At 43.2% G+C, this 133,023-nt stretch overlaps 3 protein-coding genes across 5 annotated transcripts; all 3 read left to right on the top strand.

Moving 5' to 3' along the window:
- Positions 1 to 4,012: 4,012 nt before the first annotated feature.
- timm21 (translocase of inner mitochondrial membrane 21) lies at positions 4,013 to 6,261 on the top strand. 2 transcript variants are annotated; one of them, XM_079291806.1, is made up of 7 exons: positions 4,013 to 4,055; positions 4,222 to 4,560; positions 4,816 to 4,878; positions 4,977 to 5,074; positions 5,284 to 5,357; positions 5,549 to 5,654; positions 5,849 to 6,261. In XM_079291806.1, the coding sequence occupies exons 2-7, from the start codon at positions 4,233 to 4,235 to the stop codon at positions 5,939 to 5,941; spliced, it is 762 nt and encodes a 253-aa protein (XP_079147932.1). In that variant the 5' UTR covers positions 4,013 to 4,055; positions 4,222 to 4,232; the 3' UTR covers positions 5,942 to 6,261. The 2 variants fall into 2 exon arrangements, with proteins under 2 accessions (XP_079147932.1, XP_079147933.1); XM_079291807.1 differs by having other exon boundaries at positions 4,036 to 4,051.
- A 1,371-nt stretch (positions 6,262 to 7,632) lies between these two features.
- Positions 7,633 to 15,856, top strand: LOC306793839 (uncharacterized protein). Its single transcript, XM_079291627.1, has 5 exons — positions 7,633 to 7,998; positions 8,264 to 8,352; positions 8,473 to 8,632; positions 11,849 to 11,981; positions 13,645 to 15,856. The coding sequence occupies exons 2-5, from the start codon at positions 8,333 to 8,335 to the stop codon at positions 13,860 to 13,862; spliced, it is 531 nt and encodes a 176-aa protein (XP_079147753.1). The 5' UTR covers positions 7,633 to 7,998; positions 8,264 to 8,332; the 3' UTR covers positions 13,863 to 15,856.
- A 14,014-nt stretch (positions 15,857 to 29,870) lies between these two features.
- On the top strand, positions 29,871 to 132,475 carry sema5a (sema domain, seven thrombospondin repeats (type 1 and type 1-like), transmembrane domain (TM) and short cytoplasmic domain, (semaphorin) 5A). Of its 2 annotated transcripts, none has more exons than XM_079292088.1 (22): positions 29,871 to 30,264; positions 57,323 to 57,535; positions 65,267 to 65,366; positions 67,112 to 67,157; positions 75,639 to 75,701; positions 78,393 to 78,491; positions 82,505 to 82,718; positions 83,918 to 84,203; positions 85,522 to 85,657; positions 90,171 to 90,375; positions 93,701 to 93,908; positions 95,481 to 95,598; positions 98,423 to 98,604; positions 99,082 to 99,225; positions 102,451 to 102,598; positions 110,892 to 111,117; positions 120,773 to 120,982; positions 123,025 to 123,195; positions 123,407 to 123,562; positions 125,514 to 125,558; positions 126,182 to 126,393; positions 130,177 to 132,475. In XM_079292088.1, the coding sequence occupies exons 2-22, from the start codon at positions 57,388 to 57,390 to the stop codon at positions 130,294 to 130,296; spliced, it is 3,237 nt and encodes a 1,078-aa protein (XP_079148214.1). In that variant the 5' UTR covers positions 29,871 to 30,264; positions 57,323 to 57,387; the 3' UTR covers positions 130,297 to 132,475. The 2 variants fall into 2 exon arrangements, with proteins under 2 accessions (XP_079148214.1, XP_079148215.1); XM_079292089.1 differs by having other exon boundaries at positions 29,871 to 30,271.
- Positions 132,476 to 133,023: the final 548 nt, after the last annotated feature.

The following is a 133,023-nucleotide window of genomic DNA, read 5'->3' as shown; positions in this document are numbered from 1 at the left end:
AAGCACATAATCTCTTTGTCATTTACAAATCTTTACTGATCACACATGTATCCTAAGGTTGTGCATGGTTTATGTCACTTGCAGTATTTGATTCTATGTTTGGTTAATTGTGAAGCATAGTATTTATGCCTGTGTGTAACAGTTCATGTGTATGCTCCACGGCTGTGCTTTCATGAGGTTGCAATAAACATAATACGATAAGCTAATATAAACATTTGAGATGTAAATAACCGATGAGAGGACTTTGTTCATTAAAAAGTTACATTTCAATGCAGAGTCATAGTAGGTCGTGCTTGCAGCTTTATGCTTGCATAACATGGAGCAGTCACATAAAGTGCTACCTATTGTTTTGTCTTTTAATGTGTAAAGTGTGCTGTCATGTCGTGTGTGTGTGTGTGTGTGTCTGCTTATGTTCTACATTATGTTACATTGTCTCCATCATGTAGACTTCTTGAGAATAGTGCAATCCTGGATCAGTACGAACGGGCGTCACTCACATATGAAAAAGCGGAGCGGAGATTTACACCAGCATGATGATGATGATGATGATGATGAAGGGACACTTTGACGAAAGGATGTTGAAAATGTATTCATGTGCAAAGATGAACACAAAGGACTAGATGAAATGCTGTGAAGCGCATCAGCTCTGTACGTACTGTAGTCGGCCCACATTTTATGTCTCACTGGAAAGAGACGGACCTTTTAGAATGATCATGATTACTGATCATTCATTATTAACCTTTCAATTTGGGATGTTAGTCAGAAACATATCTGTCATAGTCATTGATTCCTCGTTGATAACTAAATTAATGTGATCAAACATCATGTTTATTTCTAAGCATGTCTTTTTCAAATGAATAGCACACATGTTATGATTTTTATCGCAAACTACAGATGCTTGCAGTTTTTCAAATCTAGGAAGACTTATTTTATTGGTGAAAAGTTGAGTTAATTACTAACCTTAATACATTTAAAGCTGTTGGAATACCCAGAAGCAGTTTAATTTGGATAACAGTTCAAAGCCGAGATGTGTGGCTTGTGCATGCGTCTTTTGTATCCATTAAACATTAACCTACTAACATTAAAAGATGAAAAGCCCCCCCCCCCCATCCACTAATACATAAGTCATAGGACATAGAGAGTAGTGAAGAAAAGCATCTTCAAAATGAATTAATTGCACTGCATGCTGTTGCTAATCCAAATCACTGGGTGAAGATAATTGCGCAAATTAATTTCACCATTTTCATTTTTCACACTTTAAAACTCCTTTCTAAATACGTTGGCTAACTTTCTGACAGACATTTTTATTTTGACAAAGACATTTTTTTCCGGCAAACATATTTACTTCAAGTCTGTTTGTCTTCTGACTCTCTTCTACTGTAGGAGAATATCTTTGTATTAAAACAGACTTTTATACTCGTACAAATTGAAAGGATGATTTTTACAGTTACTCAAATTATCTTTCAGGGCTGGTTTTACTGATGCTTTGTAAAATAAATGACAATAAAGCTTCTCCTTTTTTCTTTTCTTTTTTATTGGCTTTTGGTCAACAGTTCCTCTGTCCCTTTTAGTGTGTCCTCAAACTGTCAACACACGATATTCATGTCTCACCTTCATAAATAGATGTTCGTTTATTTGTTGTGGCTGATTTGCTTTAGAAGAAGAACCCAAACCAAAACGATTTGTTTCACCAAGCAGGACAATAAAATCAGTCCGAGAAGGTTCAAATAGTCACAGACAGACAAGTTAAGGGACTTTTTACGTTTGTCCTCATGAGGTGAACCCTATATCTTCTGCAGAAGGGACGGATCAGCCTCGCACAATGAGAAACTAGTCGCACTCACTCACATATGACATCGCTTTTCTCACACTTTGTCATCGTCTGAGTTCCAATTTTCTCCTTACTGTCTCTGTTTTCATGGTGTTTACCATCTATGCGTACATTATTTTCTGTATTCAATGTCATGTATGTATTATTTACATCCATGCTCTCCTTTTCCTCCATACACACACACACACACACAATCACACACAGATCCGTATGTCTGCACATACTGAATAAAACGTTTCTTTTCTGTACTCGCATCGCTCTCATGTCTGTGTGTTGTCTCTGTGTTTTGTTTTGCCCACACTTCTGTCATAGATATTTAAAAAGCGGTCAAAACAGCTCACAAAAATACTCATCTCTTCCTCTCTTCTTTACACTCTCCTGAACACACACACACACACACACACAAAGTCACAAACTCATCTTCCCGTATAGATGGAGGCAGACAGCTGAGTAATTAAGTAAGTCTGAACCAATTTGATCACAAGCAGCCCAAGCAGCAGATGAGAAGAGTGTAGGGCCCCAGAACAGACTTAAAGTAATAGTGTTTTTATTTCTCTGCAGATACATCAGAGAGATGCAGCATCATTCCTCTGCACCTTGCCAAGTTTGACAGCATTCGAAGCTAAGGTTTAACTCCCTTGCGTCTTGAGTGAACGTTGCCCTGAGCAACTTTACCAATGTAGAGATATGTGATGAGTTTGTTGTGTACGCAAGTTTTTCTTCTTTGCTTTGGGACCGCAGAAGTGCATTTTCCCCCACACCTGTGCTCCACAAGAGGCCGGGGTTGACGAGCGGTGGAACACTGATGATATCTGATACGGGACTGAAACTTTGTGTTTTTTGTAAAAATAGAGTACCTTTAATGTAAAGTTGTTCTTGGAGAGAAAAAAAAACAATCAGGTTTTTTTAAATCAGTTTCATGTTACCATCAAAATATGAAACTGCATATTTCAGCTGCTGATTTCACATTATATTTCTTATTTTGATGTCATTTCTTTACATCAGGTTGTTTTTATATCCAAACAAGTAGAAAAAGCCTTGTTGAGAAGACAAAAAACTGAATGTTTAAAATAAAGTGATGTTAAACTTTATTAATTGGTGCAGAGGCCAATACGTGATTCTACTGACCCATCAACTAACGTTTATTTATTCCCATTTCACAGATGTCTGAACATTAATTACTGACTTTATCTTTGACAAACTTCATTTCATTGTGGTGTTTTTTTTTTTTTTACCTGTTGGCATATTCATTTGATAACAGAAAATGCCGGACAAAATGTTTTCAATAAACTGATGTTTACTGATGTTATTGTGATGATTTATTTTGTCAGTAACATATGCTGTTCTATTCTGTTCTGTTCAGGGGCATTGATGATACTTAGGTCATAAACTCAGTAGCTATTCTTTTTTAACAACGAAGTTTATATTAAACAGTTAAAAAAATTCAGAGCACAGGGTGTATATTTTATGCTGATCCCTGTATTTAGATTAGACCAGATTAAATATACTTTATACTTAAACGTGACTACTTTTAGACCAATAAACTAAGGGTTTAGTATGACACACTTATTTTAACCGAAATCACGATATTTTCATAAACCTTAGTTGTGTTGTTAAAATGCAATAAAGTTGTTTGAACATACTTATTTCAACCCAAATCAAAATCTTTACCTAAACCTAACCAAGTAGTTTTGTTGCCTCAACAGGTTGTGCACTGCAGGGGATCGTGCAGATGCACTGATCACTCTTGTTGCTGTATATTCATATGAGAACTGATGAAAAATAACTTTTTGTAAGATATCATACGAAACGTTGCATGTTGACAGACTTTCATATCAAGTTCAAATTGAATCATATGTCAGTATTATGTTCTGATTGAAGAAAAATTGTATCAAATGGAACCAAATTGTATTTATTGTTTTGTGTGTTTTCTGAACAATGTTTCTTTTAAAGAAGCCAGTCTGTACACCTTTAATTATGTGTATGCTACCAACAACTATTTATAATACCATGACTGTATACTTACCTGCCTGTGAACGTGTGTATATTGTTTTCTGTAAATATAAGGGCGAGCTACATTTGGTGCTACATTAAAAAAAACTCCGTCTCCCATGAATCCGAAGGCGCGTGACGTCAACATTATGCGCATAATTCATGCGAAGTCGCACGACTGATATTTGACACAGACCAGCACAGGAGGGTTGTGTCCGAGTCCCCTGAGTAGGTTAGTCGGTGTTGTTAAGTTGTGCATTCATGACGCATAATAAGTCACTTTATTATTATTTTAGCCTGCAGTAGCTGCATGCTAGTTTTTACAGCTATTGCTAGCTGTCGACCGCGCTAAAGTAACACACACTCCGCTTGCTAGCTGGCTGTGCTTCTCTTCACAGAGGACGTAATCATGGCTTACACGCAGATACTGAAAGCCCTGCTGCACCGGAGTCTACAACAGACAGCGACACAGCACTGCGGGCTGAAATGTAAACTCACGCAAGTCAGCTTGCTCATCCACGCGCACAGGACAGTGTCGACGATCTCGAGACTGACCTCCCACAGAAGAGTCGAGGCTCCTTCGTCTGTCTTGCCAGTGCTGGGCGGCTTATTAACTCAAGCACAGTCACGGAGGCGTATCTCGCTCGATTCTACAGCCAGAAACCAAAGCAGCCCCGAAGAGAGAGACAGGTCGGTCTCCAGGTACCAGAGTGGGACCCGTTCAGCGGCACAGAAAGGTAAACAAGACACGGACACTGCCAAACAGGCATTGCATTCAAGTTTTCCTCCATTTTATTGACTGCAGATTATAATATTTGTATACAAGTGACCAATGCAATGTGTAAAAATTGGTGTAGGGCGCAATTTATTTATGGCATAAAGCAAGCACCTGTTTGCATTTGTGAAACTATAACCATCAAATGTATTTTACTTTATAAAGTACCAAATTGTTGACTGATTGTCTAATAACTCCTACTCTCAATATCCTCCAGTGAAAGACGCTGGCAGAGACTTCACCTACTTGATAGTTGTAGTCATTGGGCTCGGGGTGACAGGTGACTACAACCTCAAGATGTCAATCAGAATAATCATCTCATTTCAAGTCAAATAATGCAAATGGGGCAGTAATGTGTGTTCTGTGCACGTGGTTCAGGTGGGCTGTTGTATGTGGTGTTCCAAGAGCTGTTTTCCTCCTCAAGTCCAAATAAAGTCTATGGGAAAGCCTTCAACAAAGTCAAGTTAGACCCAGAGGTAAGAAAGGGATCACATGTTGCTGAGGCCAAACACTGTCTCTTCCAAACAGTTCAACAATCGAACGACAACATCTCCTCCAAAAGTACACGACTATTGTTTGTTGTAGTTTGTTACCTATTCTACATTCAATTCAGCGCACATTTTGAAGTCATCTCCAGTTGAAAAGTGGAGTGCAAAAAAAACATCTTTGTTTGTTGTAAATGTAGGTGATTGGTGCATTTGGGGAGCCAATCAAGTGCTATGGGGAGACTACCCGTCGAGGAAGGAGGCAGCAAGTCAGGTGGGTGTTTTGCTACTATGTGTAAACTGTTTATTGTTGTTATAAGAGGGAATGAATAAGTTGCATATTTCAGTGCAGAGTTTAAAATAGATTGTGTTATTCATAAGTTAGCATCTGTGTGGTAGTAGTGATGAGGGATCCTGTTTGTTTATCTTGTGTGTTTGTTTGTTTGTTTCTGTTTCCACATTAAGTCATCTGGAGTACCAGAAGGATGGACTGAAGCTTATGAGACTTAAGTTTTACATTGAGGGCTCCGAGCCAGGCCGCAAAGGAACTGTGCACTCCGAGTCAAAAGAGGTTGGTATTTGCCTTTGTAGAAATGCAGTTTATGAAATAGATGGGACATACCAAAGCAGTAACATACCGTAATATTTAAGAATTGTATTTCCACTTGTGACAGCAGAGACTAAATGTACAGTGGCGATAATTATAATCCTTATATCCATCAAATTGAGATTCAGTTTTAACTCAGTTTTTTTTTTATTTCACAGAATCCTGAAACTGGAAAATATGAGTTCCGTTACATATTTGTGGAAGTAGATACCTACCCAAGACGAACCATCATTGTGGAAGATAACCGATAAGGAAGCTAATGGACTCATAAGTGTCTCTTCACTGAAGGAGCGTTGTGAAAATGTGACGTTTGTCTTATTGGACAAATAGCTGAAGATTTACTGTAAATGTAACTTTAATTTGCTATTAAAAACTTGTGTTAAACATCAACAATTTTTTTCTTTAACTTTGCCACAACAATGGAGCATTTGATGAAGAGCTTTTCACCGGAAATGACAATCATCTTGTTTGTGTTGTTGTTTAATAAATAATACACATGAGCTACAAATTGATTTTTTGACCTGAATTTTGTAATAACCTGCAATCAAAGATGCTTTTAAATTGTAATAAAATGTTGTCTGTTATATGCTTGAAGATATACAATTTTCTTTTGTCAGTGTTTCATAAAACGTGATTTCACTATGATCGATCTTTCAGCTTTATTCAATTAAAGTACTGTGAGATCTGTCATTTAGACACCTTAAACATATTGCAGATGTATTGTGTTCTGCTTCGAAATAACCTCAGTCTATTACACACCCTGTATAGTCTGATAGACCTGCTTTTCTCTTCAATTTACATTTTTCGTCTTGTTTAGATAAATATGTAATGTATGTCCTTTTTAAAATGGTAAATTGCGTTACAAACCAATAACCACTAGATGGAGGCAGAGAGTCGCGAGATAGGCACAACCTCATATGACCTTTTACTTTATATTTTATAATTAATTTACATTTTACATCCATTTGAATGAGTGTTTCTAAACAGTTTTTCACGACATCTTTGAAGGTGTCACGGGGAGACACTGAACCTCTGATTTGACCTATTGTATGGGTGTCGGATTAATTTCGCCTCTGACTGAATGCATTTTTGATAAATACATATTTATGTATAATATAAAGACATATTTGGTCAGATATCCTTTTGTCAGACAAAGTTATGCTACCTTAAATTAACCTTGGAAATATTATTTATGATGGACGTAAATGAAACTCCTCAGATATCTATATATAGATAACATCCCTTTGTTTTATCTCTTTTTGCGACAGCGCTCCTGCTGAGACCACATACTGTATATAAGAAGATTGAGATGTAATCTTTGGGAAGGTATAACTTGTTATTACTATTTTTAGTCCTTTATAAAGACTGTGTGTTTAAGTATCGAATCATTTTGACTTTCTATCTCAGAATTATGACTTTCTATCATAGTTATGACTTTCTATCTCATAATTTCGACTATGGGGATATTTCTATTGTCAAGTAACTTTTCGTAAGATATCAATAAAACGGGGATGAATTTATATCATTGTATAAGTGACATGAGAAGATCAATCTCATGTCTGTAAGTTAAATCAGCTATAATCACTCTTTTAAAGTGATTAGTGACTCGTCTAAAACATTTAAAAAAGGAATAACTTCAATAGAATCATTCTATACACTGTAGCTTCTTTACATTGTAATAGAATGTAAAGAAGTTATATTCTAATACAATGTAACTTCTTTACATTCTAGAATTGTCTTTTGAAGATGAACAGGACATTTTTCAGTTTCAAGTAATGACTGGGTTACTTTCGGTGCTGCTTTAGTATTGATCATGTTTTAATATTTGAGTCATTTTGTGGATGATCAGATGGAGTTATGATGGTAGCAGTCGCCCAATTGCAGATTCAGCTTCAGCAAAACCTTTGAACACCGCCCACTGTGAACCCAGCGGACAGGGGTGTGCTAACGTAAGTCAGTAAACGTTACTGCGAGCTAAAACTACGAGTAGTTTAACGTTCGTTGTTTATTTGAGATTAAGTTAAAGAGTAGCTTGTCGAGCAACTACTTAGTAACCCTTTATATGATACTAGGAGGTATGTTCATAAAACAGGTCTGTTTTCGTTGTTTTGTTGTAACGTTAACGTAAGATAGAGTTTCATTTTAGCCGCTGTTGTTGTGGCCTGCTATCCTGCACGATAGCCTAGCTAAAGCTAAACTAGTTAGCTTCCGCTCGATCCTGGAGCTCTACTCGCGTCACATCTCCGAGACAACAAGGGGAATGGCACACCGTTTCAGCTAATTCACGAGGACGAGTTGTCGCTATACAGTAAGTTCAACACCCTGTTCCTCTGTTTGCATTCAGCTGAGTTAAGTGACGTTAGCAAAGTTAGCCGTCGTGCTAAACGTACCATCTGTTTTAAGTTACAGAAAGTGCTTTAACGTTTAAATTCAACCGAGCTCAAACGGCGAGATGCTCTGAGCTTCTGCTTTTGTAAAAGTGAGCTGGTGTTGATTACAACTGTGTATCAGTTGTTCAAATGAAGCAAGGTAATGGACAGGGAAGAAGAACTAAGACTTCTTATTGGTTTCAGGGCTAAGCTGTGGTATTAGCCTGGGATCAGCAATGAGAGCCTCTAGTCACTGATCGACATCTCACCAAAATGGAGCTGTACTGGTACATGTGAGTATAACATGTAGTTATTATTGCATTGCTTTTTTAAAGTTAAAGATGGGAGTATGAAACTGATGTGTACAGTTGCCTATCCCTAACGCATTCCCCCTTCTCGCCCTGTCTTTTCAGAGTTGTTATTGTATTTATCATTATCAAGATATTCTTCTACGTGTGCTGGTACCGATCAAGACAAAGGCAGCTGGCAGCGTACTTGAGCAACCCACGCAATGCTCAGATAGTCATTGTTGGAGGAAGGGCCTACCTTCATCAGATGTGCGAGAGACAGAGTGTAAGTGCAGACCCCCCCCCCCCCCCCCCATACACACACACACACGCACGCATGTCCTACATTTGAAACATATAATCAAGCTGAAGTGGTTCTTGCGTCACCGGGATTTGCCTTTATTCTGGCTTAGCCTAATCTAAAATTGAGGTATTAACCATAGTCTCTACGTTGGCTGAGGGACTTGAGTATGGTAGGCTGCACTCAGCAAAAAGAGTGAGTAACATAGCAGCAAATGTATTTCCTTTTTGAATGACAAATATGGCTATGACAAAATAGTTTTTCAGGACAATCTACTGTCAGAGTCTGTGTCTCTCTGCTGAAAAGACTTGAAGTCTGGTGGAGCTTTTGACATCCACTGGAAGCACATGTATGGTCCTTTTTGAGAGAGTTACTGTTTAGGTACCTGTTGTATCTGGTCTTGCAGCTCCACTACGAGAGGCTTTCTGGTGTGCGACAAGTCTCAGTACACCGTGCTGTCGATCACAGTTAACATTACTGTTGGTATACAGTAAATATGTTCGATGCCTTAAAATACGCAATACACCTTGGAGCACTGCCTATTTGGTCTCGGTTAGGGAGAGCATACAAGCTATTTTTGTACTGAAAAATATCAAGAATCTGTTTTGACTATCTGTAGCGAAGTCCGGCCCCGTTCTCAAAACTGTGGCTGATTTCATCCAACTGGAGTTTGCTGTAGTGAGAGAAAGTCAAGTAAGATCACAGTTGTGTTACATTTTTTGCAGAAGAGCTGTCTCTCTCATGTGGTTTTTCAGTCTGCTGCTTTCACAGGACTGGCCACGTTTCACTTTGTGACATACTGAGCGACTGTGTATTAATGGGTGCAAGGCTTCTGGTTTACACGTACTGTGTATGCTTACATTTTTCTGGTATGTTTGTTTGACTTTGTTGACAACAGAGATCTGGCTCAGCGGGTCACAGCCTCGACAACAGTCATTCAGTTAGAAAGTGCAACTGGAACTTTTTTTTTTGTGAAAATTTCAACCGTGCATGTGAGATTTTTTCGTGTGCAAATATCGGTAAAGACAGAGACGGCAAGTAATGCCTACATCTGAAAATGTATAATCTGAGGATTGTTTCAGATTCTGATTAGTGAATGTGATACGTTTGAGCTGCTCTTTAAGAATCCTTGAAAACTATCTTTCCGTTTGCTTTGTAACTTCTTACAATTTGCTGACACGCATGCCTTTCATACATATTTTGTAAATGCAGCTTATCATTTATTGTTCCCTAATGTTTTCAGAGATGCGTCTCCAATAGTAATACCCCCTCCACCCCTACCCAGCCGTTCTGCTTTACTGCCTCTCTAAAACAGCTGGAAGCAATCTCCAGGATTCAGAACCTTCCCAAACTCTGCTCCGTGAATCATACAAAACAGATTTCTCTCACTTCTTCCAACTTTTCCACACTACTTAGCGGTTATTGCAAAATATGTTGCATAAATGAAAGTTATCAGCACACATCTTTAAGAAATGATTCACTTAAACGTCTCCATAAAAAGTAGTTTGTCATTTCTTGTTGAGCTTGTTATTGCAGTACTTCCATCGAAGAGGCACTAACTGTGATATTTTTAGAGTTGCTTGGAATATTTGTGTAACAGGAAATGCCCCACTTGTTAAAAAACAAGTAAATTAAGCGGTTGAAACTCTGAGATAACTGGACTTTTGGCCGGGTTTTCCCCAGATCAGTGAACGTATCCTGTGTTCTATCTGAAACATTTGTCAGATTTTCCAGTTTAAGGATCATTTCTTTCTTGCCTTTTTATTTTTAAATGATCTCTTATGGACAGGTTATTTTTGATCCAACACAAAAAAAGCTGCTAATTACATTTCAAGTCACGACCCCTGAAGTCCTCCTACCTCCTCCTTGCACACACCTTTTGCTTCTTTTACCCCCTACTACTCTTGTTTCCTAATCTGTCCTTGTTCCACAGCTCTTCTGCTTGCTTCTATGTCCTCTCCTGCATCCTTTCCTTCCTCTCTCCCCGTTGGTCCCTCTCTCGTCTGGTGTGTAATGTTCCCTGTTTAGATTTTAATGGAATGTGCAGCAGGGAGGCCCCTCTGTCATCCATAACCCGGCACCCTGAATGCTTTCTGGAGAGACGCCACGACGACTCGTGGAGGTCCTGGGCTTAAATGAATCAAACATAGTGTCTGTGGGGGGTGGGGGGGTCTTTATGTAGTACCACTCACTAAGCATCTTGGACAGTCTAATTCACGACTACCTAAAAAGACAAAGTGAATCCAGAAGAGCCATGGGGGGAACTTTTGATACATGGCGGTCCCAGAGAGGAGTGGGAGATTCATAGGTTATTTAACTTCATCTTATTCATCAGCTCTGGAGGTCTACAGCAATAGGAGCGACTGTTGTAATTATCTTGAACCTGGTGTGGTCTGTTTGTGCTGCATCGTTCCTCATCACACTCTATCACTCCCACAACAACAGGATGGCAATTTTGAACTAATTAAAACCTTAGTCAAAGGCATCAATCAGCAATAAAAAAAATAAAAGAGCTGAGAGCTTCCTCACAGCTGACAGAGGAGATAAAATGGCTAACACGTTTATTATAATGCTCAAACCTTAGAGGTACTTACTAACCTCTCTAACTCATCAGTTAATACAACTGGCCATGCTGCGGCTGTTTGCTGCACTGTCCTTTCTTTCTTTAAAAGGACTGAAATCAACAATATATGTTTGAAAATGATATAAACACACCAAGTGCCTATTTATGTGATTCACCGTTGGACGTCTCGCCCCTGCGTTTTGTGTAAACGACTTCCTGGGGTGTTGACATGGTTCATCAGGTTTGGGCTGAAAACGTTCTGTGCTGGAAAACGCTTGTTGAAATACAGAAAATAACTGTTAACACAGGCAGCCGTGTCACGTACTCTTCTTCTCGAATACTGTCTGGCTGTGTGTTTTTAGCTGCGATCGTGCCTCAGTGTGTATAAACCTGCTTGTCAATCTAGGCCTGGAGCAAAGAGATGAAAGGAAGACTGTCATCATGGCCAGCAGCAATTCCCTCTCTGGAGATGTGTACAGTAAAACCAGCCTAGTTAGTATCCTGATAGTGTTAGCAGCAGTGTGGACGTTTGTGTTGTTTGCTTTAGCTTTTATGTTCACTGGTGTATGTATCTATGCTTCTGCTTTTTTTTGTGTGTGTGTGTGTGTCATTAACTCTCTGTTTCCTTCCCTCTGCAGCAAACGTCTGTCTGGCCCAGTTGGTATGGTGTCCAGGATGACCTGTCCATAGAAGAGCCCTCCACAACTCTGCCACCAGCTGCATCCTTCTCCCACTCGGACATGCCACCACCATATGAGGCAGTCTCTGGAGGTAGCACACACACACACACACACACACACACTCTATAACACAGTACCATGTGTCTGCTGCTTGAGTTGGAGGCAGGAAGACGGCTTGTATTTCGATTTCTACCACAGTAATGGGGAAAGGCCACCTCGTTTCTTGACTGAGTATTCCCTGACCTCGCTGTCTCTACATCGTTTCACTTTCTGTGATAGCGAATCAAGGTCACTGTGGTTTCAGTGGAGATGGCTTTGCTAGATGTGTTCTACTGAACAGGAAACGATAACTGAGCCTTCGTTACGTGCTTCATTTCTACTCTCATTAGAAGAGCGCTGCTACTCGAGCAACATTTCCCTTCAAACACGTGGTTCAGTGGAATTTCTAAGGTAGCAAAATATTGATGTTCACCCCAACCCACAGTGTATTAATCCAGGTACCTGCACAGGCTGGACCCACACATGACAAAGACTGTCCTCTACCTTCCTTTAAAACCACCAGCATTCGGACTCCATCAGAATCGGTGCATCGATTGCCTGATGGGAGATTCGTGTACGTTACTGATCATAGGGATCACAACCAGCAAATTACCACCAGGTGCAATCTGAACAGTACTTGCATCAGTTAACTTGTCTCTTCTGATTCTAAATGAACTCCCACATGTATGCACACACGGAGTACTTTGTTTGCTTTTGAAAGGGCAAAGTACACTGTACAATTTGGCGAGTTCCTTTATTCTGTGTTCCTCTTTATGTTTCTCAACATTGCGAGCTCAGGAATGAGCACACAAGTCGGCCAGATGAGTTGTTGAATCTTTGTATTAAGATTCGGTCTCCTCTTGTGCAAATGCATCTCTAATTTGATCCGAAGTGCTTGTTCCGTCTGGCAGCAGGATGTGGTTCTAGCGGGTGGAAGTGGTGACATTTCAGCACTAATTCTATTTCAAGATCTCATATTCGCCCCCACATCTGATATTTGTTCCCGTCAAAGACGGGCATGCTTTTAATATAGATATTTGAATGTATGATAAGTACTAGGTAGGTCTTGCAGCTGTTGTTAAAAATTGGTTCTTACACTTCCCAAATTAAAATATCTTTCTGCACAGATGAAAATTTAGCGTGGAATCTAATTCTGCAACCATTTGAGATATCAAAAAGATGTGGTATGCCATCGTCTTCACACGACTGCTCATGCGTAACCTTTTAATAGTGTTGTGTACTCGCACTAAAAGCAGCGAATTTCACAATGAGAGCAAACAAGAGAGACGGTTGAGCGGACAGTAAGAAGACTGAGGTAACAACTTGGCGACGAGAAGAAATTCAAAAGAAGTGCTGCAAACGTATTTTTTTGATGAGAGCGACGAGGAGGACTCAGGACCTCACTGCTCTGGGGTCAGTGTTATCCGACGACGTTTGTCTGTCCTTCCTCTCCATCACTGGGTTTCGGAGATTCTGACACGTTCCTAAAAACTAAAATATTCTATCACCACATTTTGCTCTCTCTTACTCTTCAGATTAGCCCCTCTCTTCCTGTGCACACTTTTGGGAAATTGGGAACGCTGTTTGACGCAGTGACACTAGTGTAAACGTGGCAGAATCTTTGTTGTGATTGGTCGTTTAGCCCTACTATTGAAGGTTATTTTAATGCATGTATGATTTTCAACTGGTTGACCCGTTTTCTCCTTTCCTTTCAGAGGACGATCTGAAGCCCCCTCCTTACAGCGAGTGTGCTCATGTCGACGAGGCTGACGCCGCCAGTCCCTCCCATCAAGCTCCTTTAATTTCTGAGGCAGACAACATTAGCATCAACGAAGCCCCGCCCCCCTACACACTGTCTCCCCCCGCACAAGTCGGTCAACAAGACGTCCCCGTAAGCCCCAGTGAGTCCCAGTCCGAGAGCAGGTCCACCTAATCGATACCGCTTTGCCTTTTCCATGCACTGCCTTCCTACATTCAACCTCAGTGATCGTAGCCAGCCCAACTCTCGTCACCTGAGAGCAGACGTTTATTTGGATGTGTGAATGAATGCGCTTGTGTGCGTTTGGTGGTTTATAGAGCAGAGTTCTTTTTCTACTTTGTATTGTGTTTAAAAAAAAGAAAGAAAAAAGGTCGTCCGAGTTTGGCAATAATGGATGCCATCAGCAAGCCTGTGTGCCTCAGTCAGGGATGCAGAACCTGCCTCCCAGCTAAGGAGGAAGATGGTACCCTTCACCTCCAAGCTCACAGGGAGTCTGTGAGACTCAGATCAGCAGAGAAACAGATACCGTCAAGTGTGTTCTGTTTGACGTTGTTCCCGCCTGTCCAAGGCCACTTCCTCTCACATATCTAACCAGTTGACTCTTTCTGCGAGCAGGTTTGGGGAACTGAGCTGCGTTTAGTTCCTGCTAGCGGGATGCATAATATTTGAGACATGACTTGACCTTTTGCGTGCTCGGTAACTTAAAAACTGCATTATTTGCATTATAGACAATCTAAAGTGTAGACGGTCTAATTAGATTTCGGTGCACCTTGCTGCGTAGTCGTGCATATTAAATAATAAGTATTTCAATTTAAGCAAACTGTTATGACTTTCAATGCTTCATTAATACTGCACGCGTGTTAGTTGAAGACAAAGCATGTTGACGGAGAACTATTTGATAATGAATGCACTAATTGTCTTAAATAATTACCTCATTAGCATAACCGGTTATGTTTAATATATCATGGTGATTAAACTGGGACATTAGGCAATTCAAGTGCCTATTACATCTGTGAATGGAAGTGAGCGAGGACAAGCGGAAGCAGTCGGTGAAATAAATGAACACTTTATGGAGGTAGACAAGAGACTGTTCTCCGTTGGTCGTCACCTCTACTGCTGGGTTCTGTCTGTTGCGTTTATATTCGCACCTATATGCCAGAAATCAAGAATCTGCGCAAACAAAATAAATAAAAATAATTATTTTTATTTCTGTGTCTTTTTAAAAAGTTGTGGCTTTTTGGACAAAAGGTCTTCAGAAATCTGAAATTGTTGCTCTCTCCCTTAACTACATTCTGTAGTGGTAGATCCAGCAGTAAGATAATCAGATCAGTTATGAATTGTATTGTAAAAAATTAAAACAATCCTCCCAGGGCTGTGAACTCAGGCTCAAGACAGCTTTGGAGCCGAAGGCCGAAAAGCCATCGACAAAACTCAGTTATCGCTTCTTTTTTTTTTTCCATAATTGTTGCAAAATGAAGACGAACCAAAAAAATGCTTTTTATAAATTGCGCCGTCTATTCCTTGTAATCTTCATCTACCACAGGCTGGTAGAGGTCCGTGTGTTTATATTCTCTGGTATAGCATTGCTTTGGGAGACGTTGTTACTGTGCTTTTTGTATCGCTGCAATTCAGAAAATCCGGAAATAACACTGTAAGACGGTGCACCCAAATGATCCACTTCCTGTTTGTTTCAGCAACAATGTAATCCGTGTACACTCTCTGAACATTACAACAATACACGAGAAAGAAAAACAATATGAATGCTGTATTAATGCATGTGGGGCCTTTGGGGAAGTATAAGGGGGTCTTCATGGAGAATCAGGAGTTGATATGAAATGTGTTTTATTGATAATCCTTCATATTGTGATGACAAATCGTGGCGAATCCATCACTGATGCCTTTCCTGTGGTTTTAAAATCTGTCTCCAACAGAGCAGCTGTAAAGTACAAATCGCAATGTAGCGCTCCGTTGATTTCACTTAGAGATCGCAGCAGCAGCATGATGCCGATCGACGAGCTAACCCATGGTGTTAGGCTCCCACTGTGATGTATGTGCTGTTTGATTACTTCATGTTCATTCCCATGGTGGTTGACTTATCGCATCTCTCCACTTAGTAGCTTTGTGTTTTGCTTTGGGTGGGTAATCCGTGTTCTGTATTAAACTGTTGTTCATAATTGTGCTCGTGGTTTCCTGCTTTATCTTGTGTGTGTGAAGTCACTTCCAAACAATTTACCTGTGCTGTAGAGGAACAGTTGCTACACTCCGGTTACACACAATTCCTTAATTTCACACTCGTAATAGGTCATTTTCTTTCTGTTGATGTGAAATTACTTTTCATTTTTAGCAGATTTGATGAAGTTACATTTCTGTTGGAAGGCTCAAGTCCAAACCGAGACAACTTATTTGCGCAAACTTCCCTCTTTGTTTTTCATAACAAGCATTTTATTCAGGCTTCATTTTGAACGGGACTTCCTTGATTTGTCTAATTTTAGAAAACCGTTTTAACAACCAGTGATGACAAGGAATAAAATGCTGAGTATTGTCTTTATTGTTTCTATGATGTGCCACTAGAGAGCAGTCTTGCACCAGTGATGACCCCCCCCCCCCTCCATGTTTGCCGCCTTCACCTGTTGCTGAGCCCGTGTGCTGAGTGCGACACAGGCAGTGCTCCTTGTCGCCATCACTTCAGTGTTGGTTGATGCATTTTATTACATGTATTTGTGACAAATGGCGTCGACATTTGCTCCAAAGTTATTTTTCTTTAGATGGAAAACCGGAAAAAAAAAATTGGTCTTGATCAAGATCAATAGCACAGCCCTCTTGTGGAATAGGTAGCAGAGTGGATACTCAAGGACATTAATTTTTCATATCTTGGCCTCTGAGCTGCCGCATCACTAAGCTGCATACAAATCAGCCCAACTTGAACAATTCACAATGTGTGTTTGCGTGATTATGAACCTTTCTGGAAAGCGAAAGATTGTGTATGAGATAAAATATATATTATTAGGAATTAAAATGTACCTTCATGCTTTATCGATTCTATTATGCGTTGTTTTGGAGCAGTTCTCCAGATATCACTTCAAACATTGTAATCCATCAAGAATGCAGCGTTCGTTCATTCACGTGTTCGTGTGTGACAGTATGTATTGCGTCAGTGTTGAGTGTAGTTAGATAAGCGCTCTGTGTTTGTCACTCCTGAATGCTGTGCACCGGTTTGGCTTTGAGTAATTGATGCTTTCGGGGGGAAAGATTTGCATTTTGGGAAACGGGCAACAATCCATCATTTAAACCGCTTTACTAATCATTACGTCTCAGTACAAGCAGCTGTATAATGAATGCAACACGGAGCACTCTCCTCAAGGATATTTGCCCAAGCCCTTCCAAGATTATTGAGGTCTTTGAGGCCATTTGAGAAACGGAATAGATGGCTCAATTACTCTCCTTTGTCCGTCAAAGATGTATTGCACTTCCAAGCCTTGCCATAGGTGAATTGCCTATGAAATGACTAGTATGCATGCGCAGCGGGCGTGGAAAAAACACATCACACCTTTTAAATTCTGCAAGACAGACACATTCCAGGCATGGGTGAGGCTGGATAAGATGTCAAAAAATGTGCCTGTTATTGATTTCCCACCTCAAAGTCATTTCAAGAGGGGATACCCGTCAGTAACCTCACCACCGGTGTTATTTTACGCCGTTTAAATTTTTATCTCCCCACAAATTCATATTGCGTCCTTGTGCAAGGACTGTAAAACATCACAACAGAGTTAATGTTAATATGATCTGCAGGTCATTTACCCGCGAACAGATTTCTTCCTTTCTTTGTCTGAACACCATCACTTGTTTCTTCTAGCTTCCGACCTTATTTTGGTTGGGTGTGATATAGCCAAATATCCATTAAACTGTGGCTTATATGTATTTAAAGTATGTTTCTGATCTTTGATATTATCAAAGTAGTTTTATAGTGACTGGGTGAATCATGTCAGCGTTAAAATACTTAACATGTCAGTTTAAGTGTAGACTGCCCACTAAACTGTGGAGCTAAACAGTTGCTCGGGCATTTCAGGGGCAAATAAAATCCATTTCTACCAATGATGTTTGCTTTGCATCGGAGGAGTTTGAGTAAGGAAGAGCAGCAGTGGAAAGTCACAATGTAGTTACTCAAGTCCTGCGCTTAGCTACCGTTTTAAATTGCTCACACTTTACCTGCAGTCTGCGTTTTATACTTGTGGTTATGCTTTTTACTCCACTACATTCATTTGATCTGTGGTGATATTTTACAGATTTCAATTTTACATAAACACATGATGATTAAAGATTAAACCAGTGGTTCCCAACGTGCTCCTCTAAACGTAATTCATAGAACGATACAGTATATGTTTCATTTATGGAACAGTTTGTGGCCCAAAAAATTACAACAAAAAATATTTCACAAAAGTAAAAGATAAGAGAATATACCCCAAAAATAAATGAATGCAAATCTGTGTAACAGAACTTTGTTTTTCTTCTTCCCCGTGAATCATCTCACCACCGATCCGATTCATCTTGTGTTCCTTAGGTTGGGAAGTACCAGACAGAACTACCTACAGCTACAAAGCAGATCCAACCAGCAACAGGAAAATGCAACGGATTCATTGAAGTATCAGCATTAACAATCTAATAATGTCGTATATATTTCGATACTTTGATACTACAAGTACTTTAGCTGAAGTATTTCTGTACATTTACTGAAGTAGGATTTAAAATCAGACCCTTTTTACTCCTAAAGTAGTTTTCTATCCTTTATTTTATTGGTAGTTTTTGCTTGAAGTAAAGGATCTCTGTACTTCTTCCACCACTGTTGTATGATCCATTCTGAGTTTCCTTGAGGCCATCATCATCCAGCGGTGGACATGCATGAGTTATTATAAGTGAATGGCATTTAAAATGCATTGATTAGTAATGAGGCACATAATTCAGTGATTGCAAGGGGACAACTCAGGAAGAGTAACATGATATCAGGGCCAGGAAGATTTTAAGAATGTGAAAGCAGCTTTTCTCTTCAGTGATAGGACTGAGTGTGTGTGTGTGTGTGGTTGGCTTCACATGGTGTTTTTTTTTAAATACTGCTGTCCATCCCAGCTTCCATCAACATCAAGTGTCAACAGCATGATAAGCATGTTCATCATGTCTCCTTGGCCGCCAGTACAGATGTAATCTAGAGGGCAGGGTGCTGCTCCTGTGCCTTTGTGATGACAGGATAAGTGAGGATGTCAGACGGGGGGTAGGATGAGCACCTGGTGCAGACAGGTATGTGTGTGAGCATAATGAGGTGGCACGTTGTTGAGTTTTAAGAATGTGTTATAACCTGCTGGATATAACCATTGTTAAAGAATCCACTACTTATTGTAGTCCCACCAAACGGCAAGAAAGCAGTGTAATACGTGTCTCTGGAGTCGGCACGTTTTGCATTTTTAATCTCAGAAAAGTTCCCCAAATGGAAAGCTGTCATCCACGCTAGTGAGTTTGTGACTTATATCCACCACTGGCTTAATCTGAATGATGAAAAGTGAAAATTAGAAATGCCCTCCTCAGCTGAGAGTTGGTGCCGAAACAGTTTGGAAATATTTATCTGACTTTCAGAGAAGTGTTGTAATTCTTATCTGGAGTTAGTGTTCCAAAGTGTTGCATTTGCCCTTCAGCGTATTGGGTTTTTGACGTGACGTGCATTTGCAGACTTTTCTTAAAGTACCACGAGTCGAAGAAGCGTGTCAGCTCCTTTCAAACAATGTCTCTCCGCTTGTGCAGTTTGCAGAAAAACTTCAAAGGTGCAGGTGCGGACCAGATTGAGTTTTTCTGGGAGCTGTCAATACGCCAGACAAAGACATGCAATACACAGAGGTGTTTGTGCAGAAAACAAGAGAAGCTGTGAGGGAAACGGCACAGACGAGACCGGTCTGCAAATCCCTCCGAATGGCCTGAATCCTGCCGACCTCTGACCTCGTGTTCATTTTGCATTTTCCCTGCTGGGCCTCACTGCTCACCTGCTGTCCATCACAACAACTTCCAAGTCGCTTTGTAAAAAAAAAGACGCCTCCTGTCTGGTGCCTGGGAAACTGAGAGGACTGTTGTTTCCCGTTCATCAGCTTAGCAAGAATTTACATTTTAATTGAATCCTGATGTTTTGGGCTGAACCGTGCTTGCTGAGTAACTGGAACTCCCTCAAAGAAACGACTTACAGGCTTGAAGTGTGAGTCCACAGAAGATGACAGGCAGTCAGACCCATTCACATTGACTGTGCAGAATACTGCATGTGCCAAGATTTCACATGCTGCCATCAACCGGAAGATTCTTGGAGAGCATGTGCGTTCGTGTGTTTGTGTGTGTAGGAATGTCACAAAACTACAACCAGGCTTTGTGTGCGTATTTACACATCAGCTTCGCTGTACTTCAATAAGTTTGAATGTGCCAAGATTTGTCATGCCTCCATTGCCAGGGACATAGTTGGAACGTGTGTGTACAGACAGCAGGGAATCAGAGTTGTTTCTCAATTAATGAAATAATACTTCGGTTTATAAAATGACTCAAGTTCTCAGAGCATCAAGGTCGAATCTTGTTTTATCTCTGGTGCGTGTGAAAAGTAAGGGAATCAGCATCTATTACCTTTTATGGAAGGTCCAATTACAAAGGAAAAGTTATCGTTTCATCCTTTTTGTGCTCTCTGTCTCTTTATGTCCTCTGGTCTTGAGGGGTCTACTAACTGATTTCACACTCCTGAAACAAGTTAATAGTTGGAGTAAAGCTGGAAAGACTGCGTACCCTCACTCCTGCAACATTGAATTAAGACGGAGTGTTCTTTCTTGAAAACTTCTGCTCTTCCCACTTTCTCATTAGACTAGCACCAGTGCTATTTCAAAGGCATTGCCCTGTAGGTTTGCGACACAAAGAGCCAAGGTAAAGGACCCTACTTACTCTGTCTCATTTGCAATGGTATGGACAGAAGCCCAACCCATTACAATGCAATAAAAATGCAAATTTACAATTGTTATTATTACATTATTTCCAGACTGTGGCACCTGCAGCTTCCATCCAAGTGCTGTTCACTGCATCGAGATGAAGATTAACTTCTGCATTATCGCACTGATAAAGAGCAACTGAAAAGTCAAGAGCGTGAATTGAACGACAGGCTGCCAGCGCCAGTTTCCAAAAGAAGTCATTAGGATTCCGACTAATTACATCTGGTCTGACCTTCCAGTCTCATTGCTTCAACCCGAACAAATAGATCTGCAGCTCGCTGCTTGTGCCTCGTGCATATGGAAGTCAAAATAAAGTTGTGTTCATAAACGGCGGCATTGTAACTTGAGCTTCGGCGTGTCACGGGACACCGTTAGTGTTGTAACAGTAAAGCAGATAAGAGTTAATTAACTGATAATGGCACTCTATTCATGAATAGAAATGAAAGGGTGCGAGTCAAGAGAGAAAAATGGACTTTCTGTAGATCTCAAAGAAAAGCAGATAATTCTATTCCTCTTGATTAAGTTCCACATTGGGATGGCGTGAATGCCAGGATTTCTGAGTGATCTTCATCACAGCTGCCACAACAAAGTACTAAACCAAGGAGTATGAATTGCATCATGTCTATTTCAATAGACAATAGACAAATTGCATGACAGGCCTCTTGGAGGAAAACACAACACCTGTTAAATCAGAGCCTTTGATCTCTTGATGATGACCTCTTTTATTCACTCCCACTCTTCTTCTAAAATATGACGGCAGAATATGACGGCAGAACAAATCGATAACAACAGCACCAAGAAACCAAAAGACCTGCGGTTTTGTGGGAAGTGAACTTAACTAGAGGGCAAAAAAACAACAAAAAAACACAATTCTTCCTTCCTGTATGCGCAGCTTTTGATCAACTTTCCAGCTGGGAAAAGCTGGGGTTTTATCGGCTCTATCCTCCTCTCTCACAAAAGAGAAACAATGAGCTTTATTCCATTACACTGTAAATCCAATCTCATGCTTCACGCTCTGTAGAAGAGTAGCAGAAAGAGGGAATGAATGAGATGGCGTGGCGAAATGTTGACACAATCCCACAATCCCTAAGGCGACACCCGGCGGCCATCGGGGTACAGTTGAGGGATACTGAGCAATTAACCAGTCAACCAGGGGGCTGATGGGGCCCCATGTAGCTGACGTGTGTCGCTGAAGTGAAGAGCGCTCCCTTGGCTCGACAAAGCCTGACTGTTTACTCATTCTGTAGCCTGTTCCAACCAAGACATCACACTTGGAAATCAGCTCCTTTTTTTCTGAGGGAAAGCTTCCAAGTGTAGAATTAAGAAATAATTTGTATTTTGCTGCTTAAGATGTAGACTTGCACATATAAGGTCTGCTTTGTTACCACCATATAATGCAATAGAGCACATCCTGGTCTTCTAAAAGCAAATCAAGATGTCTGTACACGATGGGCTTCGGAATGAATGCCTCTGTTTCCGCTCTTGACTCTCCCAGACATCCGATGAACACCAGAATTAATAATGGATTAGGAGGAAATAAATATTTAATTCATTAAATCTGTTGCAAACAGCTTGTAATATTCGTTGATCTATCTCCTGCATGATTCACGCGGCAATATATCTTTAAAAAGCCCACAAGCTATTTGTTTCCTCGCATATGGAGCAGTCTCCGTTCTGTTGCGTGCTGGGGAAGTGGATGATTACTAATGCTGTAGACACATGTTATCAGCGGATGAAAAGAAACCTGCTTGAGATCTAACATTGAATATTGCAACATAAAAGCAAAGCTGCGAGTATCATCCAACATAATTGACATCTTCAATGGCTGATGCCACCTTACTAAATATTGTAAACTGTGGGCTGAAATGTGGTCTTTGTAATTACACTGTTGATGCAGTTGCAATAACATAGTTACTACATACATGTGATGACTTTGATGCTCCGCTGACTTTTCCTCGAGCGCCACCATGAGGTTAAAATCTGTGGCTAAAGATAAAATCTCTCAACAACTATTAGATGGATTGTCATTCAATTTGGTTCAGGCATTCATGCGCCATCAGCAGGTTTAAATTTGCTGCCAGAATACTTTCTGTTTATGACTAAATACCTGTAAAGCTAATAACATCCAGCCTACATTTTGTGTCAAGGTTCTATTACAAAGAATGAGAGGAGTGTGTGATATCCAGGCCCTGGCTGTAGACTTGTTCGTTTTTGACCAAGGCGTTCAAAAGGAGATTGAAATCGATCCAAATGTCCTATATATTCTACTCTGTCAAATAAAGTTTAGAAAATAAAAGATCTGCAAGTAGGTCTGCATTTCTGACAGACGTGACTCCTCACATAAGCAGAATAAGTTGTTTGATTACCAGTGACACCACCTTTGAGTCTATTACCAGAATTAATGTTATGTGACTTCATGATTAAGCAGTGCATCATGCCCACTTAACACGGTCAAAACCCTCTGCTCAACAGAGTATGCTGCTTTTAAAAATCTTCCACCATGTGACGAGGCTTTTTAAATTTAGTGCAAAAGCATGCAGTCTGGCCAATACCATTAAACATTACAAGCGGTCTGTGGTCTCTTGTTCTCCTTTGAATTCGTGCTCTGAGAGGCACTTTACTTCACATGAGCTCGCTCCGTATAGTTTGTCTGGCGTATCCTGACTGAAGTGGTCAGACATTTGCTTTCATCTTGTGCAAAGGCATGCCTCAAAGATGGGTAAAGGTGAAAGTGACTCTTGGGGGTGGGAGAGGGGGGGGGGGAGGCTTGTTCAAAGCCGAAGCAAAAGAGCTTCTTCAAGAAAAAGAGTTTCTTCCTCTTTGCAGAGTGGCCTAAATTTCCCGGAAACTAGCAGGTGCTTCCATCTTATAATGCTATTTTGACGGTTCCCCGTTCCACTGTGTGGAGAACGCTATAGACTCTCGTGATATCACTCTCTCGTATCAGAAGGGGGAGCAGCTCTTAAGGCGACTGCAGAGAGAGAAGTGTGTCTAATTATATTCACAGGTAAGTGCACAGTCGTCGCTCAAACGTGCAGTTGTTTTTTCTGGAAAAATAAATAACAGACTCTCCCTCCTCGCACACAGCCTGGTCCTGCATTGACTTCTAACCTCCAACTGGAGAGCTGTCAGCAATTGAAATTAATTAACTTGTCCAAAGTGAGGCAAAAACAATTACCCAAGCACGAGCGTATAAGAATGGGCAGGTTATTACAGTTTCTTGCAGTTGGCCCTTACAGGAGACGGACAGAGATGATGGATGTCTGTATTTCCAGTGGTGCCTTCGTTCTAATGAGTTCCTGTGACGTGTTGTAGATTCATTATGGAAAAAAAGTTTCTGCATTACTGAGAATAATAAGAAATGATAATATCCCAGTAATTAGTACGATTTGTATCAGTTGCTGATGTCAGCCTTCTTGCTTATTTCCCTTCTTTTTAATGGGCCGGTTCACGAACGTCAGTGTTATGAAAGGAATATGAAGATTAGCTCTGTGATATACAAAGCCAGCGATGTGCTCCATTTACCAAGGGAATACATATTTTAATGGAAGCTAAACATTTCTGCCAACGCTTGTCAATTTCTTCCGCCTGTATCCGTTAGACGAGCAAACTGTGAAAGCCTCTCAGCTTTTTGACATTTTTCCGTTTTTCCTCTGCAGACCTAAGAAGCACACGCAAATCAAGGTTTCCAAAAACTCTGGAGATAGAAACGCAGCGTAGCGAGAAGACCAATCTTGATTTCCTGCGGCACACCTGCTTAGAGTGCATCACGGTTCACACCAATACAAACTCGCTCTACGTCGGCCGGTCTGAAGATGTAGCTCTGTTGTGTGCTTGCATTGTGAGAGTGAGAAAGGCGGTGAAACAAAGGCACAAAGTATTTCACGCACATTTCTTCAATCTACTCTTTGTGAATGTAATATTGGAGCGTATGATGCCTTCAGTTATCGAGGACACACTTGTGCATCGAGAGAACAGACGGCACCGTGCGGAGGGAAGCCAGTGAAGTCACCCGGAACAACACAAAACAGTGTTGAAAGAAACTGCTTCTGCCGAGTTTGGAATTAAGAGGATTTGTTGCTGTTTTCTGAGACAGTTGGTGAACGAACAGTTCATTTGTCTGCTTAATCTGGGATGTAAATCTACACTGACTATATGGAAGCGGGAAAGTGGCTGTGACTGGAGGGTGATTTTCTGCAGATAAGGTTGTATCTTTAGCTGATAGCATTGCCATAGTAATACAAGATCCTTTTCTTTTTCGAAAATAACACACGGTTCATATGGTTTAACTGGACAATTCCAAGCTATATAAATGAAATGTGAATTATTTTAATTGAGTGGTAGTCCTCTTTTAACTCTGGGTCTGCCTTCAGAAGATTACAATGCACAGGAGATGATGGTCGTTTTCCCCTCTGTGGCTTCTCTGGATTATACGCGCCTTGAGTACTTACATAAGTGGCTTTATTTTTCTATCCATTTAGCCATGGGTAGCTTTTGCCTACTTTATCGTCACTTAAATTGCTTTTGGCTTCTCAAATTTACTGACTGGGAATAAAATATCTTCTCGACACAGAGGAAAATCAGCAGACTGCACTCTTCACTGTGAATGGCGAACACCATGCCCAGCAGTCACATACATAATTGTCCTCTATGGCCTCACTCTCTCCGTTTTGACATTAATTAATCTCAGGCAATCTCCAAACTGCCCATGGGGCCAAGACCTCACGCCTCCAAACCTTCAATTCCCATGATTGAATTTTACAGAGTTCATATCTCTCCAGCCCCTAACTTTGCCACTTTGCTAATGGTGAAGGGGAAAAAAGAAGACACTAAAAAAGAAGAAGTGTAGAAGTAAAAAAAAAATAAACTCTCACCATCAGCCATATTCTTTTTGTTATCCATCATGGGCCATGGAGGGGAGGACAAAGACAAATACAGCCAGCCAGAATCTTGGCAGAAAGCGAGAAAGATGACCCCACTGGACTCTGGTGCTGCATTTCATTATCTCACACAGTCCATTCATTCACTACCTTTGGATGGACCGGGCCCTGAAACACTCGATCACACCGATACACTGCATTGTAGCGGGCTGATGTGACCTGTGACGCACAGCAATAAGATTAAGATGGTGTAAACTTCCATAATGATGTTATAAGTGAGAACAGGGAGTACAAACTTCACCCAGTGAAGTATTTTCTTTTACGACAGACTCTGACCTGGTTTTAAATTTTAAAACAAGATAAAGAGTCTACACAGCCATGCTAGCGGCTCTGTGAGGCTGTACTTAGGCACAGTTGAACAACTGACTGCTACAACGCATGCTAACATGATATGCTGAGATGTTTAGCAGGTATAATGTTTGTTCATCATATTAGTTGAGCTTGTTAGCATGCTCACATCTGCTAATAGGCGCGAAACACAAAGTACAGCTGAGGTTGATGGAATATGTTGTTAGTTTTGCAGGTATGAACCAAAGTATTGGAGAAATAAAACGTTATGACCTGATGGTGGTGCTGGATAAAAAGTTAATTAGAGAGGTGTTTGAACTAATCCTGATCCAATAGTTCTAGCAGCCCAGTTGCCAGGAAAAGATTTTGACATTGAATGTCAATGTTTTTGCATTTGATGAGCAGAGCAAGTGGGGTAGTATTTCGAGTGACCATTATTGAAAGTTACGTGGTATAATAACGAGTATAGCAGCGAGACAGTCCACTAAGGGTGGATGGGAGGGGTGGTGGATGGGTCAAACAAACACTGGACGACTTTCACCCAGGAGACCGCTGTTTGTGTCCCGTGTGAAACCCAAACTAAAGGCTGACTTTGCGCATGTTGCTTTACTTAAGAAAGCCCGCAAAGACGGTTGTCATTTATTCGTGCCAGTTACGGGGCTTATTATTTCAACACAAACCACAATCTTTTATCTAACCGTCACCAAGTAGCTTTGTTGCCTAATCCTACCCAGTTGTTTCGCAACATTAACCATGTGGTAACCATTGTGCATTTCTGCAAGCGTTCTACAAGGCTAATATGAAACATACTTATGAAACTTTTTTTTTAGTTCCGAAATGTCGACATTCAACGTATCCCGTGGTTTGCGTACATATTTTTCTGGCAAGTGGGTTGCTTTTTGAGATATTTCACAACAACTCTGAGGATCAGTTCTCAGGATTCATCAGGAACCATGAATTTTTAAATTTTGTGATAAAATGTTGAGACATGTCACAGGTTGGGTGAAAACTTTAATCTGCTGGTGGAGCAACAGAAAAAAATACACTCAATACCTCACCAAAGTCATTAGGGTTCACCCTCCGGGCACCATGAATATGTACGACAAATTTCATGGAAATCAAACCAATAGTTGGTGAGATATTTCATTCTGGACCAAGATGGTGGACTACGGCTCAGACCGACATAGTCATCCTTAGAGCCATGCCACGAGCATGACTGTAAGGGGTCAAGGTATCATCTCAGATCTGATACACTTCAGCCTCTTAATAATCTTGCTGAGTCTGTCACCTCCAGAACTGCTGTCCCTGCTGTCGCAGACATACTTCCACTGACACTGTGACAGTTATAGCATCATTGCCCAATCCTTCCTCCCGTGGAGTGTGGCAGTGAAAGTAGACTTTGTGGAGTCCTGGCTCTACAAGGCCCTGGATGCTGCTGCTGCAGGGCCGCAGTAAGGCTGAGTAAGCCTGAGAAATCGCATGGCTTTGGCCCTGCTGCATCGTGGGATGGCTCATTGAGTCTGCAGGTATGGCGCTCAGAGTGAGGAATGACTGCAGTCTCTCACAGCTGGCCGGTTTTGCTCTCTCTCTCTCTCTCTCTTTTCATGTTCCTCCCTCTACCCCTGTCTGCCCCTCTCCAACACCCCCGCCCACTTCCTTTGCTCCTGGGAAATGACCCCTTCTCGCTTTCACTCACCTGTCCTCTCACCTCACTGAGTCACTCATGTACAGTCATTCTTGCACAATCATGCATATGTGAAAGCATCAGAGTGTGCTCAAATCTCAACCCCCACATGTGAAAGTTTTGCATTTAGGTGTCAGTGAGCGCGTGTGTTTCGCGTGTCCCAGTGGCTGGCTGGTTGGCTGGTTCTCTTTGCAAGGTATGAGCTGACCTGGGTCTCCAAAATGGCAGAGAAACTGCACAACAGATGGCATGTTTGGGATTCTGGGGGCACGGATAATTTCAACCGAGGTTTGGCACCAAAGCGCCTCCCCTCCTTCCATCACTGTATACAGATACACACAATGCTCACACATGCCATCACAGATAAACAAGAAGCAAACACAACACCAAATACACATGCCAGGGAATATTCTCATCGCAGTATTTTGTCCCGTCTGGTGTGGCGTTTGTTTTTCCGGAGCATAAAAGTTGGCCTTCAGCTTCTGTCAGTGTGACATTGCTTTGAAAATAGTGTTTGGTCACTGCACTTAGTACAAAGAATATAAAACCCTGTTTCTTCAAAAAGCCGAGCGATCAAACGCTATGCAAACAGGCACAGCGTAGACACGTACACCAATACACCCCGCTGAGATCTTATGCAAACAGGTGAAATATAGGAGGCTTCTTCTGAAACTACATTTTTTGTGGTTGCCTGGCAACTTGAGTTGGTTTGCTTGACATCAAAACAGGAATGCTGAGCAACAATGGTGGCCACACAAACACACACACTCGCACCCCAGAGGAGACTTGAAAGCCGGTGTCGGTTTGATTCATTCTTTCTCAGGCCTCCCATCATGCACTAATGTACTCCAAACCATCCATCACCGAGTCACCGCATTATTTTTACTGATGAAACTTGCTCTCTCGGTGCAGCTCAGAGCCGAAGCCTCACTCTGAAGCTCAGCTGGAGCTCTGTGGGTTACGCTTTTAAAACTATTGTGCGGGAGAGCAAACCATGCAGAGTAAAAGAGCCTGCAACTCCTGAAGCGAGGAGAACAAACTTCTGGAGGTCATAGCACTTTCACTGGATGAAACTATATTCGATGATTTTCAAACTAGCATTTGAGACTTTAGCTTATTGTTTTGCCGAGCGCTGACACGGCCTTTGGCATGCCATACCTTCATCCAGTCTGTTCTGATATTTTAAGAAAGCTCCCTGAGCAGCAACAGAAAATAAGAGGTTACCCACGCATTTCCCGGAGTTGCCCCCCCCCCCCCCTTGTGGGTAGCTACATGTTTATGAAAATGACCTGATTTGAATATATATGTGGGTACACAGGAGCCAGGGCATTCACAGAAGCACGTTCCTGTTGAATGAAGAGGCGTAGGCTGTTGTTGACTCCACTTGGTGTCTGTCAAAAAGACAGACACACGCTTGCTGTCAACCCTAAAGCTGTGTACGACACTCTTTGGGCTTTTGGAGCTTGACAGAAGCTGCCGTCATTCACCAGAGGATAAATAGGTAATTGAAGTGGGGATGTCACGAAGGCACAGAAACACAGTGCTGTCGCATCTCCCCTCTCCTCACACACTCGCACTCATATCTGACATGACATATGTTTTACTTTCTAAAATTTGCTGTTGTGGAAGAATGAATCTATTTAATGCTATTTTCTCTGTTAAAGCAGTTACAAAACACTTCATTCACAACACTGGACAGCTGAGTCCCAGTGGTGACAGATATGCATGTCAGGGTTCAAGCCCTACTTTCACCGCATCCTTGAAACTGAATCCTTACCAGCTCTGTTAAAGAGGATGCAGTTTTATAGGTTTTGCAGGGGAAAAGGCTCTACAAATGTTTTTAGTTGTCTATAAGCAGGGCTATACGTTCAAATGTAGGCTAAAACTCCCAGATTAACATGCAAATGCTCTCGGGGTGATTGCTTTTCTTTGGCTGATGTTGACCCCCTGACCTCCCTGGATGAGGCAACCCACAGGGGAATTTAACTGCTGGAATAAAGAGCGTATATTGAGGTAAAGATGTCGAAATAGCTCAACTTGTCCAAATGTCAGCCAGCCCTCTTGTAGCCCCCGGCGGTTTGGTGGGCTGTGTTCCTGCCCTCCACCTGCAGGACAGCTGTGCACCGCTGCCACGTTTCTTCCCCGACGCGCGAAGTGGGGGCGCACTCCTCAGCCATCAAAACCTCGCTCGTGAGATGCGCAGCTGGGACTGGGAGCAAACATCGGACACGTCGTCCACCTCCACTCCGCTTGGCCTTTTGTGCACAAGCTCAGACTGTTTCAGTTAAAAGGACAGTTTTGTTTTTCTTGCTTTTTGGCACCCGCTCCCCCCAAAGAGCGGAGGCACATTGTCTGTGGCGCAGCGCGACAGTCCGGTGTCCGATTACAAACCGTGCGCCGAGCAGCCACCGGCACACAGAGCGCTTCTCTGTGGAGCAGAAATAGCACACCGGGCTCTGGCGGTGCGAGAGAAAGCTCAGAGGAATCTCTGCAGAGAGAGAGAAGGAGTTTTACCGAGGTCGATTTCTGTCAAGAGACGCAGCGGAACGGAGGATCTATCTTCTTCAGCTCATCTTTATTTTTTTGTTTCTCCGTACCACTCTCCTGACCGGGACAAGACACGCAGCTTCGCTCCCTACTCGATGAGCGGGAGTTGGGCACCTCACTTGGTAAGACGTAAGCGTATTTTTTTTTTTTTTATATGATGTGATTATTAACAAGATATGTCTACGGCTTCTGCAGACATTCCGTTTTTAAACGCGAGGTATTTGTTTTCTCCTGAAAATAAACCGATGACTTTTACTGCTTGTCATATATGCTCTCTATTTCACAGTCAAAAAGTTCAAATAAGTTGCAGATTGGGAATATGGCAGTATGTCACTGAACTCAATGAAATGATCCACAAATACTGAAACCCACAACATAAATCATCAGTTTTAGAAGTTTTGCATTTTGCTTTGCTGTGTCTGCCCACTTGGTGGTGCTGGCAGAGTGCAACCATCACCAGATCCCTGCACATTCATTTCCCTTTCAATATCTTTTGACAATTGATTAGGCTCTTGTATCATAACCAATAGTCCAAAAAGTATTCTGCATCAATACAATATGGAAATATGGTCATTATGATTGTAACAAAAACAGTCTTTGCTGATATTGTCAGTGCCGAATGCAAGTTGGGAAATGTTCACACTCAGTTGTTACTTGTGTTGGGATTTCTAGATATAACATGTGTTTTCTCAGTGGATGCATATTGATTGTTCCGTGACCTTTAAAGTATATTTGCTGCTATGCTTAGTTTAGTCTGAAGATCCTCATTCTATTTGCCGTTGGTGTAGTGACGTCACTGTTAAAGGAGATGAACAGAGTGTGTGCCCTTTTACGAGACATGCTGATCGTGTACTGTCTGACACTTGCATTGCACATTTCATGAAAGTGAATCGATGTGCAAAGTTTCTTTTATTCTGCACATTATTATTGAGCTTGAAAGACCTTCCAGTTATAAACCTCAAACATCAGGCTTCCCACTCAATTGTAGAGCCAGAGCTGAGTCCTTGAACGTTTCTAAGAACATTATTTCACAAGTAGTTCATTTGAACTTTTCTTACAAACCAAATTAAACCGAGTTTTCCTCTTCCACAAAAGCCATCCTGACACAGCATCTAATGTACTATTTCAGGTTCAAGAAGATGACACGAGGTGAATATATTTTGTGCTGGAGATGAACAACGTGACTGGTTTTGAGAAGGAGATAAGACATGTGGTTCATGTGCTCTTCAGTTACCCCACGGCTCTGTCCTTGGCTCTTACCGGTCCTGGAAAGGATTTAGATGAACGCTAATCTCCAGCCCTGATCGTGCTGATTGGTGTACGATTAACTGGAAATAATTGTTCGCTAAGTCACTTATTTGCCATTGTTGTTTGTTTATTTTAAGCCTGAGGCGAGCACCTTTTTAGAGAACATGCAAATTCTTTCTCAGATGTTGTGTCCAGAGTATAAAGCACCCAGAGCCCTCTTTTTCCATTTCATTAGAATTCATACGGGTCGCTGGTTGTTTTCGTCGTGCTGGCTTTTTGGGACTTGAAAGCTACAGTTCTGATAAACACAGTCAGCCTCTGATCTTATGGCCTTGGACCCACGAGGATGCTGTGGCTCATTCGTCCTGTCATATGCTTATGGTAAAAAGGGACCCTCATCCAGATGGTAGAATTACTTTGGACTCACAGCGTCCAGGCCTTTATTGGACGTTGGATGCTAAAATCCCAGAGGAAAAGAGAGGAAAAAGAAAGACAAAACGAGAGAGAGAGAGAGAGAGAGAGCGAGAGAGAGAGAGAGGGGGTGGGGGATGAAAATGCTGAATCAAGGAATCATGTGATATGATGCCTTTTGGCAAAAGTAGCCAGTTTATATTGCAGCTGTGGAGAAAAACTGCACGGAGGAAAAACATTAGAATTGCAACAATGGATCGGTTTCTGCAGCTATTTTGATAGTTTTTTAATTCCTAACAATGTCTGGTTCCAGCTTCTCCAACGTGATGATTTTCTGCGTTTCTCTGCTTTGTATCATTGTAAACTGAATATCTCGTGTTTGGACTGTCGGTCAGACCTTTGAAGAAGTCCCCTATTAATTGCTAATTGAGATAATTAAGTGGCAACAATTTGAAGTCATTTTTAAATGATAATGCCCATTGACGAGCTCGATTGCTTCTGAATACTTGCTTTTATTGTACTCAATATTTGGGTTTTGGACTGTTGCTTGGATACAACAAGAAAATTGAACACATCAACTTGGGCTTTGGGAAATTGTGATGGGCATTTCCTGACACTTTACAGACAAGAATGAATTGGTTAATTGAGAGAATAATTGGCAGATGAATCAATAATGGAAATGATTGTTAGTTACAGCCCTAAACAACACTCCTGTCCGTCGAGAGAGATAAACCACAGATGAGCCCGTAGTAATGGATACCAGCCACGCATTCCGGCGCCTACTGAAAAGCAGCATATGATTAGCATGATTGATGGTTGCACTGTGTTGGGAATTTGCCCGAGCGCTGATACAGAACACCAGCACAAACACAGCAATTAGTCCTAGCCAGGAGGAATCCAGGATGAAAATGACCCAAGTGGCCTCAGCGGGCTGTGGGGTCGCCATGGAAACCCTTTGAATGACAAGCCCTATTGTCGTCGACCTTTGTGATTCGGCGCCCCCCCCCCCGGGGGTCGAGCCCTGTTGGGAGTGAAAGTGAAAGGCGTTATCGTGCACGTGTAAACCAAACAGCCATTAACCCTCTGGCCCCTCGCTGCTCTTTCAGGCCCTCTGGTTACTTATTTATCTGACACCGGCAAGATGGGGCTTTGGGTTAGTTTGTCCCTGTGCACACAGCCTCACAACAGATCTGGGTTTTATGGGCTGTGAATTGCATGGAAGCCCCGGTTGTACAGATCCTACTCAGCGGATGATTTATTGCTTTTTATGCAAGTCAACTTGGACACTCAAACAATAGTGGTTTGCTGTTCCTCCCTGCTGTGCTTTGTCCTCTCACCAACACGGGCTATTTATACACCACAACCACTTTGCCATTATCTCATCCCGCCCTCGTACTTGCTGCCACTTCTGATTTGAAGACTGTAACTCCAGAGAAGCATCCCCCATGTGAGAAACCCTAATTCAAAAATATTTATGCTCGTTTTCAGTGCTTATTAGTGCCAGTAGCAGCATATTCAGATACATTTCTGACCTGCCTACATAACAAAGGAAGGAGCCAGGGCGTGAGTAAACAATTCTTTCATTTCTCAGTTATCTAGTAAGATGGTGTGATGTTGCTATGGCTACTCCAAGGTTTCCTGCAGTGGATTTGAGTGCCCCGTCAGTCACAAAAAAAACTGAAAATGTTGGCAAAATGAAAGTTTGTCATTCACGGCACTTCTGTTCTTCAAAGGCCAAAGTGTCACAGCAGTTGCCATGGAGAGCGCAAGGAAGCTATCAAGTGGGATGCACAATGCAGCCCCATGGCATCTGTTGTGTATCTACAATAAAGTCTGCATTACGGTTAAAGCACGATCTCTTTCCATTAAGGTCAGCTCTGAAAGATGTGTTGCTTGTATGGTGGCATTATTTCAAAGGCATTGTGACTTTACTTCCTGTGAGGAATATTATAACATAATGCTACGCAGCTGGAGTCAAGTGAGTTACAGTGAAAACACAGCACACACACACACACACACACACACACACACACACAATGAGGACAGCTTTATGAAAAGCAGGAAATGAAGTGTTAAAAGTAGATTGTGTATGAACACACACACACACACACAGCACTTCTGTGATGGGACAGCTTCTTATAAAACAAGGCAGGGGAAGCTGTGATAATTTCACACCGCATGCTAAACAGCAGAAACAGCACAGGGGCAGGTGGAGGAAATCATTTGAGTTCACGGTGCGACAGGGAAGCACGAGCAAGCGATATGTGATCCTGGATGCGCCATTATTTCTGCTGCTGCCGGATCCAAGAATGAATGACTGTGGTCTGAGTAAAACATCCAGTCTCATGTCCACACGTCAAAGGGAATTAGAGCCGCTGAAGCAGCCTTCACTCTCCAGCACTGTGACACCACATTTAGCTCGGTCCCTCTCTCGGCTACAACCTCAAAGCCCCGCTCAAATAGCAGAGGGATCTGTCTTTTAACCACCAGTACAGGGAGAAAAGGGATACTATATTTGGGTCACGATTAAATAATCCCCAAATCCTCTTTTTCACTGGGGATCAGGGCCAAGACGATGTTTGAAAGGTTAAACAGAGATGGGGCCCAAACTTCTGTGACAACAGGAGAAGCGATTATTGTGAACTTATTTAAGTTTGGAGTTTGTTCTACTACTTAGGCAACCGAGAGAGCAGTCGAGGAGAGTGTGTGTGTGTGTGTGTGGCGAGGTGTAATGAATCTGGCGGGTGGAGGGTGAAAAGAGAGTTTTTTTAAATGAGAACTCCAGGAAGAGAGAGTGAAGAGGCTTTGCTGGTCTTTGTTTATTGGCTGAATGAGCGCCACCGGGCCATTTGAAGGGTGAAATGAGTCATGAGTTGTCACCAAACACACACGGAGACAAACACAAGCTTTTTTTTTTTTTTTTTTCCCCTCTCTGGGCCGTCACCCAGCTGCAGTTCTCTGGAAGATGAATGACTTTGAAACGTGAATGAGAGCATCATTTGATGGCGGTGCTCAGCTCGTATATTCTCTTTTATAGGAGCTGCTGCTTCTTTCAGGCGGCAGCTTGTACCTCTGAGGTGAGAGCGAAACTGGACTGCCTCCTGTGAGACTTTGACACCCGCCGCTATGTATAGTCACAGCTAAATTAGCAGCCTCCATCTATTACTAAAGCAGGTGCGGGGGGACTTTGTGTGTTTATTTGTGTGTCGTGCATTACCGCGTTTGCCGTATGTTTTCCACATCAGCAGGCGCTGATGCGGCTGAAGTCTTTCGTGGGTTTGAGTTTTTCCACCCCTCATGGGACGCTCATCGCAGCGTCTTATCTTTATGAAGCATATCATCAGACGACAAGAAGCTCTTTTGATGCGATGTGTTTAGAACTATCAGAGTCTCATCTAACAGCCAGAGAAGCCCTAATTTGATCAATGAGTGGATATAAATGCAGAACATCCTTTAATCTTCAGCAGATGAAAACATTTATCTCTACTTTGAAATCATTAGGAAGGGCTAATCAGAGAAATATCCTCAAAAACAAAACGAGGATGCTTTCTTCAGCAGATGAATGAGAAAAAATAAATGACAGAGTGCGCTTTATTCTTTTTTTTCCCCGACCTTATATGAACGTTGCCGATAACATCTGAAAGATAACTGCTTGTAGTTCGGCCACGCGGGGAAGAAAAGGGGAGCGGAAGAGAGAGATAAAGAGTGAGATTAGGGGAGGGATATGAAGAGAAAAAGTGAGATAGAGGTGAAAAGATAAGAAGTTAAGTTTCACAGACACAAAGAGCGGCAGCGCCTGCTTTTTGAATTCAAAAAGAAAAATGCGAAAGAAAAAATGAATTAGGTAGTGATAGAAGGGCCGATACGAGGATTGTCGAGCAGGCGGGCAGACCGCGCGGGTTCGAGGGAAATTGTTAAATATACAAGAAGGAGTTCCAGCCGGTCCCCGATGCATCTGTCTGCTGGATTCATCTGTCAGTGCCAGAGGTCCTTAGAGAGGGACGGAAAGAGAGACGGACAGGAAAGACAGGAGATGGCAAGAGAGGGAAGAGTAGGCACAGGCAGCAAGAGCAGGGACGACAGGAGAGAAGGGAGATCTGACAGAAAGGAAAAAACAAGATGAAGAGAAAGTGAAGACGCTCTTTCCACTGGGGAAGAAGGGAACATGTTTCACTCACTCATGTCTCTCTACAGCCAATGTCCTCTTACTCTCAATAAACGAAGATTTACAAAGATGTTTCGACCACAGTCCAAAAAAAACAACACATAATGAGCTTTAGAAACATGATACAATGTTGAAGATTAAACCTGTGGTTCACAATATTTTTGCTGGTTTGCTAATAAAAAGTAGTGTATAGTTGGGGCTAATCAACTCACATCTCCTCAAATTCATCGTATGGCCCGACTCAGGTTGAAATGCCACTGAACTTGCATACCAAACTGCTTATAAAGTAGTTCAACCTAAACCCAATACATCAGTCACAGGTGCCATATTTAGCTGATAATACGTTGAATAATGGACTTCCCACTCGTATTTTTGAATTGTTGTATCGATCCATTTAATAAGTGAAGGATCTCAGAGCTTCTTCCAACACTGCATCGCCGGCATTATTGCAGGAGGTTGCTGAGTAACTACACGGGCAGCAAACAGCTCTCCACCTCCTCTGCATGTTTTTAATACTTTTTCTTTTAGTCACAGTTAATATTCTCTTTAAAATTTGCTGGAATTGAACATCAATCAAAAAGAGCAAAATGCCAAGTCTCTAACAAGATCTAACAACAATCCCCTAAATGTGATATTAAAGTAGATGCCGCATTAATAATGCAGCAATTTACATAGCAATTCATTAAAGGGCCCCTGACTTCATTGTGTGTCTGTAACCAAACGCATACGCCTCTTGAAAGGAGAGGAAAAGCAAGCGAGGAGCGAGTGAGGAAACACATTCGTGTGGTTTCTCCTTCACACACACACCTACTGTATCGTTTCCAAAAAACACTCCACAGACACTCCAGACATGAGACCCTCGTGAGCCATGGTGCCCTTTTGTGGTCTGTGCAGGGCACGAATGTGAATGTGTAGTCTACCCTGTTTCGGAGACACAATGCTGCCTCAGTTCTGACGCCGAAACCGCACAGAGGACGTGTGGTCTGATCCAAACCACCGGCTGTGAATAGCAGACCACGTATTATTCCTCCCGAATAACATCTCGTTCTTTCTTGAATAAACCGTCAGGAAGAATGAGCCCTCAGTTGAAAAAAAGCTGCCTGGCGGTCTTCCAAGCGGTGCACACACCTTATTTTTGTTTATTGCACACTGACAGTAGCACTCGAAGCTGACTTGACTTTGACTTTTTTTTTTAAGCTCTTTGCACAAGAGGAAGTGGTCATTTGGAGTTGAATGCTATGACACACAAGCGGGAGTTTGGTTTCAAGGGATGTTTTTGTTGTGGAATATTCAGCCTGTTTAAAGTCCAGCAAGGTGCTGGGTCTCAGTGATAAGGATATTAGTTGCTGTAAAAGACAATGGGGTAATTCTAGCTGTATTGCCAGGAGTGTACTTTCCTTGAGTCGGTTGGCTCGTACAGTGGTCTGATTATGCTTTTCATGAAACAAGAGATTGTTTCTTTTCTCCCGCTCTGCCTATTGTGTGTCCCCCCCCCCCCCCCCCCCCCCGAAAAGTGAGTTACGTTCATGAGTTGTGCTGACTCTCTTCTTCTTCTTCTGCGCTGTTGGGACTCAAGTGGATTGTTTAAAGATTCTCTGGGATGAGATGTTGTTGTTTTTTTACCGCGTCCTTTGTCTGGCATAGAAAACAGGGGACTCAAATACAAACAGACACCAAAGTGTCTGAAAACACACATCCCAGTGTACACACACGTTGAGGTATAGTATGCTGTGGGTTGCCTTAACAGAAGAGACAAGCTTTAAACTTTGCAGCATCACAGAATGTAGACCGAGGCACGGAGGAAGAAGTGGTCAGATCGACAAAAAGATGATGTCAATAAATCAACCGCCAAGAACAAGCAAACCAGAGCCAAGTCAAGGCAGTAACAGAAATATCCATGTGTGCAAAGGAATATTAGTAGTTCTGCTGCTTATTTCACATGCAGCCCGGCTCTCACGTGCATGAGGTCAGCGGGGTTGACCGAAAGGAAAGGCTCCGGTTTGACTTTCTCAGAGATGGGACTGCCCCCCTCCCCTCCACAACCCCCCACGGTTGACCTTTAGCCTGAGCAGACCTGACCTTCCAACTCCACAGATGCCCTTTTCAAAGAGATACACATGCAGGTGTGCGAGAAAGGTGCGCAGTTGCATGGAAAAGCACTCTCACCGTCGGCAGCAGACTAAAAAAGACAATTGTCTTAATGAGGCTCAGCCGAGATCAGCTCAGTCAAATCAGTATAAATGACGGAGAAAATGGATCGTGTTGCAGGAAAGCTTCACAGTTGTTTTGGACTCAAGCTGTTCCAGAACAGGCGCACTGAGGGAGGAACTTCTACGCAGAGGATACATTTCCTCTGGACTTGCCCGTCCACAACACTTTGTTTGAGTGCAGTTCTTGTCATTAAAATCGGACCTCTGCCCTTCCAGAGCATGAGCCCTGTTGCATCCTGATTTATTTTGTGCTCCACGCTGTTCCCCCGAAGGCTTTCTTGGTCGAAAAAGCGCTCCCTCCTCTGCAGCGGTTCAGGGCAAAAGGGGATTCTATCCTGCAGGGTCAACGTCTTTTTATTGACTTAAGAAAATCACACAACTATCACACTATCAAGTAAAGATAGTTTTTTTTATTTTTTTGGGGGGGGGGGGGGATCTTTTGATGCCTCTGCTGGTGTTACAAAACTCTGAAATGAGCTCCACAAACCATTCCAAATAGTTTTTCAACAAAAGAGGATGTTTTCCCTCCTTTTCCTCAACCCCATTACAGCTCCCACCCACCTTCTCACTCTGCGCTGAATACCTTAATATTAATACAATGCTTAATTCATCCCCAGAGGGCAATAATCCTTTCGCTCGCCCTCCCTCTTGATATGGGAAGGTCAGAGTTGCCCGGCAGCTGGATCTGTGAGGGAGGCAGTAACTTACCTCAAGGATACTAGAAACCCCCGTGTTCAGTTGTGTGGCCAGTGTTGTAGTCTTAGTAGGCGTGAAACAACAACACTGCCAGCTTCCTGGAACTGGTTGAGTCCCACAGGTGCTGGCAGGTCTATCGGAACACAATGAGATGCAATGTAACCTATCATTGTCCTCAGCGGAGCTCCACACCCACAGCGCCTCCTTCTCTCACCCTTTGGGCCCCGTATATCATAATTAACCCTTTCTCATCGCAAATATATGTTTCGTCTTGGCTTAGTCTCTTGTTTTATAATTGTACGTGAGCAGATGTGTGATTCCGCACCCTCTCAGATACCTAGAGTTAATCGGTTCTAGCTGAAGCAATTATAGTAATTGGCAGGTTACAGTCCCTCTGTTTTCAGCTCTGATTTTCACTCTTTAGTGCTTCTTAGTCATCTTTTTCCTCTCTCTCTCTCTCTCAGTGTGTGAGTCGATGACAGTCAGACTCCTCCCTGAACTCCTTCGGCGAAATTATGCTTTTCTGAAGCTGCAAAGGACGGTTAGGTCAGGTGTTGGGAAAATGATTTCAAAAGCTGCAAAGGCGGAAATATTTCTAACACAAGTGATCTTGATGAAATGATCATATTTAGCCACAGAGCATGATTACTGTGAAGAAAGGAAAGGATGTTAATTGCAGTGTACAGTCACATGATTTACTGCTATTGTTGTGTGGCAGTGGTAGCAGAACCCACTTAAAGAAACGATTACGCAAATCGCATTGTTATTCCTGCCTCAGCAGCTGGACTGCAATTTAGCCGCACGTCTGACTCTGTCACTCAAAATGACCTCTTCCTCTCCTTTATTCTCTCTCCATTCTGCTTCTAACACACAGCTGCCATTTCCGCACACTCTGTAGACACAAGAATGCAAGATGTCGGCTTGATTAACGCAGATCATCTGGCTGTATCAGTCCCTTGAGAACAGAAAGCTTTCACACACATATTTCTACACTTGCAACGAGATGAATACATTTTCAGATGGATATACAGTGATGGTGGGACACTAAAAGATGGCCGAACATAAAAGATGGATGTCCATGGCGAGTTGGGAGGTGAACAAGTAACAGAGATGGAGTCTAGCACACCTGGAAGCCACATGTGGATTACCCCGCTTGCCCCCCACCTGCGTCCCGGCTTGGAAAACGCCATTGTCATCATTACAGCAAAGGGTGGAGGGGATCATAAAGTCATTATTTATGTGCTTTCTGCTGTTTTATCACCTCCAGACACAGTCTCACAATGCAGACACCCACACTCACGGCCCCAGAAGAATACCATAATTGTATGAGGCAGCCAGGGGGTCCCGTCTAATAGAAAAAGTGTAGACATTAACAGTCTGGGCCAGCTGTACAAGCGACTCACCCAACTTTTTTTATTTCCCTGTTAGTCTCATTTACACCTAGTGTTGTTTATGTACACGCCGCTCACACAATGAACCGCCACTTCCAGATTTCTCCGGTTTGAGGCATGAAGCAGCAGAGTGTAAATTTTTTTACAAGCAATTCCCCCTTTTTTTGCAATAGCAGTAGTTTGCTTGATTAAAAAAACCCCATCACAAACAGAGCGCTTTAAACTGCCTCTCACCCAATTTTGGCTCCTTCGCCTGCAACATTTTCCAGCCTGGAAAAGCAGCGAGGTTGTTATTGGTATTTTGCTGCGAGTTTGAATCAATTTTCTCCCGTCCTGTCATCATCTCACACCATGATGGACGATAACAGTCACAGTTTACATAAAACAAAACCCCCCAAAAAGCCTGGTGTGATGGTGAAAACACAGACATATGGGCAAAGATAAAAAAAAAAGGCATGGGGATTGGTAATAGAATAGGATGTTAAAGAGACCTGCGCTGTGTGGCACCTGGAGCTTTGGCGTCTGTGAGAGGCCATGTAGAGTCCCAGATACTCCCCCGGTGTTTCCTTTCCCTTTAGTTTAAGGGAGGGGGGGGGCTGTTGCTTTTCCAGCTGTGCCTGACCACCTCACCCTGACTCTGTTCCCCTGTTGTTTTCATGTCCTTATTCAATTACCTCAGTGGGACCACTCTCCTGACACATGGCACACACACACACACACACACACACACACACACACACACACACACACACACACACACACACACACACACACACACACACACACACACACACACACACACACACACACACACACACACACACACACACACACACACACACACACACACACACACACACACACACACACACACACACACACACACACACACACACACCGGACTGGAGATGTGAGGAATTGCAGTTTTGTGGCATGTGTTATTCATGGAGATCCCTTGCACTCTCTCACAGCCAAGCCACACTTTCCAACCTCCTTTCTCTGAAGTGCCTCTAAATTCCTCTCTCCTTTTCCTTCCTTCCATCTAAACTCATCTTCCATTAATCCTATCCATTCTCCTCCTCACTCAGCGCTCCTTTTGTTTCCGCCTAACCTCTTTAATGCCCCGCTCCTCTTCCCTCCAACCTCCTCCATCCAAGCCTGTCCCTCAATTTCATCTCATCCAACCTCTTACTCCTCATCCTCGACTGCATCTCCTCCATCCTTTGTTCCTCTATTCCTCTCATTATTACCGGCCTCTCTCCAGTAATCTACCTCAAGTGACCCTAAACGACTTTCTTGATGCCTCTTCCTCTCAAGTCTTCTGCAACTCTCCATGTTTCTGAGGAGCGGGTCAGTGCGAGTCTGAAAGCCATTACCTCGCAGTCTTTCGGTCTTCCCAGACATTATTTGACCATTTACAGCTGCGTATATGGTGCAGATTACAGTATTGTATGAGAGTAATCACAGAAAGCAGCATATCTGTCTTTCATGCTTAATTGCTGCTAACCTGCAACACATGTTGACATCGGAAGAGGGATTTTGTTAGATTCAAATGTTTTAAGAAAGAGAAAAAAAGGAATTAGGCTCACAAGATGCAAAGAAAGCTTGATTATAATACCTCCGGTTGGGAAGTTGTCGCCGTATCATCAATTGAGTTTGAAACAAATGTTATTTTGTTTTAGATTAACGGAGAAATTATGCAGTCAAATCCAAAAAATGATCACGAAACCCGACTGAGAAGTCTTCAGACTTAAGCTGTTTTCCCTCTGTGGGGATATATGTGAAGCGAGAAGGGTGTTCTGGGTTGCTGAGGAGATGATGTGCACACACACCTCAAAAAACCTCAACACTGTACAGCACAGATTAGTTCGTCCAACATCCTGTCGGGAAGTTATTGAAAAATGCTCACAAAAATGTCCAAGATCCCAAAGTAATGTCTTCCAATACCCTTACTTTATCTATCAGTCCAAAAGATATGATGTTAACTTTGATATAGATCAGAAAAAGCAGCTATTCGTCACACTTAAGGAGCTGGGTTCAGAGAATGAGACTAGTCACAAACACACACACTTTCTTCAGGGTTAAGATACATTTTTACAAAGAAATGGCATTCTGTGGCAAATACCATGACCACACATGAAAGAAGAGACATGCAAATAGATCAGATCAGATGAGCAGCTGTTCACGCTGTTATATAATGTAAAACTAAATATAAGGAGGCACAGATACAAACACGCACTCACAGAGGAACATGCAAGTGAACATAAACTGAGTGGGTCAGGCACACCCACACTAAAAAGGAGGTATTTCAGCAGTAATAGATACATTTGGGTCAGGTAGACAGCTGTGCGCACACATTCTATACACACATGCTTTAAGGTATAGGAGAGACAACACACACACACACACACACGCGACGAACATCTGCTTTTGGCGTCAACACCAGCGCAGACCACACATTATATACGCCCAGTATTCTTTGCGACTGACTCCGGGGGGATTTAGAGCAGTAAAGGGGTATTAACCAGGACCACAACCTGTAATTGTTATCATAATGACACAGGAAGTTATTTTGAAATACATGCCATAATTTCTTGGAAAATGTAGGTCAGTCGACGAGCTTTGGTGTCTTTTGTGACTTGAGACTCTTGCGTGCGGCGTACGCTGCATAAATATGCATTGTGAGGACGAGCTTTTTCTTTCTTTTTTTCAAATCTCTGCAGCAATACCAGGCCGAACCTAAACATAGAAAGTGAATTCATGTATTGGAGTTAAAACTGGTGATATTCAGCTTTGATGTTGAGCCATCAAAGGCGTCATGAAACGTGGTTCAGAAGGGCAGCCACAGCGTTTGCGCTGTGCTGTATTTAGCCGTGAGCTTAAATTAGACCTGTCACCGCTATAGACACACACATGCCATACCGACTTGTGTTTTCTCTTCATCTCCGGGAGGTTGATGTCGTTGTTCCTGCTGATTAGATGGTATTGTGTTTGCTCCCAGGTGGCATTTTGGGTGGGGTTGTGGCGGCATGTATGTATTAAAAGACAGAAACAATAAACAAAGAAAGATGGTGTGTGTGTGTGACCCTTTGAGTAACTGTGTGTGATTGTGTCAGCTTGCCCTTGTGCGAGCCTTCATTTCAGTGAAGTGAGGGCACAAAGCACCTGGCCCATACCTGCCTCATCAAGTTAGTAGAGGAGCCTGCAGCAGTGGAGAGTTAATACTGCACCTAATAGAGACTACAGAGGCTCACTTATATCCCGGAAACCTTGGAGTTTCCCCCACAAAACTCATTAAACACCAACATGAAGCCCTAAGCAGCTCAGTGCATTTACACCCACACACACACACACACGCACACATACACATCTGCTCTCCCACTGTATACCTGCTTTGCTGACACACGCATTCTTATAACAATTATAGAGCAGCCATGATTTTATTATAATTCCATCTTTGTAGTTTTACCCAGACGAAAAAATGTGAAAGACATACTGCGTGTGTGATATGTTGCAATTTGCAGCTTCATAAGTCTGTTTGATACGTGATTTGTCCCGTCATCGAACACACGCTCACACGCTCGCAGACAGACGGGATGTGTTTTCTCACTCTCATCCCTGTCGCTCTCTCAGTGTTGCTGAAGGAAGTGATGAGACATTATCAGAGTGATTTCTACTCGTTACATGGCTCATTCAGGTCAATTAGAGGAAACGTGTGTTGTGTTGTCTGTGTTTTTGGGGGCAACGCACCTCAAAAGATGTGCAATTAGTTGTCTGACTGTGACGTCTTCAAATATTCACAAATGTTTTGTCATGTGGAGTTTTAAAAGGCTGCGTTGTTGCTGCGAGGCAGTTATGACATGAGCTGAAGAGAGACTTGACTCTGTGTGTAAGTGTGTGTGTGTGTGTGTGTGTGTGTGTAAGTGTGTTTGTGTATGTAGCTGTGTGTCTGTGCATGCTTGTATGCAAGCACTTGTACAAATGTGCAAAAGTATTTTTATAATATCAGCCACATCCTGTGTAAATTCTACAAAGAGAAATTTTAATTTTATAGTCTTACGCTGACATTCGTTAACCATTTAATCTGGTCAACATATGATGTCATTTCCTATCACCACGAGTAACTCCTTATATAAGGCCAGAACCCGTATTTAACTATTGTGTCTTCCTTGGCACTCAAACTGTGCTGAAATTGACTGCTTCTTTTGACCTTCCGATTGGCATTTACAGAGGGAATCTACCTGTACAAAAGGCTTTGTCACAGTGGTTAATGAGCAGAGAGTGAAGGACAACCTGATCATTAAGCCTTTGGACCTAAGCATGAAGGTAATGGCTCCCATTGTTGTGGGTGAGATAATGTTGGGGGCTGTTTGTGGTGTGCTCTTAAGCTTTCTACCCAGTGTGCAAAATACAGGGGGTCGGGGTGGGGTCCGAGAATACTTGATTGACCCTTGAGACCCCCTTCAACAGCATGCAAACCGAGGCAACAACTATACCGGCTTTGCAAACACGTCACCAGCGCAAATATTGTTAACAATGAGGCCGCTCGCACAACTACACAACCACGCAACAACTATGCCTTGCAACAGGATCACTCTCTCTCTTTAACCCGACACACACACACACACGCACACACACACACACACACACACACACACACACACTTGGTTGTCGCTGTAAAACTATTCACCTTATGCACAGCCGAGTGAAACCATTATGTCGAAGCAGAAACAAATCCATTGCTTTTCAGGTTGTACTTGATAAAGTTCTAACGTTGAAATTGAAAGTGGCAATTAAAAAAAAAAAAAAAAACTCCAGAAAACACATTTAAAACCTGTATATTGCTTATTCGGTCTGTGTAAGACATTATCTGGCATAACACTGGAGCGCTAGACACAGTAGGTGGGACCCCCCCGGTTACCTCTGGGTATTTTTGCATTTATTATCGTTTTTACCTGACAGCAGCACAATTGTTTGGGGAGTAAAATATGGGTTGTTTACGGCATTAAGGTCAATATGTTATTTTTGAACAAAGAAAATAAAAAAAGAGAAGAGAGCTGAAACCACAAGGCAGTTTGTATTGCATACTGCCGAGGTAGCGATGAATACACTGTGTTGTTTGATTGACATTTTGTGGGCTGTCATTGGGGACATAGTTGAAGTAGACTACGGTTATCGTCCTCAAGTGAAAAAAACGCTACACAGAGATCATGAAGCAGCTCTGTGATGATGGACGTCTCCTCGTCTATTAATATTTGTGATTGTTGCCCCTGCTCTTCCTCGCTTTCGCGGTTTTACCCCTCAGAGAGCGTGTTGCAGGATGTGTACGTCGTTGTGCTTCTTCAAAAACAGCCTGGCCTCTCTCATGGGGAAAATACACGCAGACGGAAACGCAATTACCGCCTCCCAGCAGAGTCTTAATCACTGAGCCCTGATGTTAAAAGTTAGCCTCTTTTAATGCATTGAATTTCAAAGACACAGCATAAACCATCTGATTTAGTCGCTCCCATCTTCACAGGATGTAAATAAGCTTATTAACCATTTTTAATGTGAGCATTCCATGACCTCAAGAGGAGCCAATGACTTCATTCGAATAGAATCTCGAAAGATACACCAGTGGAATAGGGGTGTAACGGTGCACAAAACTCACGGTTGGGTTCGGTACGATACAGTGGAGCCACGGTTCGGTACGTTTCGGTACAGTAGAAAACTATAAATGCCAGAGAAATGTACTTGATTTTAAAATATATTTATTCATCACAACTAACATCATGAAGTTATTCTTTCACTTTGAACAATGATGGAACTATACCTGAGTGACCCGTCTTCTGGGGTGTCTTCTTAGCAACACATAAGCATAAAAAACAAAAACTGCTCCTTAATGTTATGTAGTATTGTTCCTTACATCTTGTATTGTTACTTACATCTTGCAAAAGAGATTTTTAATCTCAATGGGACTACCTGGTTAAATAAAGTTTTTTTTTGTTTTTCCAAACGTATTCGGTTCGTCATGCGTACCGAACGGTGAGCCTCGTACCGAACGGTTCAATACGAATACGCGTACCGTTACACCTCTACAGTGGAATGATTATATTTACACTGCTTATCTAAAACCTGAAGATTTCTGTTCGTGTCGAAAATCTGGACAAAAATATGAATCATCTTTGAACAAAGCACTTAGAAGTAGTTAACTTTCGGTTCAATGTTGTCACGACACATATTTCTTAATGCGCAGTTGCTTGCAATAAGTCCTGTTGCTGTGCACGATGTATGCACAGTGCATTTAACATACGGTGTATATGAATGCAGAATCAATATGTTTCAAATCCAGTGCATCCTAATTGTACCACTGACTAATAAAGTCTTCTTCTGGACTCCAACTTTGGAACCAAATGCCCAATTAAAGCCTTTCCCCTTAGGCCCTGCTCCAGTAGAAGTGAGCAGAAATGAGGAGGTAGAAGAAGAATCACTGAACTAATAAACTCCGTATTTGAGGTTTTGGGCCTTTCGTGGCCCTAATAGATCCAGAGACACGAGTTGCTTGGGGCTAAGGTGTGTAGGTTGGATCTGAGAGTGACTTCAAGTCTCAGGTGTCTCTATTTTTGAGGACGCTAACTGCCAGAGTGGACTAGTCCATTTAACTCTCGCTGAAACGCAATCCTTCAGACTCCACACTAGCACACGGAAAAAGAAAAGAGAGGCAGAAACAAAGATGGAGGCCAGACAGAGAGAGATAGATCGTCCTACATCTGTTTGCTTGGTCTAGCAGAGACACGATCACATCGGATGCCTGAGGGCTCCGTCTCCGTTGTTCCAGTTTCCCCTTGGGAGACATGTTCGGGAAGACAGACTTCAGGCAAGCACGCACACGCACACAAACACACAAAGACCACTTCTGCAGCATCCTTTCTGGTGTTAAAACAGCTGCTGTTAACCAAACCCATTCCTCCCTCTCATTAAAGCTATAACTTTCTGCTATTGTGCCTGTCTCTGGCGTTAATGGGGCAAATTAACAACTTAGGCCAGGCACTCAACAGACATGCACACATGCCCACACTCGGGTAATTAATTGGTTCCAGTGGAGCCAAGAGCTAATTTACTATCCCTCCTGCCACATTTCTTCAGATACTGTAAGACGACTCATCTCAAGGCAGCTTCCTTATGGCTCCCTCCCCATCTGTAGGTCCTTCATGTGTGTTGAAGTATAAGTGTCGATGTTTTTTTGTTTTGTTGGCCAACGAGGTGGTTGTTGTTTTTTAGGCATATAATTACTGAGCTGTAGGAGTTGGCAGCCTGTTCGGCTTGTTATCTTGGTGATGTTGATTGCAAAAAACATGTGGAAAGATTGATTGAAGTCCACTGTCTCCCTTCGGGTTTGACCAATTGGGACTCATGACAGTGACGGACCAGATTTAAAAGAAAGAAGATAAGGCCCTAAAGTTCACTTAAAGAGATCTAGCCAGGCAGCTGAAACAGTTTTGTAAAGTTAAAGATAGATCATATTGCAGCTGACCTAATTTCTCCATAACGTACAATCCACGAGTGTTATACACTTAAGAATGGGAAAGAAATAGACACGACGTGTACAAAATACACAAAATTGAAGTTAGCATTAGATAATGCCTCATTTGCAGATTTTAGCGTAACATTTCAGAAAACTTGAAGAATTCTCTTAAAATAAGTAATCAGCGAGGGAAGTTACATGGTGATATCTCACCCATTTCCCCTGTAGTGTCTTGCAAAATGTTTATATAAAGGCCGTTTTGTCGAAATGAGGTTACTCCCAGACCCTGAATTAGAAATCTCCACTTCACTATAGCACTTACATACACCACACTTTCTAGTTTCATTCCGATCTACAGTGTATTGTGAAGTTTCATTGTTATTATAAAATGATAGCTGCATCAAAGTAACAGGTCTGTATTACAAACGAGTAACAAGTACAATACCTCTGATATGTGGTGGAGTGCAAATATAAAGCCTCACATTGAGTACATGGACTGTTAAACCCTTCACCTCTGCTATAGAACACCCACCAACAGTACACACAGTTCAACGCTTTGTACATTTACAGCAAATATAACCGAAGACACTCGACCTCCCTCGCAGCAGAATCTATCCGTATGAGATTTCATCCATCATTCCCCCAGTCATATCCTGTCACCGCTAAAGCTGATATGATTGATTATCATATTAGTAATGGTATGATTCAAAACGGCAGTATTCTGTGCTGAACCCAAAAAAAAGTCTCCCATCACTGATTTCACATTCTCAACCAAATGAAAGGAATTTACCCTTGGATGAGCGTAATTTTCTTCTCATTTAGAGTGTGGTTAGCATCAAGGTAGCATTTCGTTGTTGTGTGAGGCGCGTCTGCCCTTTTGAAAGGACAGATCTGTGAGCTGGTGCTGCAGTTAGTCGTCGCCCTTGATATTGGCAGAGCAGCAATCACTTTGCTTCTTCACCTCGGAGGTGCAGAGGGCAGATGTGTTTGTGTGAATGGCAAGTCTGTGCACAGCTGTAGACTGTGATAGCGTCATTTTGTGCCCGGTGAGACAGTCGACTACCCGTTAACCAAGCATGTAATTAAAGCTTTAAAAAACGTCAACATCCCTCAGTGGTGGGCTTTATGCCCCCCCCACCCCACCCTTCGCCGCATGAGTTTAACATTTGTATTTCCTGCATGTGTGGCGAGTTGTTTTTGTTGAACGTCTTCAGGCGTTGTGGCCATTCTCGCACCGGTGCCTTGATCAGGCGGCAGATGACACCGCTCCTCTCATGTGTGTCGGCGCTGCTGTGATACACCGCACCGACAACAAAGGCTTTGAAGTGCAAGACATCTTTGATGCCAATGCATTACTCAAGCAGTTAAGCATTGAGAAAATGACATGACGTCATCGATGACATTAGCATCGAAGACGTACCCTGAATCTTTGTAAAAGGGAGCTGGCAACCTAACACTTGCTTTCCTGTCAGAGAGGTGCGTTTTTAGTCCATGAGGTCATGGAAATATTAACTCTCAGCGAGATGTAGTTTTGGGACATGGGTGACAGACTCTCGGTTTCTTCTCTGACATTTAATCCTCTCCAGAGCTGCAAGGTTGGTGTGACAATTTGCTCCCTGTGAACAGCGCTTTCTTGACACTGAGAGCGGCTCAGACAGTAGCCGGAGGGTCCGGGCTGTGTGTCAGAGCCGCCGTCTCAACAGTCGATCGGTGCCTGCGTCCGCCACTGGATTTCTTCACAAGTTGTCACTGTGTTATGCAGACATCTCTCAGAACAGCAGCCTGGCTGTAGAGGTAGAAAGAGGGCTTGTGCCATACTGTTCAGGGTGCGTGCCGTCCGCAGAGCCCGATGAAGCTGATGCATTCCTCGGTCTATGCTGCATGTGGCCTTATTTCATTTTTGAGCTTCTTCAGGGTCTTTTTCTTGTGAGCAAGGTTTGACATTTTGGAAACTCTAAATAAGGCTTCGGCCTGAAGTGGGCTAACTTAGCTTAGCATAAAGACAAACAATGAACAGCAATTAACATGTTGCGTTGCCTTTGTTTTATTGCTAAAAACCACAATTCACAGTTTTACAGGGTGTTATGTATCAGGCTTTTTCTTGGCTCTGAACAGGAACCAGGCAACCAGCCAGGACACCAGAGAGTTACGCGATTTGTTGTTTTCACACTTCCGTTTTTGTACGAATGAAACAAATGATCTATTATGTGTTGATTGGTGAGCTTTAGCATCCCAGGCTGACAATTTGTAAGACATTCATATTGAGCCATGTATTGACTGCATAAACGCATACGCGTGAATATGCTTCACTCAAAGAAAAGACAGACCTCGTATGGTGGGCGGGTGTTAGGGGAGGTGGACGGGTCAAACAAACACAGAGTCTTTATTCAACCAGGAGACTGGTGTTAGAGACCGGTGTTCATGTCACAAAGTGGAGTTGGGTTATGTTTTCTTCTGTTGCGTCGTTTACGTTTTACGTGTTTACGAACTTATTTTAAGCCCATCCATGTTTTGTTTCTTACCAAATCCTCGCTGCAGCTATTTCATGTCAACCATGTGGTGTAAAATGACATGCAAAAAGCCTACAGCACATAATTATGACACGCGGAATGTCCTTTAAATGTCGTGCTATTTATTTGCTTCCCATGGGATCAGGCTAGCTATAAAAGTGCTGTTGGGTTTTGTTACCTTTGGACAGAGCCTGGCTCGCTCTTTCTCCCTGTTAATAACTCTCAGCATGAAAGCGAATGAGTACGTAAATTTCCCAAAATGTCAAACCTTTCCTTGAAGAAGAGTTCCGAGGAGAAATGAATACAAATGAATACTCAGTTATCTATTTTCATAGTACCCATGTCCGAAGCAGAGAAGAAACCAACTAACGTCAGAAATGATTAATTCTCTGTAATTATGAAGTCGGCCACAAGTCCTGACTCTGCCTTCCCTTGACCTAAATGTTAAAGCGAACAGTTTTAAAAGCCGTGCTCTCTTTTCAAAGGCCATTCAGCCGAGAGCTCTGCAAAGGTTTTAAGTCACAGGTCACATTGAACTACAATACCTCCAGCAATCAAAGAGGCAGCAACGATTGGGCCACGTCATGATGGTACTCTGGTGCCTAGTGGCGCGTGAGAGCTTTCACACGGATGTTTGTCTCTTTTCAGGCATGATGTCACTATTCTTGCCACATATTGCATGTTGTTTAAAGCCTTTTCCTCGTCTGGAGATGTGCCGGTTGAGTAAAAATAACAGCAGGATTTGGGAAGCTCTGGAGAGTTTGGGTGGGACTCAGGAAGAAATTGCTGGGTGTGTTTTTGAACAAGTCAGTGAGAGTCAGTGTGTGTGTGTGTGTGTGTGTGTGTGTGTGTGTGTGTGTGTGTGTAAATGTGAGTGATATACATCCCAGATTTAGCTGGACCAAAGCTATGGTTGTGGTCAGGCCAGTCAAAAAAGCCTTTCACCTCAGTACAGTACACAGACTTTGTTTAAGTTTCATTGTGTTTTTCAGCATGAACCAAAAATAGAAAACAAAAAAATACCAGAGAGGTGTTGTGCAACCATTAATCAGGAGCAGAGGAGGTGACATTGTTTTAAAGACTGTTTAGTACTGTGAAAAAGTTTAAGCAGAAGTTTTGTGGAAGAAACTTTGAACTTCGTTGAGTACCTGCGATGTTTCAGTCCAAGTTCTGCCCCAGCACCTGTGTTTCATCAGCGCTATCACGTCCAAGTCTTAGCTCTGTTTTCCAGATCATCTGCAGCAATTAAACTAACAACAGATTTCAATCTCGGAGCATCATTGTGACAGTTATTTGTGGAACATATCTGACTCATATCTGATGATGCCCAAAGAGTGATGAAGCCAAATCGGGCCTGGGGCGTAAAGTTTGGGGACCACACCCACCTTCGATGGTGTTAACAAAATCTATCCACAAACATACAAACACCTGGCAAAGTACACACAACTGCTGTTATGGTAGTTCTCATAGTAGGTGTCTCCAGAACCATATTTTGCCATGATGACACACACACACACACACACACTTACAATTGAAAACAATTCCAGCTACACACTGTCACAGCTGACAATAGCATGCTCACACACACGTGCAAGCAGAATTACTGATTTGATCCAAATGCAGAGAAATATTGGTTCAAAGTAGGAAGCTGAAGAGTGAAATGCATTCTGAGCTGGAGAGAAAACTGGGAGAGCTTTCTACTCAGGTGTGTGTGTGTGTGTGTGTGTGTGTGTGTTTTACAGAGAAAGACAATGAATGTGAAAGACTGAAACGATAAAATGCACATGTGCACATTTGATTTTGCGCATCAAAAGCAATACTGTGCACCACAGATAAGCTTTTGAAACAAACAAGCCATCTGATCCAAGTGAGCTTTTCAATCTCACTCTTGGAGAGACACAAGCATCTCTTCGCACGGAATTAACCTGCCCCCTGATCCGGGGGTCGCGAAGCAGAAAGGGCCCTGCTGTGCGGCAATATCATCACTCCGTCATTCCCTCTGTCATCCTCCGCCGAGCCCGCGAGACACCCGGTGGACTGAGAGCATGAATAGCGAGGGAAAAGGTCAATGACAGGTAGAAACAGAAAGGGGGGGGCATGGGATTGATAACGATAGAAGAAGAAATCCGAGAGATGTCAGTGAAAGAAAATCCTCGCAGCAGCCAGAAAAGATGAAAAGTCCGTCGACTACTTGGTTTGTCAATCATGTTGTGTTTTGGGCATCAGTCAATCGCTCATTCAGGCGCCTCGTCAGTCTCTCCGTCACTTTGTCAGATCGTTTGTCAGTCCGACAGCCTGACAGTCAGTCGGTCATCTAGTTTGTCGGGTTACTCAGTCAGCCAGTTGGTAAGTTGTGGGCAGACTTCATGGCCATCATTTTATTCTTTTATCAATCCATAACGTAGTTCAATCATAAACGAATCAGCTGTCCTTTTCAACCAGTCAGACAGCAAAGTAAAGAGCAAACATCGTCGTCATTTCTGTGTGTGCTTTGTGATTTTGGCGTCTTGTGTTTTAGACCAGATACCGATTGGCAGACAAAGACTCAGAACAACAAACAAAAACTGGCAATAACTCGTTTGATAGACAGAGTGAGAAACAGACAAACACCCAGTCAATCACATCGAAGCACACACACGCACACACACACACATAAGCGCTCTGTCTGACAAACATAGAGCTTTATGAAGCAGCTCTGTGGTGTCTTTGTGTGCTCTGTTCTAAAGCAAAGTCTGGGTGGATTTCTACTGATGTGCCCTGTTTGTGAGAGAGAGAGAGAGAGAGAGAGAGAGAGAGAGAGAGAGAGAGAGAGAGAGAGAGAGAGAGAGCGAGAGAGAGAGAGAGAGAGAGAGAGAGAGAGAGAGAGAGAGAGAGAGAGAGAGAGAGAGGCATATATCAGCACTGTGTTGTGACCCCACACTCACCCTCTGACTGTGTTTGGACAGATGGATCATCACTGCACCACTCACATTTGACAAACATGCTTGTATGTGAGCTTGCGTGTGTGTGATGGATCTATAGTCGGCTTTTATTAGGGAGCGTATTCATGATGTACAGTGTAATTTGACAATCATGAAGTCCCCTTCAGACAAAATCAATAGCAGTGTTAATATGATCCTCTCTCCACTCGTTACCGCAGGAAGACTTCAATTGATTAGTTAGCTGACACTTCAACTTCTGTAATGCAAAATGCAGATGTATGGGTGTGTGCGTGTGTGTGTGCGTGTGTGTGCGCGTGTGTGTGTGTGTGTGTGTAATACTGTCCATACGCAGGTGAACGTGCTATTATATAACTTTCCAAAGCTATGCAGCAAACAGCGATTAATTATCTGAGCCAATCCATTATTCATTATTTATTATCATAAAAAACATTTTACTGCAAGTAGACTTTACCTCTGCATTATTCTTCGTCTACTTTTTTGTGAGTTGGACATATACTACGCTGTCTTTAATTGTGAGTTTTGAGGGGACATTACACCACCATGATTGAACAAGCCGCACAATTATTCAGCGGATTCTAATTGCCGTAAAAACAAGAATAATAACAATCGTAATAATTTCATCAATTGTGATGAAAATGTGTGGATGCTAATATTATGCAAGAATCATTTGTCATTCGTTCGTCAATTATTTTTGAATTACTGAAACTCATAAAAGCATTTCTGCTTGACATGTTTGGCGGTTGCCTCAAGCAATTTGCACGTGAGGATTTACACAATGAGCATTTTTAATGAACGGGTGTGAGAGTTAGTATAGAGATCATGAGCAGCGCAGTCACTGAAAAGAAAATGCTGCCATTTAGGATGGGTCAAACTAAGAAAGGACTTTCTCACAGGAGATCGCTATTTGTGTCCCGTGTGAAACCAAAAGTGATTGTTGACTGACTTTACATTACACTGACTTTACACTCATGAAGCGACACTGCGCAAGAAAGACTGGTAAGGACGGTTGTTATTCATTTGCGCGAGTTACGTCACAGTGTCACATTATTATTTAATCACATGATCTATGATCTTCTTTCTAGCCTTAACCAATCGCAGAAATCTGTTGAGGTTGTATATTTTCTTATAAACAGGTTAGGGTTATCATCAAGATTTTATGGATACTGAATTTTGTCAGTCTTCTATTTGTGGCAATGTAGTGTATGGTTCTGAGAGTGAAATGAATAACTAATATCTCGGATGTCCCCCCGATGAAGCCAATAAATGAGGGTATTAAAGCGTGCACTTTAGATGGTGGACTTGTGTTGCAGCTCACACTGATCTGTGTCTTCTCGTCTTCTCTTTACACTATCCTGGCAGGAATACTGTATTGTACTGTCTTATTTGTCCTCCACATGCATTTCAAATGACAACGTCGTCTACAACATGTTTCATCTTTTTGTATGGCTAGGAATCTCTCTGCTAAGTGCACCGGTGTGTTATCCATCACCGGGTCCCAGGGTGATTTCAGAGTGTGTGCATGTGTCTAAATGCACTGGCACTGTACGTGTGTTTTTCTGTGTCCTTGTTTGTAGAGGTGTGAAAGAGACACAAGAGAGAAAGAAGTAGGAAAAGGATGAGGAGGAGGAGGAGGAGGCGGTGGAGGAGGCTTGTACTAATGCCCTGGAGATGATTTAGAGTTTAGACCACTGAACAGCACAGAAAGCCCTTCCAGTTTTCTCCCACAGGACCAGTCGGTGGCTTGTGGTGAGTTAAAGACAAAATAGGATCCACCTGAGATCACTTTAGGGGGAATGAAACAATACAATGGCTTGGTATTAAATCAAGTTACGGCTGTCTGTCTGTGCTCTGGTACTTAAAAGACACGATGCAAATGCATGTGTGGGCATAAATCAGGTCTTTAAAGTGGCATATGCATATTTTTTTATTTATAGCTGATGAACATTTACAGTATCTTAGATTTCACAGTTCCTAATTGTTTCACCATGCATTGACAGGTTTTCATTACTCCATGCCAATAGAGAGATGGGAGTGAGATTCATTGAATCCAGATGTAAAAAGGGAGGTAACAACAACAAGGGTTTACTGACATTCTGAGTCTGATATTAATCATGCAACAGAAAAAAAAACCTATTGGACATACATTGGATTGTATCATAAATTATTATCATATTTCTTGATTTTTTGCACATTTATTCATTAATTAAATATAGGTACTGTTCCACTCCTATTTCCTTGTGATTGGGTCGCCACACACATTCTTGTTGACGTCTTCAAGCTATTCCTTCTCTGCACGAAGAGGTGTAGCAATGCGCCAACAAAGGTTAGGAAGAAGAAAACAATCTGGCAAACATTGACGGAAACACTGCACGATTTATAATATTCAAAGATTTGCTTTGCAAGTGTTTTGTACCGAGGTAAATGTATTAATATGCATTTGTTTGACCTCAAGGTGCTTTGGTGGCGCTTTTGTTTTTATAAATTTTAAGCACATTTGAATATTAAATGAAACAACTACAACTGAAAGGGTTTGAAAACACCCCATGAATCAGTACAACCAGGAGAACGCATGAGTGACAAAGAGACTGATAATACAAAATGGTCAGCTAAATGCTCTCACTGACTGGCTGCCACTGACTGGCCCCCGCCATGGATGACAGGTGTTTTACATTACTTCTGTGGGTGAAGGCAAACCGCATCTCCCCCGCTACCTGTGCATTTATGCACTGGACTTTGAATGAATTCTATATCGGCCCCGAGGTCATGGATCCTATTCTTGAACACTGAGGGCAGAGTTAACTTTCCAGCCATGGGGAAAATGAAATAAAACCACCACACTCACAGCATGAGGGCTTTCATGTGGAAGCAGGTGTAGAGAAGGTGCCCTACTGTATGTTTTACCCAATAGCCACACAAAGCTTCCCTGCACTAAGGGCGATTCATACTTCAGAGGGAGAGGTTTGCCTTATTTGGCTCAGTTCAATTTTTTTCTTTGATGTTTTGTCTTCCTATTACATGTTGCCTTCTCAAAACAAACAAGGTATGAATAGTTTTTGCTTATTTGCAACCCACCATTCACACTAAATCCACTCTGTCATGGAGGGAGGATTGTTCTGTTCTTGCTCTACAAAGCACAATCCCCCCCCCCCCCCGCTGACTGGACAACAGATGAAAATCCTATTTCACATGCAACAAGACAGTAAATGCTCCACAGGTTCGACTGCAGAATACATTTGTCTGTTATGAAAACTGAAGCAAAGCAAAGGCTTGCTTCAGCTCCTTCACTCGCTCCACCACACACGCTGCTCAACCCGTGGTTTACAGTCATGCGGGGGGGCTTATTCCTTTCTTGCGCACGGCATGAATCATTTCTGGTAATAGCATCACATAAATGATTAACAAGTAATGATGTAGACGGTCTAGAACGCTCATCAATTCACCCCCACATGGAAAAGAAATCAGGAACAATTGAGTTGTGGAAACGGCTTTGTTGTTCTTGCAGGGAATGACTTTTGTGGGAAACACAAATCTGCAGTAAGCATTATACAATAATCACATCCAGCAATTTGAGTGCTTGGTTGTGAATACAAACATCTGATTTACAGCAGCTATAGGAGTCAATTGACCCGCAAGGAGTGCTGCGCACTGCAGCTCCGTACATATATCCTTCACACGTATTCACACAAACAGACTCCTAATAATAAAAAACTCATGCACACACGCACATTGAACCATTGCTGGCGTTCACTATTAACAGCTCCTCTGCAGTGGAAACAAAGACATGCACACAAATCGCACATCATTTCCGATATTAGAGCACACAGACGCACGCACATGAGGTGTTTGAGGTAACGCAGAGCCATGTCTGATTTATGCACTGCATGTCAGAGGTGTGAAGCACACTGGCTGGATTTACTCAGCAACCCCCCCCCCATCCCCCGATCAGTCACACTTTCTCCTCTTTGCACCTCCCTCCCTTGGCGTGAATCCACTGTGCTTGTAGCGAAGTGCTATACCGTATCAAGCTTTTCAGCGCTTTGATTAAGGCGAATGTGAAATAAGTCTTTGTTTAAACCTCAATCTGTTTCTTTCTGTCCTTTCAGGTGTGTCTCTCCAATGCTTCTTGGCCCCTGAGGCCTGAGTAAAAGTGAGCCAAGTCCAGGCCCCCATGGGACGTCCTGTTACCCAGCATGCACTGCTACTGCTGCAGTGCATGCTGGTCCTGTGGCCCGCAGGCGTGGCCAGTAGGAGAGGGCCGGTGCTGCTGCCTGAATCTCCCTGTCACAAGACAGAGCACCCACTCATCCCACACTCAGGTAAACATGCACACGCACACAGCAGGGAGACGCCATAATTATGTGAACTCTATGCAATTAAACTGTTATAATGTTCTAATTATGCTTTCTCCCTACTTTTGTTTCTCACCGTCGAAGACGCATATATTCTGTTCATGTTTTCAGTTCACTGCGGAGCAACGACGAACGCATTCAGCCGAGGGTCACTCGTTAACATGGTCACTCGTTAAACCAAAACACTGGCAGCGTCTGTGGCTGCAATAGACGTGTTGACTCGTGTCGGACTGATCAAAAATACAGGTCAACTTTTTGTCACGGTGTTTGACCTTCTTTGCATGACCACAGATACCGTAGTTGTAAGGATCGAGTAACTTGGACTCTTGTAATGTCTCGCCGGCACAACGCTGGTACAGTTTGCTCCACCAAATAAATGTATCTCAACTCATCAACTGCCCGGCAAAAGGCTCTTATTTCTCGAAAATTCCCCTCCTCCCTTCCCCCGCCCCGGATGGCACATTAGACTGACCAAAAAAAAAATCGGAAAGTAAGCCGGAGACTGTGTTTTCAAACCACTTTACGTCAGCTTACTTTGCCAACGAACTACATCTGATGCCTCCCTTTCCTCTTTGCATCCTTCCCTCGAGACACAAAAGCAGACACAACCTTCCTCGTATGCCTCGACTACATGGCTCTGCAGTTTTTAGGTACAGCATGTTCCGCATCAGATTTCATCGTCCTCCCCCTTTATCTCACATTGCTATTGAGCAGCTAAACTGTAATGAAATGATGTGAAACTTGGTCAAAAGAAAGCGCCAGAAGCGATCAATGCAGTTCTGCCTGCCCTGTGCGACGCAGCAGAATGTCATTGAGCTGTTTTCAGTCCAGCAGTTTCAGCCCAGTCAGATAATCACATAAGATTCTGTCTAAATTGAAATGAACTAGCAGACCATGGTCACCGAGTGTGTCCACAGACCCACATGCATGCCTCGTGTTCAGTAACGCCGCCCAGCACAGACGCGAGGACTCTTCCTCTGCAACCCTTTCTCTCTCAGCGTCTTTCTTCTCCGTCTTTGTCCGTTCATTGTCAGCTGAGGTGGCACTCTTCCCTCTGTGCCAATTGAGTGCAATGATGATGACTAACTGCCCAGCAAACATAATACGTTCCTGCCTCGTGCTTTTTGCATTCAGGGGGGGATCACACAGCATGGTCGACGCGTTTGTGTTCTCTAATGTACAAGAATGGCCCATTAAGCTCCGGTGGCCTAATGCTGTGGTTGAAATATAGCAGCGTTCATGAAAAGGGTTGACATTTCAGCGAGCAATCAGACATGGTTCACTAAGACAAAGCCGACTGTACAGAAGAAGAGAATAGAACGTGAGAGTAACTCAGAGGCTTCACCGTCTATGGGTCCGTGTCTGAATGACCAGCTGTGATGATACAGTGGTTTCCTACTGCAGGGACGATCTGAGGCTTCATTGGAGACATACAGTATTATATAATGGTGAATATAGTACTGTGAAATATAGTACCGCTTAGCTTCTTTTTCCAATAAGGCTATATGGGAAACCTACTCAGTCCCACACATGCATTCAGAAGGTTCGTTAAAAGGTGGAACTATTGTTCAAATAATTAAATTGCATGCTTACACGTGCACAGTGTGCATGTACATTTCATTGGCTTGTTAATGTCGTTGACCCCTCAAAGTTCAGCCGAAGTTTCTGAGCGCACAAGCTGGTTGACTTGCCTACACATCAGCTTTGTTGCCCTGGTTTCAAAGCTCTAAAGCTCCACAGACGTTCCATGTGGAGGGTTTTTTTCTCCTTCTTTTTTATGCTTTCATGAGGGGACAAAGAACAGAAAGTTTCCCTTTCAATGCCGGTTTTATCTTTATGCTTTGTTTACTTACATTCCAATCTTATTTATTCCCACTATATGTTAAGAATCAGCACCTTTTGCAGAGCAGCTGCGTATTCCCGTGGTCTCGTGAAGGTATCCATTCATCTTTGCCTTCTCCGTTATATTCAAGCTCAGGTTTTTTCATGACTTTCATTTCATGGCCTGATGACAGTCTTTTGTGCTGTTCAAACACATCTCATTGTTCGAAAATCAGTATCCACACCGCCAAATTACAGCCCGAGCTTTTTAGCAATAACCGCAGACACATATGCACGCATACGTACAGACATAAACAGACGGTGTGTGAGGGAAAAGAAACCTCTCGTTCAACCTGTCATCCTTCTATCCTTTGTGTGTCATTGTGCTCCGTGTAATGTCGTGTAATCCCAGGTTGTTGAGAATGTGTAGAGCGAGTCTGCCATGGATCCTCTTCAGCCAAGTTGGGAGGACTACAAACACATTACATATGCCCCTGTGGATCACAACATGCCGGCTCTGCTCAGGCGGAACTTTTCCTCTGAGACGTCTTAGAGATCTGCTTTGAGTCTTATCGCAAAGGACGTGCAGTTGATGAAAGAAATGTTGGTTTCATATTTTGGTGAAAACACTTTGCTTTCTCGTCTAAAGTTAAATGACTTGCTGTGGGGGAGAGCGGTATCAATCTTCTCATCATATTCTCACCAGGAAACGATCTTATTCCTTTGAAAGGAAAACATTTTTTTGGAACAAAACAAGCAATTTGACAACATCACGTTGGACTCACATATTTTCACGTTTTAGAGGTAAAACAATGACTTGAATGAAATGGATTAATCAACGCCAGTCAGATGAATCTCTTCTGGCATGTGATAGAAAAGCAGTCTTTTTATATCCAATGTTGGGCTGACAGTAGAGTAGGTGATTTTCTGCTTTTGGTTTTTTTAAACTCTTGGACTGGGTCTGCAGCTAATTCCTTGCTGTTTGTTCACCTTGCTGGTAAAAAAAAAAAAAAAAAAATCTTCAACAATATCTCCAAACGTATGTCCAATATACTTTTTGTGGTTGTGACCAGAGAAGCCAAGTTCAAGGATCCGTCTGAACGTGTTCCAGTGACAGCATTTCTTTCTCTCAGTGTGATTGTGGCCTGACTGTGGAAGGGCGTGCCTCACATGGGTTTTTTGACCCCACTGGGAATGGTGGTTTTCTGACTTGGCACAACACTTGGCTGACAGACCTGTAAAGTGGACGCTATGGTCTAAAAAACACTTTCTGCTTCGTATGGCGGTTTTAGAAATGTGGGGTTTCAGAAAGAAAGTACACTGTACAGCTCCGCAGCTACGTTCAGGAGGTTTATACAACATGTACACTCGCTACGCCTTCGTGAAAACGGGTCTGAATATAGCTTCAACAGAGCTCCAATGTAAATGTGTGTAATTTATAGAATTATTTCAGGAGGGGTGTTGAAAGACTATCTCTATATTCTTGGTAAAGAACAGGGTTTTTTTCCAATTTTTTTTTCTGACCTAACATTTGTAGTGTTGTTGTAGCTCAAGGCCCCTGAGATACGTATGCTGTATTAATAAAGTGTTGCATTTAACAAGCGCTCCTGGGTGAAAGCTTGAAGGCTTTTAAAGGTTATAAACTGTGATGTAAACAATGCCTTCACAGGCCAAGTCCAAGTGGAGGGCCACGTCTCTGAGGAGTGGAACCGGCAGACTTGTTTTACAACCACAGACTGAGCTCAGCTTTTATCATCCCTGAACGGCTAACACATCGTTATAGAGAGGGGAGTGAAAGCAGGGAATTACACAAATGGCCTCATAGCATTCATAAACGCAACAGGCTATAACTAGTTTCAGAGATCTTTCAATTGGTCATTAATGTTAGGGGGGGTCTGGGGCCCACAGGGAGCAGGACTCAAAAGCAGACTCAAGGCGAGGTAGATAGGTTCCACGTACAAGTTCTTTACTTTGATCAGGGTTCGGTACACAGGAGAGGCACACAGGGAAATATCGCTGATACGCTCCTCAAACATCTCCGAGACAAACTGGCACAGGACAAGGAGGAAACACAGACTAAATACACAGGGGAACGAGGCCCAGGTGGAAGCAATGAGGGCGGGGCTTGTAATCACCCAGGAGGACGGCACACGAGGGAGGGGGGGTGTCTGAAACGAGAGACAAGGTGAGTGATAGACAACACAACAGGAACAGACTGTGGCAACAAACACTACCCAGAAGGTCTAGGCGTAACAATTAAGTCTGCTTTATTTATTTTTGGCTATGTTCTAGCTATGTTTTATTTCTATGGCATGAAGAAGGGCCTGTCCATATTTTTGTGTTTGTATATCTTTCATTTACCCGCTGCAATAAAAGTCCCGCATGTCCTTTCCCTACATATATATTTTCATCCCCTTTTTTATTTTTAAGTGGCCTAAAGAGATTTGGTCATCTTCTTAAAAGGTTGTCTCTTCTCCCGCGCCCCCCTAGAACCAAACGACTCCTAAATACACATTAAGATTTTCGATATTTTATTGCACACTTACTTGTGGCTTCACGGTGGTTTGTTTTGCATGATTCACTCGTGGTCCCGCGGGGCCACAGCACAGCCACAGTAGTATAAGTTTTTAGGACTTTGAGCAGGTGTTTGGTTTTTCCGACAGCTCGGCCAAAATCGTTTCCTCAAATCGACTTGACGAAATAGTTGCCATTCTTTTTGCCGCCCATCACCGCACTGCTGCATTTAGAGTGAATTGGCTCTTCATGCACGTGAGCGCGCTCGCTGCCACACTCTATTTACACCACTCACAGACAAGCCATTCATGTTTCAGAATTGGTTCCACATGTTGCCATCGTTGCTGGCCTTGCAGTACTGAAGAGCACTAACTTTGAGCGCCGGCAGACTGAAGACTGGCGTGGCCACCGATGCTGGGTGTAAATATTTATACATCCTGTCATTTTGTCTTTGGGTCAACTGCTCCGTGTCAGAGCGGGGGATAACAAATGGGCTGTGAGTGATGGGCTGTTCTATTTCGAGGAGGAGGCAGACAGGGGTTAAAGGCATAAGATGGGACCGAGAAAGGGGGGATGGGGTGTGTAAGTGTGTGTGTGTGTGTGTGTGTTGGCTGAGAGCCCTGGCTTCTGAATTCTCATCCCAGTCCGTGAGTGTGAGTCTGAATGCGTGTGTGCGATTACGCATTTGTCTCATCGGCATCCAATCCCCTGATTCAGGCAGCTGCTGCACAACAAGCATGGCTGTCTATTGGATTAACAACAAGGTTTATTTTATGGGATCATTAAAACCCTAAAATGATCTATTACAGCCCACCCAAAAACAAATGTATGTCACAAGATAGATCAGAGTTCACGTAAGTGGGCTAAGTCTCTGGTGAAGCTAACCAAATATCCTGCAGTGTAATTTTTAAAGATCTTTCCAAGTGTGACACAGTGTTATATCCACATGTAGTAAACCCAAACAATAAGCTGCTAAACCCCCACGAGTTTGAGTTTGTGAAGCTCCGTATATTTAGTTCCACCGCTTCGGGAGGGCCCATCCATGCTGGATGTTATGAATGTTCATGGTCCCTTGGCCCCGTCACAAAAGGCCATGAATCCTTTGAGTGCTGTTGTGTTCAATTAGATCCTTTTGCACCCTTTTTCACACTGCAAAAATATCCTCTCTCCTCTACTTCCGTCTCTCCACGCACGCCCACACACATCCAGGCACACACTCCATCACCCCGTTAGCGAGCCTCCCCCGGTGAGTCAGGGAGATTTATGGGGAGAAGCTGGGTTCGTCAAGCGGCGTCTTCCCCCGGGGGGTGCCACTGCTACATTTGTATGCCGGGGATCCTCTCGATGGCGTGGAAAACAAGCCCAGTGGAGCCAAAGGATTGGCACATCCCAACACTTTGTGTCTCCCTCCAGAATGAGCAGAGCAGCCGCCATTAACCAAGATAATCTCTTCGGGGTGAAGTTGTTCGTGATCTCCCAGATATTTATTTCACCTCTGCTGATGGGAATGTATTGGAGCTATGAAACCTGGAGCCAGACGCGGGATGCTTTTTTCCGCTCTCGCAGTTCCCTGGTACTCGTGGCTGGAGACTTGAAAGAGAACAAGGGAACATGCCTTTGCATACAGTGGTGCTGTCTCGCAGCAGATGATATTGTTTTGTTCGGAGACTTGGAGTTCGGTCCCACTACGTGAGCTGGAGGAGGCAGATGTTCTTTGGAAGCTCCTAGTTTTCTTGTTCTGTTTGTCTTCGTTCACAATCACCAAGAAATCCCCAAAAGTACCTGCTTTTGATGCAGTCAAGGGAGAGCGTGCTTTCATTTTAAACGCTTGTCTGACAGGTGTGCCTGAAGAAGCAGATAATGTGTTGCAGGGACGATATTCAAGCTGTCCTCTCCCTCTGTACTGGCCCTGATGGAGAGCTCCCTGGTGAATTAAAAAAGTCCCTTTGAAATTTTTTTGTCTGGAAATAAATCACAAATGGAGTGTTGAATGATTTTACAGTAAACCACTGTAGCACTGCTAACAACTCTGCAGGAGTTCTGCCACCTTACTCAAACTACAAATTTCTAGCGATCTGGAGGAAATGTCCTGTACATGGGGATGATTTTTGGAAGTGTAACCCGACAGTATGAGAAGAATAAGTTATTATGACTGCAGATTAAGCGTGTGGCGAGTAATGGGGATACCACGTCACTGTAATGACTGATTGACCACCCTAGACTAGACCTATCGGGTAACAAGGCGGTAGACAGGCCGGCCTCATCGCTCGGCAGCCATATGAGGCCTGTGATTCGATTGGTTAGGGGTTAATGGGATGGGCGCCATGAGCACAGACAGGCATGTTGTGGATAAGATGTCAGTGTCTGTCTGGGATATCTCTCTCTCTCTCTCTCCCTCTCTCTGTATGTATTCACCATACCAAGGTCAATTTCCATAAAAGTCTGACTCTCATCGGCCCTCATCCCTCATCCGCAGTAGACATCTACATGAAAGCGGTCACTCAACAGTATAACGATGGTTTACAGAAATCAAAGGACTCCCCACTGAGTCGCAAGAAGCTAGATTTCAGTATTTTGAACGTATTCACTTATGAATGGAGGTTTCAGGTGTCGGGTTTGTTTTTGTGAGGCTGAGAAGCACTAATGTAAGAGTGCTTTGATCCGTGGAAAATTATCTTTTGAACGAATGGATTTTTTCTACCAATGACAGCTCTAAGATTTTTTTGTGATTTATTCAATCTCCTCGACATTTTCTTGAGTAGGAGAGACAATATTTGCATCATGGCTGACATTTGTTAAAGAATAAAGTTTAGCATTGTGTAATTACTGTCATTGTACCACAATGGAAAATGCTCCTCCTGCCGTGTTCATAACACAGAAATATGATGATCTATCACTGTGTCTTAATTGTGCAAAAGGAAAAACTAAATCACCCAAAATTGTCTAGAGGACTTTGCAATGTGTAACAAAGAAGACGATTAAAATGGATGGAGACATGTTTTATGACTTTAAAGATCATTTTGGTCCCCAGATATTTCACTTAAGTAAGAGCACCGACACCACAATTACTCCATCAAGTAAAAGTCCTGCATTCCAAATCTCACTTGAATAACCGAACAGTACTATCAGCTGAAAGTACTTAAAGTATTGAAAGTAGATGTACTCAGTATGCTTGCTCCTGTGAGTGTATTACTGTCATATATTGACGGACTTGCTGCTGTTATGAACTTGGCCTTTAAGGATTAGTCAAGTGACAGCAGGCCTTTGCACGCACCTCATTCATCGGTACAGCTGTCATCGGCAGTCATAAACTCTCCGCTCTGATTGGCTCACACTTTTTGTGTCTTGTGATGTCGTTGGCAGAGATGGAGCCGTGGATCTTCAGGTTCAAAGCAGAGGGCACGGTGGATTACTCACAGCTGATCTTCGACCCGGGCCAGAACGAACTGATCGTCGGTGCCAGGTAACCCATACATGAGTGTGTTTTCTTGCTCTTTCTCTTTCTTTTTTTTGCCTCCCGTCTCTTTCTTTTGTTCTCTGTCGTTTTATTGTCTTTTCTTGATCAGTGATGATCAGTCAATAATAAGTTTCTCTTGATGTCTTCAAAAGACAGAGAACAGAGAACATTGGCTTTGGAATTGTTTCCAAGCCCATTGTCTTTGTCATGCCCAGCCAAGTCTGTGTGTGTGTGTGTGTGTGTCTATACATTCACGCTGTGTGAGTCTCTGGCTGATTCTAGATGAAGTGCGGTCTGCACTTTTCTTAATGGCTTGGTTGGCAATAGAAAGAAACACTCACCACAACGTGAACAAGAGACAACAAGGGAACCAGCAGGAAGGTGAGCAGCAAAACAAACAGAATCAAAGTGAGCCCAGGGAATGTACTCATGCACCCCAGGACTTTAGATGGAATCGGCTAATCAGGGAGAGAGTGTGTATGTGTGGACAGATGAAGAGCAAAGGTTGAGGAGGCGAGTGGATTCTCAATGAAACCGCTGACATAATTGTGCCAATATAATATAAAACACATGTGCAAGGTATTTGGAGCACTCAAAAAAGAAAATGTAATCGGAGATTTAGTTATATTCTCGGTGCCAACTCGCCAACCAACTGTGAAAGGCGTTGCGGCTGGATGGATGGCTGCAGGCTGGGTTAGAATTATGAGTGATAATGGAAGGAAAGAGGGATCGATGCATATATCAATAGAGTGAAACAGGGGGCCGCTGCCACGCTGAGCCCTGGCTGATAGCCACTCTTCAGGAGATTGATAGATCTCGCTGAGAGTGTTGTGTGCAAGAGCGTGCATGAACATGCTCAAAGATATGGAATCAGTTATCTACTTTTTGAAAAAGCAATTCTTGCTCTTTAAAAATGATTGCTGAAATAAGAACACATTACGGGGTGTTGTTAAATCTATTCCAAAATCTCTGCCGCAATATAGAGTGTTACAGTAAGCAATGCAAAGAAAAAAATCTTTCAGGTCGATTTCTAAAAAGGGTTTTTGATGTGAAATGCACCAAACTTACGTCTTTTTTGCCTCCTAATTATGTGTTGAAGAAACCTAGATGTCCATTGTTCGCTGCAGTGGTTGAATCCAGCCATCCACTGCATTCGGTCCCTATGAGAATGAGAACACCTGATGAAACTCGTACAGCTTCTTCTGCCACCAGTGAAAAGGGTCATTTGAACTTATGAGTGGGGAAAACGTCAGAAGCTTCAGATGCAGCCATTTTAAACAGGAACTACACCAATGTTACACATAAAGTGTGTTTACAGGTCTTGGATTGTATTTGTGCGGATGTGAAAGTTGTGTTGTGGGTAATGTCGGCAATATATCTGGTTCTGCTGCACCAATTTTGATCATTTTTCAAACTGTCCCTCGTCACTTCGACAAGGTTATAGGAGTGCAACGCTAAATTGGTGGAAAAAACTCTGCAGTTCAGTGTATCGACATCCTCTGAACCGTTTTCACCCCCAACTTGCTGTTTAAGCAGTTTTAGTCTGTCTGCTCCCTGTTGGGAGGTGGAGATCCCTTAGTGCTGGTGGCACCATGGGTAGGGGGGTGGACATGAAGGAAATAGAGAGATAACACAGATTAAAAAACGGTACTGAGCTTTGGCCTGACAGCAGAGATCCCGTAACATCCACACATCCTGGTTTATTTGAAGAAAATGGCTCCATCAACTCACATACTCCTTTTTTTTTACAGAAATCACCTCTTCAGGCTCAATCTGGAAGACCTGACACTGATCCAGGTGAGTGCTAATTCTCTCTTGCTCTGTCTCTCTGACTCTCCCTCAGTCTGACTCACCGAATTTTCTGAGTATGTGCTCACTCTGTCTGCTCTTATACATTCACGCTGGCGCAGGCATCCAGAGCGCTGCCTGCCTTCCAGCAGGCGCCGCGCTATAGTCGTAGCGTGCTGCCAGCCTCCCACAACTTTAAAGCTGTTACAGTAAAATGGTTGAGCATTTCACATGTCACAACAAGTTCCCATCCAGTGGAGTGACAGTGGGTTCGGGCGACAGCGCTGTGGGTTGATACACAGACCGAAGGGAAGAGTGATGATATAAAGAGTAGACAGCATCAATACCCTGCGTGTTTAAATCCAGTTTACAACCGTATATGACACATACTCTGCAGCTGTATGTTCCCCACATTTTCAAGGGCATTAACATCTTTTTGCAATGTCTTTAATACAATTCTACCATAAACTCTCCTGCTGGTGAATCAAAGGGTCTGAAATATTAAACATATTAAACAGAAATGAAAGAACTTCAGGGATAGAGCTCTGCCTTTGGTGACATGTTGTAAAATGTGGACACAAATGCTGAAATACAAGTATGCATAAGGTAGCAATTATTCTTTTTTCCCGTTCTCCCACATGTTGTCATTCTCATTATTTTCTGCATCCTCTCTTTTTTTTAATTCACTTGTATGAGCCCACACCCCGTCCTGTGGCGCCAAGCATTTTGTGACCCACTGAGTTACCTGACAAACATTGACAGATTGAGGGGTTTATTGCTTGACGGTAGCAACCAGGCTACTTTAATGCTTTGACAACTCATGATGTTTGCCATTTACACCCTGGCAAACCAGGGGAGAGGATGAAGAGAGGAGAGAAAGAGTAAACGGTCCGACGAAATAAGAGGCAAGACTGAATTGGCCGGATAGGAAGGAGTGAAGGTTCAGCACGCACAAAGGAATCAGGGAGCAGTGAGACAGCACACAGACAGAGGGAAGCAACACCCGATGATTCATGCAGTCTTTTGTGGTCGCTCACTCGGACACAAATGCGTTTTAAACAAGCTCCGTGCCATCCGTGCATCCAATCGTCCCTCCTTCCTTATTTCATCCTGCGCTCGGCTGGCGCTGCAGAATCAGAGAGGGAGATTCCGCCGACCCAATCAACCCCTCATCTCCAAGACATCTTCTCTTAAGAGAACAGGGACCTGGTAATCCCTGCCAAGCCCTGGCGCCACTTTAAGGTGACCTGTGCCCTCGTGCCTGCTTTGCATTTGATTGGACCGGGGCTGCAGGAGTCAAGAGGAAGGCTAAGTTCAACTGCTGAAGTGATATTCTTCGATTCACCTCGCTCTGAAATCCTTTTCTCTTCTTCCTTCCTTTTTCACCTTGGCACAAAGCAGGAGATTAATTGCAAAGAGATTTGATTGCCTCTGTTGCTGGGTTGTTGGATATGAAAGACTTGAATGAATTTCCCCTTTGGCACCCGTTGCTCCACTCACATTATGCATTGCTGGTTGATCAAATATATTTGCAAGGGACCATGCTGCCGAGCCAACAAAAGAAAGTTTGAGCACAAACAGTCGTTAGTAGCCCAGCGCTTTTTCTTGTGGTTGCACCGCTGTTCCAAAGAGTTGCATGAGGCTCGTATTTTTTTCTTCCTTTCCCGCAGAAGGAAAACAAGCTAAAAGCTACACCTACGCGTTTCTTTGTGATTTCACCCCATCCCCATGCATCAGCCATGTCAGATAATGCCCAGTGGCGGTGATTTGTTCTTGCATGGCTGGCAGCGTGAAGAGGGGAGGCTGTGTGTGTGGCTTAGAGCCGGTGTAATACAAACAGCCTATAATACGCTGAAGAGGTGGATATAATTACCATATGATCGACGACGGGCTGATCTCATTCTGTATGTGCGTGCATGAAACATTTATGAACACAACAGTCAAGGACTTCTGCTACACGGAGGCAAAATGAATCCCACCCACTTTTCTTGCCCTTGGTTGCAGTATGATGAGTTGTTTTCAAGCATTGTGCAAGGCGGACAATATACACTGAATACTTGGTCGGCTTACCATAGTGTTATGGAGGGTTTAGAGCAGGGGTGTCAAACTCATTTTCACTCTGGGGCCACATCAGCATCACGGTCGCCCTCAAAGGGCGGTTGTAAATGTAAGACGGTGTAAATGTAACTACGGTACTCCTAACATAGTTAGTTTAGTTTCCCGGGATATCTGTGACTTCCACAACACGTACTTCCAGTTGTGTGATTTCTCCTCCGCCATTGTTTCCTGTTGCTGGTGCAAAATGCATTCTGGGATATTTGGCTGTCCCAAGTACAGACAAGTCACCTCCGATGCATCCCGGGTAAAATGGGCAGAGCGAGCCACATCCGGGCATTAGGGCCGTGCTTGGCTCGATGTGAACTTTGAATTGGAACAGTACTTGGGCTGAGACTGATGACGTTTCAGTACAGAGAAGTACGCATGTTGAGAAACTTGTTGGAAATCCTCTTTATGGGCTGTTGCATCTCCTGTCCACCTGTTGTGATAGTTTTAATGTCGGCACACAGACAACATGCCATCTCATCACTTCGACTTTCTATCTCATAATTTCGACCATGGGGATATTTTTATTTTCACATCTAACTTTAAATTTTTGTAAAAAAAAAAAAAAAAAAAAAAATTTTTTTTTTTTTTTTGCTGGCGGATTCGCGGGCCACATAAAATGACGTGGCGGGCCGGGTCCGGCCCGCGGGCCGTATGTTTGACACCCCTGGTTTAGAGTGTAGCGGTAGCTAAACACTGCTGGTAACACCCGCTCTATTGCACATATCGAGTTGAGACTCACGGATCGATGGGCCTGAGCCCAGCAACCATAATCTCTTCAGTAAATGCCCTCCTAGCTTGGAGGTAATACAATATTGAACAAGAACATCAGATGTCGGAGAGAGTGGGGACGGGGAACTTTGTTCAAAGAGTTGACGTGAAGCCATCTGAGAACCTTTACGCTTTCATTGCCCAATTTTAAGGCTACCCCTCAAATTTTTCCTGTATTTTTCACTTATAAAATAAGTCACTTTACACGTCTGTCTGAGGAACTATTGACATGTCAGGAAGACACTTTAAGAATCACAAAGAGAAAATCGTCCACATTACGTGAACTTGCTAGAATGTACTCGAACTGCATGGCAATCAGTTTGAAGTGGGAAGAATCAGACCGTGAAACATAAGCAAGCCCTTTGCCCTTGATTGGAGTCAATATCTGACACTTGAAGTGTATTTTCTGCAGTGTCTCAACAGTCTGGAGAGGCTTTCCTCTCCCTGTCAACCTCTACCCTCGTCCTCACTGATCTGGAAAACAATGTCAGGAACAAAAGGTGGATCGTGTTGTCCTTGCTCCCCTTTCAAACCTGTGCAGCTGACGTAAGCAATAAAAACGGCGACCACAAAGCGCAATATCCTTCCTCCATCTAGAGGTGAATCCCACTTTATACCTCACATCTGTTCTGTATTGTCCTTCTGTCCGTCATTCAGCTCCCTGCCCTTGTCTGCTGCCATCTTTGGGCAGGAGAAACCTCACTGTCACAGGCCTTATCCACCTCCCATTGCCCACTGCAGAGAGGGGACAAACACCAATGAACTGGCCCTTCTGCATTTGCAGTGTGTTCAATTTCCCATTATGCTGCCGGGGCTGATGAATAGCCAAACCGGCTCGATGTACCACTCAGCGTTGTGTTCCCGTCTGCCCATGTGTTCCCCAAATAATGTCCTTTGACGTTGTTGAATACCCTAATGCACTGATTCCCGTTACCTGCTTTTAGCTCCATCTTTACCCTTTCACACCTGGTATTACAACAGGCTACACACTTTCATGCTGTTCCGGAAAGCTAAAGTATCTCATTTTTGCAAGCACAATAAGAGCTTGTTGAATTCACAATATCTGCAGCAAACGGTGGTAATGCTAAGAAGACATTAAATAAAGAAGATGTAAGAATCCAATATTATCACGCTGTTTCCCTGCTAAATCAAAACAGGATGCAGACACTGCGGGCCGAGTTTCAACAGAAACACTGTGGCACAGCCTTAGTCAATAAGCACGAGGATGAGGAGGATCAGTGGCATTGTTCGCCATTCGATACAGCACCAGAGGAGAAAAGTAGTGGCTATTCACTCCAGCCTCTCTCTGTTGTCACCAAAACTCAGTCCATAAAAGCTCCTCTTGGCAACAGTCACTGTATGGGGCTGAGATGTATATCGTGGCTCCATTTTTCTTTACTGCCCCTCGTATAGTGCGGTTACGACGGAGAGGAGAGGGGACTCCAAAGCAAACTAAAGGCTCCCCTCCAGTCACACATGTTGTATTTCATGGCCATGCCTCACGCAATTGTAATTCGTCAGACAGACAATTATCCCTGCTAATCAGCAGCTTACAGAAACGTTCCTCCATAGCTGTGGAAGCACAGCTAATTCAATTGCTAGAGCCAGTGACTCGCCCATTTACATGGATGGAGTGAAACCCATCAGTGGGATTGGAGATACAAATACCAGCACATTCAGTGGAGATGTTCAATCGAAGCAGTAAGAGGGATCACTACAACGCTGACTTGCATCAGCAGACATCAGTGTGAAAAGTATAGTGAATAATATTGTGCCATGCACATCAAAAGGCAATATCAGCTATTCATCAGACAGATTCGATTTCCCCGGCAGGATTTTGTCCAGTTCTCACTCTCAAAATCGCTGTCCCCTTGTAATGAGGCACACAGCCAGTTGTTTCATAGAGCTAGACAGCTGTCAGTAGCGAGCGTGTTCTCCGGACCCTCTTTATGCAAAATATATTCAGTACCACGTCTGGAAACAGCGCTGTTTTGAAATGCAGCTCCTCACTCCCTCCTCTGTCTCACTGACTGCTTCGCTCTGCCCACACTGTCTCCCTTGTTCTGGCTGACTCCTAAGTTGGACTCTGTTTTGTCTTTGTTTTTTTTGGTCTGTTATTTTCCGTTATTTTCCTTTTTTTCCCCTCCCTGCCCACTCTCTCCCTTGATATCTGTCCTGAACGCACCTCGACCACAATCGCCTCTCAGTGTGAGCGCTGGCGAGAGCACAATGGTTCATCTCTGAGGGGACAGACGAGAGGGCGGACACTCGCAACGTAACATCGTAGAAATCTTATTTGTTGTCGTCCCTGAAGCAACAAATTACTGCTACCAACTGGGCCAAATTCTCTCCGCCTCTCTCTGAATTTATACGTCTTAATCACATTCCATTTATGTTTACTTTATTCTTGAATGTAAACCGTTTAAAGTACTCACCAAGGGACTGCTGAGATATGACAACACGTTCTAACTCCCAACTTCTTGAATACCAACGCTTGGTCAGTGGCCTGAACTTCAAACGCGCTCAGGAACCCGTCTAACGTCAGTTCTGGATGTGTCAGGGATGATGTGTCAGTTTCGCATTCAGTGTCTTTTCAAAGTAAACTTTTCAAGAAAGCTGGACACTATTCTCTAAGATGGCACTAAAGATTGCAGCCACCACATCAAAATTGATTCACAGTCCGTTATAATATCTGGGGGCTTGCAGTTAACAGACTTTATGGTTCAACTTTGATCTACTGTACTTCTCGGTTTTACATCCAAATGAAATAGGTTTACACAAGCTGGATACACTTTTGGCTTGTTTACAGCGAGTCTCATAATCATCCATGGTTTATTTTGTTTTTCGCCCTGGCTGTTGTAGCGATGTCAGTTGTTCCCAAATGTTTCCCTTTTACATACTGAGTGAACGAGTACTATGTTATCATACCCAATGAAATGAATGAAAATAGATGGTTGTAATGAACCATAATTATCCTCTAACAGCTGTATAGCTCTTCCTATCCCTCAATATCCGATGGTTGCGTCTCTCCAGAGATGATTACAGTGCCATGATGGATATTTCATTTTCTTTTGGGCCAATTCGCCACCATGCTCAACTCGCTCAATTTAATCCTGGTCCTCTCTTATTCGCTCATCTTCTTTTGTTTCCCCTCTAAGTCTCCATTTCCGTTTCTTATAGGTGACAAAGGCACGAAAAACTGTCTTTGTAATGCAGATTTCTAGTTATTATTTAACGACAGCGGATTCTAGACATATTCATCTCAGGAGCACAGTGGCTGAACAAAAGCATGTTAATGAGATTGTAATGTTTCCTAATGGTACTGGCATTTGTGATTCTGTTCTTCAGTCTGGACCATTTGAGGCAGGGCAGTGAGATCGGGGGGCTTTAGTGGGCAATGATGCCAGCATATCCCCCACTTACAGACCGACGGACATCACCCCTTTCAGCAGCCATGAAGCTGATTTCAAGAAGTCAAGATGAAATGAAAAATGCCTTTTTAACCCTTTTAAATCATTGAACATATTCTATATATATATAGCCTCTGCCGTCAGTGTGTGAATGTGTGTGTGACTGGGTGAATGTTGACATGTAGTGTAAAGCAGTTTAAGCGGTTAAAAGACGAGAAAGGCACGATTAAATCCATTAAGTCCATTTACCATTTAAATGCTAAGCCCGCCCACCCACTTTTTAGTAGTGCGAACAAATGCGAAGGATTTGATTTTAATCTGAACACTCCTCGAATATACCGTTTCACAGGGGAATCCGTCACAGTACAGTAGCAGAAGACACTCTACTTTCCATTCCACTGGGAGGAGAAGATGTAATACTGTATACTACCTGCTTTAAACTAATTCATGTGATGATAAATCACATCTTCGCCCCGCAATGATAAAAACAACCACTTTACCCCCATTAATATCATCTCAACTTTTAATTCGCATCGTATTATGATTGATTTTTACCCTGAACATGACTGAGTAAGATTTCGGGCCATGAACAGGTCCCCCCCCCCCCTGCAATTAGTGAAAGCGCTTTTCAGCCCCTACATTCAATTCAGCTGGGACACCCTGTGTGTGCAGGCTGTGCTGCTTGTGCAGATGTGTGTGTTTTGTGTCTGTGTTGTCTGCACGGCCCCAGAATAGCCAGCATTGGCCTGGAATGTGAACCGACACACGCACACACACACACACACACACACACACAGAGAGAAGAGCGAGAGAGAAGCCAGCTCACATTAATACTCCATATCTTATCCTCCCTGAATAGCACCCCTCACCCTGAGCTCTCTTCGCTCTCTAAGCTCCCTCCTGTTACTGCCTATGTGTGCATTTATGTATCAGCGTGTACATACGGGTCGGGCGGCTCCACTCCTCCCAAAGGCCAGTGGGGTGGAAAGCAAAAGCCTTGTCATAAAACACACACAGGAAACTCAGAGCCTGCTGAAAGAGGAAATGAAATAAGTTTTCCTCAGTGCTGAGGGGGGCTCAGCTTTTGTTTTCCCTCTTTTCCTGGCATAAAACAGTCCTGATACCAAGGTGAAATCTAATATTCTCGTTCAGTTCGCGATATTTACTATATTCTCACAGGGAGTGAGTTCCTGAGCCTCTGGCCACTAGCCAGGTTATTACTGCAGGAAACTGTTGTCTATGTGGCCAAGAAAGAAGTTCAATGGTTTCACTTTTAGAGATTTTTCGTGACTTGGCGTTAAGTGTATTGTTGCAGCGGCCAATTTTTCAGTATTTCCTCTTGTCTGCCAGTCGGAGCTGGTGACAGCGACGGCTAATTCTGCCTGTCACGAGCGTGAGTGTCTTAGTGGCCCGGCGCTGTCCCGAGGCCAACGCTCATGAATAGAGAACTTTTGTCGATGAGAAAGACCCCCCCCCCCCCCCCCCCCTAGAGGTCACGCTGAAATTAAACGGTAGAAATTGGAGCACGCTGGTGTCTTCACCCCGGGGGAGACCAGTCGAGGTTTTATCTTCTTATCCCTCTCCCTCCTGTAGTAAAATGTAAAAGGCGGCCTGCTGTTTCTTCCTCACATTTAAATCACGTTGACATCCTACTCCAGGGAACTCACGTGTTACGCCTTCAAGATGCTCCCTTTTTTTCCTCAACCATAAATCAAATCGGGCATCCGGCTCTGCGCAAACTTGTCACTCGTTTCTTCAGCTCTCTGCTTGGTATGCGCCTTAATTGGATTGTGCGTCTGCCTTTAACCTGGCTTATAAACTTGCGTATACCGTCGTTGGGTATTTGTGAGTGTCTCTATGTGGGATTGAGGCCACAGTGAAGCAGTAATGTCAAATTCATTTCCTGTTAGTTTCTGCTTTAATCCATTCCTCCAAGCCACAGAATAATCAGCACCCAGAAATCAATGCTTCACCAGCATATCGGACTTTTTCGCAGTATGTGGTTTTCTATTACACTTGTGACCGTGTTTCATGTTTTCTCTGTCATTTTTTATTGGCCCTGCTATCTCAGACAAAGTCACCAAACATTACACTTACTTCAAAAAGGTGGGAATTGTTCTTTTGGTTCCCTGAGTGGTTTCTGATGTTTGCTTCTTCTTGATGGTGTATCGGGAGCCTTATGCTGCTTTTCTTTCTCTCTCCGCAGGAGGCCGAGTGGCGCTGCGATGAGTTCACCAAAGGAGCCTGCTTCAGCCGTGGAAAGTCTGAGGTGAGTTTAAGTGATGTCTGAGCTGTTCACACTCACACTTTTTATATTGCCTTATCTGACACATCGCCCCATGTTGCGAAAAACAAGTTGGTGTTAAAGCGATGGAAAATAAAAGAATGTTTGTAAAAGTACACTTCATGAATTTGGTTCATGTTTGCAACTTTGCGGCTCACTCGACCGATTGGTTTTAATTAAAGGGGTATTCAAGCAATTTATTATCCCCTTAAGTTTGTTGGTGTGTGAAGGACAAAAAGCCGAGATCCTACACTTCCCATAATACAACTCAATAACATCTCTTTGTTTTGCTGCTCCCTATATGTCTGAGAATATGGCTAACAAACTTCAAACTCCACACTGGTGGTATCGTGCAAGAGTCCACAAACATGTTCGTGGCTCTGTCAGGCTGTGCTTGAGCTTAATGCCAACATCAGCATGTTACTATTGACAGAAATACCACATGAATGAATGCTGTTTCCCAGTGGAACTGAATGCCCCTGATGTCAAACTTTCCCACCAGCGAATCAATGCTACATAACAGCTGCAGGAAATAGAGAAGAGAGAAATCACAGATCGCCCCCTTAATTTTTTACAGGCAGTGTTGATCAACTCCAGAGAGCACATCAAACAGCTCACTAAAATATCACAAAGAATGTCAAGTTATGTTGAAAGACATTGCCGAATAAAAGCAACGTGGAGCTCTTTATTCAGCTTTAAAATATAGACTCTGTGGGAATTCCTGCTTTGTATGAAAAAGGATCTCAATCAACTTGTTCCAACTTCCAAAACCTCCGCCACACTCCTATTTATCGGCCTTTTAAAGGGAGTTCCGATTGTTTTTGTAGTTTCGTTTTGCGCAGAACTGTATGTTTTTGTACGTGGTTAGCTGGCAAACCCCCGTCTACCAAACAGCTGGTTTAGAGCTGAACTTGACTTGTAGGTGAACTGCCCAGCCCTGATCCCATGTATGTGTGCGCACCGCTGTGTATTTATCCTCCTGTGAAAGGTGGTTCGGGACCCATAATAGGCATGCTCGGGCTGGCCAGCAGAAGATAGCTGTTGTGAATTACAGACCGAAGCTACCTCAGTCCTTGAGAGTCACTGCTGTTGCCCAGAGTCAAATTGACATGCTCACTGAGGATCAGATCCTGTGATGTACACTAAGAACAGCATTAAAAGACTTCATTCTCTGGCAGTTGACAGGGCCGCCGACGGTTTATTACCTAGCTCAGCGGGCAGCAATATACCATCGCTTAAGCTGTTGTATAGATACCGTGCCTGTGCATTGAGTGAATTTACAAGTGATTGTTTTTGTTTTTTCCCCTAATGCACACGCGCATCCGCTCTTCTCTTGTGTATTTGATTTATTTCAACCGGGAGAAGAAAGGAGAGTTAAATTGACTTGACAGGACTTGATTGCAGACTCTGTTTTGTTTTATAATGCGAGAGCCAAGCATAACAGCCTCTGTGTTATAGTACAGACGTGGAACATTTGTCACGACGTTTTTGTAAACAAGTCAAGACCGTTAAGCTGGGCAAATATTAAATATGCCGTTGTTTACCGCAGAAACAAACTGCAGGGGAGGAATTTAATTATGCAGACCCCTCACAAGCCACCCTCACGCCTGCATCGACGCGCACACATTTACACAAGCATACAGTGCACGATGGACTGCACAATCAGCACAGATATATAGGCACAGCGAACACGCTTTACGAGCCACACAGTGTTTTGAAGAGGCACACACATGAACGCACATGCTTAGGCTGTGCTTAGCACCGGGGAAGAGTTGTTTTATGAGTCAACCTTCATCTTGATAGGGGGAGATAAAAGCCCTTCCCCTCATTTCTCCCTCCACCACTCCAATGGGTGCCCTCTACTTCTAATGCAGACCCTTGAGAGAGGGGGGAGCACCTCCAGTGGCTCAGACACGAGCAGATTTACAGGGTTTTAAATTTCTACGAGGGTCCCCAACCCAGCCGTGGCCCCTTTCAGAATGGAGCGGACCCAATGAGTTTATTACCTCGTCCTAGGACAAAAAAAAACAAACGCCGCTCTCTATCATGAATACCGACTGCTGGGGTTTTGTTGATGGAAATCCCCAGTAGACCTGCATGAAAGCCCTACGGCGACGTTGCAAGTTGGTGGCGTTCAGCAGCAATCAATCATTCAGTCAATCAATCATTCGCCGCGTCTGCGCCGCTTTATTTGTCGCGCGCTTTCAACCGAGCGCTGAGTGGTTTGCTCGAAACCCCGGCCAAAGCCTCAGAGGAGGAGCGAGCCAGCAAGAGAGTGGTTAACGTGTAGCCTACTTCACCGTGATTTAGAGAAACCTTCTTTGAACTGGTGAATGTCAAGAGCATGCCCAAAATGCTACAAAGCTGTGGCCATTTTCTAAAACTGACCCTGAGTGGTTTCTCATGTCTGCTGCATTTATCTGTTCTCTACCTCAATCAGATCCCTCTCCAAATCTGCTCTCTGTTGAATTAAGATGTGACGTGGCTAAGCCGCGTGGGCATTGGCCTTGATTTGACTCTGTCAAGCTCGGCCACGTTTTAGAGTAGCCCTCCCGCAGTTGCAGGTGTTTGTCTCATTTATTGGCATGAAGTGTGATTTTGTTTCTCTGCCTAATACTGCTGCTTGTCAATGGATAACTAATGGCGCTGTTGCCCTTTGCCGGTGTGTTTCCACAGGAGGAGTGCCAGAACTACATCAGGGTGCTGCTGGTGAATGGGAACAGGCTGTTCACCTGTGGAACCAACGCCTTCACCCCCATCTGCACAAACCGAACGGTATGAACAACAGCAGCGGTTCTTTTTCTTGCTTTTGTTTGTCGACGATTGTAGTTCAGTTGGAATTTGGCGAGTCTCGTCTTTCTTCTTCATTGTGCTATTTCCTCCGAAGTATTTGAGCTTTTTCCAACCCAACACTTAATCTGGTCAGTGAATCAAACAGTGCAGGACCGTTATTTTTTCAAAGAAGACAACACAATCTTCCACTTACAAATGAAAAGATAAATTCATGAGCAATAAAAGGTTTTATTTCCCTATTTAACACAATCATAGCTTTTGCCAATACAGCCTCACTTGGTGTGGTGGGGCTAATATAACCAATAACTTATGGTAGCTAATGTTAGCTAGACATATAATAAATATTTAATTTACTGACTTGATTACTCATGTCTTCTGTTGCTCCTGTTTTCCAAACCTTCACCACTATCACATTATTTGTCACATTATGTGGCCTCAATGTCGGCTATTTAGCAAAAGTGGAATTTGAGGGAATGAGGGAGAATTTGGAGATAATAGAATTGTAGAACGATTTAGGCATTGATCTCTATTAAAACACAGTGATAAGTGACAGTGCAGTGGCCAAACTAAATAGCAGTGATAAAGGAGCAAGCAGACACGCCGTCAATGCTATTACCGAAAACCAAAGATAAAGATTTGCAACGAAAGATTTGTCGAACAAGTTTAAAACATGTTGTCGGGTTTAACACAGTGCAGGATGGGAGTTGACAGCAGCCGTAGTTGCTCAGCTTTCTTTCTTTTTTTCTATTATATGAACGTTCGTTTGTCAGTCATACCTAATACCCCAGGAACACATCTTGAGAAGTCATTATCCTTCAACAAGAGTGATATTTCAACCTGGGTAAGCTTGATAACTTCGCAAATATAAATTGAAGTGTTCTCGATCAAACTGACAATGTCAGATAGAAAAGGCCAAGGTTGATCAACAGATTTAATCAAGATGTGATGGAATTGTGATCTTGACATGGCAGGATTTAATGCAGTGTGGCTGGTCTCGCTTCCTCCAGTGTGCTGTCAGGTATGTAGCCTAATTACAAGATGAATCTTATTTAGCTCGGTTTTTTTTTTTTTTTTTTACAAGTGCCCACTGAAGTTCAGTAGAGACCAGCATTTAAAATGTCAGACTATTGCTCACCTCAGAACATGTCAAATACCTATGTTTTCTGTGGGGTTTCAGAAGAGGAGGCTGCAGGAGTTTACCATTACGATGACATTTGTTTTGGTCCAAAAGCATTGCACCCAAAGGTCACGGGCTCATAATTACTGTTTACCGCTGTGAAAATACATATAGTTGAAATGTCATGGCATTATTTTCGCAGTATTTCATCGGGGGGGGGCTGTCATATTTACTAACTCAACGTCGTTAATGTGAAACACAGGTCGAGCACAGCAACAGCAACGGAATCACGCTCAGACAGATTTACTGTCGGCTGTGATGGATGGACAGATGAGGAGCAGAATATCGTATTTGTTTAATAAGTGCTGGAAGGTTACAGATTAAACAGCTGTTCGTTTCTCTGACTTTTCGCCACACTGCCACGGATGATGGCGATGAGGAGAATAGCAACCTGGAGGATGTCTTTTAATAAAAAACATTAAAATAGCACATTTCCGGCATTTTAGCTTCTTATTGTTGAAGGAGTAGTTTGGGTCAGTGGACTCTTTGGTTTCATCACGGAGTACTAGATTTATGAGGTTTGCAGGAAGAGTTATTTTTGCCAATTCAAATATCACATGAATTCAATACATTTATTTTTGCTTGTTTGTACGTTTGTATGTTATGTGAGGAATCATTTAATGTCTTTCAGAATAATAAGACAAAACGAAAATGTTTCATCGATGCCACACAAAAAACCTGCAGTCTTAACATAATTACACTTAAGATATCTTACCATTCAACTGCAACTGTACAGTATATTTCAAAAAGCACCATCAATTGGAATTCACTTTCATAATAGTTTGTCATTTTGGGAAATACGCTGATTCACTTTTTTTTTATTCATGTTTTGAATGAGCAGAAATCTCAATCTCTAAACTCCAGCTGTTCGTAAATAATTAAAATGAATTCATGGATCACTGACGTATATATATAATTTAAAGAGATTACGTCCCCAAACAAAGAGGAGGGAAGAGTCAATCATGTCTACGTACGTGTTTACTCAGCGGAGATTGAAATTGAGAGAAGTTGATCTCCAGGAGAATAAATATTTGAAAGCAATACAGAATGTCTAAACGCCTTACTGCATGATATTCCATTACATTTTTATATTTTCACTTGTCATCTGCCGCCTGGATTTTGTGTTTTCCTCCACATAAATACAGACATTTCCATCATAAATTGGGACATAAAAATCACCACAATGCAGGAAATAGTGAAAAAGCTTGTGGTGGTATTTCCTCTCTCAACAACCACAATAGCCTCACAGTAGCACCACACATAGCACCCAACTGGCTCTCACAGCAGTCTATGTAAGCTCTGAGTTGTCTCCTTCGAGAAAGTCTCTGTTGGGATTCAAAGTCGCTTCCGTGTTCTACCCACACAGCTGCTGGGTGCACCATAGAGACGACTTTCACTCCACTTCCTCAAAATGCAAAGGACGGACTGCAGTCTTTCCATTCATCACTCCTCCTCTTGTTTTTCTAAATGACCCAATTGACCTAAAAGTGTCTATTCCGACCCACAGAATTAGCCCGTCAATACCAGGCTTTCATCTCAGGCTGGCAGAGCTCAAACAGGGCTGCTCTGTTTTGCTGGGGTTTGGGTGGAGCAGAGGTGGCAGCAGTTAACAGAACCCCTCCATCTAAATTGACCGGCTCCAGGAAATTGGCTAAAGAAATCCCCCCCCCCCCCCTAACACTTGCGTCGAACGGCATCTGGCCTCCTGTGTAGGAGCGTTGTCTACCAGTGAATCAGTGGAAAATGTGTGACGAGAGACTGAGCTGTGAATCTTTCGATGCGCTGCCACCTGAGGTCCTCCGCAACCACGGAGGAGTCAAACATGTAGAGCCCTCATTGATGGAAAAGTAGTTGGAGATTGAATCATTTCAATGATCATTTGCGGATTTTAAAACCCGAGATGAGTGCAATCTTTTCTCTCATGCATTTGCCCTTAGATGAACTTGGATGGAAGCACAAACCATGAGCTAATCCTCGTATACGGTGTTTACTTTTGCACCATAAAATATAATTGCAGCTTGGATTTAAAAAATGTATTACTTCGTTTTGGTATTCAATGCTGAGTCACTGAGCTATGACCTGTTTTTTTTAGTTGTTTTTTTAAACTAGGAACCAGTGCAGTGTGTCGGGGCTAAGCCGAGGTCATGCAGTAAAGTATTTTTAAAAAGCGGGGAGTTGGATTTGGCCTCATATTCAAATGCAGAAAGCCACGTTTGGACTCAGAGAGGCTTCTCAAAGATGTGGTGCAAACAGACAAACAGCTGGTTGTCCTGTAGAGACACCAACCACACCAAGAAAAACTACTCTTGCAGCCAGCCAAGAGTCACTGGATATAAGAAGCCTGTTTTAATCATCATATTGCTTTCTGGACAGGCTGCCTCGTAACATTTCGACTTAAGGCAGCTGCTCTGTTTGTGTGCTTTATGCTGCTAATGATTCTAACTGCGTTCTCTGATTATGTTTGCTGCTTCTGAAGGATTTCCTCACATATATATATCGTTGTGTGTGTTTCGCAGTAGATGTACACTAAACAAGACATAATGAGAAGTATTTTAGTCTCTGCACCATTTGCATATTAGCGGGAACAAACAACATGACCAGACCGGTTTGTTTTTTAATTTTGCACTTTGATACTGTTGTCCAATATTTTTCTGCAATGATCCATTTAGAAATAAGGGAAAAATACATCTTTGTTTATTAACTCAATGGATACTCCTGTTACAATCAAAATAATGTTCTCTTAGTAATATCGATGCTCTTTCCAGTGTAAACACTTTCGCCCCCCCCACCTCGACCTCTTCTTTTTCTTATGTTGCAGCTGACAAATTTGACAGAGATTCACGATCAGATCAGCGGGATGGCTCGGTGTCCTTACAACCCCCTCCACAACTCCACTGCCCTCATCACCTCCAGCGGGGAGCTTTACGCCGCCACGGCCATGGACTTCTCTGGGCGGGACCCCGCCATCTACCGCAGCCTGGGCGGCCTGCCACCTCTGCGCACGGCCCAATACAACTCCAAGTGGCTGAACGGTACACGGGGACTGCTCAAGTTTTGGGTCCAGATATAGATGGAGATGTTACTGTCCATGTAAACATTGCATTTTATATCGAAAGAAACAGTAAAGGACAAAATTGCTTTTTCGCTTTTCCCATGTCAGCTATTGAAAATCATCCCTGGAGCATGGTTGATGGTTGAAGGATCGTATTCCTCCTCATATCACCACTGTGTGGGCAAAGTAGTGTAGCAAGTGCTGGAAAAGAAGATCATCTTTTCATAATTGATCTGTTGCATTTTACCAGTAAAAACAATTGTTTCTAAAGTTACGAAGCAACGAGAAAATCTTTATATTTATCTCGCCCTTTCTTTGAGGAGCATGAAATTGTGAAATTGTGAAATTGTCAGGAATCGATGTATTTATCCCTAAAAGTTCAGACGCGCTTCAAGCACAAACCTCCTCAGTGCAGATTGAGGAACTTCAGACAGCTTAAGGTGTCCAGCCTACAGAGGAGCGGGTCAATCAGCAAGCGACTTTTATCTGATTCACATTTAAGCTGAATTGAAAAAATGAATTAAAAGCCACCACAGACATTGCTTTGCAGCAACCTTCTGGGAAAAGGTTTAATAACAAATTTGATGGCGAATTGATTTCCCCCCCCTCCGTCTCCCCCTGCACTGCCCTCCAAAGGTGCAGAGAGGAGGAGGGTTGAAATGAGGAGGGGGGGGGGGGCACTTCAATTTAATTTCAGGGTGAATTAAATTACTGTCAGCGAGAATAAACTATGCGATTCAGATCAAATATTGTCAAACATAAAAATGAACGCCTTAGCTGTGACAGTGTCGTGGAGGTCGCGTGCTTCAGACGGGGTGAAAGCTATTACGCTGCGCCTGTTTTGGTCATTTCTCATCCTAACCTTTAGGTTTAGGGAGTGAAAAATGAGTTTTCTTATTACAGCACAACGCCATTAATAACACGGCCTGTCGTTATTAATCCTGATCACCTGCTGTTGTGTGGGCCTCACGAACCCCGCAAGTCAATCAGTCATAACACATACCCATTCGCTCGCCCACTCACTCTTCCTCCCACCGCCTTAAATATCATTTTTCGGTATTTCTTCTTCCTCTCTCTGTGCACTGCGTCTTTCTTTCAAAGCTCGCTTCATTTGACTTTTTTCTGTGTCTTCTTTCTCCCACTCATTTTCCTCGTCTCTTGCCACCTCTCCTTCAACAGAACCGAACTTCGTCTCCTCCTACGACATCGGCAACTTCACCTACTTCTTCTTCCGGGAGAATGCAGTGGAGCACGACTGTGGGCGAACAGTGTTTTCCCGCGCGGGGCGTGTTTGCAAGAACGACATCGGTGGCCGCTTTCTCCTGGAGGACACGTGGACCACCTTCATGAAGGCCAGGCTGAACTGCTCCCGACCGGGCGAAATACCCTTCAACTACAACGAGCTGCAGGGAACGTTTTACCTGCCTGAGCTGGAGCTGCTCTATGGTATCTTCACGACCAACGTGTGAGTAAAATGAGATTTTACAAAAGTACCAACAACCATAATTACCAACTTTTAAAACTTTAAATCTATTTTCCACAGTCACCCCAGTTCCACTGGTATATTTGATATCTGTATTGTTTGCGTTGTAAATAATGAACCAAAGTGAGATCCGGCTCGCAGCATCATGACAACAGATTAAAAAAACGCCAATTCATATCGTCTTATTTTTCCCTCATTTGTTCTTTTTAATGCATCCGCGGAATAGCTTCATGTATAATTCACAGTGTTTTTGGCATCACATTGTCAGTTTTGTAAACAAACACACTATGACTGCATTAGCTTGGCATGTGACCTTTTTGTAGCATGCTCACTGAGCATATCAAATTGAGGTTTATGACAGCAAAGTTTACACGGCCAAGTGCATCTTAAATTGAATTTCCAGTAGAAATATCCACCGATAAACACTCAAACCAGTTACAAGGATCGCTCATTGCAGTACCGGCTGACATTTAAATCCCATGGAAAAAGCTTATCGTCACTTATTAGAGCGTGCACTGTATCATGCACATGGGGGATATAAGAGATTGGCATGCATCCATGGATGAAAAGTATTATCTTCTATTTTCGCAAACATTCTTTCCTCTTTTTGTCTCTCCATCTTTATTTTTTGACTTTCCCATACTCTCACACACACACACACACACATGCACACACACGCACCGACCATTATTACTGTAAAAGCTGAGTAATCTATTCTTTGTGGTCAACGCCTTCACATTGCTGAAAAATAAGTATTTTGAAGGGTATTGGAAACATTTCCCCCTGCAGGCAAAGAGTCTAATGAACAGCCGCATAGGATTATAATTCACATCGCCCAAGTCTCCCAGTTTAAGTTGAGAGTTAATTCTCTCATTCTTTACTCTCTCTTCGGAGAGCAGAGACTGGTACTTGTTGAAACTGACAGCTTAAAAAGTCAAAGCTGTATTTCAGGCCCGAGATCTGTACAGTTAATCAGACAGGCTGAACCGCTTAATTGTGTCCTGTGGCTGGATTTATAATCCAATAATGACGATCACTTACGCCAGCGTCTGCGTCTGTCTGTCCGCTGTTTGATTTGTATTGTTGGCTGAGAGCAATACAAACACACAGAGGTCAGATTCACAAATACTGCAGCAACAACATCCGTACAGAGTTGTGCTATGGTGTCCTTTTTAAAATGCCTTCAATCCAATACTTCCCTCTGTTTCTCCCTCACTCATCCATCATTCCCTCTATCCTCTCACCCCCTTTGTTGGGTCTCTCTTCCCTTTTTTTTTTTTCTTCTGTTGCTGACATTCAGAAACAGCATTGCTGCATCTGCGGTGTGTGCCTTCAATCTCAGTGCCATATCACAGGTTTTCAACGGGCCCTTCAAGTACCAGGAGAACTCACGGTCAGCGTGGCTGCCCTACCCGAACCCCAACCCGGACTTTCAGGTAACAAAGCTATACGGAGGAGCCGTATAGCTTGTCTGTTATTTGTTTGAACGGCAGAGAGACTGCACAATTTATTCGTGTTGAAAGATATATTTCCGTCTGCACCACATTGGCAACACAACAGTCGCGCCGCCAGCATGGCGAAGGCAGTTTATGAAGTGTGAGTTAAAGTTCAAAGCTGATCTTTAACGATCACTTGTTCATGCTTGAGGTGATTGAGACCCAACACACTGCTAAACAAGCCAAAATAGTATGTGTGGCTGGGTGCATGCCTAAGGAAATGGATGCATGTGGTGTGTATGTGTGTTCGCCCTGATGAGCCTGCCTCAGATCTCCAGAAAGCTCTTGACTCTCATTAATTTCCTCTCATATTGAATCATCACTCTCTCTATTCATGGACAGACACATTACGACCGCTCGTTTAATAATCCAGTGGTTTTTACGATGGCACAATCATTCCTTTAAGGTGTTTCATAGTCTCGTTCTGTGAACTGTATTCCCTTTTTATAAATACACTGTCCTTATTTTACACAAGTGGCACTTTATGTTGATACTCCTTCCTGAAACTCGGAGGGGCAACCAAGCAGTGCCAGGGCGCCTTATCCCGATTTTAGGCGCTGCTGTATAGCGCTGATACAGAGGGAATGTAGTATTAGCCGAAGTGCCTCTCAGTTGCAGCGGGTTCAGCAGATAGCGAGGGAGCTAATCCACGCAGCTCTCCGTGAGGGATTGAATTCCCTCTGAGGTCTGGCTGCCAATGCGTGACACACGCCTCACTTCCACACGTTTCCCCATCACAGGCCCTCCATCATGTTTCCGTCAAGCCAGCAGCTACATGAGCATTCGCCATGGCTGCTATCGAGAAGTCGCACGCACATTATCTATAATGACTCGTGCAGGAAAAAAGCGGACGAAATGTCCGTGCAGAAAAAAAGTGCTAGCTGTGGCAGTTTACTAAAAAAAAAAAATACATACCCATCTGTAACTTACAATATGTCTCAGCGCCGTCATGCGTTCATATATCTCCTCGTCTGAAATTCACTTACCGTCAAGAAAACCAATTTCTTCTATCTGTTGATATATTTCTTCTGCTCAGAATACTGTAGTACATCACCAAGATGTTTCTGTATACCATAGGCTTTTATGAGGCTGTTTTCAATGATAAACCGGGATCAGTTCCTCCGCTCCAACCGCATCTCTCCATTTAAGCTCGGGCACAATAGCTGCTCCTCACCGCTGGACCGATGCACACTTTATCTAGGTTTCAGTGACATCTTCATCAGCATTTGTCAATGTTGGAGGATTAGATTTACGAGCGCAGGATTTATGGCCTGCCCATTTTTTTTCCACCAGCCCTTTGTACACACACACACACACACACACACACCTACAGTCATGCAACATACACCTCGAGACCAGCGCCTATAAAAGCCGCCAACCATGTATTGTACACAAATACGCCCACAAAAATAGAGGGTTGTTGATTGCTGCCAAATCGGGATAATTATCACAATGAACTCATCACTCAGCGCACACGCAGACACAGACACTGGTCATTGATTGAGAGCTTAATTCCCCATCTGTCTGCAGAGAAAATCCCCCCATGTATTTGCGGATTGATCCTGCTGGGTTTATTCAGTCATGTTCGTTGGGCGTTTGGAGCTAATACTCTCTCTGTGTTGTATCGGTTTTCTGTCACACTGCAATTGCGTGCTGTACAAACGCGTTCATTGTCAAGCTCCATGTGCAGAAACATATGGAAACCGCAGCACCATTTATCTGGCTGTCCAATCAGTGTTGATGGTCAATGTAGTCAATTGAAGCAATGCATTCTTCAGGGTGTGCTATATTGACAGGGTAAGCTGATTTCTCCTGCTTGCAGTACCAGGATGCATTGCACCAAAGCTTCTGTTCGACGCCGCCGCTCTATGAGCTGCTTAATTTGCGCACAAACTTTAAACTCTACTGTACATTCACGTAATGTCATCGTCAAACTGAAACTCTTCTCTGCTCCGATCGCGCTCTCTTGTCCGCTCACACCGCACCTCTCTCGCTCCACACACACACACTCACACACACACACACACACACTACAGTTCTGGCTCCGCTCTTGTCCAAATGAGCTACGTTACTCTAACAACAACCAGTCGGTGTTTGCTCTCTGTGGCAGAGGTTCTGGAGGGCGTCGGCCTCTCTACGCTGCAGTTCTTTCTACTTATACTCTGACTTGAATAAATGCGGCTGATTATCCAAGTCAGGCAAAACACAGTGTCAAACGTAATCTCGTCCATAACACCCTCTGCACTCGTGTTGAATGGAACAAGGTAGTTCTGTTTTAGAGTGGCTTGGAGCACACCCCTGGGCTACCCTGAGAAATCCAAGCTGAAATAGCAGCCTGTAATTCCTACTTGCACCACGTCAGACACCTACGCTGGATGCAGGAACAGAACAACAGATTTTTGCGGCCGCAAACTCAGCTTTCTGGGTCAATACTGGCACACACTGAGGAATGTATTGATTAAATAGACTACTTTTACCGTCAACACTAAAATACACATAAAAGGTGCCAACTGTCCCCTTTAAGTTAGAGCCGGAGCCAAACGCTGTTCGAAAATGGTGTTGTATTAGATATTTTAACGAAAGCAAACAAGAGGTGTCAGTTTTCTGTGCTTTCTTTCAGCTTAACATATGATTATCTGGAGCCAAAACTGATGAACTTTTATAACCGGATCGAGGGTAATGGAATATTTAACGACCTAGGGAGGATTTTCAACAAAAGCCCGTTTGGCAAAAACATGCTGTAATACAACCATATTTCTCAGAGGCACTTATCACCCTGGCAGAGCGCAGTGCGCTGACGATGATCACGACAGCTGAGTGTCGGATGGGCCCTCAGCCAAATGATGGTTCTGTCCCTCACCTTGACTGTACCGAGGGAATCACCACATCCGTCTCTCTGTACATTCACAGATGTCATAGACCCTCACTGGTCACATGCAAGGACAAACCACAGAAGGAAACCTTAGACCTATGTTATTATATAGCACGCACACACACTACACATTTTTTCACAGAGAGAAAGAGGCACACAAGCAGCACATACACACGGTGTTGCATGTCCCTGTCCTTCAGGGTTTTAATTTCCCAACTCCTGATGCGTCGAGGGCGCTGATCCGTTGCCTGTCCCGGGGAAGCCCACCTCGATTCTCATCCGTCAGCCCACGGAAGGCCAGGGATCGATCTGTATAAAGTGTCCATATACTGTTGCTACCGTAGCTAGTCTGCGAATCTATGTTCAAAACAAAAACCGTACCAGTCATTTGGGTCAGCGTAATTGTAGAGCGTGGCTTATTTTTGTTTTTCTCTTCTCTGTATCGTGGAGTGGGCCATATTCTTTGAGGATTGAGCTTTAATCCACAATCCTCTTGACCCCAGCCAGGGACCTCTTTCCCTGAGAAGGACATGCATGGTTAGCTTAACTGATCCAGCTCTGCCTCAGCTGGACTGGCTTTGTGCCTTTCTGCCTTTTTGGGGGGAAAAAAGGCACCACATTCCCACCCTTAAAAGCATGAATATTGTCACTGGACAGCAACAACGTGCTTCAGAATGTATCTTGCGGTTATATTTTAGTGTCATATTTGCGATAGGTCATGATAATACATTACGCTTCTAATGGCAGTGTATGCTGTATAATGAGCAATCATAAAAAATGCCAACGAGCCCTTCATATTAAGTTTCCTAGAAGAAAAGAAAAATGCCTACAAATATGAACACATTATATTGTTACAACACATTTACAAACCTGCAGTGTCACAAAAAATTGAGGATCTATATTGGACTGTGTCATATTTCCCTCTTTTAACTCCCATTTGGAGACAGTTCATTTTATTGAGCTCGTTTTCATATATAAAGTCGGGGAAATGTCTAAGATATTAGATATTTCACATTATAACAGAGTGCTGTGGCACTGACTGCTTCAGTAGAAAAACTCTACTGGGACACAGTCAACAGTACCTGATGAAACCAAATTAATTTGTAACGATGAAATCTCTCTATTTATATGAGATACTTACTGTTTTCTTCTCCCTCTGTTGCTGGACTCTGGCTCTGAAGATCATAAAACACTTTTAAGATATCAGCTTATTTCTGGGGTAAAAAAGAGCAATCAGAGACTTTACTATTGGTGCCAACAAAACTCACCAGCAATATATATGCATATGAGGATGAATCTAATAAAAGAGCTAACTACCTGCTCAGTCAAACATGCATTCAGTGTATTGACTACAAAGCCTTGAGGTCGTGAGGATAGCAAACCATCACAACGAGGCTGCAATCGACTTTAAACCCTTGTTCATTTAATCATTCAATCCCTCTCTTTTATCATCTCTGGTGGTACTTCTGGACAAAAAAAAGAATGAACCATATTAACGTGGCTTTTCATCCCAAAGAGCTTGGAGCTTGTATTAATGTAGTCAGTCCATCATTCCCTGCTCTGTCTTCCCCACCTCCACAGTGCGGCACCATTGACTCCGGCTCCTACGTGAACCTGACCGAAAGAAACTTGCAGGACGCTCAGAAGTTTTTGCTGATGCATGAGGTGGCCCAACCCGTGGTTCCCGTGCCCTACTTCATGGAGGACAACGTGCGCTTCACTCATGTCGCGGTGGATGTGGTGCAGGGGAAAGACATGCTTTTTCACATCATATACTTGGCTACGGGTGAGTTCTTCTGAATATGTGTATCCATTGTGTTTGACTTTAAAGACCTTGAGACAGTATTTCTGTCTTTATTCTGCACACATTTTCTCTTTTTTTATTCATTGGCATGTTTGTTGGGTGCCGTCTGAGATTTTGTGACTTCTTAATGATCTTAAAAAACGTATATATCAATCCCCTCCTTAATGATCACGATGGGGTCCGACATAACCACATCATTTCTTTATTTGGTTTCTGTATTTATTTCAAAGGTTTGATATGGGGGGGGGGGGGGGTTGGGGGGCTGATGTCATATACTTCAGGGCACCGATCAAGATCGGTGGATGTGAGCGGAGCAGTGAGAGTTTCTGCTCCTGGCTCGCGGAGCTGTTGATACCCACCTATCCCCCCGTCGAAAGCCGCTCCAGGCCGCTCCGCTCGATAACGCTCCGCTCTCAACTCCGATTTCACCCCGCTCCACTCAAATTGCTCACCGCTCGCTTCTCAGCTTCCTTTTGAAATGACTTCGTGAACTCCATTGTCGAGGTTGCAACAGCCGATTTCTGTCAGAGAGAATAGTGTGGGTGCGGCGTACACAGATGCATTCTGGGTCAGGCACGGCCATGCTTCGGGCTCATGGTGTGAGTGGTAGGTGCCGGAGCAGGACAGAGACAAAATGTGAAGCTCCAACTTCTAAGAAAATCTGCTTTGTGCTCCTAACGGTTGTGCTCCCCGCTTGTTCGTGCTCCACTCTCATGCTCTGATCAGGATTTAAACCTACACAATCTTGAAGCAGCACATTAGCATAAATTAGCATTTCAGGAGAGTTAAACTCTGAATAAGTAATATCTAACACAGCTTTTTAAATTGAAGCCTGAATTCTTACTTATATTGTCATGAATATTTATTGTTTTTTATAGGATACTTTTTTTTTTAAATCTAAAATACGTTTTCTGGGGCTTTAAGCCATTTGAAGTTCAGACATTGGAAATAAGAAAAACCTGTAAGACTAATGAAACCAATAGATCTGTTCTTCTGAGGAGGCTTCAAAGCTTTGTCTTCTGACCCAAGTTTGATCACTTATATCCTTCATATGCACTGACAGAACACGTGCACGTCACATCGCACATCACTCCCATGCAATCCCTGAGTAAGATATCGAAACAGCCAACAGCCATGTGACAAAAGAAAACAGACGGTTAATGAATAACACACACGTACAGCTCTCACTTCACCCTGACTCCTGTTCCCTGTCTGCACTGCATGGCACCGCCTGCTTATCAGTAGACTGTTTGATCGCGCCGGTGTGACAAAATGTGATGTTGGACTTGGCAAAGTGCTAAAAACAGTATCAGCTAGACGCCAGATACACACCTGCGTTGAGTGTCTGTATTATGATATGACACACAATATGGATTATATTCTGGTGCACTGAACAGAATATGAACGTAGCGACCCACTTCACTGTGCTAATATACCATAGCTCCCCTGGGAAATGTCAACATGATCTTCCTGTTAGTCAGTGTTATTTTAGGATATCACACATGCAAGCACACAGTCTCTCACACACACACACACACACACACACATGCACACAACTGGTTCCAGATCACTGGCTCTATGCTTGGCATCTCCCGCAAAAACTCCCCTCTCATTGTTTGCCTGGTGCTGTGATCAATGTAGCGTCGGACCAGAGCTGCCCACACTGCAAGTTCTCCAGACACTAACCAGACGCTAATGAAAACATCTGGAACCCTGCCAAGGCCATTGGGTAGCGCACACAGTCGACCTAATCACATGCTATTATTGACGCTTAAAAGCACCCTGCTCATTGGGGCCCATTGTGGAACACCTAACAGCTCCAACTGTGGGTCCAAAGATGTCAAGGTGTCGGGTTATTTTATTCAAACATGTGGCTTGCAGCAAATTCCTCGTTATTCAACCCTCATTAGTAATTTCAGCCCTGCGGCAACATTTTCTCTTGCAGTTAACATGAACAGATTTCAAATATATCCAAAAGATTTCCTTGAAGTTCCTGGTTTCTAACCAATTTTGTGAAACTCTACGTTGGTGAAGGTACCTGCCTTGGGAGAAAAAAAAAAATATATTACTTACTCATTAGGTATCACTCATTAAAAAAAAGTAATGACATCAACACGTGAAGGATTCGAAAGGGAGACATTATAAGATAAGAAGAGGCGTATTTTTGTTCCAGAAGCACAAAGACAGAAAGTTACAAATGAATTGAGAAAAACGTATCGAATAAATGTTGTATGTACAGTATAATTGTATGTAAGTATTTAGTGAGCATCCACATAGCTTATCCTTAGCCACCATTGGCACACAGCTCACAGTGAAGCTTCAGGGCTCTCACACTGTCCAACTGTGAACAAAACCAGGTGATTTCCTGAATGTGGCTTACCAGCAGCTAACATTATCAGGCTAGTGTGGAAGCTCGCACTCCCGGACCGGAGACCAAACTGATATCCACCCTCCATTAATTAAATTAACAAACAGGTCAAATCTCCAATTGTCAAAATAGCAATACTTGAAATGGTAAGTAATGTGTTCCCGCCCTACGCTGCTTAGGGCAATACTTAACTTTCACATTCCTGACTTTGAAACGATGTGTTAGCAATTCACCCTTATTTCCTTGGCATTACTGTGCACCTAATTACTTTTTCTTCACCCAGCGAATTGCATGTATAAGAGATCATGTTTGGTTTTTGCTCTCCCAAAAGAAATTGTCCCCAACTTCGTCTCACAGGGGCTACCTTACATAACATAAGGGTCAGGATGCATTCGCAATGGAATGGGTTTCCACACAGTTCTCTCTCAGAACTACAAGGTGGTTTCTTCCCCTGGAATATCCCTTCAAAGAAAAGCCAGAGATCATATATTCATGTGCCATACATCACCAGTTCCCTGGTTGCACATACAGCACTGCATTTTGACGGCAGAATCGAGCTTGACAAGCCAGCCACCACCAGTCTTTTTGACAGTCTTATTTCAGAACTTCTCTGTTAGGATGATTGTTGCGTGGTTCACACTGAGTTCACATTGGCTTGTGTGCAGTTTTGCTCATCCGAGATATATTTGTTGTTGTTTTTCTCATATCAAACTCTGTTGTTACCCTGCCTTTTATTTTATTTTATTTTATTTTATTTTATTTTATTGTGTAACCCTGTTTGCTGCTGCCACAGACAAATTTCCCCTTGGGGATGAATAAAGTACATTTCTATTCTACTCTATTCTTCGCTCCTTTTCTCTCTACTACTCTCGAGTAGATCAACAACCACCTTCCTCTTTGTGACCAAATTCTCCCCCCCCCCTCCTCTTTCTCTTCCAGATTACGGTACTATCAGGAAAGTTCTTTCCCCTCTTAATCAGTCCACGGGGAGCTGCCTGTTGGAAGAGATCGAGTTGTTCCCGCCCAGGAAGAGACAGCCGATCCGAAGCCTGCTGATCCTGCACAGCCGCAGTGAGCTTTATGTGGGTGTAAGAGACCAGGTCATCAAGATCCCACTGAAGAGATGCAGCTACCACAAGAGCAGAGAGTGAGTACATGCACAGACCACCACCGTTAATCTCAATGGAAACTGTCAAAAATGTGCAAATGTGTACACAACAAAGTTTTAAAGCTCCCCTTTTTCCATAAGAGGCTCGTTATCTTAGAGGGCCAGGCCTGTGTGTTGGTCGGGGGCCTTTGCTGATATTTAAAACCCTGTAAATCAGCTTTTGTCTGAGCCACTGGAGGTGGCCCACGGCTGCCCTCCATCCATCCGTCTGTCTCACTGGCTTTCCCTCGTCGTCATCCAACCGTGCGTTTTCTGCCTCGCGTACACAGTTCTCTTGCCGCTGTGTGTGTGTGTGTGTGTGTTTAGCAGATATATTGACTTTCTGTCTGTCTTGACAGACGCTCTGCCAAGGCATAAATATCAGCGAACAAAAACCCGAGACAGGGGCTGGGGTGTCGAGACTCACCACAAGATTGTGATCCCATCCATCATCGCGCGCAGTAAAGGAATCACACCTGCATTCCTTCTCTCTCGCACTATGAGCTGTTATTGGAACGCACAGAAGGGTTATGCTTCATATTACAGCTCTGGCACTTCATTATCTTTTTCCTTTTTGTCCTTTTTAAGAAAGTGGGAGAGAGTTAAAGAGAGTCCGAAAACAAACAAAGCCGACAAAATAAATGAAACCACGCACGCAGACTGGCAGCTACAACACTGCGGGAGTTACTCGCTTCATCACTGATAGGTCTTTGAGGTTTACCTGCCTGTGTGCTGTGTGGCTCACTGAAGGGTGGTGTACAATCTGCAAGGCCCGTAAGGCCCCCGCTGAAAGACAAGTGTTATCTTGTTCTTTCTCCCTTTCATTTTTTTGCTGCTGTCGTCACCCCTGATATCCTTGTCGGTGAAGATATATAATGTTCTGCTTTTCGTTCGTCACCCAGACGCTATGTCAGCCACCTTGTGTGTTCGCTAGAGTGTGTGCCGGCAAGCTGTTTGCCTTTCTGCATTTTCACAAGGATGGATGCATTATGATCTTGTGCCTCGCGTTTGTGTCTGCGCACAGCTCATTGTTATGAAACCCACAGACAACTTTAGTTACATATCACTCGGGGCATTTCGGGCTCCGTCGACGCTTGTGGCTCAGAGGTACGTCATTGTGCCGTCGCCGCAGACTCGCATTTGCATGAAGAGAGTAGCATCAGGCTTTTTATTGCACTCCGTAAACCACCTGAAGCAGATGCGGCAAAGACAGAGCCCACTATCTTTGCTACGGTATCCTCTCAGTGAATCTTTGTTGAGCTGATAAGCCATTCGAGTCAGACATGATTTTAGGACGCTGATACAATGTAAGCACTGTAGAGAATTGCAAGACGCTTATTACAATTTTTCTCCTGCCTTGCTTATCTCTCTCCTCTTCTCTGTCACTTGAGGAGCTTCTCTCCTCCCTCTCTTTCGTGTTAATTTGCTTTGTGCTCACCTCTTTTTCTACACCTCTTCTCGTTCTCTCTTTTGCCACTCTCTTCTTGGCGTCCTGTCACAATACAGAGCTATCTGTTGTCACACGACTGGTTAATAAAAGCCCACTAACAGTGAACTTTATTGTCCTTCCAGAGCCTGCGTCGGAGCCAGGGACCCATACTGTGGTTGGGACCTGTTGTTGAAGAAATGCACCACGCTGGAGGAAAGTGTCAGGATGAGCCAATGGGAGCAGAGCATCACGAAATGCCCTGTGAGTGTCCCTGAGCTTGCTGCCTGACCTGTACTCATTGTAGTTGACTTTGCTGTCTCTACTTTGAAACTTTAAAGTTGGTAGAATGCTCAATTATCCTGACTCTGCCTTCATGGTCGCTCTCTCCTCCACATGAATTTAACACTCGCATTCATCGTCGTTCCTCTACTTTGAAAGCTGCAGCCTGCTCTGTATTCTTTCCATGCGCTCACTTAGAAGCAACATCCCCTAAAACCAGCCTGAGAAACATATCTCCGCTAAAGAAAGGCATCTTGGGACTGAACAACTTGACATTAGGGGAGCGACGTGTACCCCGGGAGTGATCCAGAGCGCTGCCTCAATCATTCACCTCTGACTGCCTGTTCATTAGCAAAACAGCTCTTCCTTTTATATTAACACGCACCAAATCTTGGAGCGGTATGAGGGGGGCCGGCAGCTCTGCTCCTTTTCCGACATGTTCAAGCCAGTCACAGCGGAGAGGGCTGTGTGCCTTCATGCCCTTTTATGTGGCTTCATGTTCAGAAGAATATTTTGGCAGTCAAGCCACTGAGCAGCACCCAGTGGCATCTGTCAGCAGCGCTCCGGCAGAAACACTGCATTCTCATATGCATACAGACACACATATTGTAATTTTGCAAAGTCACAACTGGTTGCAGCTCAAAGAAAAATCCTGATGTCAGAGGCTCCCTCAGCCAGAGTATTTCTGTAGTCATTACTACATCAAACATGTCGTAACAGTCATGTAAGCAATTTCAATTTGAAACTAGTCAGCTTATATGCTTATTCGCTCTCTTGCCTAAAGTTAGATGAGGCAGATACCACTCGCATGTCTGTATGATGACTTACGAAGCTGGAGCAAGGAGACAGTATAGCTTAGCTTAGCATAAAGAGTGGAAACAGGGGGGGAAACACCTCTATCCAAAGATTAAGAAATCTGTCTACCAGCACTTATGAAGCTCACTTAACAGCAGCTTCCTGGCAAATGCTCTTCCCATAAAACATCATTCTTACGACCACAGTTTATGTACGGAGTAAATAGACCATATATTAAGCAATGCGTTAACTGAGCTCCGGAGGTGCTGGTAGATGTGTCTTCATGCTAAGCTAACTTGTCTCTAAACTATTACTTTAAATGCAGGCTTTGATTAAAGATAATGTCAATGTTTCCAGCAGCAGTGTAGCCACCAATCCTTTAGTTCTGATGTATTTTCATGTGGCCACATACCACTACCCACACGAGTAATGGGATATGTATTTACCCACTTAAACCTTGGTCGAAGCAGATCCAATCCATTTAGAGTGAACATGAATTAACTTTGGCAGTAATCACTTTGTATTCTGACAGAGATAAATGGCTTTTACAATAGGGCTCGTGAAGCCGGACCAGAATGGGAAAATTGTCTGCTTGCATCATTTCGATGCCAAGGCGTGAAAACTGAAAAACAAGAAGTCTTCTTTCATCACAGTTGGTGTTTCACTCCCTATGAGTCCATTAACAGTTTTTAAAACAGCTAAACGTCTGCTCTGTTACTTTCTCCTGCAAAGTGGAAGTGTTGAGCTGGAGGTTTTTCACACACACACACACACACACACACATGTTGTGTAGGCAGAGACAGGAGATATTCTTTACCAACTTATTCACAAACGCCATCTGCCATCACAGATTCACGTCTATATGGAAACAAGCGGGAATTTATCTCTCTGTAGTTTTCGGGAAGGTACACGTCTTACTCCCTTTTCTGTATGTTTCCACTCAAGTAAAATGGAAATGTTTTGTTCAAGGAACCCACGAAAAGTAATTTTAACCAAGTCCCACTCTAAATAAACATTATGTGACAGTATTATTTAGAAAAATTAATTACTTTTACTCTTCTAAGATGCATAAAACATGGGTGCTTTTTCGTCATCCTTCAGAATTGATCTGTCGTCCTGTTTCGGGCAGCCTTTAATTTCTGTTTTCCCATTTTGATGAAACGTTCTTTTCACACCAGTAGAAATACTTATCTATATGTTCAATCATTTTTAGAGGCAAATCGGACATAGATACAGACACACGTATCATAAACCCGGCTGTAAATTATGAGTAAAAGATGTTGGATGTCTTTTTCTAGGCAGCCCATTGATGCAAATGGTGTCTGTCTTCGCCAAGCATCCCCCATTTAGGCACACGGCAGAGTGCAATTACCAAAGAAGAGCGCAGGGCAGACGTTATTTCTGCTTCTGCCAAAGCAGCTGATGATCACGCTCTCTTTTCTCCCCGTATGAAATTGTTCTTTGCATTTGTAAATCACCCTGAAATGTAGCGGCGACATGGCTCATATCATCTGCAGCTCTGGATCTCTCACCGGTGCGTTTTTTGTATTTAGCTCGTGTGCCCTGGACGTCACTCGTAATTCATAGCTCCTGTAATATCTGAGCCTTCCTGTTTCATTCTGTTTTGCTTCAGGTATCTATTTATGCTGCCACTTTTATTTCCCCATATTTCTTTCCTTTGAATCTGGCCATTCGCAGCTTTCATTTGCCTTTCTGAATCCCTCTTTGGAAAATCATCGTATCCTGAGATAATTTTCATGGAGCTTCCTGTGTTTTCAGCACATTTTGTCCAGATGACCGCACCATTTTAGATGTGCTGTAGTTGATGTCATGCAGTTATTTTTGCATCTATTTGAGGCAAATGGATTTCTGTTTCCCATCCACACTAGCCGTGGGCTGCTGCGTCTCCCAGAGCAATACATTCCTGAGAGTTGCAGTCTAATGCAATGACCAGTTTCTGAGAAAAGCCATTACTATCAACTGTTTTATTTGTGTCCCCTTTTCATCACAGATCCGTAATGTGACGGTTGATGGAGGCTTTGGCGCCTGGTCAGGCTGGTCCACGTGTAGTCATAACGATGGAGGCAGCGCGGGGTCCTGCCTGTGTCGGACACGAGCCTGCGATAACCCCGCCCCTCAGTGTGGAGGCCAGCATTGCTATGGCATCAGTGTAGAGGTCGCAAACTGCTCCAGGTACGTTCTTCGTTGATACACATGAATCCTCCTTCTTTTCTTTCAACACACTCTATGAATATCAATGCACCTATTTATGTAATACAGAGGATGATTGCGAGCTCAGGGGATAGGTGTAAAAAATGTTAATTCATCAGCTGCATCCACACACCCACTCCATCTGAGCGAATACAATAAGTTTGACAAGACAACAAAGCTTGACAAATAAAGGTAAAGGATGGACAGGACTGTCTTTATCTGACTAAATGTACAGTGTTACAGAAACAGAAAAATACAGCGATATGAAAGCCGTTTTCTTTATTCATCCGTTGAACTGTTTGTTGTTTTCTATGAGGTAACAAAGACTCATGGTGTGATCAATCCCTGAGATTCATGGAACTTAACAGTTGATATCTTCTTGCTGTATCGTGCTGATTGTGCTCTTCCTGCTACCATCACCGCTCCATCAGTATCTGATGTTGCTCTGTGTCTCTATAGAAACGGAGCGTGGACTCCCTGGACCTCCTGGTCTCCCTGCAGCACGAGCTGCGGCATCGGCTTCCAGGTCCGTCAACGCTCCTGCAGTAACCCGACCCCTCGCCACGGCGGACGAGTATGTGTGGGCCAGAACCGCGAGGAGAGGTATACCACACACATGCACACACAGGTCTACACATTCATTCACACGTACTAATTAAAGCAAATAAATGCTGTCCATGCGTGTTTGTATTTCTGTGCTATTAGCCATCAGTTAGGAAGCCATGCCTTCCACTGTGACTTTTCTTTCTCAATTCTGTCCAACTTTGACACAGCCAATTAAGGAATGAGTGGGATGGGCTTAGGCTTGGGTAATTATCTGGCTTTCACACACAGGTCGAGTCTACGTTTTTGAAGCTTTGGAGGCTTTGCAGTAGAAATAATCGCCTTTTTATAGATGTGTTAGTGTGGTTTCTAAGCAACCTTCTTGGCCTGAGAAAAAAATCTCTTTTTCAGGGAGAAAGAATGTGAAGAAGCACAAATATATATATATATATATATATGATGCCTCTGCGTCAGCAAGCAAGACATCCTGCTGATGTTTTTCATCCAACTCCTGCAGTTAACCAGCGCTGCAAATAAATACAGTTCAGAGAGGACAGGAAAGCAGAAAGTAGAAATGGATTGTTCCCGAGTGTTGCCACGGCAACAGAAAAAGTATTGTGATGGATGTGTAATTGGATATGGCCTTAAGAGGATGAACCTTATATTACATCCTTTTTTTTTGCTCCTTTCTTTGCACTTTTTCATTTCTGAACTCCCACTTTTCTTCTTCTATCTCACTGATGCTCCTTGCGGAGCAGTCCTTTTTCTCAAGGACTGCTCCGCCAGAGGCTCTGAGGGAAATAAATGGAGTAACCGGCACATCCCTGTTACTCACAAACCACACCAGAAAAACGCTGGCTGGCACTAAAGACCACGGGAAGCCAGAAGCAGGTTTTGCCACCCCCTCCCTTTCATTCTCCGAGCTTTAATCTCCTTTGTTTCGTCTCCCCTTCCTGCTCTCAGTACTTGCTCTGTTCAGCTCTTTAACACACCGTAGGCCAGTTAGGGGCCAGCTGTGAGGGCTGGACAGGGATCCCTGTGAGGGAGGAGTGAGAGGAGAGGAGGCTTTGTGTGTTTTAGTGTGTGTGTGTGTGTGTGTGTGTCAGTGAGCGACAGAGGGATCAAGAAAATGTGTTAACAGATGAATTATGCTGTGTCAGTTTAAGTCTGCCTGAGGAATAGATAGAGGTGCTAGACATGGTTTGTGTGTGTTCAATATGAGCATACACCGGTGTACCAGGCATGTATATCAACAGTGCTTTCAGAAAACGAGGACATCTTCTCATTAAACGTTCAACCCGTGTAATGGTGTCCAAAAACCTTCCACCACATCTGTTGTTTATCGTTGCCCATGTGTGAAATAGCTCTTCTGTACAAGCTTTAATCCGCATGGTGTGAAAAAGGACTGGCACTTTTTCAGCTTTTGCGTACTGAACGATTCTTTTAATGCTGTGAAAGACTTTTATTTGATGGGGCACGGGCCCCCCTTTCAGAGGTGTTCGGCATCTCCATTAAGCCTCACTACTCACTTTGTTCTTCCCATGTTGCCTCGAGTACCCTGTCTGGATTATTGCACAAGACTCATGTTCAAACATGCATTCATATGGTGTGAGCTCATAAGTACACATGTTGACAAAAAACTAAACCTCTTCTCTCACCTCTTCTTTTTTTTTCTTTCTTTTCTTTGCCAACAGGCTTCCAATAAGTTTGGCCCTGATTGTTTGCAGCAGGCAGAGTCTTTAAAAATAAGGCAAATGTTCTGAAACCGGCCATGCACGGCAGCGCTGTGGGCTTAAATCTGGCTGGTTAATGCCTGCATTTATGAACCGTCTGTTGGTATTTCCCTCAGCGCACACGGACATCGTCCACGCTGCTTACTCAGCCTACAGCGAGCAATTAGAAGCGTTTTAGTCCGATCAGCTGTGTGTTTTAGAGTTAAGGGAAAAGGGGGAGATGGACCAAAGCTATGACTTGTCTGAAATGATTGAAGTGTCTATGATGATGATGCTGATGAAGATGATTTTGAAGCTGTAAAACTGCTTGATCACAGCAGTTTTTCATTGTTCTATGGTGCAGTAGAAGTATTTCAGGTCTGCATACAAGCCTGTGTGCATGAATGCCTAGTGTGTGTGTGTGTGTGTGTGTGTGTGTGTGTGTGTGTGTGTGTGTGTGTGTCTTTCTCCTTCTCCCAGGCTTTTGCAAGATTGTAATCCCCACTCTTCCTGACTTCTCCACACTCCTCTTTCCCCACTGTATCATCCCACTACAAGCGTGCAGATTAGCAAAGTGGAGAAAGAACACACTGCTCTGAGGATCTTTACAACCAGAAGTATACAGAATGTAGCTTTTGATTTACCATGAACAAAAGCAGAGCATTTGGGAATAGTACAATAGAACTACCCAGCCTGAGCCTCTGGAGGAAGGATGTAAAGTTAAAGCTAGCACAAGAAGACTTGGTTTCCCTCAAAAGGCACCCGTGTGCCAAAACACAGCAAAATAGCAATAAAAGCAATTTTATAGTATGTGTTAAAGTTATGAAATAAATTATATGGCTCTAATAAGGCTGGCAATTGTCTGTCGTTATTGTATAATGAGGACTGCGTAATTACGTATTTTAGCTTTTGCTGTAATCCTGTCTGTATCATGAATTATGCAGAATGTAAATGCATGTTCATTGAGATCTGAGATGGAATTTTATATGTACTTTTATGCAACACTGGCCATTACACCACGCACAGAAATCTACCGCAGACCCGTCTCTGGTGGCATGATTCAATCAGATGTTCTAGTTCTCAGTGCACCGTGTTCCCTCTGCTCCATGGCCACATCAAAGCTTATATATTGGGTTGGTTTGAGTCTTTTTTTTCTTCTTCTTTTCAGTGAAGTTGACATGCCTTTTCAAACATCCCTGCCTGTGCAATGAACTCTTTGTAGCTATTTTGATTCAATTCAGGGGCAAGGTTTCAAAAGTGTGGTGACGTCTCCAGCGCCCTTCACTTATAATTTCAGTGCCCTGTCGGATAAAGTTGCTTTTCCATTTTCCACAGACTCAAATGACACAGTCATACGGTGCACAAGCCAGTTTTATGTGCCCGGTAAAAGTTTGCTCACTACCTCATATATCCTCAGGTAAATCAGGTAACTACAACACACAATCCAGTAACTGAATTAAAGATGCACGAATCATTATTTGAACTTTCCAATGTATCAAAAAGAGTTCCAGATTCAGCTCATCGAACGAAGTTATGTGCTGATCCCACGTGGTCGTTTCCTCTCGCCTCCCAGGTACTGTAATGAACACCTGCCCTGCCCACCGCACGTCTACTGGTCGGCCTGGACGGCATGGGAGCGCTGCACCGTGCCCTGTGGCGGAGGCGTGCAGTCACGACGCAGAACCTGTGAGAACGGCAACGACTGTCCCGGGTGTGGCCAGGTACGTCACACAAAACAATAAGCTCTCACATGCAACCATCTTTAAATCCGTCTTTGTCTCTTGTCTAGTCATTGTTTAGGAACTCAAGACGAAACCATTTGTCAGTGGTGATGAAATTGGAACATCGTACACGACCAAATCCCCCGGCTATATTTATACAGTGGCAGCAGCCATCAGATTTATTACCAAGGCATATTTAATACCACACAGTCAGTAATCACTCCGCATATGATTAGGCTTATTTTCTGCCACAAAGCTTTCTCCAAAGCACGGATGATGCAAGGAAGTGGTGAAATATGAGTGTTCCCCCTTGTTGACAGAATTATGTGAATTGTGCTTGTGTTATTTCTGGTGCTATTTTCACACACACACACACACACACACACACACACACACACACATAAACGCATTCCCTCATCCACAGTCCTGGTGGAAACACGCGGTAATGGCCATGATAGCTGTAGCTCCTCCTGTCCCTCTTGCAAATGGCTTGTTTGTTTGTGGGCTTTATTTACCGTTTTGGTGTAAAAAAAAAAGAGTTTTGGATGGTTAAAGGAAAATGTCTGATCCTGGTTTAGAATTAAGATTCAAAACTGGATTGCGCTCATTCACTCTGTGAAATTAAAAGGATGAAAGATGATTTTTTTTTTTATCTGCAAAATGCTATAAAAGCATTCAACAACCACATCACATTCAGACAAAAAAAGGACATCCAGCGATCGCACCCTGAAGAGCATATACGTAGTATTTGACACATTAGTAGCTGTAGAAAAACCCAAATGAAAAGACTGACTGTCGTTGCAGATTGACCCATTATCTCCACGGTGGCATCCTGGGAATGCAGTAGCGATCCCAGAGTAACTCAGTCCAGAAAAGGAAACTGATGACGAGCACGAGGAAATCTCTGTGCCTCGTCGCTGCTGTCACCAAAAGGGAAAGCCTGTCTTTGTCTGTCTGTATTTGTGAGTATTTCTGATGTGTGAAGATGAGCTCAGGCTCACTCAGCAGGAGATATTTGAAGTAGTTTTGAGTGGTGCCGAGGGGAGAGGAGAGTTTCATACTGATTACAGACAAGTTGCATTCACTTACTTTCACCTTTTTGTTTTGTTTTGTTACCTCATCGACTCCCTGTCTTCAGGCATTGCAAAATAGACTTAATTGGGGCCGCCTCACCACCGGAGTTGTAATTATGCAGATTTCAGAGACACTTTCTCTTTTTCGAGGAGAACTTCATTTGGACAGCTTGGCTAACTTGTATTATCGCTGCATATTTACTCAGATCAAATAAACACTTGCTACCTTTCATTTACAACTCTGATAAGGGTCTTAAATGGCACAGCTGTCGATGTTTAACAATCGCTTCAATGCACTTTAAACCCATAAGAAGTAAAAGCTCAAGTGTTCAAGACAGGAAACAGTTTTTGAAGTGGCACGCACCTTTCCAACAAAGTTGGATTTTTTTATTTGCATTTAGCACTTGAAGCTCAAGTAGGAGGGAATACATTCTTTTGATTTCTTCAAGGACCGCCCCCCAAAAGAAGTGAAAAGTGTGATGGAGATTTCTTTTTTATGCACCATCTGTCTGTGTTATCTTCCCCCGGACAGATCCATGTTTAATTAAACAGAAGGAGACAACGCACACATAATCACTCACACACACACACACATACACACAGGTTGCAGCTTCTGTCATCACAGCTACTTTTTCTTAGACCGACCCCCAACTGAGACCTGAAAAGATGAACACTGTGTTTTTGGTGGACGTCGTAGCGCAAAGGTACGTGTGTGCGTTAATGTTTAGCTGTCAGGATTGATATCGCCGCAGCAGCCACCTGTGATCAGCTCCTGGCGTTTGCCAGACATTAATCGACAGCGATGAGCTAACATCTGCTTGGTGTTTTACAAGGATGTCACGCAGAGACTTTGTAAGAAACACAAACTGTTGCAACTTATTTCTGAAAAGCTTCAAAGGTGGACTGAAGTTGGTGATAACAATCTGGTCAACACTCCCAACATGTTGTAAGTGAGTTGCTGAGAAAAAATGAATATATATTCACTTTTACTTTTTTTGTTTCTCTATTGATCCCTGAAGGGAGCTCTCAGTGCACAGTCACACAGAGTAGCTCAAGTGAAGCAAGTAGGGATTCAGGTCAAGGACACTTTCCTTGAAACAAAAGTGTTTATACTCACTATGCAACGCTGAAACCCTAAAAACAAAATGATGCAAAAGGCCACCTGACTGCAACTTCATCAGTCTGAGCCCTCCTCCATGCAGCGCTGCTCCGTCTCTCTCTCGTTTCACTGTATCTGCATTACAGGTTTGTATCCCCATAGGAGCAAGCTAAATCTGGGCTGGAAATAAACAAGCAAGGCTCTGGTGGCTCAGCAGCGAAGTACTGTACCACGAGTGCTGTGCCCCATCTTCTCCTGACAACTCTGCTAAACAAAATACAAAACAACATTTTAGCTGATGAACTGTATTGCAGGGGTCACTAATAAGCGGACTGCGGTCCGGACCCAGACGCTGTTGTATCTGGACCCTAGACCTAAAACCGATAGATAATTGAGAATTATTCAATTTTGACGGATAGCTTCTATTTTAACCAGCGCAGCTTTTCCAGCCTTTACGGCACTCGTTCAGCGGTCCAGGAAACACAACAACCGATTACATGAGCTGTAAATCACATCACGTGATGCTGCTCAGCCAATCAAATATGCGTATTCTGATAAACTTCCTGACTCAAGTGAGATTTACACACACGGGGGAGACGGGGAGAGAGACCGAGTAGTGGGAGAATAATAAGTGAGTCGGCAGTTATTTCACATGGCGTTCTCCAAAAAGAGACAAGTGAACGGAGAGATCGGAGCATTTAACCAAGAATAGACAAGACTCTTAAACGATTATTAAAAGCAGCAATGTGAAGCGCCACTACGAGACAAAGCAAAACCAATTTGAGCAAACGTACCCACTAACATCCGAAATGAAAATAAAATAAAAAATAAACAATCTAAGAGCCCAATATCATCAGAATCCTAATTTATTTCACTGCCCAACAATGATGTTAACAGAGAGGGAATAGAGCTGAAACAAGAGGTTTCAATAACCACAGATAAAGTCCCTGCACACAAATGTCTCCTATTAGAAGATGAGAAGATAATATCTTAACTTCTTTGGTTGACATCACTTCACCCTGAATGAACTGAATTTAAAGCTGCAGGGCAAAGGCAATTCAGTTAAAAGTCATTTATCTTAAGTCACATTTTTTAAAAGCTGAAATGCATTTGCTCTCCATGAGGACTGTTAACCACCAAAGCCTGTTTGAACATGATCGGTCAATAGATCTCAGACTACAAACGGACACCAGAACATTTCCGACACCAAAATATTGTCCCTTTCCCTGCAGATTCAAATGCAAAATCTGTTTATGTAGTATTAAGTTGAACTCTGTCAGCACAGTATTGGCGCGAGCACTTGAAAGTGCAACACATAAATCAGTTGCTGATTCATCGATATAGTGATGTGACATACACATCGCTCACACACTAAATGTAATAGTATTAGAGGAAAGAAGAGCTGCTTCAGGGGTATTCACCGTGGTATTTCCTACTTTATACAGTAAAGTACATCACATATCTCACAGCCAAGGATGAAAAAGGACCATTATTCTCAGCCGAACAGCACATTTTGACTGTGCCTCTCAGAGTTATATCAATCAAATGTGGGCCATGCAGAACTGGCGATGCACAGAGCTGCTTAATGACACCAAGAGCTGTTCTATTTACCTGCCAGTCGTGCAGCCAGACTGCAAAACGAAAGTTAAGTACCCAGTGTTTGTGTAGGCACTGGCAGAATGACGTGTGAACACACTCGTGTGTTTTTGTATTGTTCCGTTTCTGTCATTGTGTGTGTGTGTGTGTGTGTGTGTGTGTGTGTGTGTGTGTGTGTGTGTGTGCGTGCGCGTGTGTGTGCACTGGTGTGTAGCAGGAGACCTGCTCCTGGCCGACAGCAAGCTTCATTATGGAGTCAGACTGGTGGGGAGACGGAGAGCGAGAGAGAAGTCGGAGTTTGACAAAGTGTGCTTTGGTCGGCGCTGCTAATTGAAGCGATGTCTCATGGAGACTCGAGGAACATTTGGCCTCCATTTGTGTGGACTCGACCGCACTAGATAAAGACGGAGGCACTTGAGAGGATTAGTCGCTTTCAAATCTCACATCTGGACCATTCACTTAAATGTTAGGGTACAAATGTGTATATGTAGGCATATGCCAACACACATACTCTCACTTTCTCTCTCACACACACGCTCATCTCTCCCAGTCCAATAAGATGTATAATGAGCATAATGCTGGTCGGAGGCTGGAGAGGCACAATTCCGTATTATTCACCTCCTACCGCTGGTCAGACACAGACAGAGAGCCTTTTCTACCGATACACACCTACACACACTCTATTCTGTCCACACATACACATGCAGAAGTAAATATATACAATGTATTTCACCCTCCACTCCACATCCATACATTTTCCAATAAAAATAAGGAGAGGCTGAGGGCTTATACTTCCACAGCACTCAGACACTATTATGACACACACACTCCATCTCCCTCCATTTCTTTTTTGCCCTTCTTCTTCCTCAATTTGTATCCCCCTAGCCTATAACACCGAACAAAAACAAGCAGAAAGGTCTGCGGATGGAGACAGAATGAGATAGGAGCTGCCTGAATCCATAACTCAGCCGTGCATGAAGTTCTAAACATGCACGCGTATCACACACACACACATGCAAATCAGTGTCAAAGTGCAAGTAAAGTCAAACTTTCATTCTATAGTCGACTTGACACATTCATACACAGTCCTGCAGATATACACACACACACACACACACACACACACACACAGCCCAACCAACACTTCCGTACTGACCGACCAGGCAGCTTGTTTGTGTGAGGCAGTAAAATGCTATCAGGCGTCCTCCTACCCAGCTCTCCTGGGCTCCAGCCACAAACACATTACAGTGCTGCCCGTCTGTGAGCAGCTGCCTGCTAAAGGTGTTGCACAGCATAAAATCGCTGCTCTCCATTTGCCCACAATGCATATCACTGCTTTTGCCAGGTGGGAGGGGAGGGAGGGAGGGGGGGGGGGGCACAGATATGAGTAGAAATCAGCGGACTAATTTAATCCAATTTTGTGTTCCACATGCCACTTGTCACATTCGACTGCTTTCCGCCATGTTTTCACTTTCGGTTCATTTCCCTAAAAATTGGACTGTGGCTGAAGAGTACAGGAAATCTTTCCTGTTTTTTGTTGTTTTCTTGTCGTTTTATTCCTTTGTTTTATGAACTCACAATACCAAATGGAAAGGCTGCGATGAAACGTTTAAATAGCTCATTTTGATCAGCTTTTTGTTTCCCCCTAACAGTGAATCAAAGTTGATTTACAGTGCAGCGCCTTTGTTTTGTTCAGAGGCGCATTTCCCTAGCCAACACGTAATATATGCCTAAGATGACCTATTCACTGCTCCGGCTCAGTAAATGTCATTTTAATGGAGTTATTTTATTTGCTTGTAGGTGTGTGTGTGTGTGTGTGTGTTGGGTTTATGGGTTTTCATGGGCAGGGCTATACTGATGTTTATTTCACATCCTCGGGTCCATTTTTAATGCATTATTCAAAACGCGTTATAAAAATTGCCACTAAAAAACCAAAGGGACTGTTTTTGTTGTTGTTATTATTCCAGATTTTGTATTCACGTGCACATCCACAAAGCTCTTTTATTGCAGGAAAAGACAATAAGCTGTCCGCTGTCCTTCAGCATCTGTTATTGGATGAAATAGTCCACAGCAGGGATCTTCAATGTTTTTTTCATATCATGGACGCTCAGATTGTACCGCTGCGACATTGGGGACCGCCATCTTCTTCATGGCATCATGTCATAGTCTCACCATCCCAGTGTATTAGCTTTGTTACCAACCTACTACTACGACTACTACTACAACACCACTACTACTAATACTACTATTACTACTACTACTTCTTCTTCTTCTCCTCCTTACTTACATTGACATTTCTAAATAAAACTCAGCGACCGGGCGACTGCTTTCATCAAACACGAAGCCTTAAGCAAATGCCTATTCCCTTCCACATATAAGTAAGTAAGTAAGGTGTAATACCTGACATGTTGTAAGTTATTACATATATATGTATTATATTACATTATTATATTATATTTTATATAAAAAAAATTGTGAATTGGGACTCCACATTTGAAAACTCAGGGTCTACTTTGGCAATACATGTATTCAAAGTTGCAGCACATGAATTGTTTGTCCTCTCAACCAGCCACAGAGCTTTGTGTTCAATCAGTGCGACTCTATCTTTGTGACATAAACACTGACCGCCTTGCTGTAAACTGTGTGTACTTTAGCTGTACTTGATGTGGAGACCTTCTGGGACCTTGAATGAGGTTTAGCTTTAAACCCACTAATTATCCCCTTAGCCCTCTGCATCGACACTAATCCTCAGAGAGTGCAGGAAGAAACGCTTACCAGACACGCCTCATTAAATATTTACTGTGTTTGGCCACCATCAAATACTCACACAACAAACACCGACAGATTGTTTGCCTTTTTCTCCTCATTCATGCCACGTGTTGCATTTTTTTTTTTGCACCGTAGGCAGCGGCGAGACGCTGAGGTCGACTCTTTTTTTTTTGTTATTGGCTGATAATCACAGTGGGCTGGTCTGTGATGCGTGATGATGTTAAATATTAATGTCTGGAGATGATTACTGCGCTAGATGGAGAGAGGCAGGAAGTGCGGTGGAGGTGACACCCTCATTCATCACGGGGCCTGAACAGAATCTAAATCCTTCCTGTGTTTTTAACCTTGGTACCCCGGGGAAGAGAGGCGGGGGGCGGGGGGGGGGGGGTGGAGGAGACAGAAAAACGAGGGTGGATAGGGAGAGACAGGGAGAGATGAAGCAGAGGCACAGCGGGAAAAAGAAACACGGAGAGGGAGAAAGAGAGCTGACACAAAGCAGGTTATGAACAGTGTGTGAAGATGAGGGTGAAGGAAATATAAAGATAGATAGATGGATGGAAAGTGAGACCAAGAGAGAGCATTAAAGAGGAGGTGAGATGGTGAAAGATAGACCTGCATACTGTATAATGTATAGTGGTCCTCTCCTCCGCTGACCTGTCAGCCGATCCTATGTGACAGGCTGACGGATTGCAGAAAGGAACTCTTATCTTATTTTGTCACGGTCTGGCAGTCAGTCAAGGCCTATTCAGCATAAATAAACAAGCAGTGAGGAAAGGAAAAATGGCAGCCATCTCACCTTCTCTTCTGTCCTTTCATCCTCTCCAGACATATCACTACCTCCACCCCCCCTTATTTATTTAGTTGGGCACTAAAGGGGTCTGAACTGCCTATTACCCACCTATTATTATCCTGAATCGTATCATCAAATATAGCACCACAGAAGAAGAAGTTTTTTTTTTTAACCACTAGTCCAAATAAAATTCGGTTGAGAGAAGCAGAGGCGAGATATATACTTATGGCACTCCTGAATGAGACTCACATATCATACTGTTGGTGCGTCAGTGTTGCGTTTTTCATTTTTATTGCCCGGCTCTTAAAGACAGATGCAGAGGGGGGGGGGGGGGGAGAGTTGCCATTATTGCCTTCATTTTGCTCCTTCTCTATCAACTTCTCGATCACCCCTCCTCCTCTTTACCCCTCCTCTCCTCCGTCCTTTCCCGTTGGTTATGAATTAACTTGATGAATGACCTTTCCTGCCTGGCATGTTTGCCTCTTGCCATGTTCAGCAAGTGGCCTAAAGAGAACGGATCTTTAGTAAGTCCATGCAGGCAGAATGACAGGTGTGTTGGAGCCAGGCAAACACTGCTCGGTTGGTTTGTGAGGGGTATTTTGGGGGATGAGCCGTACTGGATCTGGCAGCATACAGTACAGTAAACCAGCCAGAACTGGAATCAAGAGGCTTTTAAGGATGAATGATGATGAAAGCTTTGAAATGGCTGTTTATTTCCTCGTAAAAAAAAAGCTGTTTAATTTCATATTAGTCACTGCTGAGAATTTCAAAAGCCATTGTCCTGTCCATGATTATGCTTGGGTAATACATCACATATTTCTGTCTGAGCTTGTCATGTTTAATTATTGCTTTAATGATTTGCGATTATCTCTTCCTGCGCGGAACGTGTCATATTCACCTGCCTGTAAACGTGCCTGCCATGAAATAAGTCGGCGTTAAATGCAGCTTAATGTTTTCTGTCTGCAGGAGTACCAGTCATGCAACACCCTGCCATGTCCCGACCTAAAGAAGACCACACCCTGGACTCCCTGGACGCCTGTCAACATCTCGGACAACGGCGGCCACTATGAGCAGCGTTTCCGCTACACTTGCAAAGCTCGCATCCCAGATCCCGGCCTGCTGGAAGTGGGCAGGCAGAGGATCGAGATGCGCTACTGCTCCAGCGACGGCTCCACCGGCTGCTCCACTGACGGTGAGTGCAGGAGGAGAGTAGAGGAGACAGATGGTCTCAGCGATCTCAGCCTCTGGATGGTTCTGTCATCTCACTCCAACTGGCTTGCTGTGTCTCTGCAGGCTAGTTGTTGGCCTACTCGCCCAAAGCCATTTCCTCTCTCTGTCTGTGTCGGTTGTTCATTCGATCTTTCTTTCTTTCCTCTTCAAACTTTCCCCCTCTCTGTCCTGCAAAAGTCGAACGAGCGCTGTCTTAATCAGCTCGCGTAGTTAGCGTCCTGTCTTCCTCGACTTTATCAGAGTATCAAAGCGGCAGACGTGTTAATTGACTTGCAGTCCACAAAACCGATCAGCAGTTTACAAGTCATTTTAGCTCTCTTTCACACTCATATACACACACCAATGCATTCACATAGTTCAATTATAGTCCTGCGAAGAAGCACAAACACATCTCTTTATCCATCACCCCATCTATTCCCTTCTGGCTGTGTGTGCGCGCCGCACAGTCTCAGTCAGCCACACCCCGAGTGAATTAAACGCCGTAAACGTTTGTACAAGCAGGCTGCTAATTGACAACTTGTTTCTGTTGTCAAGTGGAAGGATCCATATTAGAGGGGAGAGAGGCGGGCTGGCATCACACCACAGCAAAGAGGCTTCAGATGCATCAGTTCAAGTTTGTTTATAGCGCTTTGCCTCAGAGGGAAAAGCTGATTTTTTATTTTTTTGAAGGCATAAGAATTATTACTTAGCTACCATGTGCCGGCCTCCCGTAACTTTGACTTCTTCCATGTCTCTGGGTGGTCTGCCGCTACACCACTCTCATGCCACATGCTGCAGTAATCACAGAGGACAGCCCTAATGTACAATATCAGTGGGGTTTCCTCTCTTTTGATCTATCTCTTCTTCCTCATTTCTGATTGTTAATCACTGTCTTTCCTCCAGCGCTGTCGCTGGTACAAGTTGTTCTCTTCACACTTAGAAGCCAGCGCTTACATGTGTCTGAAGGGTTTTAAATGAGCGCTGGCAGGAACAGAGAAAACCCGACTGCAGCCTCAAAGCCGTAAGTGGACCGACAGCCATACATCCGAGACGTTACAAGTGAACAAAGATTTGAGCTTTAACAGGACGAAGTAACAGACACAATGTCTTTCATTAGAGGTTGTCACCACAAGCCTGACATCAGATTAGCTTTCGTGTTAATTACATCAATTTAAAAGGCATATAGGCGGAAGGTTCAGCAGTGTCACTGTGGCTGTGAGTCAGGCTGTGCTGTAGGATGTAAGCAGCCGATAGGCAACAGCAGGCAGATGGGGATGTATGAGCTGCGCAGTACGAGTGTCAAATCCTGTCAACAACTGGAATACAAACATAGCTCTTGTTTTCACGACTCTGCCATCAGGAAACATGGGAGACGCTGTTCAATGATATACCAGCAGTGCTGCAGGCTGTTCAATTCGTTTTTCTTGGAGAGGAGGATGTGGTTTGTTTGTTAATAGATACAAACTTCATGATACACTGAGATTAACAACAGCGGTGATTAGTAATGTTGCTGTTGCACTTCATATTCCACCAACGTATTGGCATTTTATCTCAATAACATCCCTGCAGCAATATTGCAAAAGCATGGCCTTGAGAATAAAAAAAGTGATTTTTGTATGAACTCTAAAATGTATTCACTTTTTGTAAATGTTCAGTCAAACGAAATGATGTTCAACATTAAAACTGGGTTCACCCAAAGTCATGGTCCTTCTTTTAATTAAATGTTCAACTGTGTAAGTCTGAGGGGGAAAAAAACTTCACCGTAGAACGATGAATCAATGTCAGATTCCTTCGTTTCGAGTCGAACTCCACACAGAAGCCGGGCTTTTCCTCCGAGAGCCGTCATGAAACGACGTAAGCCGTGGGGGGCAAGTTACTTGTATTCAATTAGTCATTGCGTCTTACTTCTTGACAAGTAAATACATTACTTTACAACACTCAAAAGTAGAAGTAATTAATTACATTACTCATTGATTTCATTACTCAGCCCAGCTTCGTGACATGTGCCTGTAAACAGCTCTCAGTCCTCTACACCCAGACTTCCACATATTCTGTATTTAAATGAATCTCGTTATTGTAAAAATCATGTGAACGTATTATATGCATGTGTATGTGCATTCTCAGGTCATGACAAAATATAATAAATCAGCGATGTAAAACACGTGTGAAGATTGTATGTGCAAAAAGAAGACGATTTACCAAACATCTTAAGCAATCGAGTAGAGCCTTTACAGACAGCGCTGTCCTTTTTGTTTTGAAGCAGATGCATGAACTTTAAAAGACTATTTCGCTGTCTCGCCATCGCACTGCTCAATAAAAAGCCCCCTCTGCCATGTTGTCTTAAATCTTCTTCATCGCTCCCTGCTCAGGCAGAATGTCACCATGTTTTGTAGCTTCGGAGCATCAAAGCTGTCAGATATGCCTGACATTTGACGAATCCGATTGTACTCTGAGAGACACGGTGCATGTTATTGAGAAACACCTGGAAGTTTCATCTGTGAAGCAGAGATATGGGGAATTGATCCCCCTGTCAATGGAGGGAATAAATCGATGTTTGAGATATGTGAGCGACTTTCTCGATCTCCACCCAGTATGTCTTCTCCTCTGTGTCTCAATGTCTCCCGTATTAAGATCTCTATCTGTCTTTATTATGAGAGATAAATTATGAATATCGGGTTCAACCAAGCATTTAAAGCTTTTATATAACATACTGACTTGTTTCATATCAGTGATCACAGCTTAATGATAGCGATGAGTTAATTACTTAAGATCTGTAGTGATTTAAAGACCTCTCTTGTCTTGCACACCCAGCGATTCATCTTGGAGCATTTGGAGCCAATTTTCCTTTTTATCACTTTTTACATGCCTGAATGAAAAAAACAACATTTGATCATTTATATTATTTCCTGGATAGACGTGTATTTTTGAACCGTGAAGCAAAATCCAGGCAATTTATAAAAAGTGGCTTTTCTTTTTCTGCCCATTTTGTGACTCTTCTCTTCACTAAACAATACAGTATTAATAAGCACAATTTGTATTACTAGGTGGCTTAGACAAGACAGTTGCATTTTTTTTTCTCATTCTCCATCTTGCCCACTGCCCTAATCAAGTTTGTTTCTCTATTAGATTGCTCAAAAGACCTCTGCAGAATAGATGTTAAGGGCAGTGCCCGTTCCGGATGTGAGGCTGCTTTCGGAGCGTGTGGCTGTTTGGAGCGGGTCGATTGCTTATCCCTGGAAAGAAGCGATCATTGCTGGTTGACTCCATCGAACAATGGAGTGAAGAAGAGTTTGGTTGTAAAGTTAGTATATCCATCATGCAGCCGCAAAAGTGAACTGCAGTTAATGAGCCGCGGCCCTCTAAAAACCCGCTGTGGACGGCATGCTCAACTCAGTCAAGGCTTTATTTATTCGATTATTCATATTGAACGTGTCGGAATTGCACCAACTTCGACACTCGTGTCCTTGTATCCTCAGCAATACAGGCAGCAAGTGTGAAGTAGATCAGTTTATGGGATATGCAAAGGACACACATATATATACACACAGACAGACAGGAATTCCTTGCTTTGTAGTAAGACTCTTTGCTCTTGTGTTTCTAGTTTTTACCACTCTCCCAAATCGTTGAATGCAGAGTATGAAAGTTCAGTCAGCTGGTCTTATGATGCAGCAGCAGCAATATCTGACATACAAAATACTTTTTTCCCATTTGCATCTCACAAAGACAGAAGCAGACACATCGAGGGAAAAGAAAGCACTGGAAAGATAAAAGAGATTTCTCTAGAAGACTGTGAGTTTGTAATTTTGCTGGCTTGTGTCGGTGAGTGATGGCTTCATCTTTCTCCCAGGGAGAAACGGTGGAGTGTCGGCAGCTCGATGTGTTTCACTTCAGCTGATCTGGTATCAAGGCCAGAGCCTTCTCATGGGCGACAGATTAGTTTCTCCTGCACGGATGTCACGAGCAGACACTGAGTAGGCACAGGACAGTGCTGAGGGACGCCTCTGACGGATGAGAACCGCTCTAGTATCCTTATTGTCTTTCTGTTTCTCTGTTCCGCTCTCTCCCTACAGTCAGGGCGATCTTTCTTTTTTCTGTGGACTTCTCTCTGTTCATCAAGAAAGAAACAGAACTAACTGTGGGAATAAGTAAACTCACAGTTGAGTATAGCAATACAACCAATGTCTGGTCCCTGAGGTATGTGTTTTAATAAGGAGATATTATACAGAAATGTCATACAATATATACAAACATACAACATATCGATTTGTTGTTTTTGTCATGAATACTTTCACACAAAACACGAATATTAGATGGTGAAAAACGGGCCGAGGTTGAATACTTCTGTGCTTTCACAGCGCGAATACAGGCATCAACCAATTAAGCTACTTTTTGCGGAACGGTTTTAGTTGCTATTTTTGAAGTTATTTATAAAAACAATAACTTTGAGCTGCATAGTCCATGATGGCAAACTTTATTACTCCTTTCAACCTTGACAAAGACAGTGTTTACCAGATCCACTTCTTCTGTTATTTCACAATAAAAGCCCTTAACATATAATATTCACATTTTCGTGTCATTTAGTTGTCCCAGTGTGTAAAGGCCTTGAAAATGAAGAAAAAGAAAATATAAGCCTCGTCAAACTGGCAATTAAAAGTGGGAATGGGTTTGGCTTTATTGTGTAAATCAATGTACACAATATGTGCGATTACATTCAGATTACATTGCAACAAATGAAATGTAGTTCCATCATTCAATGTTTTTCATTCCGTCTGTCCCTCTCACTCGTCCCCACCTGGTTACTCCGTCTCTAAGATGTTGTGGAACTCCTGCATCTCTTATAATACAGTTGCTCTTATTAGGCTGATGTTGACAGGCTCTCTTCCTATATGGTCTCTCTGTCTGTCTGTTACGCTTTAGTTAAGTACGTAACCCATGTCCTCTCCCGGATTACTGGGCGAGGACATAATCAGATACAACCGTATTGCAATTATCCTCGACACCAAATTAGGAGAGTACCATTGGAGCGCCGATGACATTTGTCCTCAATGTGGCTCTCGTAGAGGGGCACAGTTGTTGGTGACTTCTAGAGTCAACAAATTAGCAAACCAGTGAAGGAGATGTAAAAACAGAACTGCATGTCAGACAGAATCTTCTTCGTTGGCATGAAGCCACTCCTCGCTGAACATGCCTGCACGTGATTAAGCTGTGAGCTCTTGAAAACATCATAACAGCAGGTTTTGAGAGATTAACAACACCCAAAAATAGTTTCTCACACATTCTGAGTTAGTCATGAGATGTCTCCGCCTGTCGTCCCTGACGCTGGTTGTTGGCAGATTGTTGACATTGTCTCATTCTTTTGAAAGAAACCTACAATTAAGAAAAAACATGCACTCGAAGTCTGCCACCACAAACCGCAGTACCAGCTGGAGTTTTTGTATTACCTGTTATTGGAGTGGCAAGAGGGATAAATGGTCGTGAATGTTCCCATCTTATTTGCTTTTTCTGCTTTGTTCACTTCAATGAAAACATCCAACTCATTCTGAAGAATTTTGAATATAAAATGTACTTTAAACTAAAAACATACCATAAAGTTTGAGGCGTATTCCCACCTTGGAATCAGTTAATTTCCCCACAGTCTAAGAAGCATCCTGCTGTGACTTGAAACCTGCATGTGGAAGGTGATCCATCACAGTAAACATTTAGCCGCATTATTGTCTTGTCAAATGTGTATTACGGTCGCAGTTTGGAGCAGTGGGGAACGTTTTTAACACTCTCCTTGTTGGCGCGCATTCAAGGGTAAATTGTCAGTCAGAAGCTGAAAATGATCTCACGCAATGCTAAATTACATCGTCAGACAAATCAAACTCACCAAATAAACAACATCCATAGATGAGGTGAAAACAACAACATGTGATTGGTTGTTTGTTGCATTGAAAGGTTGCCGTTTGGCAGCTGACTAAATACATCTTTGGATGTCAGTCGGCAGTGGTGGAGACCGTATGTGAGTTGAAGTTATTCCCCTAGAATTACAACCCTGTACTGAAGTTGAACTTACTTCAAATCCTTTTTATAACAGTAAGCCCCGCAAGAGCCACAAAGCAAAAGAATATGGCTCATGGTGACAGTAAGTCTAATATTGTGCTCTGCAATCAAACCTGTAAGTGGGGAAAGATGCTTTGGCAGAGGACACTGAAGGTGCAGGTTGGGCCTTTAATCCTTTTAAAAATGTGTCACACTCACAAGCATTACCTCGAGTGAATTAATGAAACATCCCACAACACCCATAACTCCCCGGGCTCAGATCAGGTTAGCATGAACATCCTTGTTCTATTTGCGCGTTCGTGTTTCTGTGCATGTGCGCTGATCCCTCTAGGGTTTGGGTTTTAATTGCACCCTTACAAAGCTTAAATGAGAATATCCCTCTGGAGCGTTTTAGGGTCGACCATCGAAGGGAAGACCTTTGGACAGCTCAGGGAGGACTGTGTGCCAATGTAGGAGAGCAGAAAGCAGGGCATGACTTGAACAAAAACAGCCATACATTTTTAAGATTATTAATAATGACGTGTGTGTACAAACACACAAATTCACAGACAGACATGGCTGATCTGATAGGGAAAGTAGAGGAGGGGGAGGAGGAGGAATGGGGAGTAAATGTGCTGGAAAGGCTGGAAAAAGCACTTCTCCACTTTTTCTCTCTCATTGTGGTCCAGTGTTACTTTGATGTCGGAAAAAACTTTTGTTCACACATGACAGTGCATCTCTTCACCGCTGACGGGGAGCCATTTTTCCACCTCTTCGTCTCGCACATCTGTCCGTCTCAAAGCGGAGAGTTGTCTCTCCGGCTTGCGGATGTCATCTCGTCTCCATCTCTGCCTCTCTCTCTTTTTCTCACTTCCTTTCTTCACACATATGTTTGAGTGCCTTTTACAGTTGCCTCTAGTGTACATTAGAGTCCACAGAATTGCATATATGTGTGGCCTCACAGGATCCCCCATTCCTCTTTTTTCCACACGTGCATACGTCTGTTTTTTCTCTCTCACACACACACAGAAGTTCATACGTTTGTTGACAGTGTGTTTTGCCTTCAAGCAGAGGTGGAGCGAGGAAAGGGAGGAGGGAATTTTTTCCATGTCCTAGTTTCTTTGCAGCAGGGACTATTGGATGTTGCACCGTGTCCTTCTCACTTTTGGCTCGGCCAAGCTCGTCAGGAGAGGGAGGATTAATTCTCTCCGGCTGTGTGTGGTCCTTGTGCCGATCGATAGATCCAGTCGCTGGCAGTTTGAAAAGGAGGGCACCGTGTTGTTTGTTTTGGCAGCGGGAGGGCAGTCCCCTGTGAAGTGGCATTCACAATACGCGCAGCACACCAGAGCAGTCTCAGGCCAAACGCTTGAGCAAGCAATGTGGGAAAAGTACTGTGTGTGTGTATTGTGGGCACGAGTGTAAGTAAGTGTTTGCATTACCTGGATTGGTATGTGCATGAAAGTGTGTATGTCCAGATTCCGCTCTTTTAATGCGTTTGTTTGCATGTATGAGGGGTAGACACTCCATTGGCATTAGAGAAGAGGAGCAGTCCAGTCTCTTGGGCTACAGGAGGCTTGATAAAGACTGCGGGTCACAGTAGCAGGCGGAGCTGTCCGCGCCACTGCCTGCTCAGAATCGATGAAGAGCGGGAGCCTCGAAGGGCCTGTCAACACTCACGGCGGCTTGATGCCGCGGCGAGTCAGCCAGTGCACTACCGAGGTCGGCCGTAGTTATGAAGAGGTTGAGGATTTGGGCTAGGTAAACACACTGTCCTCTCCGTGAGAATACAAAGCAGCCGCGCCACGCTCACTGTCAGTGAATAGAGCACGCTGACAAAACCACGAGGTCGGGGGGGGGGGGGGGGGGGGGGAAGGTTAATGGGAAAGATAGACAGAGAGGCAGAGAAGGATAAAGAGAGGCTGTGAGCATAATAGATGGGCTCGTGATATAACAAAAAATCAATCAGAGATTATAGAACCAGACAAAATGGAAGGTTGCTGTGGCATGGTCAAGTGGTTTACACTGTAGGATCCAGATGTGATGCTGCTGTCTGTTTCAACAACACGAAAATGCTCTTCCCTCTTTCCTTAAAAGGCAAAGAGATATAGATAGAAATAGCAAAATGAGACAAATTAAAGACCCCCACTGCCATCTGACAAAGTAGATAAAAGTCCAGTTTGTTGAATGAGCGAATCATCAGAGAAGTGCTTGGACAGTGACTGTAATTTCATTGGAGGTGATTATCATTCCCTCAAACTGATTCGTTCACTCTCTTCGTTGAAAATGGCCCAAAGCGTTTCTCTCCTCACTCATTCTGCTCATTTTCACAGCGTTGATTAATGCAGTAATTACAGTGTAATAGAAATGACGGCTTCATATTTCATGAGGAACCCTCTATTCGACTCATTCGACGTTTGTGTGTTGACAGGACACACTCAGCTCTCACTGAATCCATCTTCAGAGACTGACAGGAAGTCTGTGAAGAATTAAATGATGGATAACTTCTGTACAGGTGTTATGTCTGACACCATCAATGTGGTATCTCTCTTCCTGTCTATCTGTCTACGTACTGGTTTTATCTATCTCCTTCATTCTCACTCAATACTGCTACGAGTACAATATTTGAAATAAAAAATAGCAAAGCCCGAATACAGTCATTTTGCTGACTACTACGTTCCTTTACAAACAAGCAAACAAGACTACAGCCCTGCTCGCAGCTCTGAGTCTGTACTCAGACACTGTGCTGACATCAACATGCTCACAGTGACAATGCTAATATGCTGATCCTTGGCATGTATGACCTTTTCTCTGTTTAACATCGTGCCAACAGTTGCTGTTTAGCACGAAACACAAAGTACAGCGGAATGTCATTTTACAGGTGTTTGGTCATAAACCAATGCTTCGGACAAATTGAAACTTTGGCCTGATGATGCCGTTAAAGTTATTCGAGTTAATCCTGAAGGAATCCAATAGTTGTCGAGTTTTCACTCAAAACCACAAATGTGACCCTGGCGCTAGAGGAAAAGTCATTGAGCTTCATCTACTTGTGCCCATGAATGTGCAAAACGGATCAATCACTAGAGCCACTTGGCATTCATAAAAATGAATGAAAAATAAATGAATAATTTTCTCTTTGTGTCTTTGTTTCTATCTGCTGAAAGACATCATTTAAAATATGATTTCATAAACAGACACATCTTTAGATTGACAGCGTCTATGAGCCTCTACGCTTTATGCACATAATGTTCCACCAGGAGATTTTTAATTAAATCTGTTGAATCGCTTTGCACTTAACCACACAAAACATGTAGTGGGCTCTGCTCTTGTCTCAAAAATCAAGTTAAAGCTTTTGAAGTATCTGTAAAAGCTTTAGAGTAACTGTTATCACAAGCTGCTATTGACTCTGCCCTCTCCTTGCTCTTCAAAACAAATGTGAACAGTGATGCTAGGACACGTAGTATCCGCTTTCTTGCACAAATACGGCAGGATTTCATCGGAAGTGATGTCTTAATGCTGACGAAAGCTATCAATACCACAAGCGTGACATCCAGTCGAAATTGTTTTGACAAGAAGTCCAAAAAAAACAATTTGTCTTGTCCCCAATCTATTCCCAACAGGAGAGGTGCTTCACCTTGGGAGGATATCAGGCCACACGGTGAGCAGTGGCTGGTCGTCCTGGAGTTCCTGGTGCCAGTGCAGCAGAGACTGCAGCCGGGGAATCCGTAGCCGGAAGAGGACCTGCAGTAACCCGGAGTCCAAATACGGCGGTCAAGCCTGCTTGGGACCACCACAGGAGTATCAGGAGTGTAACATCGCACCTTGTCCAGGTAAGAAATGCACACGTATACACCTTACAAGTCAGTGTTAGTTGCAAAGACTTACGCAACAGAGGACACCGAGATAAGAACATTCACGAGACCAGAAGTCGCCATACTCAAGCTGTGGTTTGCCATGATTAATGGATAAAGGGTTACAGTGGCAAAATTACTTCAAATTGTCGGGAACCACAAAAGAAATCAGTTTGCAGATAAGAGGTGTAACAAAGACCCCAATTTACACCAGGAATCTAAGAGACAATCCCTGTGGCGGTCCAGTATGTAATTACATTGCAGGGTGATTATACTGCCAGCTATGGGAGGCCTTGTTCTGTTGTGAAAAGCCCTTAGACAATGCATTTTCAACACTCCTCTAGCGAAAGGCTGAGGGAGGAAGGTTTCCAATTAAAAGAATACTCTGTCTGACTGAGGAAGTAAGCTGTCTAAATGGAAATCCAGTGCTTGGCATAAAAAGAACACCTGGTATCCGGCACAGGCGCCAGGCAGACGAGCAGGAATGTTGTCTTAGATGATTATTAATCAACCGTCCTGGAGGAGGGCGTAGGTATATCACAAAAAGCCTGGATCTCTGCGCCTCATCTTCAGCCAGCAGCCGCGATTTGTCTTCATAACTGCTGGCACGGCAAATGAGTGCGCGGCCATCGATACTATTTTTTACAGCCGGCTAATTCGTTCCGTGAAAGTTCACGGCATTCAGCGCCCAACAGTTTGAGCTCGGTGACTCGCAGGGTAACGGCGTTGTCGGCTACGAGCTCAGACGAAGACGTTGGATCTAAGAGCATCACGATTGCTTTGTTCAGGAAGGCTCTGCCTGTGTGGTTGCCACTAATGTTCCCCTTGAGGATAATGTAGAGTGAATGCGCTTTGATTTTCTTGCCCTGTCTCACTATGCTAATACATGTAGTACACCTATTCTGGGATGTTGACTGTAATAAAACCATAGCTACAGCATGTTGATGAACAACTCCGCAGTCCTCTCCCCCAAAGGAATCGACTTAACCCAGTCTGAGTCGTTATGAATACTAATGCATTCTCAATTGGCAACCCTCTGAAAGTGAGATATTGCTTTGAGACTGTGCTGGTCGACCAATTGTACTCCTCGTTTATGGCTAATCCAGTGCTTTTGAAATGTATGAAGGAGACGGTGTTATGCCAGCATCCATCTGTTTTGGAAACAAATGAATCCGTGTTTTTTTTTTCTCGTGCCTGCGCCCGAGATGAGACGATCCGTCATCGAGGGCCAGGAATCGACTTATGTGTCGCTTTGTGATTGAGAAATTACGCTGAGATGAGAAAAAAAAGCATCGGCAACTTCAATTACCTGCACTGTGCTGCCAGCCATCATCAGGTCTTTAAAAGCAATTCTCAAGTGGTTCTGAAAAGGTAATATCTCTCTGCCACAATGAAGTAGGGTTATATCGACATGATTGGCAAAGGATATTTCCCTCTGTTGTTATTCACGGCCAAAGATGCCCCCATTTTATTGCTCTTTCCCCCCCCTATCTCCGCTTCTCCCTCTTTTCATGTATTTATGTCTGTCTTCTTTGTGTGCCGATGCTGTCGTGAATTTTCACGCGTTTGCCACTTGGCACCACGTACAGTTACGAATAACAACAAAGGCATATTGTGATCATTTATCTTTATTAATCAGAGGAGTGTTGCGGGGGGGGTCAGGCGTTTGCTGTAACAGCTGGATGAAGCACACTTCCTGTCATTTCAACACACACACACACACACACACACACATCTCCAAATTGCTTCATATTTCTGCGTCACGCATCGCTGTTTGAAATGGCTTGGAATGACTTCCAATCACTTGATGTTCAGAGGAAATTGTCTTTTCAAATGACCTGGAACCCAAAATCCTTGAAAACACGAAAGCACACATTCTAGGGAACATTCTCCCAGAAAAACAAGAAACTGTGAAATGTAGTGACTGTTTCCTGCATCAATAACAGAAGAAAAAGTGTTTGTGATCATTCAGTTTTGTCAGCATTAACATAAGCAATACGACACTGATGTCCTCGCTTTAGTGGACGGCAGCTGGTCGTGCTGGTCTTCATGGTCCAAGTGCTCTGTGACGTGTGGAGGGGGACACTACATGAGGACGCGCACCTGCAGCAACCCCCCGCCAGCTAATGGAGGGGACATCTGCCTAGGCCTGCACACTGAAGAGGCACTGTGCAACACACAATCCTGTCCAGGTACACACACACACACATACACACACCTCAATGACAAGTAGCTTAGGGCCTTGACTCGGCCACCAATCCATCACAGGTTCATTTCTTATTTTCTTTAGTCTCATGCATGACTAAAATGCAGCTGAGGGGTCACGGCACTCATCTAAACACACTCACACATATGGACGCATACTTCATAGGCTGTAAGATATACTGTCAATGCCATTCCCAGAGAGCTGGTCCAGCTGGTCGGAGTGGTCCCACTGTGACTCCAACGGGGCCCAGATGCGTGTGCGTCACTGTGATGTCCTGTTTCCCACTGGTAACCAGTGCTCGGGAAACAGCAGCGAGAACAGGCCTTGCTCCCCTGACTCCAATTTTATACCAGGTGATCTCACACACACACACACACACATTCTGCTGTCTACGTGTCCGCACAAAAACTGCTTCTCTTCTGGAATGTCTTGGCCACTCATGCGTGACTTAATACACAACTTTGAGCACACACACACACTCATTCTCCATCACCCACCACCATATGCCCTCAGCGGGTAATTCAGTTAATTTCCAAGAATCCTGTGACAATGAAATACATTCGTGATCCCTCTAAGGGACTCGTATCAGGTCGGAGGTCAGGTTCAGCGGCAGGGCAGCACTTGTTGGGCAAGGTAGGGATAGTTGCTTGCTCAAGGACTCCCGAGTGCGGCAGGTGATTACACGGAGGCGTGAACCCGGGAGTTACACTTAAGGGCAGTCTCCCTACTCATTCCAACAACCCTGCTGCTATATTAGTTTCATTACGAGTCCCGGGGTCTTGTCAGGCCATGTAAAAAGCACTTACACCAGCAGTTTTACTTTTTTTCATGTTGGAAGGAAAGGGGGAAATGGCTCTTGTGTGCCGTTTTCTGTACCTAGTCTTTCAAGCATTTTCTGGCATCCGTGTTTTTGTGATAATAATGCAACATTTTTCCGAATGAGTCATTGTAGACAGCTTCTGTGTTTGTTTGTTAACAATATAAGTGCAGTAACAGTGTAAGATACTTTTTTTAACTGGTAAGATGAGATGAGGTCAACTTGATTCCACCCTGTGAAATTGACTCTTAAGTTCTCTAACCCCGTCCTCTCTTGCTCTGCATTTCAAGCTGTCCGTATTAACTGGAGACATTTAATCAGCAGTACCGAATAACATTCACTTGTATTGTGTTTTTCCGAAATGGACATCAGCTGCTTATTTGATGGTGATGAGGATATAAAACTCTGATACAGAGATGATTCTTTGCATTTCAAGTGCACCCTTTTGACCCGTTGCCCACATGAAAGACATCTTTTTAACTATTTCATCTTTTTTAATTTTTTTTATAATAAATCTCGCAAGGTAAGGCTGAAATAAAAGACTTATGGAAAATAAAAGACCCACCCCTACCCTGTTCTCCCAAAAAAGTAATTAAAAAAAACTGCCTTCAGAAAAAATAAAAATCTAAAACTAAATCTAAAAACTTTTTTAATTAATCTGTGGTATGTCTAGTTACAGTTGCTCAGCTAGAATCAATGTGGGGACGGGTGTGGCAAACAGTTGTTTAAATAAACTCTTTCTGAAAAGACTGAAAGTTCAGAAAGTCACTCTAAAACATAACAATACATAAACACACATATCTCACAGAAACCATTAGTATTGATATATTGTTGGACAGGCGTCTCCGTATCGACAGCCAGTAATGTGAGAGAACCCTCGAGCACTGATCTGTGCTGCACAGGGATCATTAAAACTCCTTCCTTTAACAAAGGATGCGTATGTTATTAACATTGAATCAATGCAAACACTAAAACTGCTATAAAATGTATGTAAATATTTTGAAAAAAAAAATGTTTCATGGCTCGAGTCCTGGAGTTCTTAAACTTCAGGAATCATTAATTGTGGCTTTAGAATAAACATTTGATTGAAACAAAAATGTGTCACCTTTCTGTATTAATTAGCAGGGACATAATAATTATGAAAACCCTTCACAGGTCTTCATAGAATTACCCATTTGCCTTTAAACCTTATCATCCATCCCCTTTAATGGGAAAGGTATAGGTCCATTAAGGTGCATTAGATACGTCTTGTACTTCATTTCCTTTAATGAGAGCTGATACTTTTCATAAACCACTCCAGGTGCCACAGTCGTGATTAGCTTGTGGTTCCTTTTACCATAATCTGTTCCATATTGGGTACAGCTTTCATTTCCACACTCCACCTTCAAGGGCACAATTTGTCATGCTAACAGGAGTGTATGTGTGTAATGTACATTGTTTTTTAACCCTATTTCTGCTGCCTTTTGCGGTTTCTTTGCCTTTGGCAGAAGTCTCGATTGCACGCTCCAGTCAGGAGGAGAGGCACTGTGGAGGTAATTTGTGTGTGTGTGTGCGCGTGTGTGTGTGTGTGTGTGTGTGTGTGTGTGTGTGTGTGTGTGTGTGTGTGTGCGCATGTGTGCGTGCGTGTGTGTGACACTTGCAGAAAAACATATGCAGCATATCAGTTATTATATTAGACTACCATATTAGACTACTGCTTACTGGCAGAATGATTGCTTAATTGCTTAATATAGCAGTATAAATATGTATATATATTTATATTTATGATATATATTATTATAACTATTTTAAATATATATCAATATATTGTCTTTTTCTGCTTTCAATATTTTGGCAACAGACACTTTTATAAATTACACAACAATAAGTAACACAGAAGAATTGAACTATAAATTACTTTACAGTAAATAAAGCTGATAGGTACAATTTTTGAATACATTTTTTGATACAAACAGGGCCATGCGTACACATCTTTCATCAGTTATACACTTGCACAAAGTATGAACCAAAAAACAGAAAGAAGAGAAGAGAAGTGTCTTTTTTTTATTGCAGAACACTCCGTCATTACCATATGAATTGCAGCGTCAATTACCACTTTCACCATGTGAACTGATCGGGATTTACCTCCATCCATACTTCTTCCCCCTTCTTCCAGACTTTAACCTCTTCCACATGATCGCCGTGGGGCTCAGCAGCTCGATCCTCGGCTGTCTGGTTACCCTGCTGGTCTACTCGTACTGCCAGCGCTACCAGCAGCAGTCCCACGACGCCACCGTCATCCACCCCATTTCAGCCGCACCGCTCAACACCAGCATCACCAACCACATCAACAAACTGGACAAATACGACTCGGTGGAAGCCATCAAGGTCTGTGGACGGGTCTGCACTGGGGTTGACTGCGGGTCACACTTGACTGATGTCCAGATGTGTAGAAGCAAAGCAGCAGTTTGTAACATTTTCCTTACTGTTTGACCGAATCAATTGATGTCACACTCCCACTCGCCGTCGCTGAGGAACAGTTTGCCTCTTCCTCCAGTGTCAGTTGTGATTCAATACAGTTCTTACTGCATGACTCTCACCGTCGTGCACTGACACGCTCTAGTTGTGTAATGGATAGACGGTTGTGCGTACATCTTCTCTCCGTGTGCTCCTCTGCTGTGTGTCTCAGTGTGTGACTTTGTTCTGTGTCAGTGGTCATACACTGCTTTCTCATAACATACTAATGCAATTACTAATCGGTGCGTGGGAAATTAATCGGCGAAGATGCTCTGCATCTGCACATTTCCCTGCTTAGACAGGTGTTTTTATCCGTGTAATTATTGCAGCCAAAATTGGATGGACCAGAACCAGTGACAGAGATCCAGCTACTCTCATGGTACAAGCAGCCTCTCATCCACTGATACATCAGGCTTTTAGTGGCCGTCTGAGCCGGGTGATTCGTGCCTGTCCACAGCTACACTGTGCCACAGCTGGGCTTTTTTTTAAAGGCTCCCAGTGATATGTAACATAGAGCCTTTCAGTAACTACTCCCTGTGCATTGTTTACCCTAAAATGAAGCTTCAGAAGTCATGAATATGGCTGCATGATTTAATACCAATCAAATAATCTGCCTCAAAATATTCTTGGCAATTGCATGTGTAAGACAGTCTGGCACTAGCAGGCCCCTTAAAGGCTTTTGAACCTGTTGATCTTCCTGCTGATGAGCAGCTACAGGGCATGCAAGGCTACATGGCATAAATCATAGAGAGACGCTACAGCAAGCTGTGATATTACACTGACAGAATGAGGATAAAGCATGTCTCGTCAAAAAGTCGAAGAATAAGACATGTTAAGAAGTAGCATTGCTATTGTAATGCAGTGTGGCGCTAGTTGCTCCTAGTATTATAAATATGATCCAAACACTCCCTGGATTGCCTGTGCATTGTCAAATTTATTTCATCATTAATGTGATTACTTATAGAGACCAAAAGACAATATATTTCACCTCTGCAATGCCTTTTGATTATTTTATCAAGACATTTCTCACGGTACACGTTTACATACACGCATATAAAATCAGCATGCCAATAAAAGAGGTAAATGAAGAGGATTTTTATTTTTATTTGCATGGTAATGTGGATCTTTCAGATCAATTTGAGGAGCGTCTATGGCTTGCATGTTCCACATTTCATCGTAAGTCTTTCGTGGCAGTGTGGGACTCGCGCCGCCTTGATCTTGATCTCGTCTCTTGGTCTCAGTTTCGGTGGTTTTGGCTACAACACTGGGAGGCAGTAAGCTAAGAGACGAACATGCTAACACTTACAGCTACGTTAGAGGAGACAAACACACCGTTTCCTCAAATATTTGCTCTTGTGTTTTGGGTTTTGGACAGTGTTTGAAGCATCAGCCTCCAAGCTTTTTCCCTTTGCTACAGCCTCATACGCACCCCTTCAAAATGAAGGGATATGCAAAGCTTCACAGACTCGTCAAGGGAGGGGTTTAGCACACAGTCTATTGGTATTCTTTAAAGTTTTACACTGAAACTCAGATTGGTATTATAACTTATTTTTATTCCAGTGCTGATAAATCAGCAATTTGTGGCAGATTTTCTATTTGTGTTTGATATCCTGTCAGAGGAAGTCTTCAAAATCAGACATATATTATAAACTAAGTGAATACCTGGAACTCTGTTTGCAAAAACTACTCACAGAGTGAGAACAGATCCTTTGGCTCCGAGCAAACATCTCTGAATGTAATTTCATCGCAGAATAAAGGTGCGAGGAGCGTTCATCTATCATGCAATTAGAGTCAGACGCATAGAGCATAATTCAGTTTGTCCAATTACAGATAGAGGCGGATATGAATATAGACAGACCATGTGGAGATACAAAAGGATCTGCATGAAAAATGATCACTGTCTAATTTTCCAAAAGCACATTCTGTCTCCAACCCTCACTCACAGAGCCTAAACCGTTTGGGTGTTGCAGTGAATATTCAACCATTAAGTGAACCAAAACTGAATATGCCTCCTTTGTGCGTTCATAGGGAGGAACGATGCCACACTTGATGCCAAATTTGAGCGTTTTTGGCTCAAATCTTTTATGTTTATCAGTCATTACGTTTGTTATGTATTTCCAGCTGTCTAGTTCTTGATCACAAACCCAAGTCACCATGTAGCTGCAGTTTTATGCACAGCTACATGGTGACTGTTTAGGCTCAGACAGAATACGGCCTTTCGGGTTTCTTTGAGGATGATTCTTGCCCATTCCTCTCCTTGCAGCCAGATGTATCGGTACTCTTGCCGTTGGACGACCCAGCCATGCACCAGCCTCACTCTGCTAACATGGGGGTGTCAATGCGTGGCCTGGAGCTTTTCTACTAACCTCTACTACGACATCGCGCCTCTCGATCCCCCCCAACAACTCTTTGACCCCAACCACCACTACTTCCTCTTCCCCACTGTGCCCTGCCCTTCCACTTCCTGTGGCACTTCCTGTGTTTGGCAGGTTGGAGTACAGACGCTAGTTTCTCTTTCTCTGCTCGGACCCTTTCATCCCTCCATCCTCCCCCCTCTCCCTCCCGGCTTGTGAGAAGGCAGTGTATCCCTCCTTTGTTTTTTCTCTTTCAACAAGTGCCTTCATTTGCATGTTTTTTTCATGTGCGTCTTTCTTGTTTTGTCCTCTATTTTTACTTGATAGTTTATCTGATGGGTTGAGAAAGAAAATCCATTGTTATGCTGTTTATTATGCACCTCTGTTACCTCTCTATCACCAATGCCACTTCCTAGATTAAGCTAAGATTTAGTTTACTGCGCCAAAAACTCAAATGTAATCATTCTTCTGCCAATTAAAGAGGTTTGAGGCGGGAAGACAAAGTAGATCATGCTAATAAGCATTGTGGCACAGCTGTTTCAAAAGCAGCCATGGGGCCACCTGCAGAGACGCACAACCGTCGCTGGGGCTGCAGTGGTGTTGATTACCGTACATTCCCTTTGTGTGCAAATCACATAACGGGAAAGAAGCAAAAATATGAGTTGTTTTTTTTGGTCCAGGACACTCGTTCGCTATCAGTGTCAGCTGGAAACATCCATCAACAGCAAATGCAGCATCATCAAGTTTTCAATTACACTGCCCCACGGGACTCCCAGCACACACACACACACACACACACTCTCCAATAGACTGCATATGAACGGACCCATTTGGCAAATTGCTGATGCTGTATTGAGCACCGCATCAGAAGCTCCTTCCATGTTTACTCTGTCAGGCGGGGACAGAGAAGATGCCCCCATGGCTCTTCCTTATTGTTTAACTGAAAAGAGAGTCACTCTTGATCAATTTTTATGGCTTAGATTGTCCTAGAGGACCAACAATTGGAGGGCCATAAAAACTGCTGATGCTGGGTATTAGAGATGACAGAGGTGGACATACAGACATGCATCAAAGTAATTTAGCCCGGTGGTGGCTTATCATTTTTCCAGCCTGTTTGCAAACGCTTTGACCTTGCTCTGTGAAATGTATGTTTCATTCACTGAGCGACCTCTCATTGATTTGTGTTGCTCCTTTTTTTTCTGTTTTGGCCGAGATGGATTTGCTTTTACCTTGCCGTCTGGGCTACACAACCCCTTGATCCGTACTGACTCCCCTCCGTTTCTTCTTTTGTTATCCACAGGCCTTCAACAAAAACAATCTGATTCTGGAGGAAAGAAATAAGTACTTCAACCCACAGCTTGCCGGGAAGACCTATACAAACGCATACTTCACCGACCTCAACACCTATGATGACTATTAAGCCTATATTTGGCAGTTCAGACTCCATTCCATAGCTGGGACACCAACCCTTGTCATCCATTTTGACTGTATTCTTTTCTTTGTGCTTTGTATTGAGATTCGTGACACCATGCGGGGGATAGTCCCACTCTCAGACTCTATGGCAGCTGGTATGTAATGAAAACACAGACACGCGGTGTTGCCAACAGAGTGGAATGCCCACTTTCTCTCAGGTGCCTTGGGGTACACTCGGAAAGTTCAATTTTTGTGGGCAAACTTGCCTTGCCTCTCACTGAGAAACTCACAACTGGAGTTCCCAATGTGGACAAAAAAGGGAAAGATAGAACTCAACTCAAAGAGACTGGGAAATGATGATCCGCTTCTAACGTTCCTGCGACGCCTCTAAAACAGACCTGTATTTGTAATGATGGGAAATAACCACAAAACCGCTTTGCATGACTTCATCTGACGTTTTTTCTCTGATGTTCTGTTTCGGATTTTTTTTTGCATGGTTGATCGCATTCCAGGGTTGGGGACTCGCAAGCAGCGTTTTTTTTTTTTTTTTGCTGGTCTTTGATTCAGGACTGGTTTTGTAAGTCATAAAAACAAAGACTGTGGTGTGATGCCTGATGGCTATTACCATTTACTGCTGCAGCGATCAATATCCACCCCCAGTCCTAAAATCAGGATGTAGACATTTGAAGTCTGTGGTCAAGTTTGTCCACTTTTTTTTCTGTTACAAGCTCTAGCAGCTAGCGGTGATTAGTGTACCATTTATTTTAATTTGTATACATTTTTTGCTTTTAACGGTAAATATGTTTTGTACAGAATGTTAAGTTTGGAGCCTATGTCTGTAGTTTTTCTAAATACATTTATTCAATGTCTCAAGTGTTTAAAGAATAAAACATTTCCTTTTGAAAAGAAAGAAGTTCATGTGCATTCTGACAAGTAATCAGTAGTATTCATATCAGCCGACATCAAGTTAAGTCTTTGTCATCGTACTTTTTATATTTTTTGTAAAACAAAAAAATAATGTTTTTGAATTTTGATAGTGTTCGCTATTCCTTTGGCCTCTGAGTTAAATATGTAATTTGTGAGAGCAGGATGTTTATGGCGTTTACTGTACAGATGGAGCGTCGCAACGGCTTCTCTCCTCAACCCCAACTGGAGTGCCACCCATGTACTACCAGATGAAATCCATTCATCAAGTTGAGATATTTCTGTTCAGAGTATACAACCAAAATATAAGGTTGTTCAGTTGAAACTAACTCTTTTTAAGTTTGCTTGTGTTGCTGTGCATAAATTAAAATCTGCTTCGTACACAACAGGCTTGTCAGAGTGTGAGTTGTACAGATTCATTTTTAGAATATCTCATTTGTAGAGCTTTGGTGCCCTCGATCTCGTGAAATTTGACTTCCTCTGCCGCTCTTATAAATTACCTGAAGATGGATTCAACCAGAGTTGAAAGCAGTTACAAGTGTGGGACACTTCTATCCTGTGTGGTTTGCTGTGACAACTTTGAAGACTTTGATGTTCCTCGAAGGAAAGTACTGTTATACGACAGCACGGTGAGCACGCACCAGCACTTCATAAATCACTCAAAACCGGAGTAGAAGAGTCCCTACACCCGACTTTTAAAGGCGACTTCGGCACAGCCCTGCAGTGACAAATGGCATCAGCAGCAGAAGAAGGATAGCTGAAGGATACAAATGGTGCAAGGCAGCAGGGTAAAGGTGGAGCAGGGCGATGTCTGAAGACCAAACTCTAATCTATGGTGGTGTGTAACACCACACACAGTGCTGTTCTCCATCAACCTTCAACTTGACATCCCATCTGTGTGCTGAGGGTAACGGAGGGGGTGTTATTAATCACCCCACCATTTGGTCGGTTTGAGCTCAGGGGTGGGGGGCCTGATCCAGCCCCAATGTGCAGCCCAGCGCCGTGTGACTCCAGAGAATCAATCTGTCTACCTTGAGTTCACTCTTACTACCTGGAAAAAGCGATGCAGACACACAGATTGCACATATGCACATTGTTTATAAGGGCTGGAGGACAGTGGGTGTATGTGCAAGTGTGTGCACATGCAGGGCTCAACAATGAGGTTTGTCCGAAATAAGATTGGCTGCAGAAATGAAACGCATTGTTTTTTTTTCCGGCGCTGATGATGAATGTTTGTTGCTTCGCATCTATGAGACACGGTTTCCTAGTTCTGATTAATTTACTTAAATAAAGATGAAACGTGACGGTTAACGTCAGTGTTTGTTGTTATTTGATCATGAATATAAATAAAACCATTTGTATACGAGCAGGTAAAAATATGTACCTTGGGCAAGTAGCTGCTTGAAAGAAAACGTTTAAATGACGTTGAACCCTGACTTGTACATGTTTGTCAAAGGTTGGAAAGTGGTGTGATTTCTCCCTCATTGGTTATCCCTAAAAGAATTGCCCTACCAAGCCTTTATTGATGAATAATTACTGAATGCACACATAATGTATATTTCCTACACACACACTCAAATCCACAGCCAGCCAAGTGAAGCTCCTCCAGCACCATCCTAGCAACATGAGCTGTACAGCTCAGTCAGACACGTGTGACATTCCTCTTTGACTGCAGAGCTGGGGACAATAAATTGCTTTCCCAAAGTAGCATTTTGGGACCGCTAAAGGTCACAAGAGCAGGGCTTGTGCCTGTCAGAGAAACTGACATTTACATGCTTGCATGTGTAAAGAAGTCAAAGTGTCATTATCT

The sequence above is a fragment of the Melanostigma gelatinosum genome, assembly GCF_949748355.1.
Source record: "Melanostigma gelatinosum genome assembly, chromosome: 20".
In the NCBI taxonomy this organism is placed as follows: domain Eukaryota; kingdom Metazoa; phylum Chordata; class Actinopteri; order Perciformes; family Zoarcidae; genus Melanostigma; species Melanostigma gelatinosum.
The sequence above is the reverse complement of the archived record's forward strand: the minus strand, read 5'-3'. Positions and strand labels throughout refer to the sequence as shown.

Excerpts from the sequence above, each read along its gene's own strand:
- timm21 (XM_079291806.1), top strand. The coding sequence starts at position 4,233 with ATGGCTTACACGCAGATACTGAAAGCCCTGCTGCACCGGAGTCTACAA. Across the intron at positions 4,561-4,815 it reads CCGTTCAGCGGCACAGAAAG|TGAAAGACGCTGGCAGAGAC; the intron begins GTAAACAAGACA and ends AATATCCTCCAG. Across the intron at positions 5,655-5,848 it reads TGCACTCCGAGTCAAAAGAG|AATCCTGAAACTGGAAAATA; the intron begins GTTGGTATTTGC and ends TTTATTTCACAG.
- LOC306793839 (XM_079291627.1), top strand. The coding sequence starts at position 8,333 with ATGGAGCTGTACTGGTACAT. Across the intron at positions 8,353-8,472 it reads ATGGAGCTGTACTGGTACAT|AGTTGTTATTGTATTTATCA; the intron begins GTGAGTATAACA and ends CTGTCTTTTCAG. Across the intron at positions 8,633-11,848 it reads AGATGTGCGAGAGACAGAGT|CAAACGTCTGTCTGGCCCAG; the intron begins GTAAGTGCAGAC and ends TTCCCTCTGCAG.
- sema5a (XM_079292088.1), top strand. The coding sequence starts at position 57,388 with ATGGGACGTCCTGTTACCCAGCATGCACTGCTACTGCTGCAGTGCATG. Across the intron at positions 57,536-65,266 it reads CCCACTCATCCCACACTCAG|AGATGGAGCCGTGGATCTTC; the intron begins GTAAACATGCAC and ends TGTCGTTGGCAG. Across the intron at positions 123,196-123,406 it reads CAACACACAATCCTGTCCAG|AGAGCTGGTCCAGCTGGTCG; the intron begins GTACACACACAC and ends TGCCATTCCCAG.